Genomic DNA, 144,179 nt, shown 5'->3' on the forward strand with positions numbered 1-144,179 from the left:
GCGTCTCCGGCAGCTTCACGTTTGTCCATTTCTCCGTTAATGACACCCAGAACTGAAGAGTACTTGGAGACGTTGATCACACCAAGAACTTCTCCGTTGATGACCCCCAAAAGAACTTCCCCAGTGGCAGGACCTTCCAATTTAGTGGCAGTGGCTGCTGCTCACAAAGTACCTTCTCCCAAAATCAAAGTTCAAGAAAGATCGGGCATGTTACAAAGTTTACTGGATTTGTCCAAGCAAGAACTGGCTCGATTTAGTCCGTTGCGTACCCCTGCACGACGTGTCATGCCTGTCCTTAAACTAATACGACGTAAAGACAATCAGTGGCGACGCGTTCCAGTATAAAAAAGGCCTGTGACCAAGTCGGGTATCAGTGTTTTTTTTTTGTGCTCCTGAAGACTCAAAGATGTCACCCTCCAGAAAACCCCAAGGAAAGAAAAGGAAAGGACTGCCACCACGTTTAGCCAAACATGGGGACATGTTATCTGTCCTGTCCAAAGCTTCTCCACCCCTACGAAAAAAACTCATTCAAACAGCCTCCAAAGAGGTCATCGATACCGTGTGCGAATGTTGTTTGAACGTTTTGAAAGGCACGATCCCTTTGTCCAAACACCAGAAACAATGTTTAGGCAAACATCGTCACGTTCTTCGCCAAATGGTTCAAAAGAAAATTCCCATTCATCAAAAAAAGAAGATGTTAGTGCAACGTGGAGGTATTTTACCTCTCTTGTTAGGCCCCATACTGAAAGGAGTCTTGGGAACCATGTTGGGAGGATTGGTGGGAGCAAGATAAAAAGGCCTCGGAAGTTCCAAGATCTCAGAATCGACCCCTGAGAACCCCATGGAAGGACGAAAACTAGCTTTAGTGCCTTACAAACGATGGATGGAATACCATCGGTGGCAAGAACAACACACCCCGCATTTACCTCCCAATCCCAATTTGAGCGAGATGTCCCAGTTACAACACGAATTGCAGTCCTTGATGGATCGCCAAGATTTGTCCGAAACAGAAAAATCGCAAAAGTACGGTCAACTCTTGCAACGACTGCAACTCTTTCACCAGAAAGCTTTAGACGAAACAGCTCTACCCACTCTGAAAGATTTTAAGACCTTGATGACAAGTCCAGCACCATCACCAGTACCAGTACCAGTACCAGTGACCAAGACAGAAAAAGGAAAAGAAGAAGACGAAGAAGGGTTTCAAACTCCACCAGAAAAAGTACGCAAGTTAACAACACCACCTACCTCCAGAATTGGATGGATTAAAAAGATGATGGCCACCCCTTCTTCATCACAAGAGAAAAAGAAAGTGAAGACAGAAGTGAAGACAGAAGTGAAACAAGAACCGATATCCCCCGCTCAGACATCCTCCTCCTCTTCGACACCTATTGCCGGTCGCACACGCAAAGCATTGCAATCCAAGAAAATACCCCAAGAGAAAAAGAGTAGCATCCTCCAAGAGTGGGTGCCTTATTAACACACCAACCAACACAAAAAAAATGGAAAAAGTCTTAGCCAGCATTTACTACGATCCCTCCCATCCTGCAGGTTACGCAGGAGTTCAAAAATTGTATCGTGCTGCCAAAACGCGACTGAAAAGTCTCCGTTTACCTCAAGTGCAACGATGGTTACAAGAACAAGCTACCTACACTTTACACAAACCCATTCGACGCAAGTTTGCCAGAAGTCGCACCCGAGTGGAAGGCATCGATCATCAATGGCAAGCCGATTTAGCCGATGTCTCTCATTTGGCCAGCTACAATCGTGGCTACAAATATTTGTTTTGTGTCATTGACGTCTTTTCCAAATTTGCTTGGGTCGTACCCTTGACTTCCAAATCGAGCAGCGAGTTAGTGCGAGCCCTGCAACGAGTGCTGAAACAAAGCGGTCGTCACCCTCTTCGATGGCAAACGGACAAAGGCACCGAATTTCTGAACCAAGCTTTCCAAAAAGAATTAAAGAAACGTGACATTCATTTTTTTACCACCGAGAATCCCGAAACCAAAGCCAGCATCGTGGAACGTTTTCAACGCACTTTGAAAGAACGCATGTGGAAATATTTTACGCATCACCACACTCTGAAGTACATCGACATCTTACCGCACCTGGTGCAAGCGTACAACCAATCTTACCATCGAAGCCACGGACGTGCCCCGCAAGACGTGACTCCCGACAACGAAGTGTTGGTGTTTGAGCGCCTGTTTGGTACGTCCCCGACGAGGGCTGTCCCCAAGAAAAGTGGAGAGTTGGCCGTAGGAGATTGGGCGCGCATTGGCAAAACCAAACGCACTTTCGACAAAGGTTAGTTACCTAACTGGACGACCGAATTGTTTCGCGTCACTGGACGAGTGCATGGCCGTCATCCTGCCGTCTATAAATTGGAAGACATGAACGGAGAAGTGCTCAAAGGAACGTTTTATTTGCCCGAGTTACAACGTGTCACCAAAAAAGAAGACGACGTGTACGACATCGAAAGCATTCTCGAACGCAGAACCCGTAAAGTGGGCAAACGACGTGTCAAAGAAGTCAAAGTACGTTGGAAAGGATATCCACCCAGTTTTGATTCTTGGATCGACGCTTCGCAAGTCATCGACTATAAAAAGAAGTGACCATCATGCCTTTTCACACAGCAGACGCAGCTACGTCGACAACTCCTCCTTCCCCTAGTTCTTCTGTGCAAGATTTACAAAAACAACCCTTGTGGGTGTGGTGTGGAGAACGTGTGCCTAAAACGCAAATCGTCTTTTTCTGCCAAATCTTCGTGGTGTATTGTGTCATCGGGGCAGCCATCGCCAATTTGAGTTTGCAACAAGGAGACAAACAATTGTGGACCATTTTATTGAGCAGTTGCATCGGTTACCTGCTTCCTAATCCCTCCCTGAAATTCACCTCGAACGGGAACCATGGGAACCTTGTGTCCAGTGCCAGTGCCAGTCACCACTTCAATCACAACCAGAACCCCATTTTGGGCGGAGACACGCCTCTGACGTCCACTAACCCCTCGGACAGCCACAGAACTCTGGAATTATGAGTCACCAAAACCAATTTTACTTAACCTTACCCAGTGACAGTTCCATGGAGGTGTTTCCCAAGAACACGTTGTGCTGTTACACGGCCAAATTACCTCAAGCCATCCCCTTAGATCACGAAGCCCATTGGGAAGTCGCTTTAGTAGAAATGATTCACCCGACCCAAGTCCTCAATGTCCTTCCCAATCAAAATTGTTTTGATGTGGAAGTTCATGACGAACAATTGCAACAGTGGATGGATAGCAATGTCAAATATGACAAGAAAACCCGTACACAAAAGTACACCACCTATCACTTGTTCATTTCCCCAGGCTATTATTTTAGTGGTCAACATTTGGTCAGCACCATAGCCTCCAGGTTTAATGCCGTGTTTCTGAAAGCTTTGGAGCATGTCAACAAAAGTGTCACCATGGAGTACCACAAAACAGCTCGTCGCTTCTTGATGAAATTTGAACGGAGTAAAATCCTGTCCATTTTATTTTGTCCTGAATTGTATGACATGTTGGGCGGAGACATGAACCTGAGAATGAGCATGATGAAGAAAAGCGAATTACCCATCGTTTACGACAACGAGTCTTTTAGCAAGTTATTTCGTGCCCCGGTAGAACTGAACCAAGGACTGAATTTGATGTTTGTGTACTCCGATGTGGTGGAGTATAACGTGGTGGGACACACCTCCGTACCGTTACTGCCTGTCATTCCTTTCAAAGTGGATTCTGCCACGAACACTGACGAGGAAGGTGGAAACACTTACCATGTCCACCGCGAATTTGTACATCCTCACTATTTGCCTGTCAGTAAGTCGTATTTGGACACGGTCAACATTACTATAAAAGGAGATTTGGGACAAAATATTCCATTCACCAAAGGAAAAGTCACGGTGAAACTCCATTTTCGAAAACGGTTTTCTCACGATTCGTAAGTCATGTATCCAGTGTACCGAGGGGTTGCTCGACAGCGAGGACACGGTTTAGGAGATATGTTAAAATCGGCCTTTCGTTCGGTGGCCCGGTGTTGAAACCGATGGTGACACGCGGATTGCACGCCTTGAAAGATGCGGAACTGACGCAAGGCAAAGAATTTCTCCAAAATGTCATCATCGACAAACAAAACCCTAAAGAAGCCTTCATGAGGGCAGGCAAAAATGTCTTGCTGCAAACGGGCAAAGACATTTTGGGTCACCGAGAAACACCTATAAATGCCCTGCACGCTACCGAGTCAGGCATTCAGCAAGGACAAGGCAGAAAGAGACGACGAAGAAAACACCCTTTCACCAGACTTGACACTTCTAAAGCTAGAAAGGCAAAGAAAAGAAGAACCGTTCGAGACTTAGACGTTTTCGATTATTGAGAAAAGAGACAAAAAAATGATGTACCGAGAATCTTGCGCTTGTTCCAAGACTGAACTGGATCCGTTTGCCATGCCCCCCACGATGATGACGATGCAAGAATCCCAGTGGGTGGAATTTCACCCCGTCTCCTCACTGACCGATTCCGCTCCCATCGAGTTTGAAATCAAAGGACAGCCCGAAGATTACATCGATCTGAATAGCAGTTACTTGTACCTGAAAGTCAAAATTCTAGATAAGACTGGAGGTGCTATAGACGATGAAGCAGTAGCTCCCGTCAACAATTTCATGCATTCCTTGTTCAGTGGAGTGGACTTGTACTTGAATAACAAACTGGTCAGTAGCAGCATGGATACTTACCCTTATCGTGCCTACCTGGAAAATCTCTTGACGTACGGAATAGATGCCAAGAACACTCATCTCAATGCCTGTGTGGTATGGGAAGCTGACGAACCTACCAAGTTTGAAATATTGGAAACTGATGAAAAGAAAGACAACAATGATGGATTTCTAGAACGAAGAAAGAGAATCACGGGAGCCGACACAAGTTTAGAACTGATGGATCGTTTGCATTTGGACATGTGGTTGCAAGAAAAGTATTTGCTGAACGGGGTGGATGTCCGCCTGAGACTGAATCGTAGCAGTGCCGCTTTCCATTTGATGGCTGATAGTGACGGTTACAAAACCAAAATCCTAGAAGCCAGACTCTACGTACGCCGTGTGGAAGTGTTACCTAAAGTGGGAAACGACATCAGTCAGACGTTGAGCAGAACGACCGCCAAGTATCCCATACGACGCGTGGAAGTGAAAACCTTCACCATTCCCAAGGGACAGCGATCCATGATCGAAGATCATCTGTTCCAAGGACAGTTACCCAAACGTTTGATCGTTGGTATCGTCGAGAATACAGCCTTCAACGGAGCTGCCGAAAAAAATCCTTTCTACTTTCAACACTTTGGTGTGTCCAAAATCGAAGTCAGTCGCGATGGCAAGACCTTGTGTACCCGACCTTTCGAACCTGACTTTACCAAGAAGAATTACTTGAGATCGTACTTGTCCCTGTACGAAGCCACCGGACAGTTAGGAACCAACACCAGTCACGGTATTACGTACGAGGATTATGCAGGAGGCTACGCTTTGTGGGCTTTCGATTTCACTCCAGACCAAGGCAGCGACGAGGGACATTTCCACCCTATAAAATCCGGCCAGATTCGTGTGGAAATTCAGTTTAAAGACCGAGACCCTGATGAAACGGTGAACGTCATCCTGTATGCAGAATTCGATAATACGATAGAAATCAACAGTTTGAGAGAAGTCATCCTAGATTACTAGAAACCATGGAAGACTGTTATCCCTCTTTACCTAGTGAAGAAACTTTTAGTGTTGGATTATTGTTAAAAAATGTTAGAGTTGTTGTTGTTTAGTGTTAAGTGATTTTTGAATAAAAAATGTTGTGTTTTGAAAAAATTGTTTGATGTTATATTGTTGGATTATTGTTAAAAATGTTAGAGTTGTTGTTTAGTGTTAAGTGATTTTTGAATAAAAAATGTTGTGTTTTGAAAAAAAATGCCTTTGTCTTTTGTTTAGCTATAAGAATGTTGGATTGATGCTCTTTCATTTCTTAATATCCCTCTCATGACACTCACTAAACGTTGCGACTCAAAAACCGTGTGGGGGATGTTTTCCTTCACGTCTGCGCTTTGACTTTAAGAACCGGGGTTGTTTCCAGTCTAACCATCCATTGTCGACTCATCCTCCTACGAAGATGTGCTCCAAACTAGCTAAACTCAACGAAGCCTACGTGAATTTGCATAGGGTCAGACACAGTCTGATACCGAAGCCAGAAGAAATAGAGAATGTGAGAATGCTAAAAATCACTGAAGACCTGATAGAAGAGCTCTTCAGAGAAGAAATGAACAGGGAAAAAGAAGAATGGACAGAGAAGTACAGACTTCAGAGACAGCAGCAACAACAACAACAAGAGCAGCAGCAGCAACCTGAAGCTGACAGAGGCTTTGTCGATTGTCGTATCGACACCAAAGAGTTCTTCTTCTCTTTCCGAAGAAGCAGACCTATCGCCAGAAAGTCTATCCTCAGAGGACATCGCATTCTTAGAAACTAAAAAGAATGCCATAGCAAACAAAAAAAAACCAGCCCTTTTCAGGGCTACCCAATACTCTAGAAAAGAAATAACAATCGATTTGCCAATGTGTGTAGGTAGAGTAGTGTGAAAATAAACACTAACTCTTTTTTAAAAAATGTGAGGGTATGTGTTTGTGTGTTTGTGTTTGTAAGTGGTTAAGTAAGTTGGTATGGATAGTAGATTAAAATGATGTCTTTTTTGGTGTTTGAGGTGTATATTTGGAGTTAGATTGGATTGCTTTGCGTATGTGGATAGTCTATTGAAGTGATTTATAAAAAATTTTAAAATAGTGATGGGTAGCATAAAAAAGTGAGTGAGTGTTTCTTTTAGGTCGGCGCGTTGTTTTATGGTCATGATCTAGGTAAGATCAATTTTATGTTTTTTAGGGGATGTTTTCGTTCACGTCCGCGCTTTCACTATAAATTGAAACTCGTTCGGCAGTCCAGCTACCCTTGTTGATTGATCAACACCAAAAATGAACACGAGACTGGAGAAACTGTTGGAACTTCATGTGCATCTGGAATATGCCAGGCGCATATTAAATGAACTGGCCGCGGAAGCCATTGTGGAGGAGGGAAGGATAAGAGAGGAGGAGGAAAGAAGAAACAAAGAAGAGGAGGAGAGAAGATATAAAGAAGAAGAGGAAAGAAGATACAAAGAGGAGGAGAGAAGATACAAAGAAGAGGAGGAGGAGGAAAAGGAGAGAAGAAGAAGAAATTTCAGAATCCCAGAGAGCGAAAATTGGGATTCTGAAGCGACATATCCTGCCTCTGCTCTCTCCCCCAAAAAGGTAAAAAGTAACTGGGGGACAAGATGTGTATGTGGCGCCAGGCCTGGAAGGTGCCACCATTAACCAGGTGTCCATGAAGTTCCAAAAAAAACAGCCCTTTTCAGGGCTACCCAATACTCTAGAAAAGAAATAACGATCGATTTGCCAATGTGTGTAGGTAGAGTAGTGTGATTATAAACACGAACTCTTTTTTAAGAGAGTGTGAGGGTATGTGTTTGTGTGTTGGTGCTTGTAAGAGCTAAGGTATGTTTGTGGGAATAGTAGATTATGGGTTTCTTTATTGTTTCTTAGCGTAGGTGAAGAGTATAGTTAGGGTTCTGTAAGCGCTCACGTATGATTGTGTGGATAGTAGATTATGGATTTTGTTTATTGTTTCTTAGCGTATGTGGAGAGTATAGTTGGGGTTTTGTAAGCGCTCACGTACGATTGTGTGGATAGTAGATTATGGATTTTGTTTATTGTTTCTTAGCGTATGTGGAGAGTATAGTTAGGGTTTTGTAAGCGCTCACGTACGATTGTGTGGATAGTAGATTATGGATTTTGTTTATTGTTTCTTAGCGTATGTGGAGAGTATAGTTGGGGTTTTGTAAGCGCTCACGTACGATTGTGTGGATAGTAGATTATGGATTTTGTTTTAATGATTTGCGTGTGTAAATAGTAGATTTGGGGTTTGTTTATTGTTGCTTAGCGTAGGTGGAGAGTATAGTTAGGGTTTTGTAAGCGCTCACGTACGATTGTGTGGATAGTATATTATATGAAATGAGAAAAGTAGGGATGTTTTCTTTCACGTCTGCACGATGTTAGGTCATGATCTAGGTAATATCAATTTTATGTTTTAGGGGGATGTTTTCCATCACGTCCGCGCTTTCACTATAAGAACCCACAAAGTTTGATGTTGGAACCATTCTAAGGAATAACTGAGACAAAAATGACTCAAGTATCAGTTCTATTTAATTTATTGAGAGACATCTATTTCTGGATAATGGATGTAGAATATGTTTTAGGAAGAATAGAAGAGGAATGGAGGCATGGAGATATGAAAGACTTTGTAACGAGTCAAGTTCAAGGCCTAAAGACAGCAAGAGATATCATAGCAGGGATGATTGAAGAAGTCAGTAAGTCAAGAGGCTTCATTAACCCACCTTACTTCAGAGTGGGAAGTTTGAAGGAAGCACTGGATCATGTCATCCAAGTCCGGTGCTTCCTAGAAAAAATATTGTACTGGACAGAGTGGAGAAATGTAAAATGGGGATTGGAAAAGGTGAAGAAAGGGGAAGATCTGATGAGAAAAGTAATGGAGGAAGAAGTAGAGAAGATTAAAGTGAAATGGAGGGAAGAAAGAAAAGATGTGGAAAGCAAAAAGAAACAGACAGAGTTTGAGAGGATGAATGAGAATTGGATCAAAGTCCAGGAAAAGTTTAGAGCCTTGGGCCATCCAGACTGGATGCCAGAGGAGAAAAAGAAGAAGAAAGGAATAATGGAAAAAGTGAGGACTTGGTGGAAGAAGTTAAGGAGTTAGAAGAAGAAGAAGAAGAAGAAACCCAAAGGCCCTTTTCAGGGCCAGACATATTTCTCGAAAAGAGATAGCCTTTCCATTGCCTACCCTTTTTTTAAATTTAAATTTAAGTTTAAATTTAAAAAAATTTTTAAAAAAAATCCCAAAAGCCCAAACTCTATTCCCCATGTTAATTTCCCCTTGTCGCTAGACAGACCCACACTATAGTTCCATGTTAAATTCCCCTTGTCGCTAGAGTGACCCACGATTTTTCTCCATGTTAATTTCCCTTGTCGCTAATCTGACCCACGATTTTTCGCCATGTTAAATTTCCCTTGTCGCTAATCTGACCCAGGGGTCTCTGTAATGCTAATTCCCATTGTCGCTAATGTACCCCACCTTACTACTATCATGACATATCTGGATATATGGGTCATATTCCTGCTGTTTCAGCGCCATTTAGTTATGGTATGATCTGGGTGTCAAAATTGTTAAGAGAGCTGCCATTCTTCTAATAATGTTTAACCAGTCATACTCTGTATGTGGGGAAAGGGTGTGGGATTACGATATGTGTATATAGATAGATACAAGATATAGTGGACAGAAGAGGAAGTAGAGAAAGCAGAAGGGCAGAAAGCAGAAAAATGGCAGAGAAAGAAAAAGGGACAGTAGAGACAAGATGTAGTTGGAAATAAGAATCAGAGATATACAAGATGGGGAGTTAAGAGAAGGGATACCAAATAGACCTAATGGAGTGATATATGGATATTCTGAGTGGACAAATATAGTGAGAAACAATGTAGATAAACATAAGTGTAGAATTTGGATAGGTGGACAGAACTAATGTGTATATTGAATATAAACAGTAGATTACAATATGACCTAGTGTTTTAGTTAGTATACCACTGGTCCCCGCATCGCAGTCAACAGAAAGACCCAATAAGTCAGACCGACCACACCTAACGGATCAGACATAAATGAGACCGCTAAAAATAATAATTACGTATGTGAGGAATTTGATATTTTTCCTCTTAACATACGTACACCTCAATTCTACATAGTATCCAAAACTTACAAAATGAATACACATCGCTTTCACATTTTTCCTCTATTTCAACGCATTTTAATACCTATAATCACTCTCTACTCGGTTTTTCTTTCAAGCCAATAGATATTGCGCATGGTGACATGAATAGATTCATAAAAGAAACTTAATGGATTCACAAGTTAGATACTTTGTATCCAAATGGTCTTAATACCAATGCACTATTTTGTTTTATTATTCTATTGGCAGTAAAGATCTAACCGTTTGTACACACACACACAAACACTAAGACACTCATTCCCACCACCCACCCGTCCATATATAGGCTATTCGTTTGTGTACGCTTCTAACACCAACAAATGTCAACATTATATTAAAACCAGTCAACGTGTCCTATGTGATTATTTTCTGATGACTCGGAGCAATTTCGGAATTTTATTTCAAGCCACGAAACGAAAAAGGCAGAGGATACCCCGATTGCCATACAGCTAACACAATCCACATGGCGTTAAATACATAATTATGAAGTCATAGCTATTTAAATGTTTTGACAATTTGAAATTACACATGCAGGTTATATTTATTTTGGAATGAAAAGGATAAATGTATTGCATGCAGCTAGGAAGAAGGTAGGAGATATGTAGTCACGTTTTGATGTTTTTCGTGCAAGGTCAAACCCAGTAAGGATGCATGATTGATAATGCATGATATATAGAATGTAAATAACAACATTCAGGCGTCATTAAATATCTGGCGATTCTTCAACCGAGAAAAATGACGCAATCAGAGTCTCAGAGAAACGAGTGCAGTTTCAGTTGGGTCTATATGTGTACAGACTTGTATATTACATCTAGCTGTAGGGTAAGACGCACGGACCAACAAGTTGTTTATGGACTTTTTTTTTTTTATAGACACGACTGGTTGCGGAAAACAGCCGTATAAAGACATAACCTGCTCTGGAGGATCCGTCCAGTTAAACATAAGAACTATCGGGCGCTTGCTAATGATTAATGAATTTCTTTCGACTTGGCATCCAGACGGTAAGACGGTTATCCTTCTTTCAAGTAGCTCTAGGTTTACCGGAACAAGTCAAAACGAAGGGACAGAAATAAAATGACCAAAAATATTCTTAATAATCATGGAGCTTAGTTTGTTTGATACTGTAATTAAAAATTGTTGACAAAAGGGTGTTTTTTAAAATCTGAAATTGTTTATATTTTTAGTTGATCATTTATAGCTCTTTACATATTCTGAATGTTTCGTTTGAGTAAACACACACAAAGTGTATGTGTGTTTATATTTGAGCAAACACACACAAAGTGTATGTGTGTTTATATTTGCATGAACATCACCAGATTCCACCCAGTTCAAATGATCTTATAAGGAAGGTCAGATTTTCATGCCACCCGCTTGCAAACAATTCCAGAGACATATACAAGGTAATGATTTTGAATGTGTTCATTTGTTTAGGTGCCTTTGTCTGTTAATTAGTCATTCTTTTTGTTGACATGGTCAGTGTTTTAGCGGGGCCCCCAAGTGGCCTAAAGTGCTCTCCGTTACGGATCACTTCCATCTCACCTCTGTCTGCGTAGGTTCGAGTCTCGGATTCAGCCAATGTGGGTATCTGAGAAAGCTTGCCAGTAGCTTCTCGTGGATCAGTGGTTCTTTCCAGGGTTTTCCCAGGTTCTTCTGCCACATTAATACTGGCTGCCATGTATAGCCTATCGTGTGCTGAAAAATGGCATTAAACTCTACAACAACAACAACAACAGTGTTTTATCTACAGTAGTTTTTAAAATATAGGTACTTTGTTTAAATACACAATGAAAATATTAGTTATATCATGTGACTAAAGCCAATAAGGCAATTCCCTTGCCAAAAGCATCTGAACGTTATATATTTGTTAAAACTCTTGTTAAAGGTTTTATATCATCAGGCATAATCTGAGCACATATGACAATGCGTTTATTGTTGGCCATGTCAGTGCTTTCATCTGCCATTGCTGTCACAAATGACAAATTTTGCATGTCACATATAAGACTATCCTCAACAATGTTTGAAAGGTGCACCAGTAACTCGGAACAGGCAAGCCGAGTCATACTGATTGGTAGAATTCTTCAAAATGCCAATGGCATCAGTTACTTCAGCTACTAAGTCAAGTATTAAATTAAGAAGATATTTGTATTTCAAAACAAGGGATGTCTTCTACACTCAGCCAGTGTGTAGACTTAGGTTGCACTTTCACTACCATATCTTCTTTGGAAGAATGTTTTTGTAACCCTGCATTCAAATCTGCCTGGTGTTGTGGACCTTCAATCAGCAATTTGTGTTCTGGCAACCTAACATCCCATGCCAGTGTACTGTTCTGAAAGTTACTGTTTTGCACATTTTGGTCATGGTGTTTTTTTAGCCTCTGTACATATATGGCAACATATAAAGGCGTCTTAACTGTCACATTCTTCCTTTGACTTAATTTCTTTTTGGAAATGTTGCCAGCTGTATTTTCAACCATTGCTGTACAAACTATGTTTTATCTTATGAATAACCGTTACCGCATCTTTGGATGATGAAGCTCCACCGGTTTGATAACAATACTCAGAGGTCTCAGAAATGCGTATTTGGTAGCAATTTTTTTTTAAAAAGGGATGCAGAAAATCACTTATACAGGAGTTCTCCATATGCACACATTTGCCAGATGGCAAATTCAAGGACTTGCCAGTCCTGCTTCAACGATCTGCTTAGTGGGACAATGTATTGATCAAATGATCAATTTAGCTGTGCTGATATTTACAATGAGAAAATTCAGTAGCTGAAAGACCTCCAGGTGTACATGCTGTCATTGTAAGAGTATATCTGAAGAACATGACCCAATAGCTTGGCAGCAAGTTCAAAGACTTGACTAGCTGCAGTGTGGTAGGAAAATGTACTGATATTTACAATGACTGAATACAGAGGCAGAAAGACACAGTGATGTACTTTTGTGAGAGGACATCAAATGAACAACTTTACCTTTCATTATGGTGTTCATTTCCATGTGTAGCCAAATAAGCAGTGCATGTGACCTTGAAATCAAGACGTGTTAAGATTTAGACAAAATGATGTTTGCATAAGCGTTTTGGGGCAGATTGGCGAGGATTGTAATGAGATTCAACAGAGTGATAGAAGTTGCTAGAACTGATATTTCACATGGAACACTGTGATGCTTAGATTAGTGCATGGAGTAAGATGTTTCCTTGGCCTGACATAATTCACTCTCTCTTTTATGGACAAATGAGTTATATGTCAGTGGTGTAAAGAAGTTATAAAATTAAACTCAGTGGCAACCACTGGTTCTACTCATCTGGAAATTTAGCCACTTCATGTATGCCTACTATGCTTCTGGTAGGGGACTGCAACTTTTGCTGGTGGGACTCTTGTTTTTTCCCAAAATAGGAGTCCAGGACTTCTAATTTTAAAATCCTAGCGAGACCTCTACTGTTATCATTGGTAGACCATAAACATGGTCCAAAAGATAATTTCATTTGTTTTGGATCTATTTTAATTATTTTTGCCTTGGATGCCATTTTCAGTCAAATGCTGACAGTTTATTGGAACAACGCAAGGCATAAAATTGAGCTAATGGAATTTGTTGCTTCATTGCATGACAAAGGTGTGCATAAAATAATAGTTTCTTGTGAGAATCACTGTAGAACCACGTGTTTATTTTCCACCTCTTTCTTAGGTATGGTGATTATACAGTTCTAACATCCTGTTGCTACAAATGATGTGACAGTTACAGGTAACATAAGGTCAGCTCCAGGCTACACACTCAGTTTTAACCCTATGTGTTATGATAACTTTAGCATAAGAAACTGATGTGCACATGTTTTCCATTAGGGAGAGTTGTAATCTAGCCATTAAAGTAGTTAGACCACACCTTAATTTTGTTTTAATCAACAGAACATAATATTAGGGTGTGTCAATTTATCTACTGGCGACATTTTTAGACCGATCCTTTCTTTTTTAGTTAATGAGTAAAACGTAACATTCGGGTATTAAAGATATGATCTTGCTTCTGATTGGCTGACCTTGTTTCTACCCTGAAAGTCACATCTGATCTGATTTTGATCAAACTTGGAACTTTTGCTGACATATTTAAAATCTTAGAGAATGATGTATGCATATTAGTCATATGATTATACATCCAGTTGGCAGGGTTTGCTGCCTGTCTGGAAGCCATATTTTTGAACTGACTTTGATCAAAACTTAGATTATATGATTATGTAATCATGTTGTATGACTTAAGTAACTTGCTGGATCCACTTACATTAGTGTGGTGGTCTTGCATGTACAGTAATTGAATGGGCCTGCTATTTTCAACATGGTAAATCGGCTAACATAATCAAAATATCAAATGATTTTTAATATGGGTGTGACTTGTGCATATTTTTGAGGTTACCTTGCATTATTTGGCAGAGTTTGTTTTGCCACTATAGAGACGGACGTTTCAGTATAGCTTGGATAAAATGTGTTTTATGTCATCACGATTTTTGGTTGATATTGATCAAGAGTGAACGTCATGATTATCAAACTGCTAAGGTGGCCTAGTGGTTAGAGCATCCACCTAGGATGTGGGAGGTTGCGGGTTCAAACCTCGGCTGATTCATACCAAAGACTTACATAAATGGCACTAACAGCAGCCTCATTAGGCGCTCAGCATTGAGAGGTTAGTGTTAGGACTGGTCTGTCTGACGAAACTTATTGATCACTGGAGTTTTACAATAGTGAGCATTTACTAGACTAGATGAAGAGAAGAGGACACCATGTCTATCATAACAAATAGCAAGGTAGCACATTTTTTGTACTTTAACATTGATTTTGCCATATGTATTTCACAGGGCATGTAAATAATGACCTTCCAAGAATCCAAATACAGCCAATAATTTTCATTCAGAAGTGTGTGTAATCAAATTCTAAAAAATGTCACCCATTACCAAAACATAACTGGACACCTACATGACTTCTAGGACTTTTACTATAATCCTAGTATATTTTTCATCCAGTTTCTTTAAAACTTGGGTGACTTTGATTATGAGCAAGAGACTGGATATTATGCCGTTATCTTTTGAAACAATATTTATTGGGATATAGTTATAAAGCTGTACTGATTAAAATGCCATACTCATAATCAGGCCGATTATTAGAGCAATCGGTATCGGCAGAAATAATCAGTGCCGATATAAACAAATTTCCAAAATATAAATTCAGTCATAACATTCATCTTCACATGTCTTGAATTTTAAATCAGAATTAAATAGTGAAATTAAGGAATAAACATTTGATTTGGGGGTTAATTGAAAGACAATATATTCTTAAAAGTAAATACTTTTTACAACACTTGCTGTAAACTACTGCTGATTGTCTGCACACAACAAATTATCAATACCATTCATGCAGCCATCCCAATCACAGCAGCCAACCAGCAAATGAGGCCTCATGTGGCTGTTGAACTTCCAGCATACACATTAGCAGATAGCTAGGCAGATTAGATAGGTAACGAAATTTCCAACTACTACAAAACTATGACGTACTATAGTTAATCTGTTATTTAGCCAGTCCTACAATCCTGCTAATCAAAGAATAGCAGTCGCATGCTGAAGCAGCTGAACTCTTACTTACAAATATTATGCAGCATTGATATTGTCATGCCAGCATCAGCAACATTACCCCTGGATACCCCAGCTGCTAAGTTGCTTTAGCGTGTGACTTGCAGCCTGGTGCGTGCATCCATCCAGCCACATGGACAACTTAGTAGTAACTTACTTGATTTAAAACATTGTTTCAAGAGCGCAAAACAATTGGATTATTAACATTGACTAGCAATTGTCCACTATTAAATATGCTACCAAGCCTATGCATAATGTCTAAACACACAAGTTTAGTCTGGAATTACTTCAGAGTAAATTTAGTCGACGAGTCCAAAGCAGATTTGCACACTTTGCAGAGCATGCATTTCCAGAGATGGAAAGAATTCTAAAAACTATATGACATCAGATCATGTCCAGCACTTGAGCTGCAAGCACATCGTCTAACATGGCCTGTTTCTGGCAGATAAAAAAGAAATGAATGCTGTGCAGTTAACCTCAGCAGCTGCAGCAAATCCTCGTACTCTGACTAGCCATTTGCATTTTATGACCCGAGAGCTATTTGTTGGCACAAAGCTGTTGTAGAGTTCATGGCAGTAGATGTGCAATCATTTTACGCTATTGAAGACATTGGATTTCGATGTTTGATGGCCAAGGCAGAACCGCACATTAAAATTCCAAGTCGGAAGTACTTTTCCACATCTTTGATACCTGACATGCATAACGCGATACAAAGCAAGGTGCGTGATTTAGTTTCTGCCCAATCTGACTTTAGTTTGACATCTGAGGCATGGTCAGACCCGTCCATCGGCATAGCCTTGAGTCTTACGGAACACTGGCTGATGCACGACTTTCAGCGGAAAAAGTGACTTTAGCACCAACACCGCTCGATGAATCACACACAGGAGAATATTTTGTGAGAAAATGGACATATTATGTAAGGAATACAACATTTCCAAAACTCATCCATATTCTTCTCTGTGACATAGGTGCAAACGTGGTTAAAGCAACGCATCTGGCTGAAATCGACAGCCTCAGCTATGTTGCACACACACACACCGCAGCTCATTGTTAGTGACGGAATTCTGTCACAACAAGCTGTCAAAGATAATTTGGTGATCTTGCGATCCATAGTGAGCACAACAGCAGCTCGAAGAGCAGCAGAAAAATTTGGCGCTGCCCATAAGAAACTCATCCAGGATGTCCAGACACACTGGAAGTCAACATATAATATGTTGGTTTCGTTACATGAATAAAAACAAGTCTTGTGGGCTTATGCTACTCTCTTTGACCTGCCTAGCCTAACAGCCCAACAGTGGGTCTTGATTAACAATATTGTGGACACATTAGGCCCATTCGCGGTCATTACCAAGTAAGTAAGCGATAGCCAAACATCAGTATCCGTCATTCTTCCTATGATGAAAATGCTTCGAATGTTGTTGGCTTAAGAGCATGAAGCAAGTCAAGGTATTCAGACAATGCGCCGTGATATGTTGACGTCACTAAACACACACTTTGCTGACATTGCCAGCACAAAGAAGCCTGTCTTGGCCACCATCTTGGATCCACAATTCAAACATCGCCTATTCAACGAAGAATTACTTGTGACCAGATCCAAAGAATGGCTTTGATCAGAATGCTGACAAGCAGGAGGAACCCCAGACCAAAAAAAGAAAAATTGCAACTGAAACAAACACCATTGGACCATCTCTGGGATTTGTTTTCTGTGGCCTGTGATGAACCTGTCCATACCATCAATGAAACAACCCACATGGATGATGCCGTTGATGTGATGCTTGAATTGTGTCTGGCCAGCCCTCGTTGCCACGAGAAGAAGACATATACGGCTGGTGGAACACTCACAGGTTTCATTTCCCCTACTTGGCTAAATTTGCTAGACACTGTTTGTCTGTACCAGCTTCAAGTGTTCCAAGCGCGCAGCTGTTAAGTGGCGCATTGCTAAATTTTTTCGGATCACCCTGTATTGTTCCTTGGCGAGAAGGGAGAAATGTTACTCTTGCTTAAACACAGCATACCTCAACTAGGCTTTCAGTATTAGCTGCAGCCAGCATAATTTGATGTCTAGCTTTAGTCTTAAAGCATGCATATTATTAATTTTAATTATTATTGGGCTCTCGTTATTAATATTTTTAGTCATTTATGGAAATATAGTAATGGCGACCTGCATCACTGAATGTAAGTTCAAAGACTAGCTTAATACATTTTCATTCATTTTTCTTTAATTGGCAAACCATAAGTTTTATCAGTGTTAGTTTTAAAGTTTTTCAAGTTTTATGTTTGTGTGATCATTGTTTTTTTTAAATAGCAATGTACTTCTTGTCCAGTTTCTGTTTCTTTTTGTACAGAAGTTCAAATTCACTTGCTGCATAAACAACCTTGTTATAACTCACATGGCAAAATACCTACTTGCACTGCGCTAGTAGGTTTATGTTTCTGAACCCGTCATTGTTATAAAACAAATAATAATGAAATATTCGGTCTCATAATCGGTATCAGCAATTTTAATAATAGGCTATATGCGGTATTGGCATAATTGGCAAAAAGTGACATCGGTACAGCTTTATATAGTAACATAGGTAAAATTAACATAATGTACAGTTTGGTTGATAGTTTACTGTCATGTATATAGATGAATGCTGTCAAGCTCAGTTGGGCCTCTTGCTTTATTCTCTGATTTAAGTGAACCAGCACAAAGTTTGCTTTCATCAGGCCTGTGTGTCAGAACTTAAATCAATCAAGTCATGGGAACTTGTATTGCTACACATGATCTTTTGCAAAATATCATTGTCATGAAGATTTATATTTTATGACATGAAGAGATGTTTGATGATAAGTACAGAGTATTTTACATCTTATAAGATGAAGACATGTTTGATGGAAGTATAGAGGTCCAACACCATAGCAACCTGTCATCACTTTTGTATGAAGAAAATAATGATGTGCTGCATAGGAAGGATTAATTCATTTCAGCAGATGCTAACACTTACCTTTCACTATTCCAGAATGTTTTTTTACTGCACTGATGGGAGGTAATCCTAAGTTTGGGTTATAAATCATGGGAGATAATCCTCAGTTTGGGTCAGTGTCATCATAAATTGTTGGATTATTTCAACACTTGCTATGACATTGATACATAGTACCTATGACTAATTTATATTACAATAACCCTACACAATGATCAAGTGGCTACATTATGTAAATCTACTTAGGGCTAAAATGCCACTGGCTTTTTATATACCAGTGTGCAGAATTTATGTTGACACATAATTGTGATACAGACCTTGTTACCTGATTTTTCTCAAAGACTTGATTTTTTCAGCTGTATGCTTCATTTTTGGAGGGATCGCTTCCTTAGGTGAGTTTTGCTTATTGTCTGTTCGATGCTGTGAGTGAAAACTTTTTACCCATTGATAGAATCAGTATAAAGCTAAGACCATTTATTTTACAGTAAGCTCACTTGTCCTACTTGCTAAACAGGTGCCTGGCAGTAAGCTCACTTGTCCTACTTACCTTGCTAAACAGGTGCCTGGCAGTAAGCTTTGCATTCAGGGGTTAGGGTTTTTCATTTGCAGAAATATTTTGTAAAATGACTTGATAGATTTACATCATTACCCATTATGAAGCTACAACAATTCATTTTACAAAATGTGCACTTAGAACAGTGATCTTGGATTCAAGGTCACTGTTACAGTTAGAAAATGTTCATTGTTGTTTTGTTTGAAGTTTTTTCATTTGCTTATATTTGGTTTATCCCTTCATAGATTTTCTTCATACTTGGGATGAATCCTTTTGAAACTTAAGACAATCTGATCTTTGACGTGTACATGTGTAGTTGTTGCTTTTACCTTGGAGGTCATGGTTACAGTCATTAAAACTGGGCATGAAGATTTGGGTTCAGTTTTACAGTGAGCTGCAGTGGGAGACCACCTGTAATTATTAAGACAATTCAACTTGCCCACCACATATACATTTCAGAATTAACTTGCCCAGTAGACATATGCAGAGTTTCAAAATTAGCTTGCCCACCAGACAGATAAAAGATTTTACAGTTATCTTGCTGAGCAGTAAAATATACCCCACACGTCCTTACGTCCATAAACATAGTTACCGTTATTATTACTCCCATTTTATTATGCAAATTTATAGGTATTTATCCATGTTATTGTTATCATTTTATGCTGTTAATTTCATATTAAGGTGTGCATTTATTAAATAAATTTTCAGTTTAATATGTTTTAAGCTTATCCCATTTCTTACATTTATCATTTATTTTATGTTTTACAGAATTTTACCAGACTAAACATTTAAAAGCTCAGGGACTTGCACTGCCTCACTCCTGAATAAATAGCTTTGCTAGAGTTTCCTTTTCCTTCAGTCAAGCACAAGTAGCACATTCTAGCAGTTAAAAAAGTATGTGTGATCGACCCTATAACATGCATACAGATGTATGTATGTGTACTCATTTAGACACGCACATATGCACACACATACACACACAGAGGCAGGTTTATACCTCCAACTGACATCGATACATGGGTCCATCCCAACTCTTAGTGATCAAGCCTATGGGTCGTAACCTTGACCCTGTTGAGAGCCCCACTGTTTAACCATACATTATCTTATTGGGCATAAAAAGACAAATTTATACATGTTATTTACATATGCCCAGTGGTCCATCCATACCTTCCAAGGGATTTAGTCAGGAATTGTCTAAATACTGGTCACACATTGGAAACTATCGAAAATACCCAACTTATTACCTGCATTTTACTCCTGGTACAATTCGGCTCAGACTTCAGGGTGGAGATTGAATAGTTTTCATGGTGATGGGAAGATTCAAATTTCTTTCTTTTTGTCACCAGGATTTAGATGATGCCAGGTCCAGCAAAGTTGGACCTTTTTTGTTGGCCAGATGATGTGGGGATCCTGGCTTTGGAGGTGTACTTTCCCTCAGAGTATGTGGACCAGTCGGAACTGGAGCAGTTTGATGGGGTTTCCACAGGGAAGTACACCATTGGTCTGGGACAGGCTAAGATGGGATTCTGCTCCGACCGTGAAGATGTCAACTCACTCTGCCTCACAGTCGTACAGAAACTTATGGAGAGGCATCAGATTCCTTACACAGCTATTGGCAGATTAGAGGTTGGGACTGAGACCATCCTTGACAAGTCAAAAAGCACAAAGACAGTCTTGATGCAGCTTTTTGAGGACAGTGGAAACACCAGTATTGAGGGAATTGACACAACCAATGCCTGCTATGGAGGCACAGCTGCACTATTCAATGCCATCCATTGGATCGAGTCAAGTGCTTGGGATGGTAAGACAACTCTTATTTTTTTCTTAAAATAAAAAGTTTTGAAATTTATTCAGAATTCATTTAATGTTTAATGAATAAATTAATCGCCAAGTTAATTGCCAGTATTCATTCCATATGTGGAGCTTGTTAATGTCAGGTTGCAAATTTACAGCAATTTTTGTTTTCCTGTTAAGCGATTGTTTACCTTTTGCCTCCATGTCACATCTTATTTCAACACTAACATTTTATGGTTGTTTTGATTCTGTAAATAATGAGAAATTGTAACCTAAATCAAAAGTAATACTTAGTAGACTGAGTCATTAAGGTAATAGCTGTTTGGGGATAGGACTAAGCAGGTATATTGTGTACATGCACCGTGATTTCTTGATATTTTCATAACATGGGGGGAATTTTCCCTCAAGTGTGTAGTGGTGGGTAATTCCAGTTTTTAAGGGGAGATATTGTTCGAGAAGAACAGTGTGTATGAATAGACCCCTTAAAGTATGTTTCAACAAATGTTTTATGATAAACAACTTTTTAATGAATAAACATAAAGCTTAGTTGTTTTTATCTGTGCTAGTCATAGTGAAGAAGAGGTAATGGGATGGTCTGTTGTCCTTCAGCTGTCGTCCATCTGTCCTTTAGCACAAATTTGTTTTCACTACTCCTAAACTACTTGGAGGATTGCTGTGAAACATTACACTCATATGATGGTCTAGTTGATCCTAAATGAAATGGTGAACAGTCAATATGGCTTCCAATGAGGCCATCTTGAAAATTGTTATCACTACTTCTCCTGATTGAATGAGCCTGATGCCATATGCATTCAAACTGTTCAACATTGCCATATACTTTTAATAACTAAATAATCATTGCAAGCATCTCATTATGCATGTGTATACAGTCACATGTAAGTGCTTTATATTATGGTGGTTGATGGAGAAAATAAGTACTCATAAGATTAGTTTAGGCTTTATTAATAATAATGTTACAGCTTTTGCTACACTCACAGGAAATTGACTGCATTGTAGTAGTTCAAGCTTATACCATTGTAGTAGTTCAAGCTTATACCATTGTAGTAGTTCAAGCTTGTACCATTGTAGTAGTTCAAGCTTATACCGTTGTAGTAGTTCAAGCTTATACCATTGTAGTAGTTCAAGCTTATACCAATGTAGTAGTTCAAGCTTGTACCACTGTAGTAGTTCAAGCTTATACCATTGTAGTAGTTCAAGCTTATACCATTGTAGTAGTTCAAGCTTATACCTTTGTAGTAGTTCAGGCTTATACCATTGTAGTAGTTCAAGCTTGTACCACTGTAGTAGTTCAAGCTTATACCAATGTAGTAGTTCAGGTTTATACCATTGTAGTAGTTCAAGCTTATACCATTGTAGTAGTTCAAGCTTATACCTTTGTAGTAGTTCAAGCTTATACCAGTGTAGTAGTTCAAGCTTATACAATTGTAGTAGTTCAGGCTTATACCATTGTAGTAGTTCAAGCTTGTACCACTGTAGTAGTTCAAGCTTATACCAGTGTAGTAGTTCAAGCTTGTACCACTGTAGTAGTTCAAGCTTGTACCACTGTAGTAGTTCAAGCTTATACCAATGTAGTAGTTCAAGCTTGTACCACTGTAGTAGTTCAAGCTTATACCAGTGTAGTAGTTCAAGCTTATACAATTGTAGTAGTTCAGGCTTATACCATTGTAGTAGTTCAAGCTTATACCAGTGTAGTAGTTCAAGCTTATACCAATGTAGTAGTTCAAGCTTATACCATTGTAGTAGTTCAAGCTTATACCAATGTAGTAGTTCAAGCTTATACCAGTGTAGTAGTTCAAGCTTATACCATTGTAGTAGTTCAAGCTTATACCAATGTAGTAGTTCAAGCTTATACCAATGTAGTAGTTCAAGCTTATACCAGTGTAGTAGTTCAGGCTTATAGCAATGTAGTAGTTCAAGCTTATACCAGTGTAGTAGTTCAAGCCTATACCAGTGTAGTAGTTCAAGCTTATACCAGTGTAGTAGTTCAAGCTTATACAGTTGTAGTAGTTCAAGCTTATACCATTGTAGTAGTTCAAGCTTGTACCAGTGTAGTAGTTCAAGCTTGTACCAATGTAGTAGTTCAAGCTTATACCAGTGTAGTAGTTCAAGCTTATACCTTTGTAGTAGTTCAAGCTTATACCATTGTAGTAGTTCAAGCTTATACAGTTGTAGTAGTTCAAGATTATACCATTGTAGTAGTTCAAGCTTGTACCAGTGTAGTAGTTCAAGCTTATACCATTGTAGTAGTTCAAGCTTGTGGATTGATAATATCTGTCCTAAAGTCTGTTGTTTCATTCATCTGTCTGTTCATCTGGCATCAGCACTGTGGTTTGGGTTTGCATTAAAATCAGTCTCAGACACTGTTGTTTGTTGAGTGACATGACTTGGTATGTAAGTGTTTCTTGAAGAATTACTTTGTATTACAAGTGTCGGTGAAAACTTGGTCACTGTGTCCTATTTTTCATGGTTAATTGATTCATGCTTACCTTTGTTTTCCTTTGTTTTAAACTCCGTTTCTCTTGGTTAAGACTGGTACTTAGCTTACTATCTCTTGACTATTGGTTGCAAAGTCATGTAACTTGTGAGGAGCACTTCACTGTTCAGTCAAAATAATTAGCAGGATTGTAAAATAATTCTTGCTTTTGGATTAATTTTGTCTGTGTATCCAGCAATTGTCCATCCATTCATCTGGCATTGACATTAAGGTTAGGTTATTTTCTCAGACATCATTGCTTGTAGAAACACATGATTTGATATTGAATATATGATGAGAATTTCTACTGCTATCAGTGAAAAATAGATCGCTGTAAGCTATAGTTCACAGTTCAGTGATTTGTGGTTATCTTGTTAAGCTCAGTTTCTCATGGTTAGTGTTTGTATTTAACTCAGTTTGCTTGCAGAGTCAGGATAAAGCTGCATCAAGATGAGTACTACACTTACAAGTCAAAACAAGACCGCAGACCCATATTTTCCTGTTGCTTGCAGAGGCATGTCACCTGTTATGTAGCTGTGTCATGAAAAGACCACACTCTTATGTCGAACTTGGATAATTTTGACCTATATTGCACAGTCATGTGACCTGCATTAAATACCAACTGTTTATCTCTTTCGCAGACACTGTTGTCTGCAGTCATGTAACTTGCTATATAGATGCTTCACAAGCAGTACTACACTCTGCTGTCAAAACTGAGTAAGATTGATCTATATTTCATGTTACAGTAAGCTGTTTTAACCATGTCATTTTGCTCATTTTTGTAAGCACTAACTGCAGAGCGATAGAACTTGATAAAGTACATAGGATACAACATATAAAGTACAACACCATTTACAAAACACAAAACTTTGGAATTCAGCAGTATCACATTTGGTGGTTTTCTTTTACTTCTGCAATATGTGTGTTAACCTACTTAATTGTCAATTACAGAGGAAATTTGTTTAGTTGTTAGTACTTCACAAAAATATTGCCCATAGAGATAAAGATAAAAGGGAACAAATTTATTTTATTTAAATTGTAAGCAGCCTTCATTTGGTGCATGGCACCTTGTTGACAAGAAACTGGGAATATGATTGAAATAATGTTGAAATGAGGCATTATAGATAAAGTTTTCACAACTTTTATGAAACGTGTTCATGGAAATCTGTTAATAAGGTGAGTGAACATCAACAAAGTGTCATTCACTAACCTTGTTTCTGATGTTGTTGTTGTTGTGGGGTTTAATGCCATTCTTCAGCGCATGATAGGCTATGCATGGCGGCCAGTATTAATGGTGGAAGAAGAACCCGGGAAAACCCTGGGAAGAACCACTGACCCACAAGAAGCTACTGGCAAGCTTTCTCACATACCCACACTGGCCGAATCCTAGACTCAAACCCATGCAGACAGAGGTGAGATGGCAGTGACCACTCAGCCACTCGGGGCCCCACCTTGTTTCTGGCTTGAACTATGTATTTTGTAGATTTTTTATTTTGCCTGCTAAGCATTGGTACAACACAAATTTATGGTTAGGTTTAACTTTTTTTATGGCAGTATTATTGTCCTTGGTGATTGCCATTCGTCACTTGTAATGTCTTGCATTTAACTCCCAGCTTTGGAAGTTACCACATGTAACCTCAATCAGCTGCATGGGTACAATCATTTTAAGAAGTAATACTAACCGCTAGTATAAGTAGGTCACACTAACCCACTTCTTTGCCTCAGTGGTAGCCATAAATCATTACACAAGCCTGACAAATGTATTCATTACTGGGATTAGTACTTACAACCATGGAAAGAAACTCAGCTACTTGTCTTGCTCTAGTGACTACAATACTCCATTGTGTTAGCATACCAGATAACTCTAGTGACTACAATACTCCATTGTTTTAGCATACCAGATAACTCTAGTGACTACAATACTCCATTGTTTTAGCATACCAGATAACTCACAAACCTGCTCATAATTCAAGGCAGGTGTAGGTCCCTGTTTTTCTGACACAAAATACCAAAAGAAATAGGCCCCCTCCTCCATTTGCTGAATGTAAATAATCAGCATCAAAATTCTTAAATGAAACCTTGATATTTCATTTGTTTTATAACAACAAATTGTAGTTAGTGCATGAAAATAAAATTGGAATCAACATAATAACATTCACAACCTTTAAATAAAATAATCTCATATTATGTCAAATTTTCTTTTTAAACAAATAACAAAACCCAACACAAATGTAAGATTGCAATGTAAGTTACAGTAGCATTATACATTAAAAATATTGTCAAGCAGAAGGGGTGTTATGTTTTCAGTACAGTTTAACACATTAACCCCTGGAGCTTTTTGTCATTTTTGCCTAAAAATCGAGTAGGAAACACATTTTGAAAGCTATTTCTGAATAGACTCGAAAACACTAAATCCCCGGTCGTCTTTCAGTGACATACTGCCTAGTGGTGTTAGAAACATCGATTTTCGTTTTTCGTTGGCTATGTGACTCGCGCATGAGCAGAAGGGCAAAAGTTGGTTGGTTTTTTTTTTGTGCTAAACGGAGCTATTATTTTTGTATGGAGACCACTCTTTATTCCAAATGCCCATCTTATCTGACTTTTTGCAAAGGCTCATCTGTCTGTTTGCAGTTCATACCGGTTTGCCTTAGATCTGAGACCAAAAAGTTTAAAATCCAGACACAAAATCATATTCTGACCATGGGCAAATGTTGGGTTAAAAATAAAGTCAGGTCCAAAAATTGAGGTTTTTCTATCTGTATTTTGTAGTGAAACTAGATATTATTTTATATCATTGTAGAGCTACATCTGTCTACCTTTCCATAATACCATCCACTTTAGTCTATCTTGCATGACCATGACGCTACAGAGCTCGGCAGTAGGCTGCTACCTCCTGCCCTGTAAAGTCGTCGCTAGGGGTTAATGTGTTAAATGTAATCATCATAAATGTAATATGCTGTCTTGTGAAGTTTTAATCAATAGTCACAGCAGTGCCCACCATCATTGCCTTGAGAACCTAATAAGTGCCTACTTTGTTCTCATGTGCAACTTGCACAAGTGTTTGTTGCACTGTTACAATTGATTAAAAGTAGACCTGCTTTGTATTACAGTCTTGATTATGTATTTTGTATCAAAGCAGGTAAAGGGGGATAGAATAAAAGATTTAAAACAAAAGCAATAATATATGCACAACAGCTGGTGGTCAAGTGACAAATGAACTCTTTAAGTCATTTGAGTTGACCTGTCAAATACTGTTTCAAATATGATATAGTACAAAAGTAAGATCATTTAAGTGACCAAAAGTGAAGCGTGGTTTATCCTAGTCATTCACAGATGTGATAAGTATAGCAGGGGGACCAAGCAAGAGTGAATAATTGGATTTCATTGATAGGGTTCATTTTGGAAAAGCAAGATCCATGGTTTGTAGTGGACCAAAATTTCCTAGATTGACACTCATAGGTTTTCTCAAGGATGAGTTTTACATTAGCTTGCAATGATTTGTCCATCTGGTACTTTACGTAGTAAATACAAACACTGGAAGGTATCAAGATTCGTTACAAAAAAGCAGTATTGTAATACACAAAACTTGCACCATTACACCTGTCATGTGTATTGAAGGCTAAAGTGTTATATTTTGAATGATCTTTCAGAGTGGTTATCTGGAAAATAAAGGTAATTAATGCAGAAAAGCAAAAACCTTACTATAAAAAGGTATATTTATCAACAGTTATTCCCAACATGATTATAAAACAAATATTACACTATTTAACACATGCCATTCACAGTTGATGTGCAGCCTCAGCTTAAATTTTCAGAGGTATCTCGCAAACTCGTTTGTGTATTAGTTATTGAGGGTATTGGGTATTTGGATCATGCAAGGCAGAGCAGGCGAGACACAGTATTCCATAGAATTATTTAATATTAAATTTCAGGCCGCTTTGCCCTGGTTGTTGCCAGTGATATTGCTGTGTATGCTAGTGGTAATGCCAGATGTACAGGAGGAGCAGGGGCTGTAGCCATCCTCCTAGGTGACAATGCCCCACTTATCTTTGATAGAGGTAAGTTCTGTCAAATTCTAGGAACTCTCAAATTATGCTTTATTTTTTTACAATGTGTTTGGAAAGTTCTTTGTCCAGCAATCTAGGACATATAAATAAATGTTATTTATTCTTTCTGAGAAATTCAGTCTTTTTGTTTGTGTTCAGTTTTATTAAAATGACAAGTCATGGCCAATGGAAATTTTAATATTTTTAAGAATATTTTTCATTACCTTCAATACCCACTTATATAAGTTGAGTCAAACTGCAAACAAAAAATATCCTGATCTGCCATTGCATAGTGCACCTGCAGATCAGGGTCTTTGTTGTTTTTTCTACTGATTACTCTTAACAAACTGCACAGACCCAGATCTGCCAATGCATTATGTGACAGCAGATTTGGGTCTGTGCAGATTGCAGTTGTTTGTACCAGTCTGATAAGGGAGAATTTACTTTATTTCTGAGAGTTAACCTGTATACATAGATCTTTTGAAGACAACTCTGATAGCACAAAGAATTATTAATTTCAGATGCAGATGGAATATATGAATATTTACTAGTTATTACTAATTGGGACTGTGCATAGCAGAGATTGCCTTTGCCAGACATGACATTAATAATTCCAGACTTAGTCATGCACATGTTGTGTATGTTCTGTTTACTCCCAACTGATCAACAAAAGTGATCTGTTCCGGTATGAAAAATAAGTAAAGGGTCTGCATGTATGTGTGTGTGCCATTGCGGTTAAATGAAGAGTACATGGGAATGTAGACTGCTTCAGTTTGATTTGGCAGGAACAGTACACTTTCCTGCATAACAGAAAGTGACTTTCTTTCAACTAGTTCCAAAAACAGACTGACGCATGAGGACACTGTTGATGATATAAGAGGGTGGTATTTTGCATTGAGACACTGTTGATGGTATAAGTGGGTGGTATTTTGCATTGAGACACTGTTAATGGTATAAGAGGGTGGTATTTTGCATTGAGACACTGTTGATGGTATAAGTGGGTGGTATTTTGCATCGAGACTTGATGGTATAAGTGGGTGGTATTTTGCATTGAGACACTGTTAATGGTATAAGTGGGTGGTATTTTGCATTGAGACACTGTTAATGGTATAAGAGGGTGGTATTTTGCATTGAGACACTGTTGATGGTATAAGTGGGTGGTATTTTGCATCGAGACACTTGATGGTATAAGTGGGTGGTATTTTGCATTGAGACACTGTTGATGGTATAAGAGGGTGGTATTTTGCATAGAGACACTGTTGATGGTATAAGTGGGTGGTATTTTGCATTGAGACACTGTTGATGGTATAAGAGGGTGGTATTTTGCATAGAGACACTGTTGATGGTATAAGTGGGTGGTATTTTGCATTGAGACACTGTTGATGGTATAAGTGGGTGGTATTTTGCATAGAGACACTGTTGATGGTTTAAGTGGGTGGTATTTTGCATATAGACAATGTTGATGATATAAGTGGGTGGTATTTTCCATGAGGACACTGTTGATGATATAAGAGGGTGGTATTTTTCATGAGGACACTGTTGATGATATAAGTGGGTTTTATTTTTCATGAGGACACTGTTGATGATATAAGTGGGTGGTATTTTGCATTAAGACACTGTTGATGATATAAGTGGGTGGTATTTTCCATGAGGACACTGTTGCTGATATAAGAGGGTGGTATTTTTCATGAGGACAATGTTGATGATATAAGAGGGTGGTATTTTGCATTGAGACACTGTTGATGATATAAGTGGGTGGTATTTTCCATGAGGACACTGTTGCTGATATAAGAGGGTGGTATTTTTCATGAGGACAATGTTGATGATATAAGAGGGTGGTATTTTGCATTGAGACACTGTTGATGATATAAGAGGGTGGTATTTGTCATGAGGACACTGTTGATGATATAAGAGGGTGGTATTTTTCATGAGGACACTGTTGATGATATAAGAGGGTGGTATTTTTCATGAGGACACTGTTGATGATATAAGTGGGTGGTATTTTCCATGAGGACATTGTTGATGATATAAGAGGGTGGTATTTTTCATGAGGACACTGTTGATGATATAAGAGGGTGGTATTTTTCATGAGGACACTGTTGCTGATATAAGAGGGTGGTATTTTTCATGAGGACACTGTTGATGATATAAGAGGGTGGTATTTTTCATGAGGACACTGTTGCTGATATAAGAGGGTGGTATTTTTCATGAGGACACTGTTGATGATATAAGAGGGTGGTATTTTTCATGAGGACACTGTTGATGATATAAGAGGGTGGTATTTTTCATGAGGACACTGTTGATGATATAAGTGGGTGGTATTTTCCATGAGGACACTGTTGATCATATAAGAGGGTGGTATTTTCCATGAGAACACTGTTGATGATATAAGTGGGTGGTATTTTCCATGAGGACACTGTTGCTGATATAAGAGGGTGGTATTTTTCATGAGGACAATGTTGATAATATAAGAGGGTGGTATTTTGCATTGAGACACTGTTGATGATATAAGTGGGTTTTATTTTTCATGAGGACACCGTTGATGATATAAGAGGGTGGTATTTTGCATTGAGACACTGTTGATGATATAAGTGGGTGGTATTTTCCATGAGGACACTGTTGATGATATAAAAGGGTGGTATTTTGCATTGAGACACTGTTGATGATATAAGTGGGTGGTATTTTCCATGAGGACACTGTTGATGATATAAGAGGGTGGTATTTTGCATAGAGACATTGCATAGTCAGTCCAATTTGGTACTTTCTATAGCAGGTTTTCCCAAACTTTTTCTGCAGAACATGTGAACCATGCTGATGGTCTCACTGACAACTTAATGACTGCAGAAGGCCTTGTTGGACCACTTAATAATCTTTCCTAATTTTAATTGTACAATTAGCTAAATATTATAAAGCATTACATATAACAAAAGTTTAATAACTAACATTTTTTTGTTATTCAAATAAAAGTACACAACTCACATTTTTTATTGGCAGTATTTATTTCTTATGTGATTGATGAGCCTGTTTTTTTAATTTTATCTCTTGCAATGTCCAGGTTCTTGTTTGTTGTACAATCTTTCTGCAGACTCACAGGACCGCCAGTGGTCCACATATCATAATTTGAGAACCTCAATTTTACAGCATGTTTTGTTGCTTGGAATAAAATACATCTTAGTTGTTTGGAATTAAAACCATAATATGAGAGATGTAATATGAAAATTTCCTTAAAAGGCCAGACTTCTTTGCAATGTCTTGCAAAATATTGCATCTCTGTAATATTGAATTGCATTTTGGGAGCAGAATTATCTCACTTGTTAAGAGTATGAGACTTTTAATATAGGGGTTGCAGGTTTGATGTCATTCAAGCCAGCCTGGTTTGGCTGCCTTGTATTGTCCTGGCTGAAAAGCATTTCAATTCCACCGGAATGATAAAGTCCAAGTTTCCTCTCACCCTTCACACCCTATATCAGTATGATATAGTCCAAGTTTCCTCTCACCCTTCCCACCCTATATCAGTATGATATAGTCCAAGATTCCTCTGACCCTTCCCACTCTATATCAGTATGATATAGTCCAAGTGTCCTCTGACCCTTCCCACCCTATTTCAGTATGATATAGTCCAAGTTTCCTCTGACCCTTCCCACCCGATTTCAGTATGATATAGTCCAAGTTTCCTCTGACCCTTCCCACCCTATTTCAGTATGATATAGTCCAAGTTTCCTCTGACCCTTCCCAGCCTATTTCAGTATGATAAAGTCCAAGTTTCCTCTGACCCATCCCACCCTATTTCAGTATGATATAGTCCAAGTTTCCTCTGACCGTTCCCACCCTATTCCGGTATGATATAGTCCAAGTTTCCTCTGACCCTTGAGATATTTTGAAATTTATGTTGAGGGGGTGGGGTGGTAAGGGTCAGTGGAAATTTGAACTAAGAATAACAAGAATAACTTGTTTTCATTGTAAAATCATGTCAACTAAAACAGTTCTAACTGTAATTTGTATAGGCTTTTATTCATTAGGAAAAATATTTGATACAGGCATTGATTATAATTTTCATCTTGTTATGAAATAATAAAATGTTCAGCACTTTGATATATAGAAAAGACTGCCTTAAAAATACTTGTAATTGTTCATAATAATTATCATTTGCATTAACTGTTTACATAGGGCAGTTAGACTATATGAAAAACCATGGTATATAGCTATATCCTTGACACTCTGCAGAGTGTGACAAATGTCAAAATCAGATGGTACTCCAGCAGGCAAACAAAATAAAAATATATGCTTTCCCAGCTTGAATTTTGTAACTTGGTGAAAGCACATGAATATTAAACTGTTCACATCAGGGTTTGTCTTTCCATCTTCATGTCAGTCAATTACTGTTGTTTCTTTTTTGTTACATATTTTTTATTTCATTAAAAAATATGTAAAAACAGTTCATGATATAGTAGTCAACTATACCATCTTATTTCAGTGTATGATGGTCTAGATCCAACATTGTGGTAGTCCCAAGGCTTGGGGTATATTATATTTGGGCCTTGTTGAACTGTGTACATAATGTGCATATGTTTGTTTACTCGAGGAACATCCTTCCTGCTGATGACTGACATATTTATGACCTAGTTTTGTACCATGTAATTTCAGTGTATGATGGTCTTTATCCAACATTGTGGTAGTCCCAAGGCTTGGGGTATATTATATTTGGGCATTGTTGAGCTGTGTACATAATGTGCATATGTTTGTTTACTCGAGGAACATTCTTCCTGCAGGTGGCATGCTGATGACTGATGTATTTATGACCTATTAATCATTGTATCAGCACTCAGGTCTGTCATGTTAGCTAAGAGGGAGCAAAGGGCAAGTGACTCAAATACAAGATCTTGCCTTGCAGTATATGGTCATATCCTCTATAATGTGTGCAGATTGTTTTGTCATAAAAAATCTAGATTTCATGATTCATGTGTTCAAAAAATAGTGTCACTCTTTTTCAGGTATCCATCTTTCCTGTTAAGGCTATTCAGTTCTCAGGCACTCTGATGGAGAATTATGTTTCATAAACACACTCTAATTTTTAAAAGAAATGATTTTTGGAATGCATTGCATGCATTTAATGTGGTAAAGATAGATTCAACAGGGCTTTACAACTATAGATGTCAAAAGTTTAGAAAAAGTCACCTGGGTGCTCCATCAAAGGGAACTTATTAAATGTGAACCAGAACTGCTCTGTTCTAAGTTCATACATGTCAATACCCTGAGAGATAGTAGCTTAATTATTAATAATATGAGTGGCAAAAAAATGCAGCCTGAACATAAAAAGAGTAATCCATATATTACATGCTATAATTGCAGAAAACCACATCAAAAACGTGCATTTATTTTTTATACTTACCAGGATTCGCAAGTAGTTTAAATTCTTGTAACAAATCGGCTAAATTCATATGGATTAGTACTAGTATTCAGACACAAAACTAAATGATAAAATTTTATACATAACATTTACTTTAATTAAATTACGTCACATTTTTTTAACTTTCATTGAAAAGTTGTAAAGTCCACAAATTCTGAATGCTATTTTCTATCATTCGAATCCCTCTTTCAAAATTTGTAAAGTGCTGTTGATTTGCTCTTGTCATGATGCAACATGTTCTTCAGTTTAGCAAAATCACTCTCCTAACATTTGTTAGTCATAACATATAGTCACATCTATAATGCCTGTTCTTTGGCACCATTTTTTCTCAATATAGACTGGTCTGCTGCTTAAGTATATATCAAAATAATGAATCTGTGGCATATGGTTTCAGATTATGAAACCCATCTATTTCCTTGGGATGTAATGTACAGTAACTAACAACGGAAAATAAACTGTTCAACATGCACAGCCAATTGGTCGCACATGTCAAAAATACAAGAACAGTAGACAGGAGTCTACAATGGATCAACGTCACATGACATGAGACACAAACTGTACACATTATTTTGTGTCTCTCTCACTCCTGGCATCACCGTATATAATCTTTGATCTGAACTTGGAAAAATGGGGTTGGGGGGTGAGATTGTTGTTTTTTGTTTGTTTTTTTTTTATTTACATGGACTAAATGTATTACCTGTGTAATTAAGAATGGAAGGGTACCTGAGTACCTGGTTACCCGTTGACACCTTTATTTACAACTACACATGCTAAATGCTTAAAACTGACTTAAATTCTGTTTGGACAAACTCAGGTTTGCAAAATGCTTAAACGTGGGCTAGTCCAAAAAGTGAAAGAGAGAGTGGTAATGTTCAGTCGTTAAAGCATTATGATCTGCAAGTTTTATTCTCAGCACTTGCCACAATATATTCCTCAGCACTGAGCATTTTTATGTGGCACATCTCTATTGAGCATTTTTATGTGGCACATCTCTATTGAGCATTTTTATGTGGCACATCTCTATTGAGCATTTTTATGTGGCACATCTCTATTGAGCATTTTTATGTGGCACATCTATATTGAGCATTTTCATGTGGCACATGCTTCATTAGTAAATGCCTGCAATTGCATTCATTATTTCATGTTAACCTGTCAACGAATGTCACTTTCATCGTGTAGTCATTGTCAAGGTAAGTAGCACATTTTCCAGCACAGACAGCATAATATGAATGCTTGCAGTTTGAAACAAGTTTGAACAAATAAGGAATAACTAATTGATATATAATTCATAAAATGTATTTTAATTGTAAAAGTTGCAGGTCGTAACATATCTACATTCATTGGGTGATTAGGATCCTCTGATACTGACCACTGAAACAGCCTGTCCTGACCACTGAAACAGCCTGTACTGACCACTGAAACAGCCTGTCCTGACCACTGAAACAGTCTGTCCTGACCACTGAAAAAGCCTGTACTGACCACTGAAACAGCCTGTCCTGACCACTGAAATAGCCTGTCCTGACCACTGAAACAGCCTGTACTGACCACTGAAACAGCCTGTACTGACCACTGAAACAGCCTGTCCTGACCACTGAAACAGCCTGTCCAACTCTCTGATCCAATGAAATATTAAATGCCTAACAGATCTCAAATGTAAATTGTTTTCATGCCTGTTGCTGATGTCACAAAGACAATATGATATTTTCTTATGACATAACTCTTGAGATTTCTGTTACAGATGCATTTGTAAATAAACGGAACTCATCTATCAGCATTAGCCAGATGGATTTCTCTAAAAGTTGGGACATTTTGTTTAACTTTTCTCTTCATGTTCTTTTACCTTACCATATTAATATAGGTGGAACTCACTTGTCTTAATATAAGGTTGTTAAAATGGTGGAAAGTGATTAATTCTAACCATTATACTACTTATGCCATTGATGACACCATTGATAATCAGGTAACACCCACACAGCACTTTGTAATGCTAATGGCTGCTACTGAAACCTTTGATATTTAGGTGAAACAAAATAGAAAAATAGGACTTCCCTATCTACTATTCGGGTAAGCTTTAATTTTGCTTTTTTGTGGATCTGAATTATGGTCAGTGTCCAAGACTGTCATGAAAGTCCATAAACTTCATTTATTTGAAGGTAATGACTTCAAAATATTCACAAACCATCACCAGATCAGTGAATCATGGATCTTACAGAATTGGCAACCATTTTTATAATTCTGCTCATCTGTGGCCTTTTTATCAACAAAACAGCTGACAAGACAAGTAACTGAGTCATCTTCTGATTTAAAATTATTATTATTATTGTTATTGTTATTATTATTATTATTATTATTATTATTATTATTATTAAATTCTCATAAAATGTTAACAACTGTTAAAGTGCATTCACATGAAAGAACACTTTTACACTATTTTCCTGCTTGTTAGAATTAAACAATTTCTTTTTATACTGGAACTATGTTTAACACATTGCATTTGGCAGAGTTATTGATGTGTCCTGCATAGTCCAGTGCTTCTTGTTGTTCTTGCATTGAGTCTCAGTTTGCTTGTTGTGGCCTCTCTGCACTTGCTGAATTCAAGTAGATCGAAAGAATGAGTGGTCATATGATCCAATGTGGTCATATGATCCATTGTGGTTATAAGAGGCAGTTACTTCATAAAGTCATTATAACATGGAAAGTCCAATATATGTGAGAACAATAATGAACAAATTTCTGATCTTTAATAGGTTACTAACAGGAATGATGTATCTTTATGTATATGTGTATATGTTGATATACATAGAAACATTGCTAGGAAGTGGAGAAAATGGTCTCTGAAGACAGGTGGCTACTCAGTGGTGGTTTTTAGTGTTGAAAAGGTGGCAGTTCAAACTAGGTCTTTGCACAATACAGGTGGACTTTAAGATAGGATTATATATACATGTATCAGCATGCTGCATCAGCCACCATTGGATGAAATTCAAGAAAAATCTGGTTTTGTCAAAAAAAAATTCACAATGGGTCCATCACATCATGAAAAGTTACTCTCAGTATCAAATAACGTATTACTTTTTTTACTGAAAATTCATGCAGAGTAGTGTTCATCTTTATAAGCATGACATACAAAATAAATTGATATGTTTAGGAATAAAATTGGAAGTGTTTCATGTTTAAACTACACAGAAATACTGTCTGTTCAAATATTTTTATGTTTTCATGCCACTATTCCCATTCAGAAATGTACATATGGTATGCTCTGTGTTTATCCATTTTGACAGTGGTATCCATTACACAATACTTATATTTACAGTTATTTTGATTTTAACAGTTTGAAAATATTACAAGCAAATGAAATGCTACACTCCACAAAGTGAAGTGTCCATCTGTATTGTTTAATAGCAGTTATATTGCTTCCATTTTCATGCAAAATATTTATGATGATGATTAATAATGACTGTATGTTGATGGAGGATTAATAATGACTGTACGTTGATGGAGGATTTCAGAACTTTATCAGACAATGAGGATGAATTCTTGGATTTTGTACCAGATGACGTGCGATTGTGACATTTATTGGATACTATGAATCGCAAAGTGTGGACTTAAATTTCATTTTTTATATGTAAGACGTGTTGAATTAACATATTGAATATTGTGAATTGACTAATTCTGAAATATTTGTATATTTGTATATGAACTACATGTTCATTGATTTATCATAAATGGATATAAAATGTAAAGCATTATGTATTTTGTGGACTTTATTTTGGGCAGATTGTATGTTGTCAATTTATTTGTGATTTATCCCACTGAATAATATACACTGGTTTCATCTTTATTTATCCTATCCATCTATCTAGAGATCCATCTAGTTTGGCTTCTGTGCATGGTACTTCATCAGCTGATGAGTCAAAAAGGTGTCATAAATTTGACTGACCGTGCTAGTTAGGGCATCTGCCTTGTATGTTGAGGTTCGAACCCTAGCCAAGTCACACTAGAGTCTTATAAAAGAGGTATGAGTACTAATAGCTGCCTAACTTGGTATTCAGCATTAAGAGCTTAGTGTTAGGACTTGGTACTCAACATTAAGAGCTTAGTGTTAGGACTTGGTTCTCAGCATTAAGAGCCTAGTGTTAGGACTTGGTTCTCAGCATTAAGAGCTTAGTGTTAAGACTTGGTACTCAGCATTAAGAGCTTAGTGTTAGGACTTGGTACTCAGCATTAAGAGCTTAGTGTTAGGACTTGGTTCTCAGCATTAAGAACTTAGTGTTAGGACTTGGTACTCAGCATTAAGAGCTTAGTGTTAGGACTTGATACTCAGCATTAACAGCTTAGTGTTAGGACATGGTACTCAGCATTAAGAGCATAGTGTTAGGACTTGGTACTCAGCATTAAGAACTTAGTGTTAGGACTTGGTACTCAGCATTAAGAGCTTAGTGTTAGGACTTGGTTCTCAGCATTAAGAGCTTAGTGTTAGGACTTGGTTCTCAGCATTAAGAACTTAGTGTTAGGACTTGGTACTCAGCATTAAGAGCTTAGTGTTAGGACTTGGTACTCAGCGTTAAGAGCTTAGTGTTAGGACTTGGTACTCAGCGTTAAGGGCTTAGTGTTAGGACTTGGTACTCAGCATTAAGAGCTTAGTGTTAGGACTTGGTACTCAGCATTAAGAGCTTAGTGTTAGGATTTGGTACTCAGCATTAAGAGCTTAGTGTTAGGACTTGGTTCTCAGCATTAAGAGCTTAATGTTAGGACTTGGTACTCAGCATTAAGAGCTGAGTGTTAGGACTTGGTTCTCAGCATTAAGAGCTTAGTGTTAGGACTTGGTACTCAGCATTAAGAGCTTAGTGTTAGGACTTGGTACTCAGCGATAAGGGCTTAGTGTTAGGACTTGGTACTCAGCATTAAGAGCTTAGTGTTAGAACTTGTTGGCCTGGTGTCAGAATAATGTGACTGGCTGGAGCATGATGCTACATGTCTGCGCATGATGCCCAATGCTAGACATCACTATAAACACTGCAGACATTGTAGCGATATGATTGAAAAATTGTTAAAGCTACGTTAAAAATCAAAATCACACACAAATAGTCCCTGGAATCAGACAATGCAAGCTTCCTTCCCATAATGGATATACATGAAATCACCACAGAAAGTTTGCTCCGCTGAAGCAAATTGTGGCATCTAGATATGTTGATGAATCACACACAAAAAAAGCAACTTTTGATGAGTCTTGTGAAATAACAGTTTCTGAACTGGCTTCTGCTCGATTTTAGCAGGATCCGTAAAATTTCGACAAGATCAGGAACATTTTCATTTGGGTGATAGAGTGGGTTATTAAATAAAAATTCCTTGTTTCAAACCATGGTTTTCATTAAAAACTTAATATATACAGAGACATCATTTGGGTAAGGGCAGCTCCCCCGTGAAATTCAGTCAGTACCCCATTGTAATGTCTTCTTCTAGGTTTGAGAGCCACACACATGCAACATGTATATGATTTCTACAAACCAAATATGGCATCCGAATATCCAGTGGTGGATGGTAAGCTGTCCATAGAATGTTACCTGCATGCACTGGACAAATGTTATGAGATATTTTCATCCAAAGCACAGACAGCAGGTATAAAAGGTAAGTCACTGCCAGTAGAGATAAGTACATTTTTAAGAAACCTTGTCTACTTCGTTGTCATATTCCGAGATGCACTTTTTATGTATCCTACATAAAGTGGAGTGTATCGTGGTGTTGTACATCTGTATTATGTCCTAGCACAATAATTTGAGTTCATCCATTCAGTAATTTTAGTTCCCCATCACCTTTGGATTAATCCTTATGGATGTTTTGTGCTTGGAATAAGGTAGAAACTCGGTGATTTGGTGGGGAGAAAGGTCAGAGTTATAGTGTCTTATAAAAGAAATATTTTTCTGCACAAAAATTTTACTTCTTTTCCATGTACTCTCCAAAGTTTGTGTATGGCTTATACTTGGTGTAAGAAGAAAGCCTATTTATTAGTTAATGTCAAAGGGCATGTTCACTATAACTGAGAGAAGAAAATAGTGGTTTTTGCATTTACTGACCAATGGTCAGTGTCATTGCGATTCAGTGGAGATACATCTCTAGCATCAGCCACACCCAACTAGTACCTGCACAGACTACTGAGCACAGGAAGGGCATGCAATGCACTTTTGATGGTAATTCTGTTTACATTGCTAGGACGGATATAACATGGTTTTACCTTTGTGGACAAATGACCTTGCTAGGACGGATATAACATGGTTTTACCTTTGTGGACAGATGACCTTGCTAGGATGGATATAACGTGGTTTTACCTTTGTGGACAGATGACCTTGCTATTACGGATATAACATGGTTTTACCTTTGTGGACAGATGACCTTGCTAGGTCAGATATAACATGGTTTTACCTTTGTGGACAGATGACCTTGCTAGGACGGATATAACATGGTTTTACCTTTGTGGACAGATGACCTTGCTAGGATGGATATAACGTGGTTTTTACCTTTGTGGACAGATGACCTTGCTATTACGGATATAACATGGTTTTCCTTTGTGGACAGATGACCTTGCTATTACGGATATAACATGGTTTTACCTTTGTGGACAGATGACCTTGCTAGGACGGATATAACATGGTTTTACCTTTGTGGATAGATGACCTTGCTAGGACGGATATAACATGGTTTTACCTTTGTGGACATATGACCTTGCTAGGATGGATATAACATGGTTTTACCTTTGTGGATAGATGACCTTGCTAGGACAGATATAACATGGTTTTACCTTTGTGGATAGATGACCTAGCTCATACGGATATAACATGGTTTTACCTTTGTGGACATATGACCTTGCTAGGACGGATATAACATGGTTTTACCTTTGTGGACAGATGACCTTGCTAGGACGGATATAACATGGTTTTACCTTTGTGGACAGATGACCTTGCTAGGTCAGATATAACATGGTTTTACCTTTGTGGACAGATGACCTTGCTATTACGGATATAACATGGTTTTACCTTTGTGGACAGATGACCTTGCTAGGACGGATATAACATGGTTTTACCTTTGTGGACAGATGACCTTGCTAGGACGGATATAACATGGTTTTACCTTTGTGGACATATGACCTTTATATTGAGGTTAAAATGATGATGCATATAGAGAAGGGATTCATATGAGCTGTCTTTTATCAGCAGTTGTTCTTTGAAAGGTGTCCACTAAGGCAGGTTTCACTATGTATTTTGTTCTTGTTTTTTAAGAAAATATGAATATGATCAGATGGGTAAAGGAGTACATGCCAAACTTTAGATCAGCATTCTGGTGTGTCATGCACCGCACATGTAAGATTCTATGACCCAGAAGAGTTCCCATTAAGTGCAGAGTCAGTAGTTTTTGTGACTCATTGCATTGTATGAAACTTTATGAAACCAAACTGCATTGTTTGCTAATGAAAACTGAGTTTGCATTTGATAAAATAAATGTGTCCAGTACAGCACCTAATTCATGTTTTCATAGGTAGATAATTAGGGTTGTTCCCAAACTAAAGACCTATTTGTACATCAAAAAGTAGAACATGGTGTCATATTTACATGGTTATCTTGTGACTGTGTTCTGTTTACATTTTGGTTTCACACACTTTTACCTGTATAAAAAAAGTCCTGTATCCTAATGTTTCTTTGTATCCTTTACAAGCAATGGTGGTTCATTGTTTAGCATGTGATACTCAGCAACCACAAGGGTGTTGGTTTGAATCTCACCATTGACTCATCCTGGGTCAGCTACATTGGTATGAGGGGATCAAGGTGCTTTATTACAGCTGCATTGACAAAAGTGTTTTTATGTTGTAAAATACCATGCCAAGGCAGTAAATTTGGCAGGTCCAGGGCCTGTCACCCACAGAGGGTGCCAAGTCCAACATGCATCCATATATCTGGTTCACGTTACTTTACTTGTTGTGATGAACATCAAATTCAATACAAAAGAATTGCTATGGGTATAGGCTTTAATAAACGAATAAATTAGTTATTTTTAAACAATGAAGTTAACTTTTTTTCTTATCTGAATAAAATGTCCTGTTATATTAAATGGACATTGTTTTCACTGTCACCGGACTCTAGATAAATGAAATTAAAGTCAAATCAAGGTGATAACAGCAAAAACATCTTTGAATATGGCCATTCAGAGTCACTTTCTGGTTTCTACCAATCAGAAAAGGGTTTGCAGTAGGCAGTACGGAATAGATAAATGGTCAGTCTGCATTTTATTCAGTTTAATCATGTCTTTGATGATTGGGGTATCTGCTACACCAAACGTTACTGTCTTCATCACTATATATAGGTAGATGCTGTCTTACACATGCCAGATATATTTTGCTTTTGCTTGCACCTGAATTGGGTTGATCTTCAAGTTTGTTGTACCGTGGTATTGGAAGCTTGACCTATCAGACTTAAAATGGGTTTATCACAACATTTTTATTTTATCCTGATCATTATTTACCAATGGCCAGTGTTTTTTAACATGTTAAATTCGTCTTAATTTTTTGCATCCTTTATTGGCTTATTCTTTCTTAATGTGGGTCAGTTTTCTTCATTTTTGGGATACGAAGCTTTGTGTATTTGCTGATGAATGCAAAGTCTAAAGTTTAATAAATGAATGACCCATATTGATCATGTGATCTGTTTGTTGGAGCAGAGCCAGATTAGTTTACGTCAGCTGTTTTGATAAGTGGCTAATTTGACCTTTCAATATAGGACCTGTAATGCAATATGCATGAACACATTTTTTGTGAAATTGCCAGCCATTATATCACGCATCTTGAGTCTCTTTGAACAAGGATTCAAGCGAGTGATTTTGGAATTTCTCTTTCAAAGTAATATGGTAAAGAATCTTTGGATGAAACTAGGTCAGCGACATTGATATTTATCATGAAGAGTAATCAAATTCAGAGGCAAAGTTGCACTGGCTCACACAATTTCATATATGCATTATTCCTGTCTGACAGCAAAAACTCCTAGTGGGTTCAAGTAATTTTGTACATAGGCTTCTTGACATTTTACACTTTGTTTTTAAAGAAAAAACTATGAAATTGCGGAGGAATGGTTTTAATTTCCATTTTTGAGAAATATGGAGGTCCAACAGACTTCTACAAATTTATCTCTTGAGTCCAACTGGGAAGGTTGCAGGTCTGGACATCTGACCACCACGATTTTCAGCCCTGTTTTAGGAGGAAGCTTTTTATGAATTTGATTGGGAAAAACCTCATCTTGGTTTTGTTACTGTTTTGTTTACTTCAGAAATACTTATTCCATATCATCAAGGACATTTTGGATTATACCATTGTGATAGATCAAGACTGTTAGCACATCAGCACTATCCCAGGCTATTGAAATTCAATCAGAATACAATTGAAATTCATTCAGAATACTCTATACTTGTGATTGAACTTTTAGGACTATTTGGGATTTAATTCACAATACTGCAAGTCCTTTTTAAATTTTTACTCTGTTCTAGGGAGGTAAATTATTTTATTGATGTGTACAAAACTTGCTGGCTTTCACTCTTTTCTGTTACTTAGTTAAGACCATAGTCGTAACATGATTCATTAGACAAAATGGTTCTTGCCACATATACTGACCATTCATTGATGAGACAGGTCTTGCACCTATCAGGGATCTCAATAGATTTAAAAAAAGTTAAAATGAATGTCTCAGGAGTCAGAGCTGAAATCTCAAGAGTCATTTGTTGATGGTCATTAATTCGTAGCTGGGATTGTTCGTTATTCATGGAACAAACTTATATTTTTTTGTGTCTGATGATGAATCTTTTATGTTAAGTAATTTATCAGAGACGGACAAGCTGACAGTGGAACTGACATGGTCATTACTGAATTTTCTACAAGTGCTTCTCATTCTAACTATTTATACTTATTATATTTTTAACTTTCAACATATTATATTTTGACTCCTCAAATTATTTTAAGTGCAAAAACTTTAAAAGCTATATATTAATCAGATATTAAAGATGAACATCACGATTGGTTACTTTGTATGCCCAGAAGTCGTCTGTCAACAGAACACAGAGCATGTAATTTAATTACTTCCTCCTCTTTGTGCTCTTTACACACTTGGCAACAACCCTTTCTCCTCTGTCTGCGTGGGTTCAAGTCTCAGGCTCGGCCAACATGGGTACGTGAGAAAGCTTGCCAGTAACTTCTTGTGGATCGATGGTTCTTTCCAGGGTTCTTCCTCCACCATTTATACTGGCTGCCATGTATAGCCTATCTTGTGCTGAAAAATGGCATTAAACCCTACAATAACATCAACCCTTTCTGCATCAAAGTGTAGGGAAGATTTTTGAAGATTAGAACTGCCTTCAGTGGCAAATGGGTTTGATTTCATGCATCCTCACACCACTCATATATCATCACTCCATTTCCATCTTTCAAAACATTGTAATAGCCATTCATTGAACAAAATAAACCAGATGTAATAGCCATTCATTGAACAAAATAAACCAGCTGTAATAGCCATTCATTGAACAAAATAAACCAGCTGTAATAGCCATTCATTGAACAAAATAAACCAGCTGTAATAGCCATTCATTTAACAAAATAAACTAGCTGTAATAGTCATTCATTTAACTCATTAACCCCTGGCACCACGTTTACATGGCAGGAGGTAGTAGCCTACTCCTGAGCTCTGTAGCATCAAGGTCATGTATGATACACTAAAATGGGTGGTATTATTAAAAGGTAGACAGATGTATAATCTGGATGTTCTAGTTGCACTACAAAATACAGAGGGAAAAACCTAAGTTTTGAACCCGTTTTTTTCACCCAAAATTTGCCTGTGGTCGGAATCTGATTTTATGCCCAGATTTGAGTCTTTTTGGCTCAGATCTAAGACAGACCAGTGTAAATTGCACAGTCAGGTGAACCTTCGCAAAAAGTAGAATACGGTGGGCATTTGGAAAAATAACCAATGAAAAACGATGTTTCTCACACAACTAGGCATTAGGCTAATGGAAAAGCTCTTGAAAGTCAATGTATTAGGATTTATTCAGAAATAGTCCCCAAAATGTGTTTCCTACTTTCATTTGAGGTGAAAATGACAAAAACCTCCAAAATGACAAAAACCTCCAGGGGTTAGTTAGTTAACAAAATATGCCAGCTGTAATTGCCATTCATTTCACAAAACATGCCAGCTGTAATTGCCATTCATTTCACAAAATATGCCAGCTGTAATTGCCATTCATTTCACAAAATAGGCCCTGTCACCTTTACTAGCCACTGATTTGTGTCCAGAAAGGCTTGGTCTTTGCTTTAGTTAACAGGCAATTATAAGTTTAATTTTAGATATCTGCCAAAGTTTATAGTCCTATACATGGCATGTTTTTAAATTTCCACTCAATTTAATATTTCCAGGAAACTTATGGAAATTTTAATTATTCTCATTCACAGGAAGTAGTGGCAGTCTTCTTGATTGTGCTGATGCATTTGTGTTTCATTCCCCTTTCTGCAAGCTTGTATGCAAATCTGTCGGACGGCTTATGCTGAACGACTTCCTTCAAGATCCAGATCCTGATTTCAGTGGCAGATATTCAGGACTAGAACCATTTAAGTAAGTTGTCAGATGTATGTTACTGTGAATGAACTATTTTTTATGGAATACAGTAAGCCCCTTTTACCAGCTGACACCTACTATTTAAGTAAGTTGTCAGACGTATGTTACTGTGAATGAACTATTTTTTATGGAATACAGTAAGCCCCTTTTACCAGCTGACACGTACTATTTAAGTAAGTTGTCAGATGTATGTTACTGCGAATGAACTGTTTTTTATGGAATACAGTAAGCCCCTTTTACCAGCTGACACCTACTATTTAAGTAAGTTGTCAGATGTATGTTACTGTGAATGAACTAATTTTTATGGAATACAGTAAGCCCCTTTTACCAGCTGACACATACTATTTAAGTAAGTTGTCAGATGTATGTTACTGTGAATGAACTATTTTTTATGGAATACAGTAAGCCCCTTTTACCAGCTGACAGCTACTATTTACAGTCAGAAATCTCAATGAGTTTGTGTTCAAAAGTTTCCCTCATGAATTGCCACCCCTCTAACATGGCCAGTGGCCTGCATGTTAGTACAAGTATGTAAAATTTACCCCTTACAAGTGGCCATTAAGATGTGTCTAGAACCAGTATTTCATTCATATGAGAAGGAAAGGAATATGATTATCTCAGTACTGATGTGTTTCTTGATGTCAGGTTTTCATGATTGAAAGAAGTGTTGACTTAATTATGTTTATCACTAAGATTAATATTATATCATTGTATTCACTCCAACATTCATAGGAAATGGTATGTGTATCACTAAGGTTAATATTTTATCATTGTATACACTCCAACATTCATAGGAAATGGTATGTGTATCACTAAGATTAATATTATATCATTGTATTCACTCCAACATTCATAGGAAATGGTATGTGTATCACTAAGGTTAATATTATATCATTGTATACACTCCAACATTCATAGGAAATGGACTCCACAGTGTTGTGACAGTTTTGGGCATCAAACAACTGTAGAGTTCTTCTCTTTGATGATAAAACCGGTTGTAATTGTCAATATCATAATGTAATCAACATAGGCTAAACATATATTTTGCAGATTAACACAGCGGACTTAAACATAATAAAAAAAAACAGGTACCAGACAAAGGCTGAAAATTCAAGTGACAGTGCATTATCACTTCCTTTTTTTTAAAAAGCATTCTGTCGATTCTACAAAAGATTCGTCTTCATAATTAAATTGCAGTACTGTTACAATTAGCAACATAGGAATGAATCCTCCCAAAACTTAAACATGTCATAACCTAAACAGAGAATTATTACTTTAAAAGAAAATGGAAGTTATGTGACTTCACAACAGTGTTGTCAAAAATATTTTATGTTGAAAAGACTCGAATAAGCAACATTTTTACAGATAAGGAGAATATTTTACAACAGTAGGATAATGGAGTAAATAAAAAAAGAATGATCCTAAATGCCAAATGATGTTTGTATATAGATTTAAATGATGCTTTTGAATGATTCTGCAGTACCCATCTTGCTTTCATTTTTAACTATAAGAACTAATGCATGTTCACTTGAAATAAGTCTATTGTTAAGACAAGAACTTGTTACTAATTAATGCTATTGTTTAAATGAAGATAATAAATGCTTTCAAAGTTATTTGTAGCTTTCCTACTACACACACACACTTCTCACAAATATAGTTACTCATATATACTTCACAAATATAGTTGCCCTCTGGAAAGACCACTTTCAAGGCGCAGAAGAGGTGTTGTATAAGAGAGGAACAAATACCAATTTTAGTGTGGACTTTTGGGGATGCTAATTTGTGTGGACTTTTGAGGATGCTAATTTGTGTTGACTTTTGGAGATGCTAATTTGTGTGGACTTTTGGGTATGCTAATTTATGTGGACTTCGTGGTTGGTACAATCTAATTGTATTTCATGAATTTAAAGATCAGATTAACAATACTAGTAATCTGTTGTTTTTTTTAAACTGCAGTACCTAAATGAATTAAAGAATGTTTTACTAACTGTCAGATTAAAAAACCACTGATGAAACTTGAGATGTGGTAACAAAACACAGACTAAGATCTTTATTCCCTGCAGTGTTGAAAGGTTCATTAAGATACAAGTGTATCATTTTTCTCAAGCTACTTGTCTACATTATAACATTGTTTTGCCCCTTTGTATTGGTAACATTAAGTGTATATCATAGATGCAGGAGGGTGCATTTGGCTAAATATTGTTGATTGACTGAATGTATAGGTATGTTCATTTTGATTACAAGTTAATTACAGAGCAGTAATGCTGTTAGAGGTTTGATGTGAAGTTGTTGTAGTGAGATAACACAGTGATGGGATTTTCAGTAATTATTAGGCTTTAATTCTCTTTTATTGGGAATAACAGTTTTAGTTATTTCTGGGATTTGAAATAAACACAATTTATACTTTCAGAGAAGAAAAAGAACAGGTTCAAGTCAGCAAAATTGTTCGCCCCCTTTCACATCATTTAAAAAATAAATCAACAAAATTGTGATGTTTCAAATTCTTCAGTATATAATTAGTTGTTATATACTAAAAATTTAACGTGTCAGTATGAAACTTAACTTAATGCACATATCTATCAGAAATTTATTACATGTGACATTTTTTCAGGGGCATGAAGCTAGCAGATACTTACTTCAACAAGGACTTGGAGACAGCATTTATGATGGCAAGTAAAGACATATTTGAGAAGAAGACAAAACCTTCCATCTATATGGCTAACCAAGTGGGAAATATGTATACCCCTTCTGTTTTTGGAGGTTTGATCTCCTATTTAGTCAGGTAGGGAAATTACCGTCCAACCCACTTATGAAAACTCATCCTTTTTTAATATCCCCACAACTTGTGGATCATTTTGTTTTGATCCTCTCTCTCTATCTCTCTCTCTCTCTCTCTCTCTCTGTATTGGTATTAAAACCACTTGTCATGGGTTTTTTGAAGTACATATTTTGAGAAACACAAATTTATATAAGAAAGGTAAAAGTAACAAAAATTATTTAAACCAGATAACTTCCATTGTGCAAGATTCATGTTTTTCTTGCTTTTAATTGTTTATTTTGAGAATATTTTTCTCATACTACTGTATTTACTGTATTTTTTGGAACTGCAACAAATAATTTCTTTTTTTGTCATCCAAATACATATTAATTATGTGTCCAAAAACATACAGGTGAAGTTGTATTCCCCTCCCCCCCTCCCCGTCCGCAATGAAGTTACCGTTAGCTCACATGACGATGTGCTGCCATGAAGTAAAACAAGTATTTTGTCCAACACCACGGAAAGGATAATGAATGAAAAACAGACCTTACTTGCCTATTTTGTCTATTTGATACATGTCCATCCACCAGAAAGCACAGCCGTACATGTATTAAAACCAAGATTGTGTGCGTATTGTCCAAAAGAACCACCATATTAGTAATCTTGCAATCCACAGTTTAACCCTCTGCTAATCAGTGATCATAAAAATCTGCATTACAAATGCATGCAAGCTTTATTTCTGTGTAATTAAGATATTAATACAAACTAAATAAAAAGATTTTGGAATTATAATTCGTAAGATATTTATGACAGAAACATTTTAGAATCAAGAGTAGAAATATCAGTACATGTATGATGGCTAATCTTAGAGTGCCAAGAGTGAGAGGCTTCATATGGGTTGCGTGTTGTATGCACACCTAGGAGAGGTAAAAGTAACAAGCAGGTTGCAATATACGAGTTGGCGTGATTAATATGTTGGTATTTTTAAAAAATAAAGTTGATCTATTTGTTGTGGTTCTCTCTTCTTTTTTTTCCACCTAGCCGAGGGTAGCTTTAAAATGAGCAGAGCTTGCAGACTCGAAACAATCGACTGCTCAAATATTGTTTTGATGCATGTCGGAGATTTCAAGGTGTCTAGGTAATGATTGTTTATAATATAACTTGTGGGATTTCTTTGATAAGTGTGTTCGGAAATAAAAGGCAGCCATCTGGATTTCATTAAAAGAGCAGACGATGTACCAAACATTTAGCACCCACAATCAATATTTATCGTCTACAAAGAGGTTTATTACCTGTAGAACAATAACTATGTTTAAACCTTGGTATATAATGCCTCAGGGATAAGGGCTTTGTTTTGTTGCACAATGCCAATGAATTTTTCTAATCCATATCGACTCGCTGATGTATTGTTTAATGATGTAAAGCAAGGGTCATAGTTTCTAATCAAAGCCGTAACTGTTACACCTGTTTGAGGTGGTTTCGTTTGTAACAATGTCTACACTGACAACCAGTCATATTTTTGTTAGCCGAATCAAGCTATTAAAATATAAAATATAAATAAAATACCACTATCAGAAGTTTAAATACTGTCATTGTGAAAGATAAATTTTTTAGTACTGTAATAATTTTGATAAGTTTATCATACGTTATGCAACAAGCAAGGAGGCACTGCCTGGTTTATGGAGGGACTCTCCCATGCCAAAATCATCTCCAAAGAGGCCAGTAGGCCATCCACAGAAGCGACCTAAAATTAATGATTCTGAAGGTGCATCCCAAAAAGAACTGCCTACGAAGAAAGCTGCTCTAGATGACGAGTCTGATTATCTTGAACCCGAGAGTGCTCCACCCGGTTCTGTACGTGGTCACTATAAACATTATACATTAAAGCAAAAGCAGGATATTGTTAACAATGCAAAATGTCTGGGAATTAGACCTACAGCAGAAAAATTCAAGATTCTAAAATCCACAGTGAGTACCTGGATGAAAATTGGCTTTTCTGCAGATCTGAACTTGACCGGACATTTGCCTAAGTGTGGATGACCCATTTCATATGGACAAACTGTGGATGATAAGATAGCTCAGTGGGTGCTCACTCAGTGTGACTTACAAATTCCAGTCAGTGATGAGGGAATACGTATATATGCCAAGGAGCTTGTCTCAACAGAATTCCCGGAGAGCAAATTCCTTGCCAGTCATTCTTGGGGAGAGAGAGCTTCATGAAAAGACATGGGTTTGTGCTTAGAAGCAGGACCTCTATGCACAGCATGTACTCAAGGATTTGGAAGAAAAGATTGCTTCGTTCCACAAGTTTGTGATGGATAGCCATGAGGAGAATGAGTTTGATGATAAGTTTATTATTAACATGGATGAGACACCGATATACTTTGATCTTGTGCCAGGGAAAACGGTGGACAAAGAATGAATGAAAAGCATTCTGTTTTGAACAACTGGAGTGCAGAAGAGACACATTACTGTCATTTTAGCCATTGCAGGTTCTGGCGACGTATTACCCCCAATGATTATTTTCAAGGAAAAGAGACATCTAGATCTGAAGGCACCAAAAGGGTGGATTATTGCAGTTCAAGAGAAAGCATGGATGGATGAAACACTAATGCTGCGATGGATTGAAGAAATTTATTTGCCATTCACCAGAAGATAGTGATCACTATAAGTATGGACTCGTTCTGGGTTCACATCACTGATGATGTGAAGAAACAGTTGCAGTGCAGAACTATTGTGCCAGCAATAATACCAGGAGGCTGCACATCCAAGTTGCAACCTGTTGATGTGGGCATCAATAAACCTGTCAAGAGCTACAGCCACCACAGCTGGACGGAATATATCAGGGATGCTACGAATGCATTAATATCATGTGATGAAAGCAGCAACTTATGGGTCAAGACAGCCAGCAAACAGACTGTATTGGACTGGGTTGTAAATGGCACGGACACATTGAAGGAATAGCACACAATGATAATGAAATCTTTCGAGGTGTGTGGCATCAGTGTCAATCTGAGCGGAAGTGAAATGAGCTGATCAGAAATGACAAACAAATAAACAATATGGATGATGATAGTGATACAGAATTTGAGGGTTTTTCATCCAAGGACCTAAAAAAGGCTATGGACATGCTACTTGAAATTGAATAATATATTTGAATATATTACCATATTAAATCAACTTTCTTTTCAGTCTTTGATATTGCTATTTATTGTGCATAGCTTAATATAAAAATGTTTATCTATTTATCTATCAATCTATCTATATACATACATGCATGCATACATACATACCTACATACGATTAAGAATTTTAAATTATATTAGTTCATGGAAGCTCAAGATCACATTAAATAATTGGCAGCCAAGTGAAGCAAATGTTGTTAAATTAACAGCAAACACACTGGGAATTTTACATTAAAACGATGCAGCAGACCTTCCTAGATTGTGTCCAAAAACATAAATTGTAGAAAAAATTATTGCGGAGCAACGTCTGAAAACTTACAAGGAATTTCAAAATTAGATTTTTTAAAAAATGACTGTCCGAAAACATATGGTAAACACGGTTGTAAAGGATTGTCTTATTGTATTGTTCAGGTATTGTGTACTTTTCTCATACTGTTAAACTATTGTATACTTTTCTTGTACTATTCAAGTATTCTGTGCTTTTCTCGTTACTCACGTATTGATAGCATACTAGCATTAATGAGATCTGACATTTTTGTGTGGTTTGAAAAGTATTGTTCATGCTAAGTCATAGGGTTTGTAAGACAAATGGTTTGTAAGACAAAGGCTTTCTCTTCCACTATACAAATATTTTGATGTATTAAAGTAGAATTACCAAGTAAGCAAGTTAGACAGTTGATAAATATTTCAGTACCATTACACGTTAGTTGTTATGTCATGCTAAACTGTCAGATTCATAGAAATGTACTTCAACCAGTACCTCTGAAGTAAATAGTGTTCCACAAGTGGTTCAGATTTCTTTTGGTATATGGATGACCTATTAACCAAGAGTTTTTGCTTCATTACATTTTCAACACTCGGTAAAGCAACAGTCTCTGTGTATCAAATGGCATAATCTATTAAGGTCAAAGATAACAGTTCTTCTGTTCTTGAGTCAGGACCAACAGTATCTACAACTGCTCTCTTAAATGGGGAAAAATAATTTCTGTTGCAGAGTTGGACAGGTGCATAAAAACTTCTCAGCATAATAGTTATGAAACAATGCCAGTAAAATGAGTGACTTTCTTGAGCCGTTTATTAGTAGAACAACTAAAGTAATAGTAGCTGTGGGTGTTAAACGTGGTACTTCATCAAAGATTAGCTATGCACTGCATCTTTTAATGCATGAATTTAGAACAATTTTGGTTGGTTTTAAAGATACCACATTTCACTTAACACCTGACCATGCTATGAAATAAGTGACCCCTTTCTCTTTTTTGGTCAAAATTTTGCACAAATTTACCTTGCTAACCACACTGTACTTGATCCCAAACATGCCCAGTGAGAGGGAAGCAAACTGCATTGTATAGGAGGTTGCTGTAACATACCAATGTGGATATTCAGTGTCTCGCTAAAACTTAACTTTTTAGGTTAAATCAGTATACAGTTGAATTTTGTATATACTTTGTGCGAACACAGTGGGAGATAGGATGCTAAAGGGAGGTAACTCTTGTACACAGTTTAGTGATATTTGTAATAATGTCTTCTGTCTGGACTTGTTCAGATTAGCTTAAACAACAGGAAATTTACTCAGATAAAATTTCTTACATGCTCGGCATTAAATTGAATATGGTATATTCAGATATATTTCCTGTGATTGATGGCATGATCAAGAGGCCCTTTTTTTATTTGATTTTAAATGATTTAAAGGAAAGTTTCTTGTTATTTGAATTATTCATGTATAAATTTCACTATGCAGGCATAAAAGATTTGCCCTATTCAATAAATCAAATAATAATTTACATATTTTTTAAAAGTAATTTAGAGAAGTTTTTTTGTCTTGAATTGGAGATTTGCTCAGATTTAAGCATTAAATAATTTGCCACCAACCAATTTCTTTGTGTTCAGTTAAACTAACCTGAAGGGCACTTGCTTGAAGCAGACATCATCTTATAATTGACAGATTTTCATAACATCATGTTTTTAATTTTTATACTTGATTAGTCTCGAATTAGCAGACACCTTTTTATAATGGACAGAATAAAGGTTGTCCCAACATGCTATAATAGTATATTTGCAGTGTATTCTATTTTAGTGCCAATGCCCAGGATCTTGCAGGGAAACGTGTTATTCTTTTCTCGTATGGGTCAGGTTTGGCCTCATCTATGTACTCACTGCACGTCTCAGATGACCTTTCACCTACATCGCCATTACATAAATTACTCAACAATCTATCTGATGTCAGAACCAGATTAGAGGGCCGCAGAAAGGTCCCACCGAAAGAGTTTGACCGCATAATGAAGCTCAGAGAAGAGACACATAATAAAGGTAACTTACGTATGTGAGGAAATTTGTTGTTTGTAGAAAGCTAAAAATTCCCATCTTAAGAAGCAATGGGGGAAAATGAACTTGGTGTAAAAGGTGGTAGAAAATAAGAAAAATATTGTCAAATATTTATTTTGTGAGATTTGGAGTCTTCCTTTAACAATAATTATTAATTATTTACAATTAACAACAAATACATATAATTATATTTTCAAAGATATGCTTAAGTCATATTCTGCATTCAGAAAATTAACAAAAAGTATTGAGAAGAAGAAAAAACAGAAAAATGAGAAAGTCTGTTTTCTTTTATTTAAAGAAAAAGGCTGTGTAGAAATGGCCTTTGAAGACGCAGTACCGTTTCAAAGACAGTAATAGAACATGGGTACTGTTTAGCATATGGTACAACATTGTTGCACATAGGAACCCAAGGGCAGGTGATAGTCCCCCCAATATGGGGGATGCAACATTTTAAAGGGACATAGTTACATTTTTGTACATAATGTACTAGTACAGTAAAACTTTGTTATGAGAGATTGCCCCTTTTGCCAACAAAAAGAGGTCTCTCAAGACAGGTGGTCTCTCATAGCAGGTTTGTACAAAAAGACCAGTTTCCAAGGTCCAGTTTCAGAACAATTTAAAGAAAAATAACCACAATCACTGTACATATATTCTATTCTTTATTAATAGTTCTTGCTAAAATATTGTATGCATTCACCTAAAAACAAAATTATATAGCAATAAAGATATACTTGAATCATTAAACATGAAATCACATTTACATTTGAAGATCACCTAATTTAGCATATGAAATCATTTCTGAATTACTCGTTTTCTTTTATAACAACCTAAATTTGCATTACTGAACTTTAAACCACTTTGTTATGAGTGGTCTGCTCTTTTTCACTTCTTTCAGTTACAATAATTATTTTCTCCAGCCTTAAAATTTGTCTCTTTTTAGTTGGAGGTTCATCCATTGTATATTAAGGTACTAAGTGTTAAAATTTTTAGTGTTTAGTTTTAATATCGATCGTAAAGAAGATTTTTGACTGGGCTGTGGGAAAATATGAAAAATCTATACATATGCATTGCATATCTAACAATTAATTTTAAAAAAAGAAACAATTGTCTCATCCAGAAACAGAACCATTTACTCAGAGACAAAAGTCAATGACTTCATTCAAAGATGACATACAGACATTAACTCTATAAGTAAAGTGTGTAACCCGGTCACACTAACTTGAATAGATGACAGCTTTGTGACTGGGATGTAATCACTTAACATCAGGGGGAAATACAACAAACATCACATGTCTTGAACACATTCCAATCGAATTCCGCAAACGATTCTCTCCTGTTGGTTTAATAGACCATGACCTTATTCAGCCCAGGCAATATGGATTATCTCTAAAGACAAACAATATATGCGACCACCACATCAACTTTGGCACTTCAGCAGTAATTGGTGACATGTACCTTAGACTGGTTTATGGACTGTAGCATCTATCACCAGTAGCAAGAATCCTTTTTTTTAAAAATATTCTTTTTTTTTTTTGTTATTTATCAGAACAGTCATTACTAATCAAGCAGTCATGGTAACAATTGATTACATATAGGTCAGTGGTGTTTGTCAGTTCTTACGATACGGTCATTGATAGGGATGTCGGATCCTATGATATGGCCAGGAAGCAGGCTAAGTGGAGGAATAATTAGTCTGGTTCCCTGCTTTTTATGCTTCCTGCATTACTCACCCCTATACAAATGGCAGAGAATAATGCAGGGAGCATATGAAGCAGGGAACCAGACTAGGAAATAATCTACATATACTTTAGTCTGCTTTACGACAGAAACTATAAAACACTATAAGCATAACTAAAAACATTCAGACATCAGTAGCCAGCCTATTTTTAATTTATAAAAAAACTTTTTAGAATGGTATGAGCGTTCGTTTTCACAGGGGTTATATAAAAGTCAATGGAGTTTATCCTCTTTTTTGTGATGCGGTCATTCATAGCAGTGTCATAATACATTATTTGCCAAGACATCACGGTCACTGGTCGTGTTCAGCAGGTGATCGCTCATAATAGAGCATTTATATAATAAAAATCGATTTGTCATTACGATTGTGGTTGGAAATGGCAAGTGGTCGCTCATAGCAGAGGTCACTCATAGCAGTTTTTACTGTAGTGCCCAAAAAAGTGAAATAATCTTATTTGCTTTGATAGCTTAACCACCTTAATGCTGTCATCAGGACTGTACTGTCATAATTTTCATGGACACTTACAATATTGCAATAAATGTTTGATCATGTGCTGAAATAACTTGCGAAGACTTTAACGTGTTTGAATATGTGTTTAACCAGAAATAAGCCACACAATAAAATAATTCTTTCCAGATCATGCTCTCATTAAACTTTAGCATTCACTTAATTCCTATTCTTTCCATGTTGATAAATCATTGATTTAATGATAAATTGTGTGTTTGCATAAATTTAGTCAATCTTCTCATCAATTCAGTCTCAATATAATATAAATCTTCTTTACAAAAGATCTGATTTCAACCTTCAAAATATATTACAGTAGCAGCTGTCAAAGACTTAAATTCGAACTTAGTTCACTGCCACGTACATTTCATGTTTTCTTTGGCAGATACATTGTTTAAAATAGATAATTTTATGAATATTGAATTTGTATTGTCGTTAAGTTTTTTTAATCATTATAGGTTATATATAATTTTGTTTTGGAATTGACCTTGTCCAAATTAAATAATACATAAGTAATATTTTTCTGTTGAGTGTGGATTAAATAATAGGATTATTATCAGTGGAAGATAATCTTGTTTATTTGGGTCTGTGTCTTGGACATTGGTGTTCCCCCATGAAGAACCTGTTGTACCTGATGTTTCCCATGTTCTTTATTATAATTTTAGTAACAGATTTTATCTGTCTACAACTCACATTTTTCTAGAAATGAACATCGGACCTACATCCTGGCTCAGCTTGTGTGTATTATTTTTATATATAATCTTGTTTACTTGAAAAATAATTCATTCTTGCTTTAAAGTCTTTAGCACAGTTATTCTTATTGTTATGTTCACTATTTGATTCGGGTGGAATTATTTATTTAAATTCACTGGAAATGCAGAGTGCTGTTCAGTATTCTTGTTCTGTAACATTAATTTGGAATTTTAATGAATTCAGAGAAGGATATCTTGACTATATTATTGTAATGAATTGAAAGGCACATCATCAGACTTCAGGTCATTGAAACATTTGAGACTACAGGTACATCAACACATTCAGCATTAGATCCTATTTTGAACACCACTGGAATTTAATTAGAACTTTACTCATTAGGATTGGTGATAGAACTTTTTGGACTATTTGGGACCTAATTCAGAATACATAAGTACTTTTTAAATTTTCTCATCGTTTTTTGTTGAATTTTATAAAAACTAGCTGACTTCGGCTTTTTCTGTTACTTAAAGACCATAGAGTCATAATAATATTTATTGCCTACTTAGTTTTTATCACCTTTAGCAACATTGACCTTAGCTGGCACTAACATTGATGTTGAAGCTCATCCACACACAAAAATATTTTTAGGCATGTTTTTCAAATTTGCTTTGACAGAATTGCAGGGGCACACAAGATCAAATTTTGGGTTATATTGGACAGATACTTGTGAAAATGGTCTTTGTGTAAAACAGATACAGTAAATCAATATTACATAATTTTGTGGATGCTGCTACCTTTATTAAACATAACTATTCATTCATCCACCTTTTACGGTTTCCATTCTCACCATTCATTCTCAAAATTAGCCTTTCACACATAGAGGCAGCATATTTTTCAGTATTATAACATTTAATAAATTCCACAAATCATCTTTTACTCTAATTTATAGCATTTAATAAATTCCACAAGTCATATTTTACTCTTAATTTATAACATTTAATAAATTCCACAAATCACCTTTTACTCTAATTTATAACATTTAATAAATTCCACAAGTCATCTTTTACTCTAATTTATAGCATTTAATGAATTCCACAAGTCATATTTTACTCTTAATTTATAACATTTAATAAATTCCACAAATCACCTTTTACTCTAATTTATAACATTTAATAAATTCCACAAGTCATCTTTTACTCTAATTTATAGCATTTAATAAATTCCACAAGTCCTATTTTACTCTTAATTTATAACATTTAATAAATTCCACAAGTCATCTTTTACTCTAATTTATAGCATTTAATAAATTCCACAAGTCATATTTTACTCGTAATTTATAACATTTAATAAATTCCACAAATCACCTTTTACTCTAATTTATAACATTTAATAAATTCCACAAGTCATCTTTTACTCTAATTTATAGCATTTAATAAATTCCACAAGTCCTATTTTACTCTTAATTTATAACATTTAATAAATTCCACAAATCATCTTTGACTCTAATTTATAGCATTTAATAAATTCCACAAATCACCTTTTACTCTAATTTATAACATTTAATAAATTCCACAAGTGATCTTTTACTCTAATTTATAGCATTTAATAAATTCCACAAGTCCTATTTTACTCTTAATTTATAACATTTAATAAATTCCACAAGTCATCTTTTACTCTAATTTATAGCATTTAATAAATTCCACAAGTCATATTTTACTCTTAATTTATAACATTTAATAAATTCCACAAATCATCTTTGACTCTAATTTATAGCATTTAATAAATTCCACAAGTTATCTTTTACTCTAATTTATAGCATTTAATAAATTCCACAAGTCATATTTTACTCTTAATTTATAACATTTAATAAATTCCACAAATCATCTTTGACTCTAATTTATAGCATTTAATAAATTCCACAAGTCATATTTTACTCTAATTTATAGCATTTAATAAATTCCACAAGTCATCTTTTACTCTAATTTATAGCATTTAATAAATTCCACAAATCACCTTTTACTCTAATTTATAACATTAATAAATTCCACAAGTCATCTTTTACTCTAATTTATAGCATTTAATAAATTCCACAAGTCCTATTTTACTCTTAATTTATAACATTTAATAAATTCCACAAGTCATCTTTTACTCTAATTTATAGCATTTAATAAATTCCACAAGTCATATTTTACTCTTAATTTATAACATTTAATAAATTCCACAAATCGTCTTTGACTCTAATTTCTAGCATTTAATAAATTCCACAAATCATCTTTTACTCTAATTTATAACATTTAATAAATTCCACAAGTCATATTTTACTCTTAATTTATAACATTTAATAAATTCCACAAATCATCTTTGACTCTAATTTATAGCATTTAATAAATTCCACAAGTCATATTTTACTCTAATTTATAGCATTTAATAAATTCCACAAGTCATCTTTTACTCTAATTTATAGCATTTAATAAATTCCACAAGTCATATTTTACTCTAATTTATAGCATTTAATAAATTCCACAAGTCATCTTTTACTCTAATTTATAGCATTTACACATCTTCCTATATAACTCCTGAGCAGCGGGGTCCATAAACATCAACTGCAGCATAGGTGAAGGTGTAAGATAATGAGGGAGGCTCAAATTTCATTTAGCAGTAGTGGGAAATGGGGGATTAGAGAGCTAGCCACTTTTGTTCATGCACAAGACTTATAATCCCCTTTTTCAAAAATAAATATTAATTTAATGTACTTTTATTTATATCTATATTGTATGGGAAGAAGTCTATTAAAATCAATAAATGATCACATACTTTTAATACAGATCAGGTTGGTATTCAGTGCTCACAAATGTGTGTATTGGTAAAGTTGGAGTTGCTTCTCTTCTAAGGTTTACACAGTTATTTGTTGCAAGCAGACACCAACAAAATAAAGTTTCATGGCTAGAATGACACTCATAAAATGGCACAGCGAAACCCCCCCCATATGCTGTTTGCATTCCTCAGTATAGCAGTTTTAAATGTTGCTTTATTGATAGCACATAACTGTACAACTCTATATTGTTTTACTGCTAAATGCAGTTGGCTCACAGGAGTTACACTGCCATGGAACAATACATCCAAAATATATTGACCAAAAAGAAAGAGAAAAGAGAAAAAATGTTTTTTTCATTAGTGCTTGCAAGTTTTATTTCCGAATGTGTCACTATAAATTTTCAGGAACAATCCACACAACAACAACAAAAAAAATACCAAGGCAACAACTTTGGAGTTCTCCTGTAATTTTAGCTAAAATTAGGTAGACCCTACACACTAATGTTACTTGGATGTCAGCAAATTTTAAGTGTTGTATTCAGGTGGAGACAAATTAATTGTTAATAGCTTAATTACCTTGTGGTATCATAGCAGCTGTTTTCAACAGTTGTCAAACTAAATCTAGCCTAATTGTTGGGTTGACACTTAATTAGCTTCTTCCAGAAGCACTCTCATGTATCACCATGCCAGCCAATTGGCATTTTTTCACATTTAAATAGAAGGCATATCACATTTATAAGGACCAAAATGAAAACATGAATTTCACATGAGAAGACATCGTTAATGGTATTTATTTCTTTCATTGTTGCCACCAGTTGGCATTTCCCAATATATTCATTGATTGATATTTCATTGCGTATTGTGCAATTTCTTTTTTAGAAAATATTCTGAGAAAGACAAATTTGTGATTTATTATATAACTTGCGAATTTTGTGATGTTGATTACAAATTAATGTGCACTAGCTGCCAGTTTTAACAATAAAATGAATGATATATGCAACTTTTTTATTGTGAGTTTTAAATGTTAAGCAAATAGGTACCTATTCCCTTACTATGAAAACAAAATGGAAACTACGCCTGCTTTTGTACTGTAGGTACATGTAAGTATAGGAGTTGTGAGGATGTGACCAAAATGAGGGAGCAGTATATACAAGTTTTACTTGGTTTGTTGCTTGATTTTTGCTCTGACAATTAAAGATACTTATTTTTAATAAAACAAAAGTAAAAAGTTATCTTATGGAAAAGTAAAAATATTTTGTGGTGACTTCCATCTATGCTTAATCGATGTGTCAACTCCATATTTATCTTTGAAATTGATTAATTGCTGCATGCATGATGACTCAAGGCCCCAAAATATATATCGTAATGGAAGATAAAGAAATAATTATTAAATAAAAGTGACGTGTCCACTTTATCTTCAGCAGTATTATTCAGTAGAGTTATTTACTATTTTTCTGTTCTTTTTATTTAAAGATGGTAAAATACAAATTTAGTCACTCAGTTTCATGGTTGTAAAAGCAAGAGACATTGTTTCAAGACTGCTGTCATGACACAGTAAAGCTCGTGTTGAAGGATCAGATATGAAAGACTACCTGCCTTAAGAGACCAGATTTTCAATGTCAGATTTATTGACGACTGCAATATCGCTAAAGTTACAGTGGATTTCATTGTTGCCTTTAGCCACAAATTTATAAACCCAATGAAGAATTAGCCCCATCTGTTAAAGAACCCCACAGCCAAACCTTTTACTATTTTATTCCTAGAGAACATCAAAATTATTATTATTTCTTTAATTTAATTTTAAAATATTTCCTTTTACATGGTCTGTTTTATTTTTACTTGGTTTTTTTAAAAATGTTTCAGTACACATATCCATACAGTAACCATTAGCTGTATTTTCCACACACTGTCTTAATTTGATATGTAATATTGTGAGATAAATACAAATAAAAAAAATCATATGGTATTCAAACACTGTTATTACTGAAAGTTAGTAGAATCATATGTTCAATTAAGTTAGTATCTTTGTACATTGATTGGCTCTGAATACATGTTGAAACTGTATACTAACTACATTGAGCAAAGGCAGCTGGTCACGTGGAATGATGACATTATCCAAACACAACGAAGCTCCAAGTTGATTTTTACCACCCTTAAGTTTCTGTGCTAACTTGTTAATAACATGGTCATCATAAAGTCAGACCTGCCAACTGTTACAATTTGAGGAAAGTTAATTACATTTAAATATGGACTTACAGGAATTAAAGCACAAATTACAGAAATATGATTGCGGTAAAATCTGGATATTGGCTTGTTCACGTTTGATTTGGATCCAGGTTTCTTATTACTTTCAGTGGAGTGGTCAGTTAACCAGACCAACTGTACATGGAGTATATCAAATGTTTTAAGCTGCAAGTATTTTTTGTGATGCTAAACGTCTGCATGATCAAGCTGTTGCTTAGGGCGTGCTCTACAGATATGAACTTTTGATAGAGTGGTGTGTGTAAGGTGAAGTTATTTTCATTTCAAACATGCACAGTGGAGAGAAATTTGGTATACCTCTGTGATACTTTCATGTCCTGTGGCTGAAATTTCTTTGTATACTATACTTATTGTACATGTTCTAAGCACATTGCTAACTAAAGTAACTGAATTAGTCTAAGTGTCTAAGCACATTGCTAACTAAAGTAACTGAATTAGTCTAAGTGTCTAAGCACATTGCTAACTAAAGTAACTGAATTAGTCTAAGTGTCTAAGCACATTGCTAACTAAAGTAACTGAATTAGTCTAAGTGTCTAAGCACATAGCTAACTAAAGTAACTGAATTAGTCTAAGTACAGTATCTTTAGTAGTTATTAAAATAGGGAAAATGAATTTTGCTAGAAAAGGCAATACAAGTTTCTGAAAGTGCAATGAATGAATTACCGAATATATAAAATGTATTAAAAAAAAAGCTATTGGCTCCTTTTTTGTTCTCAAAAATTACCTCAAGTCTAGGAAGTGAAAACAGGTGGAGCTAGCATTTTTTTGGGAGAGGTGCACATCAGAAGTAAGGCGAAGATGTATACTCTATAACCCATATTAAACCCATCAATCATACACCAAAATAAAGGGAATTAAATGTTCTTTGAACAATACCTAAGATATAAAAGGTCTTTTTTAAATAGCCAATATAACCAGTGAGGAAAGCCAAGAAGATTATTTTTCTTTATGCAAAATACGAAACTGGTGAGTTCCAACTTACTTTAAAAAATTGTGTTCATCAAGAGATATATCTTCAGGATGAATGGGACAATAAATCTTTTAAAAAAGTTGTAATGCTACAGGAGAATAAAAGGAAATATTCAGAATTGGTGGTGGGGGGACAGGAAGAGCAGTAATTACATTTAGTGGACATTTTGCATTGATTTGAGTATGTCTCGTGACAGGAAAGTAGTCCTACGGTGTATTACGTCTACGATGATATATTTGTTTTGAGGTCGATGTCTTACTGCATTAATGATGGCTTTCTGTAGTTTTTTTCATGGTCGACTGATGGGGGAGCGAGACACCAAATTTTAAGGAGTAACTAATACACTAGGCAGCCCATATTGACGCTTTTCAATAAATTGAAATCACATTGATTTAGTCGAACTTTGATATCTTTTTCCTAAAAGAGTCAAATTTGGACACAAGCAAATCACATGCACTTGATTCCAGGGTAAACTAATCATGTGTACACTCACTAATTAACATAAGGTAACTAACTCTTGCTGGTCACAATCTGACCCCTCGATGACTCTAATCTAATTTTCTGATACTATCTGCACATTCAGTCACTCATAACATACACCACTTTAAAGAAGACACTCCACACCTTTCATCCATTACCACTTAAGCAACCTTACTGATTCTGAAGGGCCAATTTTGCAAGTTTATCCTTTGATTCGTATCTTCCACACAGATGACCATTCCAAAAATCAACTTCCAGTCTACTTTGGAGTAAATGCAGTTTGATCTTGGTTGCTTCAGCAATTGGTTATTTCACTTAATGAGTCTTTTCAAACATCACTTAACCCGGCAAACATGCAGTCGGAATATCCACTTTATTTTCTGTCAAGTCGTTTTGCTGTTCTGATTGTTACATGTGCTCAAGACTATGTGACATTTGCCGGGAAAATATTTAACAACATTTCTTGATGTGTCAATTACATTTAATTTTTTCTTAGCACTTTCTGAATAGCTGTATAGGTGATCTCTGGTTGAGTGTGAAGAAAGATTTTTTTTTTAATTGTAGACTTATTTAATTAATAGTTAAGTAATTACGCGAATTTCAACTGACATGTTATCTACAAAATGTTAAAGATTGCTTTGTAAATATTTCTCTCTAATCTTATATAAAATTTACACTGTTAAGAAAACAAAAGGATTAACTTGGTTAATTCTTGTGCAATTATTTGTCACTAAGTTTCTTACCCAAACACAAAATTGAATCTCATCTAGGATTTACACTGTCAAGAAAACAAAAGGACTTTTTGGGTTAATTCTTTTGCAATTATTTGTCACTAAGTTTCTTACCCAAACACAAAATTGAATCTCATATAGGATTTACACTATCAAGAAAACAAAAGGATTAACTTGGGTAATTCTTGTGCAATTATTTGTCACTAAGTTTCTTACCCAAACACAAAATTGAATCTCATCTAGGATTTACAATGTCAAGAAAACAAAAGGACTTTTTGGGTTAATTCTTTTGCAATTATTTGTCACAAAGTTTCTTACCCAAACACAAAATTGAATCTCATATAGGATTTACACTGTCAAGAAAACAAAAGGATTTATTTGGTTAATTCTTGTGCAATTATTTGTTATTAAACTGCTTACTAAAGAACAAAATTGAATCTCATATAGAATTTACAATGTCATGAAAACTCAGGGATTAATTTGGTGATTTCTTGCATAGTTATTTGTCACTAATTTGCATACTCAAAACACAAAATCGAATCTTATATAGGATTTACTTTGTCAAAAAAACAAAAGGATTAACTGGGTTAATTCTTGTGTAATTATATGTCACTAGTTTATGTATCTATACACAAAAGTTTAGTTCAAAATATATATACATGTTTTGACTTGTAGGCAAATGGCACTTAACCAACCATGTGAGGTAGGTGATTGGATTTGGCTATGTAATAATATACTCTTTGCAAATAAAAGCTATTTTATTTTGGTAAACTTTACTTGTTTAAGCACTGTATGTGTGTTTTGAATGTAAAATGAATAATTCACGGTTATTTGCTGTTGAAAAGGCAGAGGGCCACAATATCATTTTGTTAGGTCAAAGTGGGACAGGCAAAATTTTTGTGATTAAGGAAATACAAAAGAAAATGTCTGCAGCAGGTAAAAATGTCAGTATAACAGGCACAACAGGCATTGCAGCACTGAATATGAAAGTGTGCACAGTGCATTCCTGGTCAGGGATTAGTCATGGTAGATATGACAGTGATGAACATTTTTATTCCTATAAACAAAATATTTTGAGAGCAGATGTTTGATAATTGATGAAATTTCTATGCTTTCACTGAAACTTTTTAAACCAATGAACATGTATGTAGAATGATTAAACATTCGGATTTATATTTTGGAGGTATACAAGTTATTGCAAGTGGGGACTTCTTTCAGCTTCAGCCTGTACCTGACCCATTGACAGGTGATTCGGGTGAATATTGTTTCAAATCCACCATTTTTGCAATGGTATTTGGGCATAAAATTGTCCTTGATGAGGTCATAAGACAAGATGAATTAGATTTCATAATTAAAAGGCTATCAGTGATGTTTCAAAGAGAGAAATCCCAGAAGATACCAAACACTTGATATTGAGGCTGCAGAGACCTCTCCCCCCTGGAGATGACCGAATAAGACTGTGGACAGAACATTGATTGTGAAATATACAATGCATGCAAACATATGGAAATGGATGGTGTATCAAAGTGTTACCAGTCAACAGACAAGGGTGACAATAATCAGTGCAATAAGATATGTGTTCCAAAAGTGTTACACTTGAAAATTGGCTGTCCAGTTATGTTGGTCAAAAACTTAAAGGGGGCCTCGAGTGGCCAAGTTGTCTAAAGCGCTCAACGTTACGGATCACTGCCATCTCACCTCTGTCTGCGTGAGTTCGAGTCTCGGATTCGGCTAATGTGGTTATGTGAGAAAGCTTGCCAGTAGCTTCTTGTGGGTCGGTGGTTCTTTCCGGGGCTTTCCCAGGTTCTTCCTCCACCATTTATGCTGGCCACCATGTATAGCCTATCTTGTGCTGAAAAATGGCATTAAATCCTACAACAAGAACAACAACAAAAACTTAAGCTCAGCACTAGTAAATGGTTTACAAGGAAAGGTTGTGGCAATGAAGGAAGACATGTGACAGTTGATTTTGAAAATAATTTAGTTCAGTTGGGAAGAGAAAATTTTACTGTTTACAGTACCATTGATAAAAAGATTGTAGCCACGATGCATCAAATTCCACTCATTCTGTCTTTCAGTATTACCATTCACAAGGCACAAGGATTGACTTTACATAGAGTGGAAGTTGATGCATCAAAAATATTGTTGCACCAGGTCAGTTAGGTGTGGCAGTGGGGAGGACCAGAAATGAAAAGGACTAAGGGTTATCAGTTTCAATTCCAACTTTGTGATTCCACATAGATCTTGCATGTTTGAATTCTACAATAACAGTTTTGTACAGTTTGATTCAAGTTCAGACATTCTGTTTCTTTATTAGAGAGCCTCAGTGTTGACTTTGATTATGAAACAGTTTCTGATTCTGATAACTCATAGAGAAATTTTAGAAGTTGATGAAATGTTGTCCATTGGGAAGACATGCCTGCTTCATGTAGTGACCATGAATGTAGGTTAACCACAGTTGACTCTGACATTTTAGAGCATTATGTTGACCATACAAAAATGAAACAGCTCATCCCAGATAATGCAAAAACACCAGAGCAAATGAGATTAAAAGTAACATTAAAAAAATCTTCAAAGTATTTTTAATAAAGTTCATGATAATATAGATGTCAGAAACCCAGATTCAAAGACATGGACTGAAGATTATTCTGAAGTTTACCATTTTTCAGTGTCTCAGGAATGCATCCAAATTCTTGAATATTTCTTGAATTCTGTGCCAAATTATAATACACAATAATGAAGACACAATATCAACCAGTCTAACTAACATCAAGGACTTTGTATTTGAATTTTTCTTGCATGTTGACGATGAAAAGAGGCAGTATCAGCATGTACATTGCCATTGTGTAGGCAGTTTACAGTATTGTAAGACTGTAATGCTTAAGGATGAGACACTGTTCGATTATTGGAAGTTGCTGTACATAAGGTTCGATATCTCTTAATGCTGAGTGCTAAGCGAGGCAGCTGTTAGTACCATTTTTGTAAGCCTTTGGTATGAATCGGCCAGGAATCAAACCCATGACCTCCTGCATCCAAGACGGTTTCTCTAACCACTAGGCCACTGGAGCGGTTAAATTTTGGTGATTTGGCTTGAAAATATATTAAAGTCACCTTCACATGAATAGAAATAGCCATATCAAATATGTGATTTAATCTCAGTCATGATAATTATACTTCGTATTTTTTTAAAAAGGCCCAGTCCAAAGTAAGTAAATGGAGAGAAGGGTATTTTGCTTACAATTCCTGTAATAATTTATATTCTATTTATCTACTTTTTACCTGGATAAAGTGTAAAAATTCACTGGCTGCTAATTTAATATGGGGTGGTGGTGGTTTGCACTAAACACATCTGGAATATCCATTTGAGTGTAATACAGATGCATGGAAGGTTAAATAATGAGTTCACTCCAAATTTTATGGGTTTGTGTCTGGAAATCTTTCTTGAGCCAGAACTTTTGTTTTAAATGTATTTTGTATGATTCTTTTTCTCAAAATAATAAAATGTAGTCTGTTATTTTAGTCGTTTATATATCAGGGCAAGAAATATTTTTTTAATCTGTTTGACAACTGTAAATTTCGATAAAAAAATTTGAGGACCTTAATCTCACCAGCAGCAGGGAGGTGAACAGACCAATTTTGGAGCAAGTCTTCTTTGAAAATAAAGCTTCATACGAAAAAAAATGAAAATACAAGGTCAATAACATCAGACTGAAGCCTCTAACCGACCAAGATTTTCTCTAATTGGGTTAGCTCATTTTGTTACTTTATCTTTGTCTTTTGTGTTTTCAAATTTGTATGCGTGTTTTGTTTACCTTTGGACACTCATTTTTGGTTGCACCCTTCCTGCTGCTGTAGTGTGTGAGTAATTAAATCATTATCATATAAATAATGGAATCTCATACAGCTATATTATTTCGAGAGTGACTAGAGGCTATTAAAATATATAGTCCAGTCCGTGATTCTGTCAGACAAAAATTACAAGCGCGTCAGGAGTCTCAGATGGAATTGGCAGAAGGTACAGAACAGTTATTTAAACCAATTGTCGAACCAACAAAAAAAAATCGTCACAGCAACTGAGGCGGCTCAAAAAGCACTTGAGACATTACCTTGATATTGTTGACTATCTTCAAGCACCTCAACCACAGCCTGAAATTCAACCACAACCTCTGCCAAGAGTCAGAATTAACATTACAGATAAATTAACGTCTGAAGGTATTGCCGCTATCAAAGACCCAAACCAAGTAATTAATATTGCTGCGTATGGATATCATGATAGAAATAGATAAATGAAACCTGAATACATGTATGTTGATACTCTAAAAGCTGCTGATTGGGTCAGGGATATATATTGCACCGCTACTGATACTCAGCAAATCAGATCTGAGCAAGATATTAATAGTTTTGACCTCTTCAGCAATACGTAGTATGAGTACATTGAACAAGTAAAACAAGAGACTGAAAGAAGAAAAAATGAAGCAGCAACTTGAAAAAAGCAAAAGCAGAAAGGAAATCAGCCTCAGGAGCATGGAAGAAAAAGGCAGATAAAAGAACAAGTGAGGAAGAAGGAGCAACTGGAAGTGGTCTTGTTACCCGAGAAAGTGGTTTTATTAATCCATGTCCCAATAATGTCCTTGCAGATGTTGAACAATTAGAAATTTTGATTGGCTGAAGACATGCCAGTAATAATTCCCCAGAAATTATTAATGAAGCAGCTGATATTTGTCAACAATTATTTGCAGGCGGTATCATGGACATTAATGTTTATCGATCTCTCATTGATGAAATCGTTGATAATTATCAGTGATTGATGGTATGCAATTAGATCAGTGACAAGAAAATAAGATGATCTTACATAATGCTCAACGTGGACCTGTAATGGTCAGGGTGATTGACTCGGTGATGCTGTATCTGGGACTATTCAGAAGGATAGCCCCAAAAGCAATACCGATTGCAAAGCAACTGAAAAGAAAAGCTATTGATGTTCATGATAAAGGTGTTGGTGATGTTGCCAGTAAGCATTCTCAGCAATCAAGGACAGACTAGCATGATTAATACGATGAAAACCCCAATCAGTAAAATTACCCAGCACTGAAGTGATGCCTTCAAATGTCAGTAAAATAATTAATCAAGCTACAAATCAAACACTAGCAGAGTTGGCTGGTGTACCACTATCAGAAAAAGAAAGAAAAATCTAACTGCTAATCTGATAGCAGGAAATGGTCTTCGGGTTAGATGATAACAACAATAATAAAATGTTTAAACGTGTATCTGATCCAGCATTTGACATGGATGCGCCAGTTCTCAAAGATGAATCTATGCACGATTATCAATATTATTATTACGCACGAGAGTCAAATCAGAATGGATAATTTGAACTTCAAGTTCAGGATACAAGCAGATATTTCTTACCTGCAGAAGCATTTATTGAAGTTCAAGGTAGACTTTTAAAACCTGATGGTAATCCTTATGGTAATGTGCAGGGTGGGTTTGTTAATAATGGAATTATGGCATTATTTAACAGTGCATAATATATTATTGATGGTCGGGAAAGTGAGGTTTGTCATAATGATGTTGATATTGCTACTCATTGAAAAACAATGGCTGCTCTCTTTTATGGACAGCGGCGGCAAATCAACTCTATCGTGGCTGATGATGACTACAGACTTGATCACAAGTACAACTGTTGGCGCATATGCATGGCAGATCGCATCACAACAGGGAGTTTCAGCACCACGACATGTATTCATAGCTTTTCAAGATATCCGATGACAGAATTCTGAATCATAAACCGTCGGAAGAAGTGTTGCTGGATTTTGAAAATAATCATGTTGCACATGCTTATCATCGTTTGATGACATTCATGGAGTGGGATCAGAATGTGGATTCTGGTTTGCAAATATCTCAGCGGGATTTCTCGACACTGTATCCAATCTACTACTTCTCGCTGAAACATCTAGATTTGTGTAGACAGTCAGTCATTGACATACATTTTCAAGCTCGAATAAGTGCACTGCCAGCTGGTGTTAGTGCTTACAGAGCAATTGCTGTCATACTTTCAGATAAAGCGATGTTACTTGAAGGTTTTGGTGGACTAATGAGTCATTGATGCCCCAGTAGAAAACATGTAATTAAATTGCTCATGATATTAAAATGTCATATCATCATGTTAGTGTCAGTCTGACTCTTGGTCAGATTAAAAAACTACAATCAGTATCAAAAAAGAATTCTGGAACAAAAATAATTTTAAAAAAAGATCAGAGGTGGTCAGAATAAACTATCACTGACTGAATGTCAACTCAAGCACTTAAATAACACCAAATGATCAAATACTGGCATTTGATTTAATCTTTCTGCTAGTGCTGTTAAAGATGCAGTCAAGATGGGTGGTATATTTCCACTTCTTGCAACTATACCAGCGTTAATAGCCGCTGAACCACCAGCTGTTGAAAAAGCAGCTGCACTTGGTGATGTTGGAACTGCTGCTCGGCTAGCATTAAACAAAGAAACAGGAAAAGGAATAAAGTGGAATTCCTGATATTGTTAAAAATTAATCTGATTAAAATTCCTCACAAGCAGATCATGAATGTGGTATACACAGTATCATCAGGATCATCAACATGGTCACAGCAGAATAACACTATCAAACATACCGCGGAAGTCACTGGTGTGTATAGGCTGTCCGTGTTCATCATTGCAAAATTTAGTATATTTACCATGTATCTATGGCATCATTCAACTGACAATTTTTCTTCGTTAATATCATCAGGTCTTAGCGATGGTATAATATCAGATAGCGAGTTCACAGAAATGATTAAGATTTACAAGAACAGTATAAATGTACTTTTGGAGACTATCAGAATCTACGTCCAATTTAGAAAATAGTAATAATAATAATAATAATATCAACGTCGTACAGATTACTACAGCAGATCATCAAAAATGATATCAGCAAGCTCAACCAATCACGAACCAATATTATCAGCTACGATAGAAATAAATGTGCAAGATTTATGCCGCAGATATATATTCTTCATCAATCTGAAGTGTGTTAGTATGGCCTGATGTTTAATGTGTTTATCAAGGACCGTTAGAACTAAAACTCGCTGATTTTATCACAGACAAGAAAATATTCTTAAAAGATCCAGAATATCGAAAGAGTCTATGGAGATACTTTACACATGATATAAGAGAGAACATTAATTTTACTGTATATGATAAGATCCTTCATAAGTTAGAAAGAATTTTATACCAGGAACTGGAGAAGTATATCTATATTAACGCAATTTCTGGAGAGATTAAATCTGAACACACACGTGTACTCGGTAATTTACAAAATTTATTTTCTGGTATAACACGGCTTTATTCTGAAGAAATAAAACAACAGATCATTGAAACAATAAAACATCCAAACCAGGTTACATCAGCTCTTGATCATGTTTTTGAAAATGTCGTTAAAGCAGTAATTGACCCAGGTATGGAAGAATTTGGTGCTGCAAATGTTAGTATATCGAAAGACTTATATAAGCAACTATTTTTAACAGTTAAAATAACCGAAGAACAATGATCAATGTTTGTAATACCAGAATTTGCTACAGACGGGCTAAGAAGAAATCAGTCAACTATGTCATCGATGAAAACTTTTCCAAAGTATTTGAAGCACAGAGAAAAATAGCCCCACCAGCAGCTATTCTCAATTATTACAATGATCCATATGGTGGAGGATGTCATTTCACCAGATATTGTATATATAACATCAACGATCGCAGTCAGTCATGTATTTGGTGCAGATGATGGCAGTTATCAAGTAGATCTTGAAAAATCTAATCAGGCTCGGCAGGGATATATTTTTTATGTGTTTACACCTTAAGTAACTCCTGGATATTTAATTATACAATAACCCATTAATCCGGTCTGTTTGCGGTGTCATAATCTGCTATTATCAAGGATACATCTCAGACTTACTGACCACACCGGACACCTTCTTGATTTGAGATATGAAGTTTTGAATATAAATCTATATGAAAGATCATAGAACTTCATGTTCGTAGAGGATTTTGTAAAAACTGTTTCTGATTCTACGAACTGATACTTATTTCTTGATTTAATCAAAGAGGTATTATATAATATACAAACACGTGAGAATTTTTATATACTGTACAACAAAGATACTTAAAAGAGCCGTCAGAACAATATTGATTTTATCCACCCATGACAAAGTCAAGGCAGAACAATTTTGTGTTAATTTAAGTATTCGGTGATGAAGTATTTTTGTTAATGCAGGAACAATTAAATGAGTTTCAACGAGAACATTATTGTGATTATGTGCAATAGAGATCAGATTCTGAATTATGCACCTTTTATTGAATTTGCTCAGATTAAAAAATATTACCCGATTCCCTTGACAAAGTCAAGGCAGAATAAAAATAAATATCAGTGATAAAATCATTGAATCTGATTCAGAATAAAAATCGAATTTAATCAAATGAATGGATATATTTCCAGTAGTTTTTCAGATTTTCAAACAATTTCATCAAATTGATGGGTATATTTCCAGTAGTTTTCAGATTATCAAACAATTTCATCAAATTGATGGGTATATTTCCAGTAGTTTTTCAGATTATCAATTTCATCAAATTGATGGATATATTTCCTGTAGTTTTTCAGATTTTCAAACAATTTCATCAGATTGATGGGTATATTTCCAGTAGTTTTTCAGATTATCAAACAATTTCATCAAATTGATGGGTATATTTCCAGTAGTTTTTCAGATTATCAATTTCATCAAATTGATGGGTATATTTCCAGTAGTTTTTCAGATTATCAATTTCATCAAATTGATGGGTATATTACCCAAATTTAATCTGATTATCAAACGGTTTTATCGACTTGATGGGGTAAATAATACTCAAAATAATAAAAATCTCATCCAAAATTATTGATCATAATGCACATGATTGGACGTCTGGAAGCTCTCCATGAAGAAATGAAAAATCTTGCGTTGAAAAATATATCAATGACGATACTGAACAATTACTGAGTAATTATTTTACCGTTCCGTCAGTTGTTGCTCATTTTGCTCAGAAGGAAAATTCATGGAAGCCTTCACGTTTGGAATTTCTTGAAGAAATAAAACGCAGTTGTATGGAATATGGACACGGCAGATTGTTACGATCATAATGATATTATCTCTGTTGATATGGATGCTTGTTATCCTGAAGTTTTTCTTGTAATGGGAGAGTGTTCTAATTTAACAGATTTGAACATCCAGCACATGAGATGATTAGAGTATCGATACACGGACCATTACCATTACCAGATTTTGACCTGAACGGATTCGCTGGTATCGAGTCATTTAAATTTGCCGAAAAGCTTCATCCATTTTGTTAGGTCTGGTTTGGTAGCATTTTTTAGAAAAAATGTTGGCGCTAACAATATTATTTACGGTATATGCATGATGTAAAAATAATGTTATTGTTAATGGTAAATGAAGCAATTTTATATCATATCGTCCGCAGAACAAGTTTGGTTACCACAGCAAAAGAAATATTTTTATATAATGAAAAGCCCGATGTAACTGATTTTGAGAATAAACTAGCAAAAGATCTTAACAAAAAATAATTGTCAAATTTACCTAAAGATGATTGTATGATTATAGATGACATTGTACAAGATTAAGTATAGATAATGCTGAACTTGATTTTATAATTACCGATACAACGGAGAGAAACACATTTATAAGTTGAAGTAATGTTAATTTATCGGACGGAACATAAATTAGGTACCATTGTGATATTATCGATGGTGAACAGATTTTCTAATGCCGCTGTTAGAATCGCCAGATTCATTTTTTATCAATTAAAAAAAGTAAAAGATTGCTAGAACAACTACATGTTAGCGCTGATGCATCATGGGGCGAATGGAGAATAAAACAAGAAAAGATACTTAGTGAATCTGGATCTGTAGATTGCAATCAAAGATATTTATCACGAAAATAATCAAATATCAAAATTGTCATCTGCACCATCTGTATATGATCATGCAACCAGACATAAGACTTTATCTCAATGGACCTGTAGGTTCTGGTAAAAGAACACGTGTGCTCGAATGATTTCGTCGGAGTTCTTCAAACTATGTTGATATAATTGTGCTAACCCCTACACATAGACTCGCCAGAGAAATGAACGAACGAGGAGTTAAATCTCTTCTTATCATAGCTTTTTTTCTGATGGAAGGGAGATACAGGGATTCCTGAACGAATGGGTGACAAATATATTCAAAAGATTATTATCTGGGATGAAATATGTAGTGTTGCTGGAGACATTAAAAATATTTCTTGATTGGCTGTTGACAAAAAGATACTGCTGTGATAATGTGTGGTGATCATGCTCAATCGCCACCTTGTGTTGGATGGTCTCCGCATGAATGGTTAAAAAAGTTCGTAGATTATTATGAGGATATAACTGATGATCATAGATTGCTTGATCCAGAATTAAGAAATTAATCATACTACAACCAAATAAAATTCACTGTGAAATAATGTGTGAGATAATTTCAGAAACTTTTATGAACAATGTTTTGGAATTTATGGACACCAGATGATTTGATAGCTGCAAGTAGATAGTTCGTGATGCACTTCAATAACAACAATTATTTCTGTTAATCAAGTAAAGTTTTAAAATCTAACTGTACCATTGTTTTATTGCCCAGCAGATACTCGACGGCAAAATATCGACTTTGAAATTCCAGGTTCCTAGACAGAGTCAAGGAAACAAAATCGTGTGTTAAATTATATTGTTTTAGTTCTTGTCAGTGTAGTTGAGAGCACGTTAACGATGGACAAAACTGAATGGACGCTAGGATATGCTATAACGATTAATTCGTAACAAGGACTAACTATTTAGGATACTAATATTTGGATTGTTGAAGATCGTATCTCGCACAGTCTCGAGTCAGAAGAATATCTCAGCTGCGGAGAGTTATTATAGACTTTACAGAACATAATAATCAAATTGCCAGCAGCGGAGATGATATAGTATAAAACAAATTAGATATAAACAATGCGACAAAAAATAAAATAAACGAGACTTTGATCTCGATGCTGAATTTATAATTACGCTGAAACAACGACAGAATAATCATTGTGCAAAATGTAACACAGTAATGTATTGGCAATATTCAGATAATAATCCAGGACAGTTTATAATAGATAGACTTAATAGTAGTCTTGGTCACACGCGAAAATGTGATGCTGACTTACCTTGATTGTAAATCGACGTCGAGGCGCTAATTCACAAAAGTGAATGCGGTGGTAATTGTGTATCTTCAGGAATTACTTGTAACTTTTCATGTACAAATCCACGTTGAAGATCAGCTGAATCTAGTCTGTAGATTGCAGGTCCACCCGTGGATCTTACCACGCTGAAAATTGTTTGTGTCGTCACATTCCAAATAGATCAGTCGTTCTTTTTTACCACCTTGAAGTTCACCAGGTTCATATAAAAACATCACAGACACTTTACCTAGTACTGGTTGTTGTTGTTGTGGTGGTGGTGGGGTTTAACGCCATTCTTAAGCACACGATAGGCTATACATAGTGGCCAGTATTAATGGTGGATGAAGAACCTGGGAAAACCCAGTAAAGAACCACCGACTCACGAGAAGCTACTGGCAAACTTTCCGAAACCAAGATTCGAACCCACGCAGTCAGGTGAGATGGAAGTGATCCGTAACGGAGAGCGCTTTAGACCACTCGGCCATCCAGGCCCCGTACTGGTTGTTTTGAAAAGTCATGTCGTTGTATTGGTATCTCTTTTTCGTTTTCTGATCGCATTGATTGGTTTCATAGAAATTGCACGAGCAATTTCATTATGTAACGCGGCTATCACACTTGGCAATCTTGCAACCCATTCACGAGATCTCTTGGCTTTCTGAATTTTTTCCTTTGCATATTGATATCCAAACTTTTAGCAAGTGTTCGATTAAATCATTCAACAATCGTCTACTCACGATGAATTGCGTTATGTCTTTGACATTATGTTCTTTCATCAGAGATGATACTGCATCAAGAAATTCCTTGCCAGGATCAACCTGTAGTGATTGTGGCCATGGTAGACCACCACGTTGATAAACTCGTTCAAATGCAGATGCAACTTCATTTGCTGTTTTAGTTGATAGTGGTTCTGCTTCTTTATACCTACTTGCAACGTCAACGACAGTCAACGCGTTTTGTATGTATATGATTGACGTCTACCAATTTTAATGGTATCATGTGATAAAAACAAAGTATCAGCTTGATGAACTGCATTGGGAGCGCTGGCATCAATATATGCATACTGAATTTCTTTAGATGGTGGTATATAAATTTGCCATATTGCCTGTCATGCTAACCAATTTGGAGCCACATAACGTGTGACATTTGCTGAAGTGTACTTAATCGCAGCTATTCCCCTCGTAATAAATCGATACCAGTATAATAATAAGAATCTGTTGAATAATTACCAGCCCATAATACTAGTTTACCTTTCATCGCGGATTTTACTAGGAAGCTAGTAAGTTTTTCTCTGAGAGGTTTATTTTTTGTGGAATTTAACGAGTGAATCGACTTGGCATCTGCAGTATGTCGTTGTTGTAAATCCTTATTTTTATACGCTACATCATGAACATGACATGCTTGATCAGTCGCATGTATTGGATACTCTCCAGATCTTGCGTGATTTCGCTCGTCATGTCGAATATCAAGTCGGGTTCCAGGACCACAATAATTATATCCAGGAAGACGTTTTTCTCCTGGATACATAGCCCATGGAGCTCCACGTAATTTTGCTAATGAAGCAGCGATATCATCACCTGTTTTCCTTGACTTGTCAAGATAGATGCATTTGTATTTTTCTGTGTCACATTCTGTGTGTATTTTCATTTTTTATTTTCGTAAGAAGCTTTATTTTCAAAGAAGACTTGCTCCAAAATTGGTTAGTTCACCCTCCCTGCTGCTCAACCACTGTTTTTTTAAACACAAAATTAATACCACTCATATGCTAGCATTAAATTTGGGGGCGTGGGGGATGTATAATGATAACTCAATTAATTGGTAAGTGTGATATGATTAGTGAACTCCACGATCAAGTGCCCCTTTATAACGTTGTATGGTTGCATGTTTAATATTATTGGTAGTGTTTACATTACACAGATTTGGAACGTCCATATGAGCATATGGATGCATGGAAGTTTAAAATAACTGCATTACTCCATTTTATATTAAGGGCCAACCATATAATTTTCGGGGAATAGGGATGGGTTACTGGGATTTTTTTGGAGACGGAGTGATTTGTTCTCTTTTCCATCAATATTTGTTTCAAAATAATAAAGCGCTCTTTAGTCTCTTTTCGTCCATAAATCAGAGCAAGAAATATATGTGAATCTATTTGACAACTTTAAATTTGGTTCCAATTACTTACAGTACTTTAACCCGTTTTGATTATATTAAAAAAAGTTACAAAATTGATACATTGACACAGCGTCAAGCACCTGTGATTGGCAAGGAAAGGTGTGTGGGGGGGGGGGGGGGGTTGTTACTTCAGTCTACTAGCCAGCACATACCAAGTTGAGATTATAATTTCTGCCATTCCCCTGTATTAACCAGATTTTCTTAAGTTTTATGTCTTGCTAAACGTTTGGGTTTTAGCGATTTTCGAATTAAGAAAAAATCTTTTGAATTTCCCTCTTTTCTAGGTATCACATTTTATGCAAATGTTTAGTGCCGTGCCCGCCATGATATATGTAAAATATAGTAAATGAACAGATTAGCTGGACAAAAATTATACGAAATACTATTGACTGTATGATCCAGAAAGAAATTGAACTTAATTTTAATTTTGATCGTTTTTATTTATATCTATTCGTTGTTTATATACATCCTGCGAAATAAGCGCATTCACTCCGTAGTAGACCGGAAGTTGATGTTAGGAATGGTGACTTGTGTGAGAAGCAAAGGATAAACGTTTCGCAAATTTGGCCCTTCAGAATCAGTAAGGTTGCTTAAATGGTAATGGATGAAAGGTGTGGAGTGTCTTCTTTAAAGTGGTGTATGTTGTGAGTGACTGAATGTGCAGATAGTATCGGAAAATTAGATTAGAGTCATCGAGGGGTTGTATTGTGACCAGCGAGCGTTAGTTACCTTGTGTTAATTGGTGAGTGTACACATGATTTGTTTACCCCCGGAATCATTCGCCTGTGAAGCAAATGGGTGTGCTTTAAATGTCTGAAATGCGATGGGAGCCGGGAATGCCAAAATCGGGTAAATGAATGATAAGTATCATGAATGAAACTAACCCTTATATATCATAACAACGTAATTAGAGGGCGCTTTAGTCGGACCCTGTGCCATCACCTTACTATTTTTGTACAGAGAGGATACCCCTCTTTACGGGGCTCCCATTCTTTTAATTTTGATCGGATAATTTCATGAATTGCGGGAGACGTTTACGTGATAACCTGCGCAAAGGAAACTGTTTTGCTTTTCTTTTAAACTTTACGTAATTGGTTAGAATTTGATACGGCTCTAGAATATTTTTATGAAAAATCTACAAAACGTGTGGTTCATGGATGGTTTCACACGGGAATGGTTTTGCTCACAGGGGCTCGTTACAAAGATAATCAAGGGATGGGGGTTCTGACCTGTAACAATGTGTTATATTGTTACAGGTTAGAACCTATGACTAGTTAGAACCCCCATCCCTATATTTTCTTTGTAATGAGCCCCTGTGGTTTTACTTATGTATCTAAATCTATAATGTGCCAAGAATAGTGTGGTACTTATCTTCGTTTCGTGGGAATAGGGTTGTATTATACCTAGTCCTACATGTAAGACATAGCACATGTTGATTTTGTATAGGTGCCAAAACGTAAATATCAGTGTCAGGTCTTACATGTAGGACTATATTATACTATACCCTCCATCTCATCTGTGTCAGTATACTCCCCTGAGCCCCTGGTAGAGGTATCAACCACAGTCTGACATTTTATCAATAAAGGACAACAAAATCTGTGACAACACGAAATCACCTTATCAGTATAATAAATATACATATATTTATAATACATTCAGGTGATTTATTGTAAGATACTTTACTGGCAAAAAGTCAGACTCCTTCGGTAGCAACTATATTCTCAGTGAACATAAATATCGTTGATACCTGTAACCAATAGTTTGTTTTTATTATTACTGCTACAAAATAGTATAAAACCTGTTTGATACCTTTGGATATGAAATTAATGTAGTAGTAAAAAAGATTCATATAAATTTGTACTTTCTTCTTCACAGATGAGATGTGATTGTTTTCTGTTTGAAGAAAAAGACACCACCACCCACGCCATAATAATTTAAAGGAAACTTTTGATGTTTTTAAGATTACTCATAGTTCAGGCTGTTGTAGCATCCATACCCCCTGCATATACATCTTCATTTATCTGTGATATTATTGTAATTTTATACTGTTTAAAAAATAAGTTAATATTGTTATGACAAGAAAAAAAGCCAGCACAATCCAAGTATGCAATAAAGCAACTGCAAAATAAATATAAATAAAAGCTATATACAGTACTGTATTTAACTTTTCACAGGAAATATTAGAGAAAAATGAATGTTTTAGGTAAACTTTCAATCATAAAAACAATAATTTTAGATGAATTAATCTAAATAAATTCTGATACAGGTAGACATTTAAAAGGAATAAATACTTAGATTTTCTTGTTACATTGTCCTTATTGATTTCATTTGAAAAGTAAGGAGGCAGATGTTACCAATCCCTTTTTTTTTCACTTTCACATTAAAAAAAACGAGCTTTACACATAATGAGGCTTTTTGGATTGGACATACACTCATAATTGTAAATTCTGAGTAATTAAAGCTGCAAATTCTGGATTGGCCGAGGCACATTAACCCAAAATTTCCTTTTATATACCACATACGTTTGTAAAGTATGTCTCAAGAACAATCTGCAGAGATCTTGGAAATGCTTAATTAGTACTATGCGATTAGGCAAAGCCCAGTACAATCAATGGTATTGTTGCTGTTCTTGCTGGCACGGGTGACCATTATAGAAGACATAATTCAGGGTTTTTATGAAAGTATTCTCAGAGGTCTCGGAAACGCTTAATTACGCATATTTGGACGCCAATTTTTGATCCGGGACGCAGAAAATCACTGAGGCAGGAGTCCTCCATACACATGTAATAGGTGTGCGGCAAAATTCAAAGACTTGCCAGTCCTGCTTCAGCCACCTGCTTTGTGGGAAAATGTGTTGATCAATCACCTGTGCTGTTATTTACAATGACAGAATTCAGTGACTGAAAGCCCCCTTGATGTACATACATGTTGCCATTATAAGAGTACATCAAAAAGAACATGATGCAATAGCTGGGCGGCAAGTTCAAAGGCTTTGACTGGCGGCCAAATGAGAAAATGTACTGGTATTTACAGTGATTGAATTCAGAGTCAGAAAGACCCAGAGACATATGTGTGGTCATATATAAAAGTACATCAAATAAACAACTTTAGCTTTCGTTATTGTGTTCATTTCAGAATGTATCGGAATAAGTAGTGCACGAGACTCAGACAAAATGCCATCCATAAATTTGGATAAGTATTTTTGGGTTAAACGGCAAAGTTACTTATATTGTAACGAGATTCAAAAGAGTGCTAAAGCTGCTGGAATTGATAGTTTGGATAGGACAGTAGCTAAATGTAAGAAAGTGTGTGATGCCTAGCTTAGTGTTTGGAATAAGTCCTTACTTGGATTGACAAAATTCAGTATCACTCTGATAGACGAACAAGAGCTATTTAAGAGGTACATTGACTGACCATACCATTCACAAGCATATGTTTTGATAGCTGACTGACCATTAACCCTTTTCCGAGTAAGGTAGCAACTATCAATTTCCAGCATGATATCCTTTGATGATAAAACATACAGACATGTGTTTTAAGATCAGAATCGGTGATCTGGATATATATTAACTGCCTCTTGTACACTATTTCATCATAAAATTAGTTTGAAACTCTAAGTGAACCAGTAGGCCTAACGGGAAATAATGGCGGACTTCGCTAAGTCTTGGATGTACCAGTTTATTTGATTGTCTGTTTTTGTAAATCATCGGGCAAATATTTTCAGAAAAATATACAGCTCATTGAAAGCAAAGCCAATGAATTATTTATGTAGGTTAGAAACATATGGGACAATGCTATGTTGTGGAATTTGTGAGATGCACTTTAAGGTCTAAGCTGTTTTCTGACCTGACATATATGCGAAAATGCAGGGAAAAAACAGCTAATCAGATACTATTTAACCATTGCCTAAAATTACTACAAGGACGCAGACAAATAAATAAATCATAAATTTGCAATCCTGTCAATGGACTGTTGTAATGAAGCTATATTATAGTGAGTGATTACATTACGAAAACCTCTCCATCTAAAAATAGATACACTCACGTCAGTGTTGATTCTGTAGGAAAGAAGGGACTGCAACTTTTGATGGTGGGACTCCTACTTTTACACTCCCTGGACTCCTCGTTTTAAAATCCTAGCGGGACCTCTGATTCTTACACATTGTATTTTCATAAAATGGTTGAAAAATTAGTTTTATTCAAGATTATTTAGTTTTATTGTGTTTTGAAAATTATGTTTATTTCCACCAAATATGCGTTACAAAATGTCCAGTGTCATATATGCTAAATAGAGACAGCTGACCTTTCTATCATGAATACATTTGGTTGTAATAATGTTGGCTCTCTGCGTATGAAAGTGTAGAAAATACGAAGGATGTTGAGGATGCCATTTTGAGAAAATTCAAATATTGATTGCCAGCACCATCTAACACCAGTTGTACTGGCTGCCATGTATAGCCTATCTTGTGCTGAAAAATGGCGTTAAACCCAACAACAACAACTTCTGTTCTTTTAAATGCATGTTTTCCAGCTTGACAGTAGTAGGTAATGATATTTTGTTACATTTTACTGAAAACTGGCCTAACTTATTTTAATGAAACATGTTTGTTGTCCTTTTTTTATTTGTAGCCCCTTATTACCCAGTTGGATCAGTGGACGTTCTGTTTCCTGGGACATGGTACCTTGCAGGGGTGGACAGTATGCACCGAAGAAAGTACGATAGAAAACTTAATAAGGAATCCAAAGAGGAGGACATAGAACCAGTGGTACAAAATGACACTTCCAAGGTACCAGAACTTGCTGAATCTCTCAGTGGCAGATTCAGGCAAAAGGTGTACTGTAACTTTCCATTTTCCAGTTAACACTTTTCATTGGAACAAAAAGAGATACTTTTCCATTTTCAATAAAATGGACACCCTTTTAAAAACACACTTCTAATATATCCTAGATTCTTTCTGTTGCTCTTGAGAACAAAATGATTTTTAGCTTGTCAATATTTAAGCAACTGTATTTTTTTAGTTTCTAAAATTTATTAGGCAGTAACATCGTATTTATACCCATATCAAAGGATATCTTTGATTCAATGTCAAATACTAGTGTGTAGTTTAGTCGTGCTAAATTTTTATTACTTTGTGGTCTTTTGTACACATTTTTTCTATTGCAAATGATTTGACATTTACAAGACAAGTCTTTAGAGGAGGAATGTAATAAATACTACTCAGCATTTTGTTTTGTAATTTACATTTGAAACATGCTCTGTATGGCATAGTAATAGGATTTTAAAAAATCAGTCTAGAGAATGGATCCCTTTGGACAATAAGCCACCTGGCATCAAGACCTTTCAAACTTGCATGAATGATGCAGATGAACTATTAAGTGTCTCCATTTACTATAAACAGAGAAATGGCTTCTTAAAAACGGGTGAACAGAATTTAACAGATAGCATCTTGGCATTGATATCTTTCACTTTTGCAAATGCCAATCTATTATCGAACTGGCATGCTGTTGCAAAAAATAGACAAAAACTTTTAAATTTCATCAGAACTGCTTTGCTGACTTAGACCTACTTGCACACACAGCATCAATACATCTTCCTATTGTGCATTGGGCCAATCATCAATTGTGACAGTAGTTACTGGGCTAACTGTTGTAGCAGTTTGCTGTTAAGCCTACAATGCATGTCAGACTGGTGAGCAATCTTCGGCTCACGTGGGTCACTTGTACCATGTTCTTTTAAAATTCAAGTTGCTTCTGCCAAGTCTCTCAACTATTCAGGACTCAAAGGTCTATGATGGATTGATTTTGCCTTTAAACAATGTTTTTTTGTCTGTCTTGTTGCCAGTTTTGTGGAAAGATATTCTGTATTTGATATGTGTCATGCACATTCAGATGTGAATCGCATTAAACAGGTCTGGCTGAGGTCATGTGAATCTGAACTTGAGCTGGAGTTGAGTTTTCAGACCATCTAAATGTTGTGTCATTTTTTGACTTGGTGAACACAAAATGTCACACTCAAACTAAAGTGTTTTATGATTTCCTTGCCTTGAGGTCACAACATTTTGAGTCTGAGGACAAGTTTTCATCTTGATCCAGTCAGACCTGACGTTAAAGAAGTAAAGTGCTTACATAAACTCTAGCTTAGACTCGTTTTTAGAAGACTGCCAGGCATGATCAGAAACTTGGATCTCCAGTTATAATGTGAAAGGATCATATTATTTTGAGAGCAGATCAGTTTTTAATGGTTGCAAAGCTGAAAGTTTTGTTCGAAATTTTGCAGTTGGGTTTGTATTTATTTGTAGTTTTGCTTGAGAGTTTCAGAACTACACTCTTTGGATATCTACCACTGTTTTGATTTTATCCAGTAGACCCTTGTTACCTTCACTGGTGGCATGTGCAAGGTCCATAAAATGATGACAGCTTGCAAGATTTTATTTGTGGGGGCCAAACTTAGAAAACTTGTATACTGGCCACCATGTATAGCCTGCCTTGTGCAGAATTTTTTGTTATACTCCATAAAACCAAACATTATTATTTCAGGTTTGTGGTTTATTTACCTATCCTGCAGACATTGTTTTCCACATCATTATGTTATCAAGGACTGTTAAATTTCAGCCAAACTAATCTACAGCTTTGCAAGAATAACACTTGAGCTAAATGGTCAAAGGGAGATAACTCAATTTATATTAGGAACATTTTACTAACATAGAATTAAAGGTGGGCGTGAGATTGTGAACATCTCGTTGATACACTAAATGAATGGCCGGCCAAATTAAATAAAAATCTTGGTCAATATTCTGAAAGGTGGTCTCAGTGAAAAGTGAGTCTTTCGATAATTTGTATCAAATCCTTTTTTAATCATAATTTTCATAGCATCAGATGACATTGTAGGCTAAAATTTCTCTCAACAGATTCAGATTTTTTTTGTGTGTAAATAATGGTTATCACCTAATGAGCTTAGATAAGTACTCCGAAGTGTTTCTTACAGGTAACTAAAAGGCAGCATTTGCAAAACTTTCCAAGTAAAATCAGCAATATATATTACTGACAATTAAGATAAAAGCTTTCTTTGCAACGTTTTGTTTACAAGTAGACATCTGTAATCAGATCTTTATGATATTCTTTGATAATGATTATTCAGGGAAAAATGTGAGAAAGCTGCTAGTAGGTTGGTAGATCTTACCAGACTTTTTCTGGATTCTTCCTTCACCAATTGTACCAAACATTAAACAGGTTCTAATGGGACATTGGCATGAAGCCACAACGTATCCTGTGAGAAGTGGAGAGCAGTGGGAAAAGGAGATAAAAGTGTGAAAGGAGACTATTTGGATTCATTCGAACATCATTCACCTTATTGTCCAATGCATTTTGTTATTTTTGGAAAGGAGAATTTACCATAAGTAATCATGTACGAGTCCAAATGCAAACTACACAGACCCAGATCTGATGTCACATAATGCACCAGAAGATCTGGGTCTGTGCAGTTTGTTTGGAGTAATCAGTACGACAAACAATGTAGACATTAATCTGCAGGTACATTATGCTATGGTAGATTAGCCATCTGTGTTGCTTGCATTTTGACTCTACTTAAAAGCAAGTAAATATGCGTGCTCATTTTTACAGGTTTTGTCAGAACTGTGTAATTAAAAAGTTCTGTGATTGAATGAAACTTCTTAGAAAATGAAATATCAAATGAATGTTTTTCAAATTGCATCTATTTTGACATGTTTATCAAACGTCTGTTCTGTGAGAGTACGCGACTTTCTGTGATGTGAAAACAGCTGGCTTTGTATACCTGAGGGCAGGAGAAATGAATTGGAGGAAGAAAAAGATGTGGAATATTATTTATGCAAAGGTAATGCTATTGACAAAAATTACTATTTATAACAGATACATATCCATTTCTTTGTTTTCCCCATAGTTAACTTTAAGAAAATTCATATATACTTGCTATATTTAGAAATTTATTCTTCTGATCCAGCTAGCTGTCATTTAAAAGTCACATGACAGTCGTGTTACCTACTGTACTTTTTATTTTGCACGAAGTTCATATTTATTACAGTAGCTAATTAAATTAGTATTTTGGGGTTTTCTAATACTCTTGTCTCATATATTTTTTTTTGCTTATAGGTTTCTCAATCAAAACAGTCTCTTAAAACTTTCCAGGAGCCTAAGGTGCATTACAGACTGTACTCTAAAGCAGCAATGGCTGCAGCCATGAAGAAATTCAAGGAGACTGGTTGTTCAATTAGAAAAGCAGCTAAAGAGTATGGAATTCCTGAAGCAAGCCTACGACACAGGCTGAGTGGTCGTGTCAACCCAGAAGTAACCAGGTCTGGCCCACCCCCTTTGTTCTCAGCAGGAGAAGAAACCCGTCTTGCAGAACATCTGAAGTTGGCTGTAAATTTTGGCTACGGATATGGCAGGTAAATGCAGTCTGCTGGTTAAAGTTCTCTTACATACCATTTGGGTGCTTGTCTTGTCTCTGGCAGTATTAGGCACTGCTGGATGGTGTTTCAGATGCTTTTAGGTGTTTTTGCTCGAGGCAAATGTATGGATGCGAGTGATGAGAAGTGTAGGGGTTGGGGTCTGCAAAAAGTTGCTGTGCAGATTTGGTTGTGTGAATCATTGAGTTAGTGGTAAGTGTGCCTGAGTGGTGAGACAGTTCCTTGGTTCTATCCTTCATTGTGGCAGTGGAGAGATCTAAGCAATTTAGTGCTTATAGAGACTGCTAAAACAACATGGCAAATTTTTTCACATTTTGTGAAACTTACATAAAATTTCAACTGAACAATTATCAAATTTGTTTTGAGAGACTTCTATGATGGTCTCTCAGGCTATGTTTCTAGCATGTGTGGTCAAAAATATGCATCAGACCTGCCAACTCTTACAATTTTGACTTAAAACTATGGAAAAATAATCATTGCCAAAAAATCCAGATAATTGGTTCATCTGTGTTTTATTTGGATCCGGGTTTCATCTTAGAATTAGTGAAATTAGATAACCAGACTAACTTTACAGCAGCACCCTAGATGTTCTAAACTGCATCTCTTTGTTCATGCAAAGCATCTGCATGATCAAACTGTTGATTATAAAAAATTTAAAAATGGCATTCAGAAAGCAATGGATGTTTAAGACAAAAGGGAATATATGCTTCTAGTAGGATTGATTTTACTACACAAATGTATGTTGTCAATATACAAGTGTAAATTAGACCTAGTTTAAAAATTTTTTCTTTATTTAATCAAAATTTCACATAGTGTTAGAAACACATTTGTTTTACTTCATGGCAGCACATCATAAATGAGTTGCATGGGGGGATGGGGAATTTAATGATTTCAGACAACAAAAAAGTAAATATTTTTGCAATCCAAAAATACATATTATTTTGCATTCATCCTTTTCTCATAAAACAAAATTTTTATACAAAATGTTAGCTAAAATAGGTCTTGGAAATCTTTCTTTGTGCTCTTTGAAAGTTTGGGAAAATCTTCAAATTTGTTGTTGAGAATTCTGTATGAACCCTGTCTGACAGTATGAACCCTGTCTGACAGTATGAACCCTGCCTGCCAGTATGAACCCTGTCTGCCAGTATGAACCCTGCCTGCCAGTATGAACCCTGTCTGCCAGTATGAACCCTGTCTGACAGTGGAACACATTCTTGTTGACATTATCGACTTGACTACTTGAGACAGAAATTTGTATGTGAACTCGATTATTAAGAATCTTTATAATGAGCCATCTAAGAAAATCTTGAGGTGTTTGTGGGAATGAAGTTACATAATGAATTTTGGCTGTATTTAATGTATTTTATATATTTTATTGTACATAGCTTACATAATTTAAACAGCTTTACCTTTTTCTTGTAGTACTATGTGTGCACATTTATTTGGAAGGGATTATTGTCCAACTTTTGGGGGAGGGGATCTTTATTTGACATTCCTAGAACTTTCAGTTGGTACCATATACTGGCTATTTTGCTGGTAATGTTAGGCTGTGGCAGTGGTTAGAGTGTCCGCCTCAGATGCTGGAGGTCATGGGTTCAATCCACAACAGAGACATACCAAAGACTTACAAAAATGGTACTAACAGCTGCCTTTCTTGGCACTCAGCATTAAGAAGTTAGTGTCGGGACTGGTCGGCCTGGTGTATGGATAATGTGACTGGGTGGGACATCATGCTACATGTCTGCAGCATGATGCTCCAGTGCTAGACATCACTAAAAACTATCACACTGCAGACATCCTAGCGATATGACTGAAAAATTGTTAAAGCTACATTAAAAATCCAAGTCACTCACATAAGGCTGTGGCCTGTTTCCTTATCCGGGCTGTCATATACTTGTAATTGAAGACTGTAGCCTGTTCCCGTATGTGCAAGTTTGTGACCTGTCTTATCGAGGCTGTCATGCACTGATAATGCAACTTTTTGGCCTATTTCCTAATCCTAACTGTCATAAGTGGTCATATGCTGATAATACAAGTTTGTGGCCAGTTTCTTTATCCAGGCTGTTGATAATGCAAGTTTGTGGCCTGTTTCTTTATCCAGGCTGTTGATAATGCAAGTTTGTGGCCTGTTTCCTTATCCAGGCTGTTGATAATGCAAGTTTGTGGCCTGTTTCCTTATCCAGGCTGTTGATAATGCAAGTTTATGGCCTGTTTCTTTATCCAGGCTGTTGATAATGCAAGTTTGTGGCCTGTTTCTTTATCCAGGCAGTTGATAATGCAAGTTTATGGCCTGTTTCCTTATCCAGGCTGTTGATAATGCAAGTTTGTGGCCTGTTTCCTTATCCAGGCTGTTGATAATGCAAGTTTGTGGCCTGTTTCCTTATCCAGGCTGTTGATAATGCATGTTTGTGGCCTGTTTCCTTATCCAGGCTGTTGATAATGCAAGTTTGTGGCCTGTTTCCTTATCCTGGCTGTTGATAATGCAAGTTTATGGCCTGTTTCCTTATCCAGGCTGTTGATAATGCACGTTTGTGGCCTGTTTCCTTATCCAGGCTGTTGATAATGCAAGTTTGTGGCCTGTTTCCTTATCCAGGCTGTTGATAATGCAAGTTTGTGGCCTGTTTCCTTATCCAGGCTGTTGATAATGCAAGTTTGTGGCCTGTTTCCTTGTCCAGGCTGTTGATAATGCAAGTTTGTGGCCTGTTTCCTTATCCAGGCTGTTGATAATGCAAGTTTGTGGCCTTTTTCCTTATCCAGGCTGTTGATAATGCAAGTTTGTGGCCTGTTTCCTTATCCAGGCTGTTGATAATGCACATTTGTGGCCTGTTTCCTTATCCAGGCTGTTGATAATGCAAGTTTGTGGCCTGTTTCCTTATCCAGGCTGTTGATAATGCACGTTTGTGGCCTGTTTCCTTATCCAGGCTGTTGATAATGCAAGTTTGTGGCCTGTTTCCTTATCCAGGCTGTTGATAATGCAAGTTTGTGGCCTGTTTCCTTATCCAGGCTGTTGATAATGCAAGTTTGTGGCCTGTTTCCTTATCCAGGCTGTTGATAATGCAAGTTTGTGGCCTGTTTCCTTATCCAGGCTGTTGATAATGCACATTTGTGGCCTGTTTCCTTATCCGGGTTGTTAATAATGCAAGTTTGTGGCCTGTTTCTTTATCAAGACTGTAATTTTCTAACCCTTAAGATATTTTGATGAAACTTGACCCATAATCAAGTCCCTACCACAAAGATCAAAATCATCAGTAATAAAAACATATCGTGCTCTTTGCAGTAACCATGTTTAGTTTGCATAGCTCAGCAACCATGAATATTGGGACCTTTGGTTTTGAAACTCATGGAAAAGCTTGATACATGTATGTAATTGTGCCTTGAAAAAGTGCTGTCCTTCATATCCTTGTTATCTTACACCTGATCACTTTTTTCCATGTGCATTAATTAATAATAACATGCTTGATACATTTTCAGTCATTTTCTGTGTTAACTTTGAGTGTACTTACAGTGTTTTTCTTGCTTTAGTTTGATAGAGATGCTCTGTCATCTTATCATTTGCAATTTTATTTCTGTAATTTCTTGTCACCAGTACAACTCAGACTATTTGATATATTTTGTTACACATTTGGTAGATTTGCTCACTGATGTATTTAGAGATTTTCCTTTGAGTGGGTTCCTGTTTGTTTCTTCATTTTTTTCACAAAAGGTTACTTATTTTGAAATGTCGTCTGTCGTGAAATTTACTTCCATGTTAGACTCAATCGGACTGTTGTAGTATATCTTAAGAAACAAAAATGTTGACAGTTGAAATGATTTTCCTTTTGTTATATTTTTCAGGACCAAAATAATTCATTTGGCGACTGAATATGCTGTTGAAGTAGGTCATAGGGATCAAGACCATCCCCTTACTCCACAGTGGTATACAAGCTTTATGTCACGGAGACCAGACCTGCAAAAAATCCTGAAGACAAGAAGCTTGAATGCCCAGCTCGCTAGGGCTACTTCAAGAGAATGTATCAGTGCATACTATTTAGAACTGCAGAAAATCTTGAATGATAACAACCTCACAGACAAGCTAGAAAGAATTTATATTGTGAATGAAAAGGTGATATCAGCCCTGGATAAAACACCTTGTGACCTACCTTCTAATGAAAGTAATTCTTCTGCCACCACATTGGCAAGTTGGACAAATTTCACTGTGATAGGTTGTGGAAATGCTCAGGGTGGTCACATTCCACCCTTTTTAATATTTCCAGAAGATACGAGCAAGGAACTTAAAGAATGCAAAGCCGGTGGAGTGGATGTTGATGCTACAGAAGCAGGTGAATTAAATAATTTGATAATGAAAAAATATATGGCAAATCACCTGATTAAGTCCATGCCCATGAGGACCCCAGATAATCCTGTTTTGCTGTTGTATGATGGGTATAACTCGAGTATATCCCTTGGACTCATGGAATGGGCCAAGACTGAGGACATCGTGATGTTTGTACTGCCCTCTCATGCTAGCCATATTTTTCAGCAGGTAGATGCAGGAATTTTTGGTTCATTTGAGAAGATCTTTGATAACGAGTGCAGAAAATATTTAAGAAAACATAATGCACCTTTAACAAAGCAAAACATTTGCGCCTTTGCCAGCAAAGCTTACAGCAAAGCACTTTCAACTGAAAATCTGAAGGAAGCCTTTAAAAAGCTTGGCATCTGTCCATTGAATGTAGGCAATCTTCTTATTGATAGTGGTAACTTGAAATTCTCAACAAGTCAGAAACCGGAGCTAATACTAAACCAGGAGGATGCTAAAATAGATGCTGTTAAAGAAGAGGTACTAGAGGCTGTTGAAGAAGCTGTTGTAGATCCTGTTAAAGAAGAGGTATTAGAGGCTGTTGAAGAAGCTGTAATAGAGGCTGTTGAAGAAGCTGTTGTAGATCCTGTTAAAGAAGAGGTAATAGAGGCTGTTGAAGAAGCTGTAATAGAGGTTGAAGAAGCTGTGATAGAGGCTATTGAAGAAGGCATGGTGAACAAGAATGACACCACCCAAGTTATTAATACTTCCGAGCCATTTATCCCAGGGAATGGAACTACTGGTATTGTTATCAAAGTAAATCCTGCCAAGAAGCGCAAGTGCACAAGTACTATTATAAGTGGAAAGTTATCACTGGAGGATGATATGGAACACAAAAAAAGAAAACCAAGTAAAAAGACAGATTTGACAGTAAATACATGAAATCAAAGCAAATTATGAAATATAAAACAGGATTAAATGTGCAATGCCAACAGTTTTGTCATTATCACATTTGAACTGAATTTTTGTCTGGTTCTTTTAGCAGTATGTAGCAGAAGTATGGAATATTAATTTTGTATGGGCTGAAAAACACTCATGGTCCTAAATTATAGCTATGAAGTTTTCTTTTGTCTGTTTGCTTATTTTTTAAAGGTACACTTGCATACTTTAATTGAACGATGAAAATGGCCTTAAAGTGAGGGCTGTTCCATTTAAGCATGCATAGTACTCTGGGAAGGTAGTGTGATTAAAAATATTTGCCAGGGTACTTTGATTTCACAGAGTTCATATTAAAATAATAAGAAAATTTTAAATTGCATCTGTGGGTTAGGACCCCACTTTAAAAGTGCTTTCACTGGGTCCCATGTATGTTTTAATGGAACAGCCCGGAATAATATTTCACAATTTCAAATATTTTGGAGGGAAATCACTTTTGTTTGTGTAATGCTATGCACATCTTAATGTTAAATGGGGTAGTTGGTTGTGTGGGCTGGTTATGCTGTGTGCATGCTAATGTTAAATGGGGTAGTTGGTTGTGTGGGCTGGTTATGCTATGCACATCTTAATGTTAAATGGGGTAGTTGGTTGTGTGGGCTGGTTATGCTATGTGCATGCTAATGTTAAATGGGATAGTTGGTTGTGTGGGCTGGTTATGCTATGTGCATGCTAATGTTAAATGGGGTAGTTGATTGTGTGGGCTGGTTATGCTATGCACATCTTAATGTTAAATGGGGTAGTTGGTTGTGTGGGCTGGTTATGCTATGTGCATGCTAATGTTAAATGGGGTAGTTGGTTGTGTGGGCTGGTTATGCTATGCACATCTTAATGTTAAATGGGGTAGTTGGTTGTGTGGGCTGGTTATGCTATGTGCATGCTAATGTTAAATGGGGTAGTTGGTTATGCTATGTGCATGCAATCTTAAAGTTTCCTCCAACTGTTCATTAGTATTTACTTACTCCCAGTTCAGGGCATAGTGGAACCAAAACAGAATTGAAATAAAACCATAAAGAACTCTGTAATATTTGGACTTGAAAAGCTGAAAGTTGATAATGCTGTATCTGTGAATTGTTTTCTCATTTTGTCAAATTTCTGCCTTGTGATACTAAAAGTGGTATTTACTGCAATCAGTGTGTAAAAGATATGTTGTGAGAAACTAATGTAGTCTTCACTATTTGAGATTGTGATATTTGAGGAAATTTTTGTTTTTTATTGTTTTTATTTTTATTTTTTTAATTCATTTATTTTGAGCCTCATTGGGTCTCATTAGTTGGTGATAGAAGCTCTACCAGCAATACCCATGTCTAATGATGTAGAAACATTTCCCATAAACAAGTTTAAACCTTGTTATGCTGATTGAGCTCATTTTGGGACATGGAACTTGTTTATACCGTGTCAAGTTAAAACAACAGTATGAGACCCTGTAAGGATCAGTGCATGTTTAGGGACTGGTTTATCGAATTGCAGTCAGACATAAGTGGATTGTACAAAAAAATCAATCTTTTTTTATACAGGAGTATATAGTTTGTTGGTCTTTTTGTCAAAATTTAAATCAACATTTGCTGATTAAGTCTAATTTAATTCTTAATCAAGTCATCTTAAGGAGTTGTTTGAAAGATGTTAGTTTTTGGTTTTATTGGCACAAGATTAAAACTATTTTTTTTATAAGACAAGGTTCTAATACTATCCATTTTTTTAAATGTTGTGAGAGGAAATATTTACTTTGTTGCTTGTATTTCAAGTGGTACATGTACCAAATCCTTGTATATGGTGTAGAACTTCTTCGTGCTAATAACATTTGTTTTCTTTAATTAAATGCTCTGTCATCTATCGATAATCTGCTTGAGACATTGCTATATTGATTTACAACTGATGATTCTGATTTCTTTAGAATTAAAAGTTTGAAAGGAAAACAAAATGAATTTCAGTTGTTCATTCTATTTTTCTTTATAGCACCATAACGCAGTTCAACAAAGTAAAGTTAACATTTTTATTCTGTTAATTGAAATGACTTAACATGCAAGTTTAAATGAATTTTACATGGTCTTGATTAATTTCGTTCTTACATGGGAGTATTGCAATAGAAACATTCTTTGATTTCAAAGATGCACATATTCTAAGCTATAATGTTCAGCAATTCCAATAAGTAACGGTCATATGTGAAATTTGAAAAAAGTTAATTTTATACTGGAAAGAAACCTTGAAATTGTCTTTAAAAAAGTGTGTGACACTTTTTTGAAACATAGTAAGAGTGTTGGTTTTTGCCAGAAGTTGAGCTCGAGGAAGCATATTTTGTTGCATCCCACATGGATAATTTAAAACACCTGTACAGCATGGCAACTTTGAAACCATTTGCTGTTTAAACTTATTTCCTTTGGATTCAGATTTTCATCCTCATCTTTCATTTTTGTATTCATGATGGCTAATACTTATAGTTTAAATTTAAGATCAGTGATTACTCTATGGAAAACAATGGTATTGTCTTTACTCTATGGAAAACTGATATTGTCAGTTAGGTACTTAATCTGTGACGATATACCGTTTAACAAACTTATTTGAATAGTTGTAGTCAATTGCTTTGATGTGTGCTTTGTTGTTTAATTGGATTTTCTGTTCTAATTGCTTTCAATCATTTTTTATTTTTATTTGAAACGAAACCACAATGGCATTTATTATAGCAATGCAGGTTTTGTTGACAGCGTGCTTAAATTGACATCATAAATGCTGTTGAGGGAACATGAGGCTATAATTAGCATACATGCCAACCATTATCTTTTGGCGTAATCATTACACCTTTTTTCACTAAATTACACCTTGCGCCTAAATATATTTTGATTACTCTTTTTCGGTTTATCCCCCTCCAAACAAAATTAATAATTTGGTTTCTCATTTTTATTTACATCCCATTAATCCCAAAGACCATATTCTAGAAAAGACGGTTTCTGTTTAATTACAACATATAAGTACGCTTGTCCATAGACTTAGATGCACATTCCTAACAGTATTATGTTCTATATCAGCTAGCCTATTTACACGATACTGGTTGGTTCTACTTTTAAACTTTTGATCTCAGTTTCTGTTTATAGCAGCTGTATGGCTTCGTTAGGAAAGAACAGACTGGTTTTCTAAATTGTAATCTTTGCTCGCAGATTCTTTGTTCAAATTCATATGTAGGTTTTTGGCGCTAAACGTAAAGTCAGATTATTTTAGCCCATGTGTGTGTTAGAGCAAAAATGTTTTTCATATAATTTCACAAAGGATTAGCAAATATGAAAAAGTATTTTCAGAAATGAATAAATAAATTAAATCATACAGCATTTCATTCTAGGGCAGCTTCATTCCTCTTGCAGGCTGTGTGAAAAGGATTTTAATATTGGTCATGGTGGTAAAACAAAGAAACCTTGAATTTAATATTGGTCATGATGGTAAAACAACAAAACCTTGAATTTAATATTGGTCATGGTGGTAAAACAAAGAAACCTTGAATTTAATATTGGTCATGATGGTAAAACAAAGAAACCTTGAATTTAATATTGGTCATGGTGGTAAAACAAAGAAACCTTGAATTAGCTCGTTTTACTAACTCCAATCCTAAGGTAACTTATTTTTTTACAGAAGAACTAAATTGTGGACTCGAATTTTATAAATGCAGAGGCCCTATATATCGAGTTTTTAACACATTAACCCCTGGAGCTTTTTGTCACTTTCGCCTGAAAATCGAGTAGGAAACACATTTTGAAAGCTATTTCTGAATAGATCCGAAACCAGCAAATCCCTGGTGATCTTTCAATAACATACTGCCTTGTGTTAGAAAGGTCATTTTTCTTTGGCTATTTGACTCGCGCATGAGCAGAAGGGTAAAAACTTGAACTTGGTTATTTTAATTTTATTTATTTTTTATTTTATTTTTTGCTAAACAGAGCCATTATTTTTGTATGGAGACCACTCTTTATTCCAAATGCCCATCTTATCCTACTTTTTGCAAAAGCTCGTCTGTTTGGATTTCATACCGGTTTGCCTTAGATCTGAGACCAAAAAGTCTATAATCCAGACACAAACTTGGATTCCGACCAGGAGCAAATTTTGGGTAGAAAAAAGTTGGGTCCAAAAGGTATTTTTATCAGTATTTTGTAGTGCAACTAGATATTACAGATTATTTGGTATCATTGTAAAGCTACATCTGTCTACCTTTCTATAATACCACCCACTTTAGTGTATCTTGCATGACCATGATGCTACAGAGCTCGGCAGTAGGCTACTATCTCCTGACCCATTAAGTCATCGCTAGGGGTTAATGTGTTAATAGAACACAGGCTACTCCTAATGGTAGAAGACTACATTGGTCCTTTGTTCAAACGTATGTTTCCTGATTCCAAAGTTGCAGAAAATATGCATGTGCAAGAACATAATCATCTTATATTATTAGGTATTTAGCAGAAGATACTTAACTTCAGATTGCAGAAGCCATGAAAATTGTGCCGTTTAGTATTGCAACAGACAGGAGTAGTGATTATGATGACAAAAAGTTGTGAGAGACTTTGACTGAAAAGTGCTTTTCTTTCATTACCAGAATTAACAGTAGATTCCACTGGAGAAAACAATTTTTATTTGCTTGGTAGAGCTTTGAGTAAACATAAGTTGGCAGAACTGTATGGGGTTTTCAGCTAATGCTGCATCAGTGATGACTAGAATTCATAAAGGAGTTGCATTCCTTATTTTGAAAAATGTCTGCATCCTTGTTCATATCATGTTGTCTCTGTCATATGATGCACCATGCTGCAGGAAAGGCTGCTGATAAACTTAAAGGACAATGTACTTCATGTGGACAGAGTTGATTTTTTCATCTTATTTCCCAGCTAAAAGACCCGATAACTGTAGGTTATGAAAGGAATATTGGTTCTTTACCATTCTAATGCTGACTGTGAGAGATTGTTTAGCATTGCTAACAAAAATAAAACTGAATTCAGATCCAGGCTCTGTAACCCAGCACTTAGTGCTCTACTGGTGTGCAAAACCTTCATAGTCTCAGCTGGTACAAAGTGTTTTGAAATGCAGTATGAGAGTGTTGCTTTTTATTGCACAAAGTGTTATATACGAAAACTTGAAGCAGTGTTTGATGTTAAAAGTCCAGAGGGATAAATAAATCATTTTGTACATGTGCTCAAAGGATTTTTATTATGTTACCGGTGTACGTGGATTACTCTTTTTCTGCTCGGATTACTCTTTTTGTCCACTTGATTACACTTTTTCCTTGCCAGGTTTTTGGCATCTATGGATCAGGGAGCAATTAGGGACTGATGTTACAATAGTTTGACAACTCTCGGACCAAGATTTGCTGTCTTGTGCTTGTTTCCTTAGAGAAGGAGTTATTCTAATTGGAGTTGTAAATGAATAAGGCTTCCATTCATCACAAAAATATCTGACATGAGTATTTTGTATTATTGTTACCATAATACATTATATAGTGGACCGCTCTGGTGGCCTAGTGGTCAGAGTGTTCGCCTTGGATATGAAACAAATATTACAGGTTTGAACCTTGGCCAAGACATACGAAAGACTGGTCAGCCTGATGTCAGGATAATGTGACAGGGTGGAACATCATGCTTGCATGCCTGAGGCATGATGTCCCAGTGCTGGACATTTTTATGAACTGCCACACTGCATACATCTTAGTGATACACCTGAAAAATAATTAAAGCTACATTAAAAACCCAAATCACACACACACACACACACATATATATATATATATATATATATATATATATATATATATATATATATATATATATATATATATATATATATATATATTTTCACAGAAATAACAAAAATGTGCAGTCTTGTACAAAAGTGATTTTAAATCTTGCTGATTTTATAATTTAGCAGTTGCAAGGAATTTTTTATATTGGTGACGGAAAAGCAGCTGTTTATTTAGGGTTCTCAAACCAGGATGCTGGATCCATAGAGTAATCCTATTTGCTATATGTTTCTCCATTTATCCTTGAGTCCAAGCAGGAGTCCCTAGTGATGGTTTTTATTTTGGTTTGGTTTGTAGTTTTGTGACATAGCAACAGGTTATGTGGTGCTGAGAAAGTTTTGAGTCAAGTTCCTTACCCAAGGGTACACCATAAGGATTTGGACTTGCCTCCTTATAATGGACATACCTGATATTTCTCCATTTTAAAGTGGACTTCGCTTTTCTCCTGACTTTAATCAGATTTTTCTTGATACAGTCCATTGTTTAGATCATCTCCGATCAGTTTTTTTAAAAATGGTCTCTCTGCTCCCATTCCACAACGACCCATGTAAATTATTCGCTCCATACATTAGTTAGCAATTAACTCTCGTAAGGAGTATTCTGATTGGTCAAATATTTAAATGCATCCAATGAATCTACATGTAGTAGAAACTGGTGGCAATGAAAAGAACAAGCATACTTGCAAAATATGGCATACTGAGTTGTTGAGAGAGACCATGACATGAAAAGTTTAGATAATGGTTTAAAAAACACATGGAAATGGAAATGGCTGGAGCGAAAAGTTGACAAAATTTAGTCGGTCCGTTTATAAGAAAACTGAACGCTTGAGAAATGGCATATTATTTCCTCTGCAGTAAAGCTCTGAATTAAGGTAATCGCAGTTGGAAGAGTTTTGAACAGCACCTACAAAAAAAGCTGGATACTGAAAAATTGAAACTCTGAAGGCATCTGGAAAAAGTGCAGCTAATTACTATAAGAAGGAGGATTTCTTGCATGAGAGAACAGATATAGCCCTCTGTCAGAATATGCGCACTTCATGTCGCCAATACAAGCACCAGCTTGAAAGGAACAAAGCTCTAATTGAAAAGGAAAGGAAATAATTGCACATCAAGCCCAAAAAGTCAGTGGTGACAAAAAGGAAGGCTAAAGAAATCTTTGCCAAAGCCGCAAAAGAGCTCACTGTGTCTGTTGGAGAAGACAAATGAATGTATGGGATTCTTTGTATATAGTTGATGTACTTGGGTGTTTATTTTACAGATTTGTTATGAAAAGAGAGAAGTATAATATATTTACTGCAAAAATTGAAAAATTATTGACTCAGTTTCGATGTCAACACTAACATGCACATGAAATAACTTCAGCATCAATAGTATTGGAGAACAAATTCATTTGACTAAATATTGTGAAATTCATTGGTAAGTTTATTAGTTTTTCAAATCTAACCCCATATAAAATAAAAAACTGGAGTGCCACCTGACAGGTCTAATCTTATACCAGCTGAGCTACCACAGCTCCTTGGGACTCCAAGAAGGAAAATGGTACTCAAGGAATAATTCAAGACCTATGCACAAATCATGACCAAATGTTGTAGATGCCATATATTTTAGACAAGAAAAGCACAATCGATTTTTGCATCAATGTCAGAGGTCAAGGTCACTGAGACTGAAAGAAGAAAACTCATTTCTGTAGGGTAACTTGACAAGCTATGTGCATAACATTTTTGTGTATAGTACTGTTGAATATGCACATCTTTCTGGTTGAAGAGGATGTATTCCCTTGTAAGGAGGTACATATAACAAAAGGGGCATAATTCGATTGAGGTGATATTTGTAAAGGCAGCCATGAGAGACAGATTCATATGAAATGTTGCCAGCCGTAGACTCCTGGCATCAAATGTTGGAATGGGGCAGGGGTCTGCTCTCATTAAAGCCAAAAACCATAACTGTATGTTGCCAGCCATAGACTCTTGACATAAAGTGTGTGAATGAGGCAGGGGTCTGCTCTTATTAACTCATTCGGCCCCAGAGGTTTTTGTCGTTTTTGCCTGAAATGTGCATAGGAAAGACCGGGGAGGGGGGGAGCTATTTCTGAATACATCGTAATACGTAGGCTTTCAACAGATTTTCCATAAGACTAATGATTTTCCATAAGACTAATGCCTAGTTGTATTAGAAACATCATTTTCCATTGGTTATTTTGCTTGCACATGAGCAGAAGGGTAAAAGTTTGAGTCCTTTTTTTTTTTTTTTTTTTTGCTTAATGGACCCGTCATTTTCGTATGGAGACTGCAATTTATTCCAAATTACAGTTAGGGCCAGACCCAGCTGGGCATGAGCAGCTAGCATGTATGATGTCACCCACTGATTTCAGCATTAGAATCACTCTGTAGAATTGCTGTTTCATGTGTGCTAGAACCTCGGCAGAAACAGTGGCCTTTTTTGCAATTTAATCTTGCTTCACTCCGATGTGCTGTAACAATAGAACACACATCTAAATTTTTTGTGGACGACAATAAACATACAATCATGTTCATTATGAGGGACAAAAATAAACTTTACATCTTTCAGGTTTTTTCCCCCACATAAAAAATGTTTTGTTATTGGGTAGGCTCTACAAAACAATTTAAAACACAATATATGTGATAGTTTTAAAGTTAAGCACAACCCAGTACATGTACTTAGATGCAGTACATTGCTATCATTTGAATACCTGTATTTACAATGTAAATGGGCTGGGGCAACTTGAAACAAGCTTATATTCTAATATCCAAGACATATCCATTATATAACAAAATCCAATTAACAATACATACATATTTAAATCCAATTAACTATACATACATATTTAAATCCAATTAACAATACATACATATTTAAATCCAATTAACAATACATACATATTTAAATCTAATTAACAATACATACATATTTAAATCCAATTAACAATACATACATATTTAAATCCAATTAACTATACATACATATTTAAATCCAATTAACTATACATACATATTTAAATCCAATTAACTATACATACATATTTAAATGCAATTAACTATACATACATATTTAAATGCAATTAATTATACATACTGCACATAAAATGTGTTACATGTGTTAGTATTGCGACTTGAGAAATAGTTTTGTACTTGTCACTGAATGTCATAGAGATCAAATACCGGTGACGCCGATGTTCAGCTTTTTCCAAATCCAGTAAGTGGAGCTAATTAAATGATTGAAATTTACATGTAAATTATCCACAGACTTTCAAAAACAAATCTGATAATTCATATGAAATGCAATTTATTACAGTGACGTTTCGGATGCATAGAAATAGTTTGAACTTGCTTTCTCATTGTCAGGATTAAATTTGTTTACTTCGACACCGCTTCCTTACTCAGATGTACATGTCCAGATGTAAATAGCTCAAAGCTGCTCTCTCGTATGGCTTTGAAATCTGCCCTGGTTTCCAGAAAATACGACGGGATGGTTCCAGTATTAAATTTCGTCAATATCTGTGACAGCATCGCTGTTGAATAGGCATTTTTCAACTCAATAAATGATGCTGAAGTAGTTAGAGAAACTGATTTTGATGCTGAAGCGTCCGCCATATTTTGCACACCACCTATTGAGTGGCTATTGCGGTCAGCTGACCACCCATCACATGATCAAAATTCCGAGCCAATTACGAAGTTCGCCGAAGTCTCCATGAAATAGGCTATGGTAAACTTGTGGGTCCCGTGGAACTTGCTTAATTAGCAGACACTTCAATATAAAGGTCACCTATTCATCGAGGAAGTTTTTTTTTTCCATAGACTTTTCCATGTATATGCTTGAATTAGTATTAGAAATTGTTCTCTACATTTTACCAGTATCATCATATCTTCATTTGTAACAATAATCAGTTACATCCACTTCGGAACATTTTCAGTGAATAAAATTAGGTTATGTGTTTGTGTAATATATATATATATATATATATATATATATATATATATATATATATATATATATATATATATATATATTACAATTATTTTCTTTGTTCTATTTTAGGTGATGAACCCTGACAGCAGCAAGGAAAAACTTTTGGATTCTGACTGAAAGATTTATTTAGGATAGACTTTATTTGTAGACTTTTATATTTAATTTATACATTATTTTATATAGCATATTGTTACAAATCACACTTTTAATGTTCCATTGTTTGTGCAAACATTCATCTTTGCAAGCGTGCATTCAGAGTGTATTCTAGGAAGCACTGTTGCGTGATTCATGCTAATGTAACAAGAATCACAATGCATTAAAATTGTGCATCATATATGCAAGCCCATCTTTTATGTATTCTTGAAATCCAACCTTTATTTAGAAAAATTGCAATTTTTTCCTAGTCAGTGGGGGTGGGGGGCGCGGAGCCTGGATTACCCCAACCCCCTTAAATTTTCAATTTAGAATAAATGCCAAGTGCATCCAACATTTCCCTTGGGTAAATTATATTTTATTCCAGAAATATTTATCAGTTGCTTATTCCATTATATATATTTGAGGATTTAAAAAAATGCTTTTGCAGATTTTGAAACAAATTCAAAAGTTGTTATGTTAGACAGTAATAAATATGTATAAGGCAAACTAGGAAAAGGATATTGGCCCTTTGAAGGTATGTCCCACTGTTTCATCACGTCATGGTTGTGTTGAAGTCCCTCCCACTAATTGACTACATCATTGCTGTGTTGAAGTCTTTCTGATTATTTGACTGCATCATTGTTGTCTTGTAGTCTGACTACATTTTATTTGACTACATCATTGTTGTTTGGAAGTCTATCCCTGTCTGAAAAAATAGAAACAGGCAGATATGCTCTATTGGCATCACAAGGTATTTCAGGCATGTACAAAGACACACACACACACACACACACACACACACACACACACACACACATTCTATTATGGGGGTTATAATATCCTACCCATAATGTCACAACTGTTCCTACACTTTAAAATGGAGACTTCAGGCTTTGGAATATGATTTGGGGTAGACCAATTATGTGCAACACCTTCAGAATTGGGATTCAGTCCTTTGCAGGATGGCACTTTTGATGGTAGACATTTGAATGTGTATAATGTTTTTCAGTAGTTTAGTGGTTTACGATAGGAATTTGAAATTTGTGATATGACTGGGGATGGTCTCATATGTTCACAATGGTTCATGAATTTTGCTCCACCCTCTAGGGATGGAGATGAGGTGTGTTGTGAGAAGGTAAAATTATATTTATAAATAGGAGGTAGCGAAAAAAGTTGTTTCACTTAAGACTTCTAGTTGTATCTGTTAGGATAAGAAATATAGCGTTGAAAAAAAGTTAGTATACTCATGGATCTGTGATGTAGTGTCAAGTGGAAATAGTTCTTATCATCTGCTTCTACTTACGTCCAATTTATTGCCACTGTAAATCTTTAAGTGTCAGTTAAAGGATGAATCAGCATTTTCTCTTCAACAGACTGTGGCTGCTAATAATGTCAGAATGTGGGTAGATGTGGAACAACTTCCTAAAGTGTATTTTTAGCTGCCTTTCTTTTTCTTTCTTGGTGATTGAGGGGTGGGGTGGGGGGATAGAGGTCCAGTTCTTAAAGTGCAACTGTAGTTTTTTCTCTTTCTGGTGACCATGGGCCAGACAAGTTTTTAAAATGTAGCTCAGACCACTGTTGTGTATACACAATATACAGACAGATAAATTGAAAGTGCAGATAGTACTTTTAATTCTTTCGAAATACCTCTGATTATTAAACATGATGCAAGCTGACTAACGAATTTTAAAGTAATTTACAAAAAGAGTGATTGGTACCATGATTATATGCACTGTTTCCAAATCAGATATCGATTCTTTTTTATACTTTATATTACCTGTAAATTTTTGTACCCTTTTTTTCTTCTGTATTAATAATTAGAAGAAATTATAATTATTAATAATGAGAGGTAATTTATAACTGATCCTCTTAAGATAAATGAAATTTTAAGAAAAATGTTATCTTTATGAATTATTTTCAATACAAAAATGTGCTTTTATTTCTTTGGAAAACAGAATGACAAATGACAGAGTTAAAAATATGGACATATTTGCAATTTGTACATGTATTTCAAAGCTGTTAATTTATCAGATGATGCAGGAACTATGGATTTTTTTATATAAATTGTGATATGCCTTTACAGTATTGTCATGTTGTAATTTACTAGGCTGGAATTAACTTTTGTCGATATCACAAATATTAGCTGTTCAGATGTTTGGTTGTGAAATTAGATTAGATCAACCTACAGTAGGGAAAGAGTAGATTTGACATGGTGTATAATACCTGTAGATTTCCATGGCTGTCAATTGTTATGATTTTGTCCAGACTGGCTTTTGTTTGCGTTGCGATATACTTCTTATGTGGAACGTGGTATTATATTGTTTCACAGATGAATTATTTTATATCGAGTCTAAATAAGGTTTGGAAAACAACATCCATGAAAACTGGTAAGACAGATATACCTGTTTTCTTCAAAGAAATGACAGATAAGTAAACTACTGCCTATTTTAGTACATTGTGTCATCTGATCATACCCTCTGAGATTTCGTAGGAAGATATGCAACCAGTAGTAAATAATGGTTAAAATTCTTACCTGTAATTATTTATGTATACCTGCAAAAATAGTTCATATTGGGGAAAATTAGACAATTCAATGAATTTCAGCACAAATCTGAGCTCAGACTTCCTGGAGGTTAAGTTGGAAAAGATAAAATGTCTTTTTTATATATTGTCTTCACTTAAAAGAACCAAATAAAATAATAGAATAGTACGGTATATAGCATTTATTATTATCCTGTCTTTTTCTACCTCATACACTCAGTTCACTCACATTAATTTGAAATGCAAGACATTCTTCAATTTTTTTAATTTGTTTATAGATTTTATAAAGAATAAAAATAGATGTTTTGCATTGAACTGCCTTTATTGACAGAGTATATCAGTGTGTTCAGTTATGTGTCATTTATTTCTCAGTGATGAAAATATTATGAAGGCTTTTTATACAGGTAATCCATTAATACCACCAATATAACTGTAACATTTAGTTGTAAAGTTCGTGTATTTTAAAGCTCAACATGAATTCTTGCTTTATGTGTAACTTTTATCATGCATGTCTGTGTCAAAGTATGTATGTATGAAGACATAGTGTCGCTCATTTTTCGGCATTAGCAATAATCTAGGCATTACAATCTGTTTTTTTTACAGTATAAGAAATGGATTTCAGACTTTTGCATCTTCGTATTGCATATTGGAAGAGTTTTCTATTTGAGGAGTTCCAGTAAAAAGTAGTTCCATTTCTCTGTCATGTTCATTGTTTTTCTTGGTACTTCTTCTAGTACATTGCTGGTTAGTTGAACTTCTAAAATTATTCTAATTTATTTTATTGTTCTTTCGAAAATTTTATAATTTGATATTTAAGTATGGCAAGGTCATACGTAAGGACATAACTCCAGACTATGGAATGTCAATCATCTTGAAATGTTACCTCCCTTGAATGCAGTACAAAAATCTTAGGAATCCAGTATTTTTTTATGTCATCAAAGACTTGATAATCAGCTTTCAGGTAAAATGCCAAGAATATTATAAATATGTTTTCCTTTTTCTAGAGTTTGGGGGAGTTTGACTGTCGACTGGAATATGATAGAAAAATCTTACAATGTGTACAAAAAGATTTATTGGACTCGGGTGCTCATAAACTACAAATTACATTGTTACACTTGTTGTTGCTTTCTTCATTGTTTCGTCTGTTTTGTTTTTTTTTTTTTTTTTTATTAAGTCTTTATTGCAGGTAAATAATAATATGTCTTTATTATCAGTTTAACCAGTCCCAATGAATAATAAGTTAGATCCAAGCTAAACGCCACTTTCTGCAGGACCTCTGACAGTTCCTCTTGGTTGGTTGGACCAACTGTACCAATGAATACTTTCTTATCAACAATCATAGAAATGCTTGTCTGTCCAATGAAAGTTTTTTAGTCACTTTTTATAGATTTGGTACTTAAATATTCCTTCGTAAAAAAAGAAAAAAACATATGCCCAAGTTCCAGTCCAGTGAGAAATCCATATTTAATCAGGAGAGTCAACAAGTTTAATAATGTAGCCGGTGTATATCGTTGGCTCATTGCTTCAACAAAGAAAAAGACGTGCATCGTTGTAACTCACAGGCAAACATTTGTATAGCTTCTTTTTCATTCGTGGCTGTCTGCAACGAGATTTTGTGACTCCTAATGAATATGATTCAACCCATCATTGCAATGGATAACATTTCTTGGAAAGATGAACCGATATAACCTTTTTTATGCAGTTTAAATGAACCCATGAAATTTTCTCAACCAAACAAGGTTATTTATCAGCCGAAAAAAACAGCACTTTCGTTGATGTGTAAGAGCTTGTTTCATTGCGCTTGTTGATGACATACATTTGTTTTTTCATATTTATGTAAAGTGATGAGACCTTGTCCCAGGCAGCTTCGGGTGAAAATAAAACGTAGCTGATTTGCCAGTGGCTTATGCCAGTTTACGTGTTTCTTTTAAAGCTGATGGGGCTTTTGATTTATTTCAGTGTGCCGCCATGTAATTGACATTCATTAAATATTTCAAGATATACTTTTGTTTGAGTACTTCATTAAATTAAATTTGTTTTGCATATTTTATAGGTACCATTTTTTCTTACAGTTATTAAGAAACTGGAGGTGAACTTAGTAGTTAGTTCTAGTTATATGACTGCATCATATACACATTTATATCGCTTCTCAAAAACTAGTATCGTTAATTACTATTACAAAAAGAAAATATTTATTGGGGTTTAGCAGACGATGGAGGTAGGAACGAATAAAAATGCTGTTAACCGTAACTTTAACTTTAAAGACAAAAAAAAATGCTTTAGATTGATCCCAGTAAACAGCATCTTCCCCAGAAAGGGGTATTGCGTTCTAATTACTATCAGTGATGACATGCGTCTTTATTTCGTATGTTGGAAACGTCACATCATAGAATCTTTGTTCTGCTAGATGAACTCTCTCCAACTTTTATAAAAAAAAAAAAAGATGGCAAATTATATGTTGCTTATGTCGCGTCGGGGGGTGGGGGCGAGTGGTCTAAAGCGCTGTTCGTTACGGATCACTGCCATCTCACCTCTGTTTGCGTGGGTTCGAGTCATGGATTCTGCCAATATGGGTATGTGGGAAAGCTTGCCAGTAGCTTCTCGTGGTTCAGTGGTTCTTTCCGGGGTTATTCCTCCACCATTAATACTGGCCGCCATGTATAGCCTATCGTGTTCTGGAAAATGGCGTTACCCTACAACAACATGTCGCTTCAGAACATCTTTTGGACTGCGCATTGAAGCGACCGCTTGTGCCAAAAATATGTATACTTTATGGTGCGATTTTCACTGAAGTAAGCAGAACATCAATCAGGCCATTTATGTCAATGAAGCAGCTCTCAAAGAACACGCTGGACAATCAACGTAATGGCAACGATAGCAATTGAGGAAGCCGGCGCTTATGAGACGGTTCGCAATCAAGTTCTGTTTTTATTCATATCAAAACGACACTGATTCTTCTGGTAATATAACAGTCACACGGAATGTGTGCAGAATTCAAGTTTTTAGCATAACTTCTTGTAATAATATATTCCACATAGTTTGGCTGTAAAAATTAATGCAGTTTTACAAGCCACAGTTAAATTGACAAAAAATTGTGCAATGCGTTGTAATGAAATTACACCCATTATATAAATAAGAACTTTTCCCCAGAAACTGTTACGTTATTTCATGTGCTGTCTCAAGGTGAGTATTTATATTGACCACAGGTCTTGAAATGGTTCTCAAAGAATGAAAATCTTCAAACAGCAAATTTAATCGATTGGATGTCAAACCGGAATAGATTTTTTTAGGAACATTATAAAGCTTATCCTAAACTACAACTATGGGCATGTGGTGTTTTCTGTCTACGCGGCTTTATTAAAGTCGAAATGCGACAGTTACGTGCAATAAGTCGTATAATTATCTGAATAATACTGAATCTTGAAAGATAATGGTCCTAAGGATAGTTGGTTTCCATTAAAACCAGATCATATCGACGTTTGACCACATTATGACCCTTGTAATTCATCTCTTGAGCTGAGAAAACTGGACATTTTCCACGTGTACAATTCGATGTTTATTTGGCGAAATCTGCGGATCAAGTGATTTTAGTCTAAAGCTAGAACACACGATTTGATTACATCACCGTTGTAAACGTTAGTCAACACCATGCTGTGTCGGATTGTCTTTTTTTTTTAAAAATAGCGGCCCACAACCCCCGCCACGAAACAACAACAAACAAAACGTACAGACATGCAATTTATTTGATTCATATATGGATTTAAACATTTTCAAATCTGCCTTATTAACCTGCCATTTCTGTCCGAGCGGTTTTGAAAATTACTTTTTAAGCATATTGTAAAATTGTCACTGCCACAAAGGTCCTCGCCATCTACCCAAGAGCAGTTAAGAGAAATAGATGGATTGCAAATGGTCTGGTTTAAGGACGAGTATGATCGTGTGGCAGGAAACGGGTAAGTATACGACTTAGCATAACAAATGTAAAGATTCTCTCTCTCTCTCTCTCTCTCTCTCTCTCTCTCTCTCTCTCTCGTTCATTAATATCTTTACAACCCGAAAATGTAGTGGTTACAATCGCCAAGCAAAGCAAAATGGATTGGTAACTGCTCAGTCACACTGCCAAGATCAGAGTACTTGATCTGAGTGTGTGGAGGGGAGATCAGATTGCTTGATCTGAGTGTGTGGAGGGGAGATATATTAAGAAAAGAGTGAGTTTTGTATATAGCAATAGCATTAGATAAATTTTGGTTGTGAGGAGTTTTGTTATTTATGATGACTGATGCGTCTCCAGCGTCTTAATTGTATTTCAAGTTGTTTTAGGTCATGAACGTATTAGATTAATTATATCATTTTTGTAACATATCCTTTGTAAGAATATGACTTGTTTCGTCAATACTTACCTCGGCAATCCCATTGTATGCTGGTGTCAGACGGCAATGGGTTAACCTTTAAAAAGTATGGAGATCAGTGAAATAGAATGTCTTTAACATAATCCTTGAAGCTTGAAGTGACTAGTCGATTCATCATACCGGACCTTCTGTCCACCCGTTTAGCTGAAGTTGAGGCCAAAGCAGTGTTTTGTATAGTATTGGCAACCATCGGTCTCTCCTCAATTACTAGGATACTTTTCTTCAACATGGGACACGGCACTTGGATTGTCTCCACTCAGTCACCTCTTGCGATATGCCGGCGAATAGATTCCTGGACCAGCAGATTGGAAGGGGAGGGGAGACGGTGTTATATGCTTGAAATATACTGTACGGATTAAGAAGAGCACCCAGAAAGGTTTCAAAAGGTGAAGAATTCAGCTCTGCTCTGAAACCTATTATCAAAATTCTGACACCCTCCCCCCGTGTCTGGTAAGATTTTTTGACCTACACGTCTCTTTATCCTTGTTTTAGTCCTATCTCTATTTAAAACAACCAGTTTAGTAAAATGTAACTTACATTTTACAGTACATATACAGGATGTATATTAGTAGCAGGTATATAATTAACTCCGATAGAGTCTCTTGTAACAGGTTTTCAATTACAAGACGGTTTGTAGCCATAGCGGACATGACAGCAATGCCATTCAATGTTAATAGAGAGGACATTTTCAAGTTTATAGGGAAATCAATAATACTCTTGGCATCTTAACCTTTGAAATCGGAGAATATATGTATCATGTTGGAAAATTTTAATTTAATTGATTTTTTTTTTTTTAACGTAACTGTAACAATTTTTCAGAGGGGCCCCGAGTGGCCGAGTGGTCTAAAGCGCTCTCCGTTACGGATCACTGCCATCTCACCTCTGTCTGCGTGGGTTCGAGTTTAGGATTCGGCCAATGTGGGTATGTGAGAAAGCTTGTCAGTAGCTTCTCGTGGGTCGGTGGTTCTTCCCGGGGTTTTCCCGAGTTCTTCCTCCACCATTAATACTGGCCGCCATGCATAGCCTATCGTGTGCTGAAAAATGGCGTTAAACCCCACAACAACAATAACAACAATAACAATTTTTCAGTCATATTGCTCGGATGTCTGCAGTGTGGCAGTTTATAGTGATGTCTAGCACTGGTGCGCCATACTGCAGACATATGGCATGATGTCCCACCCAGTCACATTATCCTGACACCGGGCCGACCAGTCCTAACACTAACCTCTTAATGCTGAACGCCAAGCGAGGCGTCTGTTAGTACCATTTTTGTAAGTCTTTGGTATGACTCGGCCGGGGATCGACCCCACGACCTCCCGCACCCGAGACGGACGCTCTAACCACTAGGCCACTGGACGGTTTAATTTAATTGAAATCTCTGAATTATTCAGCTGCGAACCATAATATTGTAACAGACACGGCTGGCAGTCTGAAAGTAATCAGCACAAAATACAGTAATCACGTAGTAAACATTCCGCCAAATGTAGTAAAGTGGACAAATTTACGATCGATTGGCTTTTTCAGACAGTATGTGTGCGCCTAACGACACGTATTTACACATGTCTTATTTTGGTACACTGTGCCCCTGGATTGCCTATCTCCATTGATTTTGCGTGACTTGTTTTGCTGGGTTCCCCCACCCCCAACTATATTGTCATGAACACGAGAAAAACCTGGACAGATCCACTGTTAAGAAAAACGATGCACACATGTTCCGATAATGTACATGCTTGTTCTACGTGACAATAAAATATCAGTGCTTGGAGTAATGCTACATTACTCCCTTATATAGATATAACCTAACTTTGCCAGTGCCAAGGTATCTTAGGACATACGATATATATATATATATCTAAAGTTTCGAGAGTGTCTGCACGTTCTAGTACCGATATATATTTATAAGTATATAGTCTTTAGAGTAATTCTCCTTAGGCCAGTGCTTGGAGTAATGCTACATTACTCCCTTATATAGATATAACCTAACTTTGCCAGTGCCAAGGTATCTTAGGACATACGATATATATATATATATATATATATATATATATATATATATATATATATATATATATATATCTAAAGTTTCGAGAGTGTCTGCACGTTCTAGTACCGTATATGAACGGCAACCGAAACATCATTTTTTGGTGATGTGGAGGTGGCCGTGGTAGTATGCGTGCTGGAACGTGCAGGCAGGCGATAGTTGTCTAAACTCGCATTCAGAGGTCCTAGGTTCGATACCAAGCAGAAACCCAATATGGAGCGAATTATTGGTATGCTTGTTTAGCGGTAAGGTTGGAATAGTCCTAGTACTATTAGTGGTAATTAATGTCCTTACATTCGTCAACCATAGGGATCTTAATATACATCCTCGTAATAAAATATATATATTTATAAGTATATAGTCTTTAGAGTAATTCTCCTTAGGCCAGTGCTTGGAGTAATGCTACATTACTCCCTTATATAGATATAAAACTCCACGTGGCAGTGATAATTCGTGAATCCTCGTTACAAAGATATTGTCATATTTACCCAGAATTCATCTCTGATTCAGCTGCAGGTGTTCAAAGTGTAAACATCGAACATTTGTCACGTATGTCCGGAAACTGTTGTTGTTGACTGAATCATCGATCTGCGCATTTGAACAATTTTGGTATGCTTTGATGCCCCAAGTAGTATAGACCTAAATTTTGGAAGAACTTTCTTGAGAAATTAAATTCATCGAAGGCAACCCACTTCATATCGAGGCTCCAGAAGTTGGGGATGGGTCCTTCAAATTTCTGCTATTTGATCGATTAGACTGAACATGTGGATGTGATCTGGTCAGTTTTGACTGAATCGTTATATGGGCTGACCCCCACCCCACCCCACCCACACTTTGTCGCATTTGTAGCGCAAACAGTGCCGGATTTAGACACAGCGAGGCCCTAAACTATGGGAAGCTGCAGAGGTCTTATTTTGTATAAAATAAATCTGAGAGGCCCCTTTCAGACTGTGAGCTCAAACTGTGAGGCCCTAAGCTGCAGCTTGTTTAGTTTATGCCTAAATCCGGCGCTGAGTGCAAAACCTGTGTGCACCGTTCACGTTATTACTTAGTGTTGTCCCAATTTCATGATTACGTCACTTATTCCGGAAGACAAATTCATATTATAATTCTCAATTTACATCATTTTTGCAGATATAGATCATCATATACGTTAATTTGGATTGCTCAAGGGTCAAGTCCTAAACAAAGGTAGATCAAATAACTCCAATACGCGTACATGTTTACCTAATTTCATCTGGAAGATGTGTTTCGGTCAGTCATCGAGGACCCAAACTGGAAACCCTACGAAGTTTTTTTTTTCTTTTCCAAATAACAGATACAGTTCAAATCATTTTAACTTCAATAATTTTCCTCCAATGTTCGTGATATTTTTACAATGCAGTTACACGTTCTTTGTCCATCATCAATTTGCTTTTTAATTAGAAAAATTACGGATTTGTAAAGACATTTTAGTGTGAGTTGGTACGTTGAGCTCTTTCAGCTTTGCCGAAAAATTAAAATTATATAATCAATCTACATCACTATCGTTTAGCTTTGCGAAATGTAAATAAACTAACGTAGTGCATGAATACTACCTTTTCCTGATAACTTTTCAGTGATATAGTATATGAGATTTTTGGCATTTAGAACTTGTATTGTTTCATATTTAATGATAGGTATCATTCTCACTTAAAGATTTCTGTTTGAGAGCATTTTCTTATTGTGTAATTATGATATACAAGTCTTGATTAGTTATTGACTCAGTTTAGGTTTGCAAGCGCAGTTACTACTTGCCTGGTTTAATTTCCAGTAACCTTTATGTTGAGATGCCAACCGAAATCTTATGGAAGTGTTATTTGGTTTAACTGCACTTTTATAATGTTACTGGCTATATAATGATGAGAAAATGGGAGCTAAGTGTATATCTCAAGGATATACAAACTATCTGACATCGGCTGGCCTGGGCGGATATCGAACCCGCGACCCTTTCCATTACGAGTCCTACGCTCTTATCAATAATATACTACCTCGCCACGTACCCTACTGGTGTTTATTCGCTCTGTGTTTTTGTTCCTTTGTTCGATGGTTACATAATTTGTATTGACTAGAATATTTGCTACAGTATGTACTATTTCTAATTTTGTTTTAATTAATTACAGTTTCTTTGATCTACGGTTGGATCACCGTGTATCCATACTGACTATACAGCTTACGGATGGGTTTGCTTGTTTGTACACTGATATCGTTTGAATGAGACGAGAAAAATATGGAATAAACTCAGAAAGATAATTGATTTTTAAAAAACTTTTTTGGAATTGTTTTGGACTGTAAAAAGAAGTATTCTTCAGTACAACGTAACGATCAAAGCGTAAGGCTATTACTACAGGTACAAATACGCACAGTTGAATGAAATCTGTCACTGAAACTTCCTTGTAGGTTTCTCTCATAAACTATGAGGACAAGTGACAGTTCCAATATTTCTAAAAGGATTGCCACTAGAGTAAATTATCAGATGCTATGAATACATAAGTATCTACGCCCAGTTTCGAAAAGTTAATTTATCTAAGGGAGTGTCTTTTTACTTATCAAATGGTATTTGCGCATGTCCAAATGCGAACATCAGGATGTTGTTTACGTCGATATATTCAACAAAACAAACTAAACCGTTTTATTTCCTTGATAGAGCATTTATGTTAGCGTCTGTGCTAAGATGCATAGTGGTGCTTTTGTGTGTGTGTGTGTGTATGTGTGTGTGTGTGAGAGAGAGAGAGAGAGAGAGACAGAGAGCGAGAGAGAGAGACGCAATAATGTACTAAGGAAAGCTAGAAAAGACTGTCATTCACGTATGATATAGTTTACGCTAAACCGATATAAAATTGTGTGGCCATCTTCGTGGCGCATTTATCTAATCGAATATTTTTCTTTACTAATAATGCTTAAAAAATTTAAAATAAAAAAAATAAACTGTGTCAAGTTATACAATACAGGCATCAGCCTAATCTTCCTGGAGGTGTCATACGAGCAAGAAATCCCTCCGGCAGGAATGGACACCACGTGAACCCAAATAGACAGCAACAAAATCCATTGAGGTCGGTCTACCGTTGATACTTGCTCATTTGATTTCATTACGTGTTGATAGCAGTCGTCTGATTGCTATTAAATTGAATGCTTGAATAATTCACAACACCCATAATTACTTTTTTATAGCTGTATCCTAATTTTTGTGCTTATAATTAAATGGGTGTGATTCGGTGTTCCCATCCACAGTGTTGCTAATTTTCTTACGTGAAATGTTCACTGATTTCAAAATATCCCGACATATAAGTGTTGACTATTTCAACAGAACAAAAGGTACCGATTCATTTAAACTAACGGATGTGACACGCATTGTGTGTAGTCTATTGCTTATTTGTATCCGTTTTACAAAAAAGACTAAATATAATACTACAATACAAAAGTTTCGGCAAAACAGAACACCTTTATGCAGCCAATTTCTTTCTTGGAAAACAGCTGTGACGGAAAATGGAATAAGCAGTTAAAGAATTTATTTGGCATAGCTTTTTTCAAGCTATTAACAAACAATACTACAATTTCAAACATTTCTCTTTTGTACTCTGCTCTTTTCAAGACAGTATGTGATACCACAGGCAAAGGGGAATAACTCTTTCAAATATTGTAGTAAGCTCAGATAGTTCGAGAGTTATTGGATCAAGTACTGTTCTGCAGACGCTTGTTGTTACTTTACAGTTGTTTTAGGAATAGTTTCTTTAATAATGCCAACAAAAGAATTCCCTGTCAAGAGCATAATGGTAATTATTCACTATTTTGGAGACTTTTTTTTTCATCTCCAGTTTTCAAGACTTAAACTTTGGGATATTTTAATGACTCGCTACATTTTCAAAATGTGACAAATTTACAATGAGAATTCTCACTTTGAATTAATAACCTCAGGTGCTTCTGTCAAAGTTGACTGGTTATGCAATCATTTGTCTCATAACAGTCATGCATTATAGTATTCCAAAAAAATCTATACAAAATACATCAAATGTAAAATTTTAACTGTTAACCCAATTAAAACAATTATAAAACAAATAAAACACAATAAAGCAAGGGGAAAAAAAAGAAAAACAATATTTCACCAACTACTGCACTTCTGAAATGTTTTATTCAACATCTCAAGGTAATCAGGTAAGAGTGCTAACTATTTTCTAGCTGCTCGGATTACTCTTTTTATCCACTTGGATTACACTTTTTCCTCGCCAGGGGTTTGGCATGTATGATACAAACGTACAGTCACTTGTCACTTTAAATTTGACAATCGTTCTATTCTTGCGCACTTTTATTGGGTAGTATGCACACTCTGAGTAAATAGACAGGTAAACTTTTGCTTTGGTGCCCTTTTGAAGAAAGTCAAAGATCTTTTGAAATTTCGGACCCACTTACCCCCACCCGCAACACGATACCTGATCCGGCCCTGCAGCTAAACCACAAATGCTTACCCGAACCTTATTTTTTATCTAATGCACGTTATTCTTCTCATATCCGCTATAAAAGCGGGCCTGCCTCTCTTCGTTCCCCCTCGAATCAATTTGTGCTCCACGTACAAAAGTTTTTATCAGATTAGTCACCAACGTAAGTTTTCGAATGTATTACATCACTTCTTTCGAGCACTCTCGTAAAGAAAAAAAAACGGAATTATGAGCGACTTTATTGGCCGAATTAAGAGGTGACACATCTTAATTCTAAATTGAATATTTGAACTTGCCTAAACCGAACATCTTGATTATTTTGAAATACGGTTTATGTCAGATTGCTGTTTGAAACGCAGTTTTAACAAGTCATTCCATCTGTCCAAATTTTAGTCGGATTGGAAGAATGGTACATTTTATGATGAACGGCGGCATTGTGGCTTTAAACACTACGCCCGATGCGAATCGGTACTATACTGTGCTTGATGCAAACGAGAATATCGAAAGGAGATGTAATAGCTTAGTTCGTCGAGCGTTAGACTTGTAATCCATTGTCGTGAGTTCGATACCCACCAAGGCCAGCCTGGATAGTTAGCCTCGGTGTGTCTTTGGGAAGGCAAATAGCTCCCATTTACTCGGCACAATAGCATGATAGCATGATATAGCAAATAATGTATAAAAGTGCCAATAAAACTATATATATATATATATATATATATATATATATATATATATATATATATATATATATACACACACACACAACATATGTTAGAGACCATGACACTTTCTAGCACAGTGACTAGAAAAAAACTGAACATTTTTTGGTCCAAATAAAACGTGCAAAACAGAGAATGTAACTTGTCTGATCACATGTAAAATCTGTAGCCTTCGGTATGCCGGAGAAAATGAAAAGCTACACAAAAGGATCAACCTTCATAGATCTGATTGGATGACAAAGAAGCTGTATAGAAGCCCAATCACGGAACAATTCTTCTCGTGTGGCTACACCTTCGCTGATATAAAACTTATTGCAATTGCTAACAACCCCACCTGGAGTTCCGAAACCAGAAAAGATAAAGAATCGCCTCTTTAGAAATTGAAACCAAGCGGTTTAAACCAAGAAGACTAGAAAAAGACAGCCATGTACAAACAAAATTGTATTTTTGCAACCGACACATTCTCTTTTAAATAATTATGTAAGTTTGCATATTATTCGCCTAATAGCTTATAATCACCACTATAACAATAAACCATCCGGGATATAATTTGCGCTTACATAAAGTTACATAAAATAACAGATGTCCTTTTGACCCATCGATTTCTAGGTCAAAATAAATATTTTCCAGCATCCGGAACAAGTTAAAATAAACTAGTTGAAACATAATGAATTTAAAGGTTTCATTCCTGTAGAAATAATCATTTAAAGTTTTGCAAACACAACGTCTTTTTATGTTGTATTTTTTTTTGGTCTTGTCTACGTATCGTATTTGCCTTTAAAAAAGAGTCATAAATACATAAATAGTCGAAAGCGCACATGCACATTTTATACTAGTTTTGCACTAATCGTTGTCAGTTCATTGCATGTATATATATATATATATATATATATATATATATATATATATATATATAATGCACATCAATTCATTGATCGATCGGCCCTAAATAAACTCCATGCTTCATCATGTATATTAAATAAATACATAATAATTATAGGAATATGTTTACATTTATGACTTTGCAAAACGGACGCTTTTAATCGGTTAAACACGTGCGCAATAACAAAGTGACTCACCTTGCACTTATCTCCCCGTTCGCTGGATAAGGCCTGTCACGAAGTTCATTTGATCATTTCGCGAGATAGCATCGATGTACAATAAGAAATATATAAAGAACTATAACCACATGATTCCCAAACAGGATCTCAGCATTATGCAAAATGTGCGTGCGTGCGTGCGTGCGAGTGTGTGTTGCATAGAACATGATATGTTTATTTCAATAAATTAAACATGAATATTGACAATTATGTTAAGTCGATATGAGCCAACTGGATAACATGACAATTCTTTGTTTTTTAAGTGTGACAAACTCCATGTTTGCAAACTTATACAATTAGCGAATCTCAGTATGTACATGAGGGAGTACCTAATTGATTCGCAATGTATAAATTATTGTCGGTTTAATTTTTACGTTATCACTCTGCTTGCAATAAGACTATCTAAGACAATCGCAAATATATTCCGCAACCAAAATTTTTAATATAGTATCTTTTCCCGATAAATGTGTACATATAACAAATGAGGGGCAACAACTGTGAAAAGCAAAGGTCGCTTCAGGAGGGATATATTGTCTAACATTTTGAAATTAAGCGCAAATGTCGAACCCAAATTGTGTTAAGTTCCATGCATTTGAATCAGTTATATATCGTTCAAGGTCATTCATCGTGGGTAAGTTTATAATCAGTGATAACAAAGCTTTAGCGTGAGGTCATTTCGGTCAAGACAATAAATTAAAGAGTATCATCAAACGTGTTAATGTCAATTGTAATTTCGGAAAGTATTTCATCTATTGTGCTGAAAAAGTAACAGAAATTCATGCTAAAGAGTACCTGAATGGCTGTGGTGACGCAATGAACAAACTGAGTCAGAAACTGGTCATTTTTTTTTATTTAGGCATGGTGAGGTTACGGTCGTCGCGCAGTATGTCCTTTTACCTTCGAAATTTAAGAGCTAGACAATGTGCGGGTTCCAGTGGGTATAGTTTTACGTGTTACAAAGGTTCACTTTTATGAAGACTTTTACTTAGATCAAATTAAAATCAAGAAATGTATGACTGATCTTAGCAAGTCATCACAACACAACAAAGTAAAAGGTCCAAGTATTGGAACTAGTTTGTTTGACCGTTAATGAACAAACGTGTTCGCCAGTAGTGAAGTGGGGCGATTTGGCGACAATGGGAATTAGCATTACAAACCACCCTGGGCTTCATTAGTGACAATGGAAATTTAACATGGGCAAAAACCCTGGGCTTGATTAGCGACAAGGGGAATTAACATGGGGAATAAATCGTGGGCCTGTTTAGCGACAAGGGAAATTTAACATTAATCACCCTGGGCTTGTTTAGCGACAAGGGAAATTAACAAGGGAAAATTTAACAGGGTAGGTCTGTATTTTTTTTTAAATAAACAAAGTAGTAGGCAATGAAAGTCAAGATCTTTTCGAGATATAGGAGTGGCCCTGAAAAGGGCCTTTGGTTTTATGTTAATATGCCCTTATCATAAAGGGCATCTGTGACATCTTCTTCTTGTCCTTAGGCCATTCCGAACTGTAGGACCATATAGCAGCAGAGGGGGCGAATCGGACATTTTGTCCAATCGTTATTTTGCTTAATTATTACTTTCTGCACTCAACGATCTAGTGTCGTCAGCGCCTGGTAAAAAAAAAACGACGACGTCGTTGGGGGATCGTCCAATCGTCATTTGGTTTAATTAACACCTTCTGCGCGCTGATCCCCAGCGTCGTCAGCGTCCGGTAAGCACATCGACGACCGCGTCGATGTCATTGCCCCCTCTGCTGCTATGATCTTACAAACAGAGTGATCACTAACTCCTCCTCTTGCAGATCAATTAGGTTATTTGACTGATCGGTAAGTCTGAAATTAATTCTCGTTAAAAACCGATCATGGCATCGCATATAGACCGGATTAATCGGACTCTCAATGATCAAAAATCCCGGAGGGGCTGTTGGTGAAAACGAATAAAGGATATATCCCTGTTGAGCCTGATTTGATTGCTTGGTATCTACCTGGTAACTTCCTTCGATAGCATCACACACTAGATTAATCGCTATCACCGATGCAATATTTACGTTGTATGGAGCAATATGCCTACCACCATCTCCGTTATCGTGTCTGAGGATAGTTGATGGGGGGGGTGTCCGCGGGTGGATTCTCAGGCCATCCTAGTATGGTTCTTATTGAACTGTTATAAATATCAACCATATACCCCGGTGTGCTTATTTCAATCGTCGATGATAACGTCGGTTCATGAACCGTAATAGCGATTTTTGATTCCTTTCCTGTGATCGATTTTATTCTGCGTTGAAATTCTTTATTGATTTGCTCTATTTGGTATGACCCAGTTGGTATTGTAACCTCCTCCCAGTCTGGGGTCCCATCGGGTTTATTTTTCCGTGCAAAAACCAGCGAGTTATTAGGTTGTTGTCCGTTAAATGCGTCCGCTCGAATATTAGGCCAACTGTGATATACTCGCAATTTTGCCAGCGCTATTTCCTTCACTGGAACCGGCGACGGGAAGTTCACACTGAATTCGGGTTTCGTTGACGTTATTGATATCATATTTGTTTGTACCGGAGTGGTGTTCTCCGCGATCCGCTGAAGTAATTGAAACCCTTCGGGGTTCAGCGACATTATTATTATTTGTTGTCTTTAGTGTCTAATTTCAACAACCAGGTGGTTCCGGCTTCCAGTTGAAAATCCTCGATTTTTGACATCGCGGAGCTATACAACTGGACCATCGTGGAGAATTCAACATCGGATACGAACAAATTATCAATTGACAACGAGATCAACCCGGATAATTTCGAGTACGCGTCGGATACTATTTGATGTTTTACTGTATACTCGTTGAGTTTTTTCTGAAAACACGATGATATCTTCCTAGTGATTGCGTTGGCAACTCCAGCAACTGTTGTCATCGCGGAGACAGCGATTGGAACAGCGATCGGGGCTATCGTGGTCACCGTGGATAAAATAACACCGGCGCCGGCTATTATACCCGACACCGAGTACACGACCGCGTCGATGGCGGTTATTTTTCGGCGGTATTTTTTTATTTTTGCACGGTATTGTTCGGAAAGCGTTTTCAAGTTCGCGGAAAATTCTTTTGCGGTATCGAATCGATATTGATGTGACGTCGGTGATACCTCTGATTCAACTTCCTTGGTGGTCATTTTTATTTTAAAAGAGCTAGTGTTTTTAATTACTTAGATTCGCTGCAAATTCCACATACCATGTAATGTTTGCCCGGGCTAGATTTCTATCAACGGCATAAATTGTAAACTGTTCAGTTGCGTTCCTGTCTATAATTGTTGATATTGTATTGTTAAAACCGGATGAACTCGACGATAATATATTAAACTGCATCATTGAAATCAGTGTCAATCGATAAATACCCTTAACAGTTGCGGTAATATTTACTGTATTCTGTGTAGGAGTCCAATCGAATGATCCATGCCGAATTGTGTATACTGTGTTGATGATGTTCTCATGAGGGATTTTTATTTTTTCGAATTGCTCTGCTACTCTCGGTAGTCCGTCTTTAATCGCTTCAACATCAGTTTTAATCGTTCCTATTTCCTGTATATGCGTGTCCACATCTTTTTTGTTCGCTGCAACCCTAGTAATGAGTGTATTTATTTCCTGTATATGCGTGTCTATACTTTTTTTGTTTGCTATAACATTAATTTTGAGTACTTCTATTTCCCCTTCATGCACGTCTATACTTTTTTTGCTCGCTATAGCATTAGTGTTAATTGTTTCTATTCTCTGTCTATGCGCGTCTACATTATTTATGATCGTTACAACATTAGTTTTGATTGTTTCTATTTCCCGTGTATTCTCGGTCATACTTTTTTTGTTCGCCGCAACATCAAGTTTGATTGTTTCTATTTCATATGTATGCACGTCTATACCTTTTTTGTTCGCTGCAACATCAGTTTTGATTAATCCTATTCCCCGCCAATACGCGTCTACATTTTTTTTGTTCGCTTCGACATCAGTTTTGATTGTTCCTATTTCCTGTGTATGCGCGTCCACACCCTTTTTGTTCGCTTCAATATCAGTTTTGATTGTTCCTATTTCCTGTGTATGCGTGTCCATATTATTTATGATCGTTGTAACATCAGTTTTGATTGTTTCTATTTTCCGTCCATGCGAGTCTACATTATTTATGATCGTTGCAACATTAGCGCCGATTATTTCTATTTCCCGTTCATGCGCGTCTACACTCCTTTTGTTTGTTGCGACATCAGTTTTGATTGTTTTTATTTCCTGTCCATACGCAGTGATATCATTTATAGTTATTGTAATCTCATCCGGCTTGGTATTTTTTTTACCAAAGAATTTATCAAAGTTGTCATCGATCCTGTTAACATTTTTTCGCAACGGGGGTAAATTGGCCGACATCTCCATAAGATCCGAAATAGCATTTTTTATTTTTACAAGATTTGGTTCGTCTGCCGTCGGGGGTCCCCGAAAAAATCTTTCGACAATGTCTCGCATTTCGCCGATGTGCGTTATTATCGACCTGAACTGTTCTCCCTGCAAGTTAAATTCACCACGTAAACCCTTTAACGAATCCGACATGGTTACATAATTGTTGCCAAGTGTACTTATTTTTCCATTTATCGTCAAGATGGATTCACCCGGTTTGAGTCGTCCGTCGCTGGTATACAGCGCGATAGTGTCCTCGGCGGTATCACGCTGTCGTATTAAAACGTCATTCAGTGACACATTACCGGATTTCAATTTACCCTGGCGGTCTTGAAATACAACTATTTCGCCCGGGTCAACACTTGTTAGATTCAACATATCAGCGATTTCATCCTCAATTAGTTTTTTTATGTCGGCGGCGGTTGTTTCCGTGGATTCTTTCAGCGCCGAAACCGGTCGCCCCCAGATATCAATCATTATTATTGTAAATGTTATTCTCTAAAATCCGTTGAGCTTCTACGACCCCACTAGTATATTCGTTTACAACCATATGAGGTGGTTTTCGCGATGATGAAATCGCCGCGAGTACGTTCAATACCTCACGGCCACATATCGGCGGGTCACTCAATTGCTGTGTTGGCAGCGTGGAATAAAAAACCCGGGCTGAACACGCCCGGATATACCGCATAAACTCTTTCGGCGGAGCTAACCCGTATGAATCAAAATAGACGATCGCACGCGGATCAATCGCGTACGCAACCCAATGAGTTCCCGCTCCGGAGGACCCATCGAGGTTAATTATGCCGGTTTCAATATTTCTTGGTGCCGCCGGTAATTGATCCCTCATAAAAACACCTCTGAAGTTTTTTATCGCTAGCGCGTTTGCGGCGCCTATTAAATCAAAATTAGACATGGGAGTCATTGACTCCCGAGTCAATAAACGGTTCCTGGTAGTCTTAGACCCTTTCCCGAGTACCATGAATACGGGGTTCCCGGTAGTCTTAGACCCTTTCCGGCCACGGGTCGTTTTTTTTTATAGCCTTTCCCGGTTGCCTTTTTCAGTGCCATTCCCGCCGCGGTACCAACGGCCCCCAACGCCGCCGCCTTAGCCACTGCTGGTGCGGCCGCGGCAATCAACGCTGGAATCGCAGCTAACAGCGGAAATATCCCACCGGTCTTTTCCATGTTTTTAATTGCTGCGGCGGAAAAATCTATTTGAACACCTTTTTTATTCTCCATCGCATTATTGAAATGTTTTATTTGACGCGCCGTCAACGATATCTTATGATTACCACCCGCCATCTGTGACGGCTTCAGCGTTATTGTGGTTCCGCATTGTTTAGCCGACTTTGATCGTAATTTCTTGACTTGACCATCAGTCAACTCTACACTGACGACACTATACGACATTTTATTGTAAACGCGTTTATGCTTTCAATTACATGTTTTCCACTGGCGCATCAACGATTCTCATTCGTCCACCAACACCTTCTAGCAGCATTGATTTATCGCTGAGAATGACAGCAACCGCTCTATAATTAACACCACCCGGGGCTATACGAGCTCGGAAGTGTATATCAACGACGGATTGTCTCGTTAAATCAAGATGTTCCAACGAAAAGTAATAAATCGGATACAGGTTTTTAAAATCAAGTTGTGATATTTGCAAACCAGTGTCGACGTTTTGATCACGACCCATATATGACAGCAATCGATGATACACACGTGCGATATGGTTGTCGCCGTAATTAAGCTGTATATCCTCGGATGGTTCCTGTTGTCCGTTTATTCTCAGCGAAACATCCCTGACTCCTAATTGATCAAATATCATATGGCTGTGTTCTTGACTACCCAATCGATTCCTATTCTGCAGCGCTATGAATATATGACGCGGGGCTGAAACACCCTGTTTTGACGCCAGGTGCCATGTAAACGTATCGGCGACGTTATCCTCTTTAGCATCAGTTGTTACCGCTAGCCAACTCAACAGCGATTTCCCTCCCTGTTCCATAAATGCTAACAATCGTGCTTCCGTGGTAACTGATGGAGTCAGCACCGGCATCCACAATGCCATTTTAGTTAAAATGACTTTACCGGCGGCGACACCAGCAGCACGCCATATTGCATTGTTATCATCGCCCCTTCGCGTCAGCGCGATTGTATGCTTAGCTCCATAGATAACTTTTCTGACATTTCTGCAGAATCCAAATATGTGATGGAGTGGAATCGCGCATGAAAACTTTCGGCGTGGTCCTTGCAACATTCCTACTCGTGTTGCGAATCCTAGATTGAAATCATTGTTGGTGCTTTTTATAACAGTGAAATTGTCACCTGGTTTTGCTCTGCGGTCTGGGTTAGCTGCTTCATCCTGGTCAGCTGCGGTATTTCGTGGTGTCAGCACGTTGATGTACTGAATGTGATCAGCGTTATCGGCGGCGTCCTTCGCAAACATCATAGATGGGCCCGCCGATCTTGTATAATCATCCGAGTATCTAGCTAGCCCAATTATCGTCGTTGCAACATCAACCTCGCGTTCTATTGATTCAATTTCTCGCCCGTCAATAAGATATCTGGCACTCTCAAATAACGCCATGATACCGTTATTGACAAAACCAACTCGAACACGATGGTTATCTGCGTATGGTGCATTATCGGCAGCATTTGTCACGAGTTCTCCCTCAATTTCGATAAACGCTTCACACGGCAGAAAGTATTTACTGGTATCTTGGACTTGAAGTTCAATTCGCGATCGTAGGTCGGGTTGCGCTGCATAATAAGAATAATATTGATAATCACGGACAGAATCATCCCTGCGCACTGGGGCGTCCATATCAAACGCGGGGTCAGCGGTTCGCGCAAACATTCTATTATTTATCATGTTGATGTTTTCAATTGCGATTTTTTCGTCGTAAATTCTTTGAATTTAAACCACTTCCCGCTATCGCGTTCATGAGCGCGTTGGTTGCCGCATCGGCGGATGGCGAAGTCGCCAACGACTCTAATTTTTCTTCCACGGCGTTATTTATTACTTTACTGACATTTGCAGGCATCACTGTCGTTGATGGCATTACCGGTGGTTTCTGTTTTTTTCTCCTGAATTTCACCAATGACATTAGTTTGTCCCGCGCGGCTGAAAACGCCCTTCCGGCAACATCTCCAATAGCGCTGATTCCCTTATCACGAATAACATCAATAGCCTTCATTCCTAATTGTTTGGCTAACGGCGCTACTTTTGGAGCCATTCTTGTAAATAACCCCGCAATGGTGCTACCGAGACCATCTCCATAGTACGCGCGGTAAACAGGCAATCGCGAGTTTACCACGTAGACGAGTACTGGTTTATCATGGTTGTAGTGTATGATCATCCTTATTAAAAACACCAGTTTTCCAATTAGTGATTGACCCCCTCCCCACCGCCGTGTGGAAAACCGGAATAAATTTTATCAAAATTTCCTTGGGTTTTTGCCCTCGATAAAAATCCGGTTTTTTTCTTGATTTCTAGTCATTTTTGGTCGTTTTTTGTTGCCTATAGTCGTTTTTTTCTCGATTTTTCAGAAAAACATCGATTTTCTCTAAATGATTTCCTTGGGTTTTTGCCCTCAAAAAATGGCCAAAAACAGTCAAAAAACGGTCAAAAACAGTCAAAAAATGGCCAAAAACAGTCAAAAAATGGCCAAAAACAGTCAAAAAACGGTCAAAAAATTAACAAAAACGATAATTTTATAATTTTTTTAATCATCCACGAGCTCGTCTATGAGCGTTCGATATGCATTAATGTCCATAATACCGCCTGCAAATAAACGCTTGCAAATATCAGCGGCCTCATTGATTATTTCCGTAGAGTTATTTCCGGCTCGTTTTCCTCCGATTAGTACTTCCAGCCGTGATATATCACTGAAAACACTATTAGGACAGGTAACGCCGTAGGATTCTTTACCAACAGAGTATCCTTTTCCTTTTTTTGGTGTTATACTCTTAACTTCCTTGTGGAATGCGTCGTAATCGGATTTACTACGATGTGGTAATGCATCTTTATGTTTACTTGCTAAATACACTATTCTTGCCCAGTCCTTTAACGACTTTATATTTTTCTCGTAACCGTTATTGATATGCTTCTTATCTCGTATGCTCTTAGCAAAATTGTTGGCAGTAAAATTAATTAATTCTTCCCTGTTGCTGAAGCCTCTAATTTGATCTATTGTGCTCTTCTTGAGTACAATACGGGGTATATTCCCCTCTTTTTCTTCCGGTATTTCTTCTTCTGGTATTTCTTCTTCTGGTATTTCTTCTTCTGGTTCTTTCGCAGTAGCGCCTAGTTCTTCCTCGTCGGCCATTGTAACATAAGGTTCTTGTGGTTCGGTTATAGCGAGTGGTGGTGGCCTCCGTGTTGTAGCAGCCGCTATTTTTGCAGGGAGTGTTTCTAAAGACCTTTTTGTTTGTTTTGTCTCTGCCGCTATCTTTTCAAGCGCACCAAGAACGGGTACAGTTACCGCCGTAACATCCTTAGTCGCTTTAGTTACCGGGGCAAATAACTGTTCACTTCCAACAGCAAAATCAGTTTGCATTTGTTGTCGCGTTTGAAGTTTCTCTCTCACTCTGTCTCGTAACGGTATAAACTTTCTAAGCGCTGCTAGTCGCTCTCTGGCTAGCCGAGTAGTAAGTGATTCACCTACCATTATTGTAAATTGATCCGCAATTTTCTAATTTTCCGCCGAGTGTACCATCGGGGGCTCCACGGAGTTTTCGTCTATAATCCTTCTAATGTTTTTGATCTTACTAGAAATCTCCCGGCGTCGTTCATAAACACGTCCGAGTTTTTTTCGTATTATTTCAACGGCAGTAAATAGTCCAATGAATGCATTTGCGTCATTGTGGTACAGGTTCTCATTAATCGTATGTTGTAATCGTTTTATAAAAAAATACTCGCGGGCCAGGGTAAAACGCCCCCGTTTCGACTGTTCGTTAATAATCTCATAATCGGATAATATTTTTTCACTGTCGAGACCATCAGATAATTCAATTCCTTGATTTTTTAATTTTGAAATCTCAGTTAATATATTATTGATGTCTTCGATATTCATTATTCTTATAAAACATCTTATTTCTAATATCAAAAATTTTAATAAAATTATTGGGCCATTTTTGACCCCGTTTTTTGTATGGACAGTACAATGCCGTAGATCTCCACTCGAGTGTTGTGGCAGATTGCAGGCATACATGGACAGTACAATGCCGTAGATCTCCACTCGAGTGTTGTGGCAGATTACAGGCATATACATATACTTAATTAAGGACATTCATATCTTGGAACCCCAAAGCATACATCTCCGAGAGGGAGGCCTAGGGTGACAAACGTCATCGTAGACCGCCCAGAAGATATGCTTGGGGGACATCACTACATGTACTTAATTAAGGATGAATATATTTATAATGAAATGATTGATGGATGATGGGACGGCACAAGACAGCACAAACATAAAACGGCGGGGCGGAACTCTACGGCCAATTCAACCAATCAAAAGCAACCCAATTAAATTAACCCGGTTGCATGATTGTAAACAAAAGACAACCACACGCCCGGGTTAAGAGCGTGGGTTAGTTTTGATTAGTTGAATTGGCTTTCGAAAGCCCCAGGCTTATAACGAGTCATCTTATATATAAAGTGACTAATAGAGCGGCGTCAGTCACAAGGTGTGTGTTAATTTGAATTCCCTTGAATCGTTAAACCCTTAAATACTTATTAATGGTGTTTCACGGCATTTAAATGAAACCAAATACTCAAATAAAACATTAAAAAAAAGAATACAGCTGTTAGATAATAGCGTGTATTTCATTAGTTTTCATCGTAAAATGATTAATTAATCGCAACATTAATTGGACTTCAAGGGACATAACTCTTGTCATGAGACGCTATCACAAAACGAGTTATCTCCCTTTGATGTTATATATGAAAATCGAATTCTGTGACCCGTCTTTTTTGAGATCGCTGTTTTAGTTATATTCTCCGCAACATCTAGAACTGATTTACTACAAATATCGAAGTATTTACCAGCCGCATTCATAGAGCGAAATATTTTTTCCTCGTGCGTTATTGTATCAAATGACTTTACGGGTTTTGCCTTTCTCATCCCTCCTGTTTTTCCAAATTTGGAATTTTGACTCGGTGTAACAGCTCTTAGATTACACAGTCTGTTATTTTGAGGACATCCATCAATGTGATCAATAACGAGACCGTCGTTGATCAGTCCGTTAAACGCTTCATACACCATCCTGTGAATAAGACAGATTTTTTTCCCAGCATTAAATCGCAAGTATCCGTGATTATTTACGGTACCAACCGGCTTCTTCGGTCTGCGGTTTCTAACAATACCGTCGCGAGATGCCTCGTAATTAACAAACACAGGGTGAGGTCTAAACTCTTGGTCCATTTGTATAATAATACTACTTGTCTAATTTATTATTTGGTTTAATTATAAACCTTGCAATGTAGTCCTGAGGAGTTTTGATGACGAAGTCTGCGGTGGGGTCAATGACGGCGTTTTTAATTCGCTTGTCATAATAGCGTTTTAGTTCCCTGTATCGCTTTCCGCCACAATTGATACACAACTGCGATTTTCCTCTTACACCGACGTGGCAAACCAAGCACGGTAGGGGGCCAAGAGAGCCATTACGAACGCTTTGTAAATGATATCCGCAGAATTCACCTCTACATGATTTATTGCACGGGGTTGTCGACCCAATCATCAACCATTTGCATTTATTCATTATACTATATTCTTTCATTTAAATACTTGTTTTAATTATATGGATGAGTTCGAGAGATTAGCAGTAATTAAGCCCTGGAAAAATATTAAGTTCAATCTCGATAGAGTCCTCAAGGACACACCAAAAGCGTTAATAAACGATAAAACCCTGTTGAGTAAAATACGCGATTGTATCAATGAATTCAAGCGTGATGGTGCATCTCATAGTTGGTCAACATTTCGAATTGATGGTGTTGTTGATGCTACCATGAACGACAACCGCGCAGCAACGATAATATCACAACTTGACGGTAAAAGGTATTTCTTCAGAGTAAAATTCATTGTCCGGGTGGAATCAGGCGATTGGATCATACGTGATAAATTTGAACCAGTTCTCAGCGACAAGAAAACAGTCACTGTCAGCCGCGACTCCAAGCCGGGGTTGTTAACCGGAATTGACAAACCATACTATGAACGAGCGTATCCTGAAACAGCAGTTGTTTATGGAATATACCCGTTAAATAAGAAACCTGATATCGGAAAACTGAAACCGATGAAACAGTCAACTGGGATAAATTGTGTAGCAGAACGAATAATAGAGCATTTTACAAATGCATGTCGAGGAAACAAATTGACTGATTTACGACGTAGCAAAATCAACCAGTGGGAACTAACCGTAAAAGAGCGTGGAGCAACCATCAGCGACATAGCGAGATTAGAAACATCGCTGAGATTTCCAATAACCGTTACAACAATAACCGGTGAAGTATTATACGAATCAAAGTATAAATCAAAGGGAACCCCAATCAAAATTATTGATCATAACGAACACGCGTGGACGCCCGCGATCACAATATTTCCACGGGATAGAACAGTAAAGTATATACCCGAAGAATTCCTGGGAGAACAATTCTCCAGGGATGGTTTTCTCGCGGAGAGGAAACTATTTGATGCTATTGCTTGTTTGTGTAAAAACGACCCTGTATCAATGTGGTTACTTCGCAGCGCTGAAAACGACATGGATACCTTTGATCAGTTTGTAAGACCAAACGGTGAATTATATCGCACTGAAGCATTTCACAACAAGATGAAAAAAACCGCCATGGAATTTGAAGAGCATGATGAACAACTGCTAACAAATTGTTTTACGATTCCATCGGTTGTAGCTCATGTTGCAGCAAGGAAAAATGCGTGGAGACCAACGCGCAGGGAATTTCTACCGGATGTACAATCCAGTTGTTTGGAATACTATCACGGTGGACTATGGAACACTGAATACAACCGCGACGCTATGATCTCGGTTGATATGGTTGCCTGTTATCCAGCGAGTTTTCTCGGGTATGGATCCGCCGCTGAGTATTTCAAACGATTTGGACACCCCAGTCATGAAATGACTCGTGTTGCTATTAATGGACCACTGCCTGATTTTGATTTAACCGGATTCGCTCGCATAGTATCATTTGAATTCGCGGCAGGACTCCATCGCTGTTGCTATATTTGGATCGGTAGACACATGGCTGAAAAGAAGTGGCTGCCAATAGCGCTGCTACGGTATATGATTGATTGTAGCATGCTAGTTTCGTTGATTGTCAGTGACGCGATTATATCATACCGGGCACAGACTGAAGTCTGGTTACCAGAACCGGAGCGTCTAGATAGCATAATTGACGAGTCCAGAAAAAACATTGATGCCGACGAGGAATATATCATCGAATGGTCCAGGAGGATATTTAACCAACGAAACCGCGAGGCAAAAGATCTCGGTAGAAGAATAATTGGTAAGTTCACACAAGGTGGAAAAAACCACGACTACAAACGATATTGCTCACGGCTGATTATAGATGACGCAGAATATGATTTCGTAATCAAGGACGCAGTGGCAAAAAATAGATACGTGAACTGCAAAACAGCTTTCTTGTCCAATGGAACGAGGTTGGGTACAGTTGTTACCTACAGCGATGGAGACAGCCCAGCATACCCGCATTTGAGGGCGTCTATGCTGGGTTATGCCGCTATCAATTTATTCTCGATGATAAATAGATTCCCCGATACCGCGGTTAGAGTAGCAGTTGATTCGTTTTATATTGACGTAGCGTATAAGGGAAACGTAGCCGAGTTTACTAGTCCGGACGAGAGTTGGGGTACATGGAGAATTAAAAATGAAATACGACGCGATTATTCCCCGTCAGCAGATGTCACCGTTGAGAACAACTACTTACGCGGTGATAAATTGTCAGAATGGTCTAATGCACCATCGTGTTCTGATCCAATTTGTAGACACAAGACGGTTTATTTAAGCGGCTGTGGCGGGTCAGGAAAGACGACTCGGGCAATTGAATTATTTCGAACGCGGGCAAGTATAATCGTGCTTACACCGACCCATAGACTAGCGCGAGAGATAAAACAACGAAATGTTGACGCCGTTACTTATCACAGCTTTTTTCGATACAGCGGCGGTGAGTGGACTCCTGATCGAATGGGTGAAAAATTTATTCCTGAAGTTATCATCTGGGATGAGATATGTACTGTTTCGTTAGATACTTTACAAATGTTTCTTGAGTGGTTGCTGCGCGCGAATACAGCGGTAATCATGTGTGGGGACCATGGCCAACCACCACCATTTGTCGGCGAGGGTCCACATGATTGGTTAAGGGGTTTTGTGGACTATTATGAAGAAACCGATACTGATTACCGAGCACTTGATGAACAACTGCGCGAGGTTAAAAAACTAATCAGATTACAGCCGGATAGAGTTCAGTGTGAAATAATCCGCGAGGTGATTCCGGAAACGCCGTTGAATGAATTCTGGGAAACATGGAGACCAAACGATTTGATTGTAGCGAGTAGAAAGATAGTCAGAGACACACTTCAGCGGAAGTTGTTTACGTTGCATAAGGAAAAGTTTCCAACGCGTCCAGTGCCGTTATGTTATAGACCCGCGGACACACGGCGGCAGAACATTGAAGTTGAAATTCCAGCCCCGACAGCGTCGGGGACAAAAAAACAAATTCTCGTGCTGAATGATATCGTGCTCGTTGATATCAGCGTCGTCGAGGACGCGCTACGTGCTGATAAATCCCCGTGGACGCTAGGATACGCAACAACAATACATTCCTCGCAGGGACTAACCATCACGGACACAATTGTTTGGATAGTTGATAATCGCATCGAATGGTCGAATCTAGTCTATCTTGCAGTGTCCAGAGTACGAAGGATAAATCAGCTTCGAAGAATTGTTGTTGACGAGGTCAGTGACGGAGTCACCAACGACAAAGTCACCATCGATGCAAGCGTCATTGATAGAAAACTCTCGGGTTACCGCCAACAGGATAAAAAAAAACAGCGGCGTTTTGATATTGATGCCGAATTAATAATCTCGCTACGACAACAACAGAATAATCACTGCGCGAGTTGCAATTGTATAATGAGTTGGCGTTATTCGGATAAAGACACTCGCCAATTTACCGTGGATAGGATCGATAACAGTCTCGGTCATGTCAAAAACAATGTGAGGTTGACCTGTCTTGAGTGCAATAGACGCAACGGCGCTAGTTAAGACCACGTGGGGGCAATTGAGTATCGTTAGGTATCACTTGTAGTTGCTCGCGTGTAAATCCGCGCTGAGGAGCAGTTGAATCCAGTCTATAGATCGGTGGTCTACCAGTTGATCGTGTTATCGTTGATATGTTATGTGTGGTAACACTCCAAATAGGATCAGTAGCTCTTTTTTTACCGCCTTCAAGCTCTCCTGGTTCATATAGATATCTAACAGTGACATCGCCAAGAATCGGCTTGGAAACGCTATTTATTTTTGATCTTTTGGGTATATACTCGTATTTAATCGCGTCGCTGGGCTTCATGTTGATTACTCGGGTAATCTCGTTATTTAACGCTACAATTACGCCTGGCAACCTTTTGACCCATTCACGAGATCGTTTTTCTTGGATGAATTCCTTCGCGTATTGATATCCAAATAACCGTTCAGCGAGAGTCCGATTGAATCGTTCAACAATTGCCTGATCACGATGTAGCGCAGTATGACCTCGTCGTATCGCGACGCTATGATGTTTCAGCGTTGATAAAACAGCGCCGCGAAATTCACTACCGGGATCAACTTGTAATAGATTTGGCCAGCGCAGAGGGCCTCTTCGATAAATTCTTTCAAACGCAGCGGCTACTTCAGTTGCCGACTTTGTTTTTAACGGCTCCGCTTGTTTGTATCGACTCGCAACATCAACTACGGTTAGCGCGTATTTGTAACCGTTGTCATGCGGCAAAAATAGTATATCAGCCTGATGAACTTCATTAGGTACGCTGACATCAAAGCGCGAGAAGTTGATTTGTTTAGGCGGTGGTAGATAGATTTGCCATATAGCCTGTTTGGATAACCAATTAGCCGCAGTGGCCTTTGTTACCTTTGCAGCGCTTGCAAGCTTACCAATTGCGGCCTTCCCCTTCCAGTATCCTCTCGGAGAATAATAGATGGATTCCATGTTGTTATTATAAACGCTATCGTTTTCAATTACCAGCGCCAGAAGCTCCGCTTCCAATCATTAATTTACCTTTCATAGCCGATTTTACCAACCATGAGGCCAATTTTTCTTTGACGGATTTATCAGGAATAGCATTTAATGCGTGAATTAATTTTACATCCGCGATATGACGCTGTTGCAGATCGCTACTTTTGTAAGCAACATCATGAGCATGACACGCCTTATCGATAGCGTTTATTGGATACTCACCGGGTTTGGGCTGATTTTGATCATCGAGTCTAATATCTAATCGTGTTCCGGGGCCACAGTAGTTATATCCTGGGAGGTGTTTTTCTCCTGGATACTTTGCCCACGGTGTTCCGGGGAGTTTTGCCAATTTGGCTGCGATGTCACCTCCTCGCTTTTTTTTAAAACATCTCCGGGTCTAATAGAAATAAATCTAAATTTCTTTGTACCGCATTGTACACACTTACCAGTAAGCGCCGATCTGTTATTTCTTGTTGTAGCGGTTGTCATATCATTTGTGCCAGTACGCACTCTACACTTCACACAATATAGATCCATAATTTATGTATAGAGATATGAATATAATTGATTTTTCGGCGACTAAAACAAGAGAACCAGTTAAGCATGTTGCAGCGTTACCAAACTCGATCCGGATGATTATCATCGGACCATCTGGATCCGGCAAGACGCAATTGTTACTCAATTTAATAATGAGATGGATGAAGTGGGATAAGTTGTATTTGGTTGCTCCTAGCGTAGATGATCAACGATGCTACGAGGTGTTGAAAGATTTCAACGAGAATGCATCAGCGATCGCTAAAAAAAATGTTATTGAGTTTATTACGGATATCAATGATGCACCGGGTATTGATGATATTGATGGCGACGTTAACAATCTAGTCGTGTACGATGATGTTATGTTAGACAATCAAAAAAACCCAGCTAGGATATTTTCCAGAGGCAGGCATAAAAACACTGACGTGATATATGTCACTCAACGATACACTCAGATTCCAAAAGTAATTAGAGACAACTGTAATATTCTTGCTGTGTTCAACGGTGTTGATACACACACGCTACGAAATATTTGGCAGACATGGTGCGGCGGTGACATGGACTTTAATGTTTTTCGAAACTTTTTTAGTCATGCTCAGTCGACCCCACATGGATTTGTAACGATAAATTTACATGATCCTCGGACACGATATCGTATCGGACTTGACCAAATATTCGGTTAGTTGTAAATAATTTTCATTGTAAATAACCACTTAGCAGCAGAGGGGGCAATGACATCGACGCGGTCGTCGACGTGCTTACCGGACGCTGACGACGCTGGGGATCGACGCGCAGAAGGTGTTAATTAAACCAAATGACGTTTGGACGATCCCCCAACGACGTCGTCGTTTTTTTTTTACCAGGCGCTGACGACACTAGATCGTTGAGTGCAGAAAGTAATAATTAAGCAAAATAACGATTGGACAAAATGTCCGATTCGCCCCCTCTGCTGCTCATATATTAACACTCTTTTGAGGCATCCTTGCCTCCCCACATAGATTCTACGTATCCATAGGATGGTGTCTGTCCTGTGGACAACTGTCCAGTTGGATCGGACATATATTGGTATGTCCGTCTGGAACATCATCGAAGACACAAGCGTGGAAGATTGTACGTCGGTCCACATGTTGGGGGTGCCGAGAACAGGTGAACGAATGCAGTGAACTGCACTTATTTATAGGGAGAGGAAGGATTGAAATAGATTGAGTTCGTTGACCAATCCAAACACGCGTTACAAAATTCAGTCAGCCTACGTTCAATCGGAAGAGAGCAGTCTGTGACGTCACGTGGTCTGTATAGATTCGCTATCGCCTGTGCGCAGTCAATTCATGCGACAGTTTTTCAACATGACGGAAACTCAGAAAACGATAAATTGGGGTGCACCAACCGTGGAGACTACCCAAGGGAACCCAGACTTACTTTCAGAAGAGGTGACTTGGGATTTTGTGGATTTTCTTACCTCGCAAGAATTTGTTCCGGAACCTTCGCCACCTTCTTCTTCATTACCGCACGTGGAGAATTTTAGACAGAGACAGAAAGAAGAATTGGAGAAATTTATACAACAGCAAAAGGAAGCGGAACACGCTTTTCTCCTACAGCAACAGCAGCAAGAAGAAGAGGTAAGAAAAAAAAAACAACCGCAAGAAGAAGCAGCAGCAAAGAAACAAGGGTGTGAAAATCAAACGGTCACGGTACTGTTAGACATTTTAGCGGAGTTAAGAAGTCTGAAACAAATGTATCAGACTTCTTTATTACGACCGAAGAGAATACGACCTTCCCGAGCTAAAGACTCCAACCCTGTGACTAAGCCTACCGTACCACCCTTAGTGATTTCAACCACATCATCATCATCATCAACAGTACGCAGTCCAGAAGTAGGCCTTGGCCGTGGCAAAGGCTTAAGACAGTTAAAGTTGATTGTTTAAACTCACCCCTAAACCAAAAAAGGCCCTTTTCAGGGCCACTCCTATATCTCGAAAAGAGATAGACTTTCAATTGCCAATAGCTCAACCCCCCCCCCCAAATTTTACCAATATAGTACGTGTCTGTGTATGAGTGCGTGAGTGTAGGTTCTTATTTTAAAATCAAAACCCAAAGACACTTACCTTTTATAATTAATTTATTTTTTCATAAATATTTACAATTCAATTCACAATTCACAACAAAGCACTTTACGAAGTTCATCCACTTCTTCTGTCTCTTTTTTTTATTCTCTCTATTTTTTTTTAAATTTCTTCACAGTCACAGTCTTTTCCTCTTCTTCCTCCTCACTTTCTTCCTTTCTTCTTTTCTTCTCTTGTTTCTTTTTCTTCACCTGTCTACTTTCTTCCTCTTCTTCTTCCTCTTCATAATCCCTCTCTGCTTCTTGCTCCTCTTGTTTCTTAGGGCAATCTGGAGACCAATGTCCTTTTTCTTGACAATAATAACAGGTATCTTGACTTTTGTCTCTTTTAACCCCTGTTTTGCTTTTTAGACGGCCTCGACACTCTGAAGACCAATGCTCTTTCTTCTGACAGATATAGCAAGTATCTTGACTTTTATCTCGCAAGGAAGGAGAGTAGTCCGACGACTGGCCTGAAGAAAATTTTCTAATGACCCCTCGCAAAGCTCTGATGAAACGTTCGATCTGGGTAGTCTCTTCCATCGTTCTACTCGGTTTGAGAGTGAAATGAATAGTGAAAGGACAAGACACATACCCTTTATATACGCTGGTCTGCCATGACTATAATCTAGCTCATGGTGTTTAAACTTTAGTCATTTGACTTTTTGCTTTCAAGATGAAACGATCCAATTCATTTGAGAAGAAAGAAGAAGAAAGTTAGAGGCAGAAACGTGATCTATCGCCACGTACCAGGGATGAAGTCGTGGCACAAATTCATGCCATTGATTTTGAAGAGGACATGAGTGAACCAGAATCCGAACCCTCTAAACCAAGTTCACCACCCTTAGTCAACCCTGAAAAGTACTATTCCATTCAAGAGACGGAAAAGAGTCCCTCTAGAAAATTTAGAACCACGGCTTACAAATACACGGTGAAGTTTAAAGATTTCAAGTCCGACGTACCGTTACAGAAAGCAGAAGGGTTCGTCACCGAGATGTGGGATTGTTTGCTCACAACACTCAAGCGACAATGTCAACCCAAAGAAGACGATCGCTTGAGACTTTCCATACAACACGACGGCTTGAAATTCCCTGTTTGGATCGAGTTTAGCAGCCCTGCAGAATTGACAGCTTCCAAAGTCATGGACAAGATTCAATATGTACAACAATCCAATGACCAGATTGACATCACCGATGGAAAAGCCACACTGGACATGACCGACGTTTCACCTCCTCAAGGGACTGGACAACGCAGAAAGACCTTATTGGTCAACAACCTTCGCGTTACCAAAAAGAGTCTCGTCCAAATTCACAACTCTCAAGACCAGATGTGTTTAGCCAGGGCTATCGTGGTGGGACGAGCCTATGCCAACAAGAACGACACGGTAGAATGGAAAAGAGCCTGGAAAACTATTCAAAAATCGGACCGAGCCAAACAACAAAACGAAGCAGAACTTCTGTTGCTACAAGCTGACTTGCCCAAAGACACAACCTGTGGCATTCCTGAAATGCAAAAATTGCAAGATGCCCCAGCTCCACGCTACACCTTGAAAGTGCACCCTCAAGAAGTGCGTGGACCTCTGTTGTTTCGAGGGAAAGACTTTAAGGATGGAAAATACATTCATCTCTATCATCACGATGAACATTTCGATACCATTACCAGTATCACCGGTTTCCTGGGATACAGTTATTACTGTGAGAAATGTGACTATAGCTATAACAATCGAGAGCAACACAAACATTGTGGATCGAAATGCTCAGCATGTTTGGCTTCTCCACCCTGTCTGAGCGAAGGACAAGAACGAGTGCATTGTCCAGCTTGTCTGCGCACGTTTGTCAGCCCTGCCTGTTACCATCAACATCTGAAGACGCAAGGTTCCCAGAAGAAATGCGCTTGTCAACTCCTGAGATTGTGCCCCGCGTATGGACATGGCATAAGTACCAATAATGCCAAGGCACACGTATGTTCAGAAAAGAAAAAATGTCACATTTGTCACCACATCGTGGACATGGAACATCAATGCTACGTGCAAAAGTACAAAACCCAACCAGAGAAAGAGGACGGTCACAAGAAGAAAGGCAATTTCATCTTTTTCGATTTCGAATGCATGCAAGAGACCGGCATTCACATTCCTAATGTCTGTGTGGGTCATCGAGCGTGCGAGAAGTGCATTCAAGAACCTATCTTCAGTCATTGCCCTCACTGCAGCAAGATTCCTGGAGGACATGAAAAAATCTTTCGAAGACCGAACACGCTAGCCGATTTAGCCCGATGGGTCTTAGACCCCATCGACAAGACGTGGAGCCAAGAGGACATCGAACGTTACGGAGATTGTCATCGTCATGCCACAGTAATGGCCCACAATTTCTCCGGATATGATGGAAAGTTTCTTCTCAGATACTATACGAATCATGGTACCGAGCGTCCTAAAGTGACTTTGAACGGAGCCAAAATCATTTTCATGCAAGTGGGACAAGTGCAGTTTAAAGATTCGATGAGTTACTCAGCCATGCCTTTGAGACAAATGCCTAAAACGTTTGGAATGACAGAAATGGCTAAAGGGTACTCTCCACACTTTTTCAATACCGAAGCCAATCAACATGCCGTTCTACCCCATTTGCCTGAGGCTAAAGACTACGACCCCGACAATATGCGTACCGAACAACGTGAAGCTTTCTACGCTTGGTACCAGACCCATGCCTCGGACCCTTTCGACTTTCAGGAAGAAATGCTAAAGTATTGTCGTTCCGACGTGGACATTTTATGGCGATGCTGTGGAAAATTTCGAGAACTGTTCATGGAACACGGAGGGGTTGATCCTTTGAAAGAAGCTTGCACCATTGCCAAAGCATGTTCCTTAGTGTACCGACAATGATTCATGCCTGAAAACACCGTGGCTGTCATCAGTCCTCAAAACGACCAACTATGTCAAACGTCAATACTCGGTCAAAGCCCTACGCTCTTTACATTACTTGTGCGACAAGGAAGACAAATGGATTCAGCATGCCCGCAACGGAGGAGGCGAAAAGATCATCGGAACGCATTCGGTCGATGGCTGGGACTTAGAAAACCCCAAGATCGTGTACGAGTTTAACGGTTGCTTATTTCACGGCTGCCCCGTCTGTTACCCTGACCGCGGCACTAAAAATCAGTTTTTACAACGAACCATGGAAGACTTGTACCAGGACACTTGTCGGCGACGCCTAAAGTTAGAACAGGAAGGATACCAACTGGTGGAAATGTGGGAACACGAGTACGATCACCGTTTGAAAACATATCACAAGTTTAAACGCCTCGTGGAAAGTTACCAGTTCATGGACCCCCTGAACCCGAGGGATAGTTTGTACGGAGGAAAGACCAATGCCACCTGTTTGCTGTACCAAGCCGACGAAGAGAAAGGAGAAGAAATCGAAAACTTGGACGTGTGTTCGCTGTATCCCTACGTGTGCAAATATTGTCGCTTTCCTGCAGGGCACCCACAATTGTTAACGGAACACATCGACCTGAAAAACATTCGACAATACGAAGGTCTGATCAAGTGTAAAGTTTTGCCTCCCATGGACTTGTACCATCCCGTCTTACCTCACCATTGCCAAGACAAACTGATGTTTCCTTTGTGCCGTACTTGTGCCGAAACGTGCAACCAAGACCAGACACGTCAGCACACCCAGGAAGAACGGGCCTTGACGGGAACCTGGGTCAGCGTAGAATTGTTCAAAGCTCTGGACATGGGATACCAACTGTTAGAAGTGTACGAAATTTGTCACTTTCCCAAGACACAACAATACCACAAGGGTGACCCCACGCAGAAAGGCATTTTCGCAGACTACGTGGATGCCATTTTGAAACTGAAGCAAGAAGCCAGTGGCTATCCTTCCTGGTGTCACACTCCCGAAGACCAAAAGATATTCAAAGAGAAATACTGGGCACAAGAAGACATTACTTTAGATCACATCGAGAAAAACGAATGCAGGCGATCGTTTGCCAAAGTGATGTTAAATTGTTTGTGGGGTAAAATGGCACAACGGCCGTGTTTACTCAAGAAGGAATATTTGACAGAACCTTACCGTTACTTTCAGATGATTCATGACAAAACCAAATTTATAAGGATTTGATCTTAGTCAATTAGGAAGAAGACATGGACTTTGTAGAAGCCGACCCCTTTGGAAATGTCATCATTGTGGCTTACGTGACAGCTCATGGTCGCTTAAAATTGTACGAAGCTTTAGAACTCTTCGGGGGAACGTGTCCTGTACTTTGACACGGACAGTTGCATTTACATCGACCACCCGAGTCAACAGCACCCTGACATCGAAGGAGACCGTTTAGGAGCCTGGACAGACGAGCACCCCGACGACAAGATTCTAAGTTTCGCCAGTATCGGTCCTAAAAATTCGGCTACGAATACCGGGACAAACAAGGAGAAGTACACACGAAGTGTAAAGTGAAAGGATTGACTCTGAATTATCGTACCAGTCGAGTGGTTAACTTTGGCGTATTGAAAGACGCCTTACACTCTGGAAAAGATGACCACTTTAAAGTGACCACCTATCAACCGAACAAGATTGTACGTTTACCCACTCACCACATCGTCAGTCGACCCTTGGAAAAAGTCTATCAAATCGTGTAGCAGAAGCGAGTGCGGCTTCCCAACCACTTTACTTTGACGTATGGACACGTTGGTATAAAACATTGGTTGTAGGAGGATAGCCACCCACCAGAAGCATGACTTCGCCACAGCGAGAATCGAGTGAGAAACCCGATGAGAACTCCAAGTTCAAACCCTACCCTTTTCCAGTCTTCTTACCCGACTATTGTGATTGTGCCCGTCGATTGGACACGTTTCAGAAATGGCCTACGGATAGGGAAGGATTACCTTCTTCGCATGTTTTAGCTAGAACAGGATTTGTCTACTTGGGACCTGAGTCAGGATTGGGATACGAAGTACAGTGTTTCGCTTGCGGACTGAAGTTACGAAAGGATCTATGTATCTACAAAGATTCAGCTATTCTGGAACATACTCGATGGTCTCCGCACTGTCATTACCTTTCTATGGCCTTTCCACCCATGACACTACGGTAGAATGATGACGGCACCTTAGAGACGGTACCTTCCAAAACAAGACATATAAAAGGAACGATGTACAAGCTTGAGACTGCATTGCGACTAGTATAAAAAGGGACTATGGTCAAGATCGATAGTTCATTGTGACTACCTACCAAGACCGAGCGAACAAGATGAATACTTTCAGAGAAATACAAAACAAGTTCGGACAGGCACAATTCAAGTGTGGGGCTTCTGAAGTGGAATGCGATTGTGAGCCTTGCGATGGGAACGATGCTGTACGCTGTGACCTTAGCGATGCCGTAAAGCATCATGGGAAGTTTGTTCTCACTTCCCCTATCATGGAAAGTGATGCTGTGCGAGCCATACCTGAGGGACGCGAAAGTGAAACCGCTCGTCCTCATGGACACTTTACTGGGTTTCGTTTTAAAGATGGATGTTCACCTTCACGTCTACCCCCTACGGATGTCATCCAGCCCTGAGCAAACTCCTGTCCATGTCACCCAACCCTCATCGAAACGAACCTGTGAAAGACGAATATTCGTTTCCTGTGCTTTTGTCTGAATACTGCGACTTTGAAAATCGTCTTCAATCGTTAAATGGCCTAAGTATCTGGGAGGACCAACCCCCGAAGAATTAGCCAGAGTCGGATTTTTCTACTTGGGCGAAGGGAATAAAGTCAAGTACTTCAGCTGCGGTGTGTCACTTCACCACTGAGAACCACAAGATTCGGCCTACCTAGAACATGCTCGATGGTCACCGAATTGTCATTACTTACCCTTAGTGGGACCGAGACATTGAAGTAACTTACCATGTCGTTGAAGAAGAAACCAGATTGGTTAGGAATCAAATGTTGGACATCACTGAGACCAGTATTTAAACTTCATTTCAAGAACGATATTGAATCATTACCTAAAGAACTGCAAGAGAAGATTTACAAGGAAGTTTGGCAGGGACTTGCCAGAGTGAAATCACAATGGGTAACTGTAGAACTTTTATGCCAAGAAATTCACAAGAGGAAAGTGAAAAAAATTAATCAATGTGTTAGATTTCTCTGGGTCAAGTGTGCATTCGTCCTATTATATCACTCTAGACCGTTTACATCAAAAGAGTTCAGTGAGATTCTTGGACGTTACCCTGAGAGGCAGTGGTCAGAAATTACTCACTATGTGGATTACTTTTGCTCTAGGAGAAGCTTGTGAATTGTACTGACTGCCCTATTAATGGATACTTTACAAGAGAACATTCTTGCTTTGCCTGTAGAGTTGAGAGAACGCATTTACCGAGAGCTGGTCAAAATACAAGTCAAACGTAAAGAACAGTTGCATCCGTTACGTCACCAGATCTTTAACCACTGGTACCTGAATGGTATAAGAGAACTGATTCGTCAGAAATTGTTTCAGTGGTCAGACCTTGTTCAATACTTCCAGGCCCCCGATGATCTACGTGTTCATAATTTTGGTTCCTTCGAGATTCACCTAGTGCAACGCATTGAGGAAGACAAGTTAAAGGATTACCAACATATTTTACGCGGAATCTACTTATCGGAAGAGGAAACTTCTAAACGAACTCTGAAGTTTAGGTTACAGTATGCAAGATTTAGATTCCCAACTGGAGAACGAAGATCTCTGGGTAGAAAGTACGTGTATTGTTTCCGAAACAAAGAGAGTATAAAAACAGGCTGCCATGCCACGACTTTTATCACATATGATTGAACAAATTCCGTGGAAGGAACTCAATGACCATATTGAAACCGTGGATAATTACCATCAATTATTACAAGAACTGTATCATTCAATTTGGGTCGACAAGTGTTGTGTGTCTTAGTGACTTGTTTTCTAGGATTTCATTTACCAGCCGATTCCTTATGTACTCTTTACGATCAGTACTTACCACCCAAATGGCCTTAAATGGTCACGAAAGACTCCTTTTGCTCAAAGCCTTGCGGTTTCATCTGGATACTTCTCGACCTCTACGGGAAAAAAAGATTCGTCAACTTTTAGCTACCCAAGACGTGTATGACGATGTGTGTGTAGCTTGTGACTTACACCTCCACTGGACAGATGTCCGTGCCTGGAAAAAATGGGATTTTGAGACTTGGATCCAAGAAGTGGCCCAGTATTCACGAGAGTTGTTCAAGGAAAAAAGTCACGTTTCAACCTGTGTTAGTGACGGTGCCAGAAGAACCCGTCACTCAGGACAGGACTGTCGTGAACATGCCTGAAAGACCCTTTCAGGAGGACACTTGTGTGACCTTACCCAAAATAGAATTGGTCACAACATTACCCAAAACATGTTGTACAGACACTTGTTTCTATTCCACGTTGATGATTTTGATGTGCCTTTTATCTTTGAACTTAAGCATTTGGCTTTTATGTATTTTTGTATTTCGTTTTCATGTTTAAAACATTCAATACACGTGTCCTCAAAAAGTATAAAAAAGTCTTGACTTCTCTGTTTTCGTGTCACAAGTGACATTCCTAACACTATGGCTACCTCTGCTGTTTCTGCTCCCTCTTCCTCTACTGTCAAAGTCATCGACGAACACTTAGATCGTGCCAGTTGGGAGGCTTTGTATCTTCGCCATCCCTTTAACATGCTCATTGCTGGATCTAGCGGTTCAGGCAAAACCGAATTCGTCAAACGTTTGATCGAACATAAACATCATTTGATCGATCGTCCACCTCATCGCATCATGTGGTGTTACAAAGAGTGGCAATCGGTACAGTCTCTTGCGAGAAAGTCAAGGTGATTCCATCGTGTTTGTGGAAGGCATTCCTAAAGAAGACGATGGTATCGTCTCTGACTCCCGTCAAACCCATTTGGTCATTTTTGACGACATGTTAGGAGAAGACGAAGAAGAAATTAAACTTTGGTTCACGCGCAAAGGGCATCACCGTAATGCTAGTGTCATTTACATCACTCAAAGTTTGTTTTTACAAAGTAAAGCCCATCGCACCATCAGTCTCAATGCGCATTATGTGGTCTTGTTTAAAAGCCCTCGAGATAAATCGCAAGTGCAAGTCTTAGCCAAACAGTTAGGAACGCCTTGGCTGACTCAGGCATACGACGATGCCTCTCAAACTCCACACGCCTATTTACTCGTCGATTTGAAACCTACGACCCCCGATGATTTGCGATTTCGTACCCAATTGTTTCACCACTGGTGTCAAGACGGAGGGCCTGTCCTGTACACGTCTCCGTCTTCGACTTAATCCCACCAAAAAATCTATAAAACCTCAGACAAGTTTCGTCTGTCTCACACAGTTTGAACATAACGTCCTTTCAGTCGCATCTTCACGTCAAATTGATTCGTGCCTTGTATGCCATCAGTCGAGAAAAAATTCCACAAATACGGGCTTGTTTCTTAGAAGCTAGTCTCAAAGAAGTCTTACGATGGTTCACGGTGACAGCACGTCAATTACTCCAAGGGATCATTCAGATTCCTCATCAAACCAAACGCTTTTTTGATCGGAACAAAGTCGCTTTGACCCAACTGGCCGATCGCCGCATCGACACTCAAACCAAAAAACAAATTATTTTAAAACCTGGAGGGAGCGGTGCTCTAGGAGGGGTCAAAATTCGCTCTGTCTCAAGATGGGATCCTAATGCTCCCAAAGTTCTCCCCAAGAAAAAAGTCAAAAGAAGCTCCAAGAAGAAGAAAAAGAGCCACGGTGGCAAGACCAGGTCCTCAAGGAGACCCGTGTCTCCAAGAACTTCTACAGTGGCGGGACCCTCTTCTTACCAGTCACCACCCCGGAAAAAGAAAAGCCCCCAGAAAAAGAAACAGAGGAAAAGTCCCCAGAAAAAGAAAAGCCCACAGAAAACTAGTCGCAAGTGAGGTACTTCGGCCAGGACGCAACCTTACACTCGCAAACCACGATCTGCCGCGGCGGTGACCGCGTCTCCGGTAACCTCATGTTCATACACTTCTCCGTTGATGACACCAAGAACTGAAAAGTACTTGGAGACGTTGATCACACCAAGAACTTCTCCGCTGATGACCCCAAGAACTTCTCCAACGGCAGGACCCTCCAATTTAGCGGCAGTGGCCGCTGCTCACAAAGTACCTGCACCCAAAATCAAAGTTCAAGAAAGATCGGGCATGTTACAGAATTTACTGGATTTGTCCAAGCAAGAACTGACTCGATTTAGTCCGTTACGTACCCCTGCACGACGTGTCATGCCTGTCTTCAAGTTGATACGTCGTAAAGACAATCAGTGGCGACGCGTTCCAGTATAAAAAAGGCCTTTGACCAAGTAGAGGTATTAGTGAACTCTCAAAAGATGTCACCTCCAAGAAGTCAACAAAGAAAGAGACAAAGGCAGACTCGTCATCCGACAAAACGCTTAACCAAGCATCGACGTTACCCTAAGAAAAGACTCAGTCGTTCCAGGAAAAAGAGGCGTCAACAAAGGGGAGGATTCCTTGGCGATTTTGGGAAAAACATTGTCACCTTTATGACAAAGCGATAGTCCCAAAAAAAAGATAAAAGAGCGTGTCTTAAGTCATCGACGTAAGTTTTATGTTTGGTGAATGTCCCGGAACCCACAAGAAAAGATGTCACCCTCCAGAAAGCATTCCTTTTCTAAACCCCAAGGAATGAAAAGGAAAGGACTGCCTCCACGTTTAGTCAAACATGGGGACATGTTATCTGTCCTGTCCAAAGGTTGTCCACCCCTGCGAAAAAAACTCATTCAAACGGCCTCCAAAGAGGTCATCGATACCGTGTGCGAATATTGTTTGAACGATTTGAAAGGCACGATCCCATTGTCAAAACACCAGAAACAATGCTTAGGCAAACATCGTCACGTTCTTCGCCAAATGGTTCAAAAGAAAATCCCCATCGGACAAAAGAAGAAGATGTTGGTCCAACGTGAAGGAATTTTACCCCTCTTGTTAGGCCCATTACTGAAAGAAGTCTTGGGAACCGTGTTGGGAGGACTGATGGGAGCCAGATAAAAAGGCCATCTGAAGTCCCAAGATCTCAGAATCGACCCCTGACGTCCCATGGAAGGACGAAAACTAGCTTTAGTGCCTTACAAACGATGGATGGAATACCGTCGTTGGCAAGAGCAACGCACCCCGCATTTACCTCCCAATCGCAATTTGAGCGAGATGTCCCGGTTACAACACGAATTGCAAACCTTGATGGATCGCCAAGATTTGTCCGAAACAGAAAAATCGCAAAAGTACGACCAACTCTTGCAACGACTGCAACTCTTTCACCAGAAAGCCTCAGACGAAACAGATCTTCCCAGTCTGAAAAATTTTAAGACCTTAATGAAAAGTCCAGCACCATCACCACTACCACCACTACTACTGCCAGTGACCAAGAGAGAAAAAGGAGAAGAAGAAGAGGAAGGGTTTCAAACTCCACCAGAAAAAGTACGCAAGTTAACAACACCACCTACCTTTAGAATTGGATGGATTAAAAAGATGATAACAACCCCTTAGAATTGGATGGATTAAAAAGATGATAACAACCCCTCCTTCATCAGACGAGAAAAAGAAGGTGAAGACAGAAGTGAAACAAGAACCGATGTCCCCTGCTCAGACATCTTCCTCCTGACACCTATTGCCGGTCACATACGCAAAGCATTGCAATCCAAGAAAATACCCCAAGAGAAAAAGAGTAGCATCCTCCAAGAGTG

At 37.3% G+C, this 144,179-nt stretch overlaps 1 protein-coding gene across 6 annotated transcripts; it reads left to right on the plus strand.

Annotated features, from left to right (window-relative positions):
- The first annotated feature begins 10,328 nt into the window (after positions 1 to 10,328).
- LOC149808216 (uncharacterized) lies at positions 10,329 to 90,132 on the plus strand. 6 transcript variants are annotated; one of them, XM_089974985.1, is made up of 11 exons: positions 10,329 to 10,479; positions 10,762 to 10,890; positions 20,358 to 20,812; positions 27,232 to 27,357; positions 38,213 to 38,377; positions 44,223 to 44,382; positions 46,997 to 47,167; positions 52,403 to 52,635; positions 80,915 to 81,117; positions 84,413 to 84,708; positions 88,564 to 90,132. In XM_089974985.1, the coding sequence occupies exons 3-11, from the start codon at positions 20,365 to 20,367 to the stop codon at positions 89,948 to 89,950; spliced, it is 3,189 nt and encodes a 1,062-aa protein (XP_089831111.1). In that variant the 5' UTR covers positions 10,329 to 10,479; positions 10,762 to 10,890; positions 20,358 to 20,364; the 3' UTR covers positions 89,951 to 90,132. The 6 variants fall into 6 exon arrangements, with proteins under 6 accessions (XP_089831111.1, XP_089831148.1, XP_089831153.1 ...); XM_089975022.1 differs by having other exon boundaries at positions 80,915 to 81,072; XM_089975027.1 differs by having other exon boundaries at positions 80,915 to 81,072; positions 84,449 to 84,708.
- The last annotated feature ends 54,047 nt before the right edge of the window (positions 90,133 to 144,179 follow it).

The sequence above is a fragment of the Sinohyriopsis cumingii genome, chromosome 1 (assembly GCF_028554795.1).
Source record: "Sinohyriopsis cumingii isolate HCF-2022 chromosome 1, ASM2855479v2, whole genome shotgun sequence".
Lineage (NCBI taxonomy): Eukaryota > Metazoa > Mollusca > Bivalvia > Unionida > Unionidae > Sinohyriopsis > Sinohyriopsis cumingii.

What these genes read in the sequence shown, in the direction of transcription:
- LOC149808216 (XM_089974985.1), top strand. Translation starts at nt 20,365, where the DNA reads ATGATGCCAGGTCCAGCAAAGTTGGACCTTTTTTGTTGGCCAGATGAT. An exon ending in CGAGTCAAGTGCTTGGGATG is followed by an intron (nt 20,813 to 27,231) that starts GTAAGACAACTC and finishes ATTAAATTTCAG; the next exon opens with GCCGCTTTGCCCTGGTTGTT. An exon ending in TTTGGCTACGGATATGGCAG is followed by an intron (nt 84,709 to 88,563) that starts GTAAATGCAGTC and finishes TATATTTTTCAG; the next exon opens with GACCAAAATAATTCATTTGG.